Source organism: Osmerus mordax, chromosome 20, assembly GCF_038355195.1.
Source record: "Osmerus mordax isolate fOsmMor3 chromosome 20, fOsmMor3.pri, whole genome shotgun sequence".
Lineage (NCBI taxonomy): Eukaryota > Metazoa > Chordata > Actinopteri > Osmeriformes > Osmeridae > Osmerus > Osmerus mordax.
In genome coordinates this window covers 5,947,161-6,090,992 of record NC_090069.1, presented here as the reverse complement: position 1 = coordinate 6,090,992, position 143,832 = coordinate 5,947,161, and the positions used below count along the sequence as shown (strand labels likewise).

The 143,832-nt window shown below is 42.2% G+C and overlaps 3 protein-coding genes across 7 annotated transcripts; all 3 read right to left on the bottom strand.

Annotated features, from left to right (window-relative positions):
* Positions 1-3,367: 3,367 nt before the first annotated feature.
* zbtb43 (zinc finger and BTB domain containing 43) lies at positions 3,368-5,483 on the bottom strand. Its single transcript, XM_067258651.1, has 2 exons — positions 5,429-5,483; positions 3,368-4,823 (listed from the first exon to the last, which is right to left on the bottom strand). Exon 2 carries the CDS (start codon positions 4,811-4,813, stop codon positions 3,368-3,370), a length of 1,446 nt encoding a protein of 481 aa, XP_067114752.1. The 5' UTR covers positions 4,814-4,823; positions 5,429-5,483.
* Positions 5,484-33,707: 28,224 nt separating this feature from the next.
* On the bottom strand, positions 33,708-78,121 carry LOC136964302 (LIM/homeobox protein LMX-1.2). Of its 3 annotated transcripts, none has more exons than XM_067258370.1 (8): positions 77,983-78,121; positions 77,329-77,515; positions 38,499-38,731; positions 36,958-37,136; positions 36,713-36,790; positions 36,423-36,503; positions 34,962-35,163; positions 33,708-33,865 (listed from the first exon to the last, which is right to left on the bottom strand). In XM_067258370.1, exons 1-8 carry the CDS (start codon positions 78,119-78,121, stop codon positions 33,708-33,710), a joined length of 1,257 nt encoding a protein of 418 aa, XP_067114471.1. The 3 variants fall into 3 exon arrangements, with proteins under 3 accessions (XP_067114471.1, XP_067114472.1, XP_067114473.1); XM_067258371.1 differs by having other exon boundaries at positions 34,962-35,120; positions 36,437-36,503; XM_067258372.1 differs by having other exon boundaries at positions 34,962-35,120; positions 36,437-36,503; positions 77,329-77,512; positions 77,983-78,049.
* A 9,396-nt stretch (positions 78,122-87,517) lies between these two features.
* On the bottom strand, positions 87,518-111,674 carry mvb12ba (multivesicular body subunit 12Ba). 3 transcript variants are annotated; one of them, XM_067258501.1, is made up of 10 exons: positions 111,554-111,674; positions 108,166-108,288; positions 105,109-105,216; positions 102,486-102,582; positions 101,792-101,921; positions 100,845-100,982; positions 96,340-96,434; positions 94,109-94,164; positions 93,835-93,894; positions 87,518-92,056 (listed from the first exon to the last, which is right to left on the bottom strand). In XM_067258501.1, the coding sequence occupies exons 2-10, from the start codon at positions 108,274-108,276 to the stop codon at positions 91,970-91,972; spliced, it is 882 nt and encodes a 293-aa protein (XP_067114602.1). In that variant the 5' UTR covers positions 108,277-108,288; positions 111,554-111,674; the 3' UTR covers positions 87,518-91,969. The 3 variants fall into 3 exon arrangements, with proteins under 3 accessions (XP_067114602.1, XP_067114604.1, XP_067114603.1); XM_067258503.1 differs by lacking the exon at positions 111,554-111,674 and adding an exon at positions 111,319-111,369; XM_067258502.1 differs by lacking the exon at positions 111,554-111,674 and adding an exon at positions 111,297-111,348.
* Between the last annotated feature and the right edge of the window lie 32,158 nt (positions 111,675-143,832).

The window sequence follows — 143,832 nt, the reverse complement described above, 5'->3', positions numbered from 1 at the left end:
GCGCAGGTGCATTCGATTCATCGCCATGTCCTGCTTCAGAAATTGAGACAGATTCAACGCATTTGAGTAGGCTAGTTTAAAAATCAGTTTCAAATTTATTTTGAACAGTCTACCCGTTATCCCATTACAAATAAGAAGAGCCTAGTTTATCTTTTGGATTTACTTCTGCCATGAATGCATAGGTTACTCATATTTTTCGGGCTCGATTACTGTAATTGAAAATGGGGAAGGTGATCCTAAATCATTTTCGGCCTTTTAAAACTGTTTAGGTATTCACCCCACTACAGAATGAAAGACATGGGGGAGGGCTGAAGCTTATGATTAGCCAAAGATGTAATGGATCGTGACTAGTGCCTTACAGTGATAAGTAAATGCTGTTGATAATAACTAATGAACGAAAATGGAACATTGCACTCTTCTGGACAAGCACACTCGAATCTGCAGCAAGCAGGCCAAAGCTAAATGTAAAAGTTTCTAGTTACCCCTCTTTTTCATTGCATTGTGCATTGTTTCAGATATGGTGTTAAGATCTGATATTATCAATACAGATACTAATGCAAATGTTCTAAATACTAGCATTATATCTTACACACATCACCTTTATTTTCATAATTAAAAGTAAAAAATGCATGAAAAGGCATGGTTTAACAACTTTTCATAGGCCCTACATTTAAAGTGGTTTACGTATAATGTCCTATACACAGACTTATCTAGCTTATAGTAAACATTTTAGTTGTATTCTGTATTGTTTACCAGGCTCTTGTTAAAGAGCCTTTAATTGTATGTGATTTTTAAGTGCATATAGACTATTGGCTATGACTATGGCTACCTCTAGTGGTCACTTCACTCCTAAAAGTGCAGAAAAAGCGATTGATCATTTGTCAATTGTAACAATCCAATGTAGCCCATCACAGCAAGATCACCAAAATTACACAACTCTTACTATGAATGTGTTACAAGATGGGATACTGAAATGTATTACATTGTTCCACCATACGGAATCCTATTAAGGCTATTCACAATCAACATAAGTAAATTACTTGAAACCTAAGGAAGGTATAAAGTATTTTACACAAGTATTACACAGAGTAAACATTTATTGCTGAACACATCTCTTTGTACAAAACATTCACAAAGTTCTTCTATAAGAAGAAAATAATCCAAATGGTGCAAAAGTGAAGATAGTCAGAAAAATCTGAGCAATTTGTGGTAAGATTGAAAGATATACACATTTCTGTGAGGTAGTTTACATTCTATCACTAATATTACAATAAAGGAGTGACTTATGACCCAAAAGTCTAACCAGGATTTATTTCCTGTGCACCCATACAACATTAATTGAATGTCAGAAATATTGCAAGAATATAACTGAAAAATGTTGATGTGTTAGCTGTACCAACGTAAAAAAAAATAGCACTTTGTTATTAATGAAAGAACATGGTATATCAGTAAAATGTTCCTGCACCAACAAAGGCAATTGTGGAAAAAAACATTACTAGATTAAACGGAACCTAGACCTAATATCTAACAGTGAATGTGGACATAAATTCTAATCAGAATAGTTACAAAATAATTATATTACATTACTAAATGGTTCATTCATCATTGGGAAAGAAAGTTCTCCCTCACATGAAAATTACATTCATGTGACTAAAATGATTGTCCTTGTTTGTGATACAAATATTTGATTTTGCTGATATAACAGCAGGAAAGACTGCTGGGAAAAAAATATAAATAAAAAACTTGACCAATTACTTCTCCCTATCTCGGTCAATCTTAAAAAAACAATATACATTAAACAGTTACATAGAAAACATCTAAGCAGCCGAAATACATATAGTAATGCATGTAAAGCATACAAACTCAGTATTGGACCTTAATCTTAGCTTGAATGAGAACAAACTGTTGCCCTTTCCTCAAATCACACAAGTGATAAAATAGTTTGGGGATTTCACAGGAATGTAATAAAACAATCAATCGGTCCTTATAATAACAACATCAAAAACATGTTTAAACAGTCAAAAGTTCATAGAAACAAATGTATTACATGAACAAAATTAAACAATTATAATGTTGATAAGTTAATCCTTTTTGTAACTACAAACTACGGTACAGCCATTGTTTACATTTATACATTGTTTTTATATATTACACTTCAAGAGACATTGGATGACATATTGGTTGATGAATAATAGAGCTGAGGTTTCAATTCATCAAAGTTCCCAGAAAACGGGTTATCAACCCACCTGTATTAAACAGATTAAACAGATTTTTATGTAGCATTACAACTAGTTTGCCAAATGTTCTACCTATACTGCAAATCCTCAAGACTCATCAGGTACGTTCTAAATGAAAGGTAGGCTACATTTTATTATTCTTGTAATATTAACCTTTATTACTGCAAACCTTTTATAGGAAAAATAGCATAGATGTAATTAAAAGCCCAAGTTCACATCACACACTTAGGGAAAGGGTTGAAATGTGTATTACTCAAAGAATATTGTCCATCAACGTGTTAATGCAATAAACTTTGAACTCAACAGCTCATGTAAAATTATGATTTAACTTGGCAAATAGTTAACACCAGAAACTTGTGACCAAAATGTACAGTAACTTCCTACAACTGTACAAGTGTTACTAATATATATTAGTAACATAATTAAGAAATGAGTAATTGAGAAATATATATATATTTCTTTATATGATTTGCCTCCAAAGACAGGAATGCAAAATTATAATTAATTGATGACATGAATGAAGAGGCAATTGGATCACAAAACTAAGTAATTGTTGAGAAATGTACAGAATAAATGGCACTATCTCATAAGGTTCTGGCCTGAAATCCTGAGAAAGGAGGTACTTTAAAAAACAATACTCTCTTTTTTTGCAAAAAAAGAAAGGCCCAAGAATGATTTAGAAACCATAACAGATAATGACTAGCCATTGTGCTGTTGATGACTAAGTGAATACTGAGGTAAAACAAACCCCACTTAGAAAGCATGATCACGCAGTCTTTGAAAAGTATGTGCATGTCACTCATGTTTCATGGGAGTAGCTGTCCATATCCTACGACCTGAGGTTTGGATTTTGCATCAGCAAATCTGATCCAAATGCAAAGCGGGGTCCAAGAATCCTGATCTTGGATAAATCCATCTGGACGGACAGGCTCTTGCATTATTTACACTAATACGGCACACTTTGGATTTGCAAAACAAATCTTGTATATCAAATATCTGATGTACCATCTATGGTCCTGGGGGCCTGCTCATTGAAGACAAAACATGATCTAGGATCCGCAGAATAGAGCAACCTCCACTAGGTGAAGGTTTGTGAGGAGGTGTATGAGGTTAAGGGATCTGGTCTAAAATCAGCACATTTGGGCTGGGGGCTGATCGTTAACTGCACCTCTAGCCTGGTGGGTCCTGGTGCAGGAGGAGGTGTGACGGTTAAAGCTATCCCTCCACATGAACCTCTTGGAGCAGAGGCTGCACTCGTACGGCTTGATGCCTGTGTGGATCTTCATGTGGCCCACAAGGTGGTGCTTCATCTTGAAGCTCTTGCCGCACACCGCACAGCCATAAGGCCGTAAGCCCAGGTGCATGCTCATGTGGCGGTCACGCTGGCTCTTGTGGGTGAAGCTCTTGCCACACTGACAGGGGTAGAGCTTGTAAACCACGGAGGCAAAGCCTGAATGAGACGCATCTTCCTGATGGCTACCAGAGGTTTGTTCCCCACCACCACTACTGCCAGCTCCCCCTTCTAGTGCATCTTCCTTCAAGTCTAAGGAGGTCCCATCAGCCTTATTAGTTGAAAAGCCCATGGTGGTACCATAGAAGTCTAACGGATCCTCATAAGGTCGGTCATCATCTACGCCCTCCTCCTCCAATTGAGCGACAAGTTTTTCATCAATGCTGTTATCCAAGGAACTAGCTGAGGGCTGGGAGCGGCCAAAGTTAATCTTTTCTGGGTCTGTGCCAACAGCATCCCCACAAAACAAGCCACCACAATCCTCCCGTTCAGGCCTCTCTGCTTTCACATGGACCCACTTCCTGTGGCCCATGATGCTTGGCGGGACATAGGTCGGTCTAGCGTACTGCAAAGCCCCGTCACCACGCTCTTCGTCCTCTCCATTCTGACTGGCAACCTCGCTACCTGAGCACTCAGGTTCTGCTGGTGGGGAGCAGCTACCACTAGGCTGGACACTGGGCTCCAGAGCAGGTGGAGAGAAGCTGCCTTCCAGAAGTTGATCCATCTCCATCTTGGCAAAGCCATCCACTGCTTGTCTGTTCGGCTCAAGGCCCATGGAGTTATCCCCAGGGCTATGGTAGCTGCTGTCTCCAGGGGAGGGTCTGTCTTCAGCCCCAATAGCACAAACAGACCCCCCCTGGCCTGCTCCAGACTTGAATGCTAAAGAGCTAGAGGAGCCTCCTACCTCCAGGAGCTCAGTGCACTTGTCTACTACGTGCCACATCTGAAGGAAGCTTGCCGCCGTAAGGAAAGCTACGACCTCCCCTGCAGGTAAGAGGAGCGTGCCCGTGTAGCAGGAATTGAGAAGGCGCTCGAATACGCACGCATGCATGACATCGGGTAGAACAACGCGGACACTGTTTTTGAGAAGTACCTGGTCACAGAAGTAGGGAGAGCTGGCGGCAAGGACAGCCCGGTGAGCCCGGTATTGGTGGCCTTGGATCACCACAACGATGTCACACAGTTGTCCCCTCTGGCGCTGCTGGTTGAGCTTTTGCAAAAGTGAACCGGAAAAGTTCGGAAACTCAACACAGAGTGCATTCCCCTCAGACTCCATTGTGGTCATAGTTCTAGAGCTGAAAAAGAATTTGCATTAATTTCCTTTAAATGTTGATTTACGTGTAGCCTATTTAAAGTCCTTGGATATCTTAATTGTACAAATACAGCCTGAAATAGTGAACGGTTATCCTTTATAATATGAATGAATTATCTTCATTTCCAAGCGGACATAGCAAGAGTGGCAACCTGACTAGCAGCCATTGCAATGGTTCATAACACAAGAGGTGTCAGATGCTCAGTCGAGGATGAGAGCCTGCCACCAAATGCAGGCTGAACATCACAATTTGTTCACCTCACACTTCATTCTGGGGAAACGAAGATAAGTAATCCGGAACGATGTATATATATTATTTCATTTGCATTTAAATAAAACGAATGTTATAAGAACACTTCAAGTGTCATGATTGCATTTCCCCTGAGATTCACACGATGTTAAAAAAAAATCGTGTTGCAGAAGCTTGAGACCAAGCTAGCTCATTGCGCGCGCTAGGCGCTAACGTGCTAGCATTCACAGAACACAACGAAATAATTAGATTCAAGTTGTTAATCTGTTTTGCAAGAGTGGCTGGTCATTGACAACTAACTTGATGTCGTATACGGTGGTAAAATAGAGTTGTCTAACCGTGGATTTCATTTTTATCTCTTCATTTAAAATACCATACAGCCGCTTCTCTTCCGAGTTCCACCGGAATTCTTCTGGCTTGCGTCATTACGTAAAAAAGAGTCGCATGGCGCGTGATAGGCAATGTAAACAAACACGCCCCCAGTTACTGGGTTGCCAGGTTTTCAGACGTGGCGGTTTAAAGATTCTACAGACAAAAGAAAGTCAGATGGTTATGAACATTTGAATAACTCTGAAATAACGTATAATATTGCATTCAAACATTTATAATGACACAATAATAAATAAATGCTTTAAATTCAAATAAATAAAAATAAGTTTACTTATTTCCCTTTATGTTCCATGAACATAAAGGATAGGGCTATTATGTTTATCAAAAAGATAGCTCAAAACAAAATAGCCTACTAATTAAATGTTACAATCGCCTCGTTGGTTACTAATTTATGTTGGTAAGCTACTGTATATTGTTTGTTTGGGTTTTTTCAAGACAGAATTCATATTTTATAGAACAGCAGATGGCACTACAGGCTCGGTTTCAAAACAATTAGATCCCATTTTGAGATTGCATGTACTGTAATGGTTGTTGGTAAAGGATTTGTGACAATTAAATTGCATATTGCAAGTCCAAGAGCATAGGCCTATATCAGTAGGCCTACGTGTTTACTCGGGTGTGTCTCGTTTAAATTAAGTAGGCCTAATATTTGACAGACAGCAATGAAAGGATGCAGCGGCACAATGCATGCTTAAACTTAGCCTACCAAAAAAACAAAAAAACTTACAAGCCTACCAATCTTCCTCACCAAAACAGGCAGACAATTAGGGTACTATTCCCCAGAATAGCATTGGTTCTAGAAAATCACACGGTGAAACCATACTATAGGCCTACATTGTAGTTCTTTGTTTTATAAATTTAATTAGCTATTTTTGTGGGCATCTTTTACAATACCAAGAAAGTACGTTATCACCTGCCCGAATCGACAGTGGTAAATGGGCCTGCTGGAGTTTGTTCCGAAATCATTCATAGGTTACCAAATCTGTTCGGGATAATTCCATGTCCATGTGCATTTTAGCATTTTTTCAGCATTTCAATCACATTGTGTTTTAGCAAGTAGCCCAACAACAAGACGCCTATCGTAACCACCATAAGGGTTTTTAGCATTCAACACGCACACACCACTAAAGGTAGCCTACTCCGAAAATACTTTCTTGACCTCGAGAGGTGATCTCGATATTGATTATGTTTTTCAAAGTTGAGCAATCAAAGAGGCTCTTGTTAAAGTTGTAATCTGTTCTGAAGTGGGGCTTTGTTGTGGTCTGTGCAGCTCGCTTGACCAGACATTCTTTAGGCCTTACCTCGCAGGCTGAACCTGTGCAAGGCAGGTGCATGGATCAGTGGGGACAGGTCTGAGCTTATCCAGGTGCCTTTTCTGTGGTGCCTCTCTGTTGCTTTTGTTCCTAGTGACTCTGCAATTTGTAATACCTGGGCCTGTTGGTTTTTGCTGGTTGTAGTAACAGTTTAATATCTGTTCTTGGGTATTATTAACTTAGTGTGAGATATCTTGGCAACCAATTTCAGTTGTAAAACAAGTGTTTAGTTTTGTGTCCTTCTCTGAAAAGCAGCATTTAATTGCCTGACAAGGGTTTGATTTGGGAAAGCTTAAGGATAAACATAATTTGGGGTTAAACTGATTTGAGATTATATACATTGGGGGTACGCACAACTATTAAATCCTGTACAACTTTGAATGATCATTACTAAAATAATGAATGGCATCAGTGTCAAAATATGCTTCTGTAATCCCTGTCTTCTATCTATCCCAAAATGCCTTTCCAAAAGCTAAAAAGATTCAGGCTAATATAATGATTCAATCTGTCCATTTAGAAATTTATGCATTTTGGCATAGGCATAGGTCAGCTCTGGCTGTGTTTGAAGAGCCCTGCAGAATGTATGTTTTGCCTTCCCTCCACAAAGCTTATGAAATATACATGGCCTATAATGAGATTGCCCCAAATGTCTGAACGTGCTGAAGATTTTATTGCTTTTGCTATCTAGAAAAGGACTGATAGGGCAGCTAGATAATTCCGTCAAACTTGCAAAAGCAATAAATCTGATTTAATTACACATGCAATATTGGATTCATTGGATGGAAAGAGATACTGTGGGTTGAATGGGATGTATGGTAGTCCTAGATTGGATTAGATTGTATATTTGTGTGTGCATGTATGTGTTGAGGTTAGATAGGGGAGGGGGCTAGAAGGCCAATTTTCTTTAGCTATAAATACAAACAGAAATGACTGTATATTGAAACAATTATCTTCTCCTGTTAAGGTTTAGTCTTATTATTGCGTGAATATTTAAATTGAACATGACACAATGTAACTCATTTCACGATATGATGTTTTTGTTATTGCTTTTCTTGCGTCATGGTGAAAGTCTACAGTACTATACTTGTTTGATAGTTACAGCAGTAGTTTCATATGAGAGGTTATCAATCTTTCAATGATACATAATTGCTTGATGAAAAGGGGACTTCTTTAGTTCCCCCTGTTCCCAGTTTGTCACACAACTTCTGTCGTGTGAGTGAATTTCACATGTAATCCCAATCAAACACCACTGTCGTTGACAGATAGAACTTCTTCTTCTAATCTGTGCTGACACGAGAAACAAAAGGCTAACATCTACCTTGGTAAAATAAACAAAATCTATAAACATTTTGAACACAATGGCAGGTGATTGCCACTTCTCTCCATATGCAGTTCCGATGTGCATTCAGGATCTGTCACCCGCAGACATGGTTGTGTGAGGTTGAAGCGTCCATGGCACACACAGAGCCAGTGAGGCGTACTACAGGGACTTCCAAGGCACGATACAAGTCTGAGCCTAGCGTGCAGTGGCGAGGAGACGCCTCACGCCATCTAGGTCTTGTCATGCCATTCAACACTGAACAGTTCACAAAAGAAAATAAATGGAAGTGACACAGTTGTGTGTTGCACTAACAACACTTGTAATGTTTGTACGAAAACTGTCACACAAACGTACATACTATTTGAGTTAGAAGCAATTACTCTGTCACCATATTTCTTTTACAGTGTGCATTTTCTTACCATTTCCCCAGATCTGTTTAATCTGGGTTTTCATCGATTTGGTTTTGTTTCCTTGGTTTCCTTTATTTACTTTCTCTCAGTTTGTACTGGATTGTGAGTATCCACCATGTGCCTCAGCAGTATGGTGCATAGTGCCACCTGACCAAAGGTCTGTCCAATCATTAAACTGTACACCAAATTGTATTGGGAAACCATGAGAAATGAATGCTGGTGTCAAATTTGAGCTTCTGCCTTGTAACACCGTATGTATATCAAGCAAATGATCCATGGCAGTTGATGCAAAGATTGTTATTTAGTGCAAAGTTCAATGGGAGCACTCAATACATGTGCTAAAATGATCCGACTTATGTAACTTATGAGGATTTATTGATCAAATGCAAAACCATGCATACATACTGTACTGTATCCAGTGACAATGTGTTCACATTCCTGTGACACTAAAGCCAAATAAACTGTTGAATCTAGACTTCAAGATGAAGTCAAGGTCAGACTGTTCTTGGATTGAGATTGATATCCCATACAGTAGAACTTTTTCTCAAAATGTAAGAATAAAATTAGCAGATGAATGATTTCTAAATCTCCCACTTCTGTAATGCTTAATCCCCAGTTTTTCCAGAGATACCATCACGTTTTCTTGCCAGATTAAACCCCAATTGCAGGGGTAATAGCTGAGTCATGAGAGGACCTGACTGACATCTGGCACGCCATAAAGAGAGAGGGATACACCAGAGCTCAGTTCTCGGACCCCATTGGAATGCCAATTCCAGCTAAGGGTAGATCAAAACAAAGTCTGGGAGGGGAAGGTTTCTCCACCTGTGCTTTTGTCATCGATAAGTCTGTCATCTCCACAAATATTGGTCGCAGTAATGGCGGCCAGAGATTAGGCCCACTTCCCGAGCTATTAACCACATTTCGAGTCCTTTCTACTAAGGCACATCGAACAAAGGGCCGTTTCATGGAGTCTCCAGTCTAATACTGCTGCCTTCAAATCCACCTGACCCGAGGAGAGATGCAGCCGTTCCGCTACATTGCTCTAGTCCAGTGAAGGTGCTGAAGAAATGAAGGTCAAAGGTCACTGTATACAGGCATTTATCGAAAATTAGGGCTTTGAATAAATAGCGACTCAGAAAGTAACTAACACAAAGAAGATGACTGAATGTTGCCAGTTATGAGGCTGTTATATCAACAGATTAACCAAAGCCATCACTCTCACTATCCACTCAACCCCAGAAATTGTAATGGTAATATAGTACTGCAATAAAGAAGGGACAAACAGTTACACCAATCAGTCACACAGCATCTGTGAGGAAGTTTCTTGGGGCCATTTTGTGGATTTTACAGCATTGTCCAAACTTGCACATCAGGCTATAGCACGCTACTGCCTGCCACAGAGATGCCTGCCAAAACATTTCTTTGCCAAACACATGAAAAGCCTGGTGGCTTACAGATGGGCAAGCTAGCAGAGCTAACTGGATTCAGATGCTATCTCTCACACTCATACATTTTCTCACCCCACTGAGAGAGCTCCACCTTTCTTTCAGGAGGACAACTACAGCACATATTGGCCAAAACATGCATAGGTTCTCATAGGTTCAGTGAGGAAAGAGAAAGAAGATATTACAAGAAGAAGATGGACTGGTGGAAGAGGAGCATGAGATATCTGAACTCTTCGTCCTTGCCGAGTAGATCCCAAGAGGAAAGCTCAGAGCTTCGGCGGCTGGAGGGAGTTCAGACGCGGTCAGAACATCTGCTGGGATATCAGGAAGCTTTGCTTGATCCTGGAGCTCAGGGTGACTCCGGGCACTTTTGGCAGTGAGTGATCGGGTTGAGGGAGTCAAGCCATTCAGGGTTCCCATGAGTGCAAATACTATAATGTTAAGTCTGCTGTGCTCTTCACGGTGTAATTCGGTGAGGCATTGAGGATAAGCATGTGACCAGCGTCATTTTAAATCTTTAGGACTCTTTATGCAAAAAGGAAGTAAACATTGACACAAAAAAGGTGTACATATAATTTGGTTGTTACTGTAATTGTGTGATATCTTGTGAATTCACTTTTTAGGAAAACACAAACATAGCAGTCTAGTCACTATTCTTGAACTTTTTTGGGGTAAGCTAATGCTACTCCGAACCCCATGTTTACTTGATGGATATGTATTTATGATTATTTGCCGAATTCAAATGAAAAGAAACTGACAAGCTCTTAATTTGCTTATTGAACGTGTAGTTGTGTTGCTCGGTCATAACAAAAAGTGTATACTCACACACTTACAATGAATACTTATGTAAGAGGTGGATCATGTACAGTATGGAAAATGTAAAGATATACAAAAAAAGTAGTATCATGTTTTTGAAAAGGTTAGGGTTTGTTTCATTTACAGGGTTCAAAGGTAAAGTATTGGATGCAGGAAGGATTCAGAAATTGTTGAGGGATCATGCTCCAGGTATTTCATTTTGGTGAAAAATTCTGCCAGGTACGCCTTACACAGAGAACTCCAAAACAACCAGCAAACAAAAGCAATCATCTTTTGATTAAACCTCTAAGCACCCCCACCTGCTTCCAAAGTGAACATCTTTCATCTAAATTCCGAATACCTCCCCTTGACCTCAGGTTTGTGTCTGTTATCCATACACAAAAGACACAAGGAATCTCAGGCTTGTAGCTTCAACCCCCTGCACAGTAGCTGGTGGGGTTAGGGGGTAGGAAAGTGGAGGGTAGGAATGGGGGGTGGGGGTGATGAAGAGGTGCATCTTTCATTAAAGAAAGGACTCAGGGAGTTGGTATCTGGGCCAGTGATAACATTGTAGTTGGGAGATGCCACAATATGTTATTATAGAGGAGAGAGTGGAATAAAGCCTATGATTCCATTAATAAGCAACCCCTAAGAGCTGATATTGGCAAGTTTGGAGGTCAGTTAGATGACAGAAGCTTACCTGTGAGTGAGGTAGAGAGGTGAAGGTTGTGCATATAGGGAAAAGGGTATACCGTTTGTGGCAGGAATGAAAAGGTTTGGAGTGAAGGTTATAAACTGTAGTCACAGTTGAGGAGCCAAAACCATATGTCATCAAGTACAGAAAAACCTTCAAATACAAATGCTATTCTGGCCGTAAGGTAGTTGGAGGTAAGGGCCAAAACCGAGGGCCAATTTTTTTCTCGTTGCACATTGTGTGGTAATACCCAGTCAGTCCTCCAACTCAGCAGATCACACAAGGCTTGCTCTGACAAATTCTCCATTTCCTCTGGAACACTGAGTCTTGGGAGCCATTTTACCTGTGTTCACATTGGGCCACTGGAATAACATTTCTTTTCATTTCCCCTCCACTATAAATGTAATCCTCACTCTAGGTAAAAGGGGGATGTATGGAACCAAGGGGAGGAACATGAAAACAGGAGGAGGGTACAAGTTAAAGAACTATGGAAACCTTTTTTACTGCATTTTGTGTTTTTGGTGAACATTGGTTAAACTACTTTTTTATTTTAAGAAGGTGAACATTGGTTGTCGTAATAGTCTATAGTGCATAGTTATGGTATAGGGTATGGTTATGGTGATGAGAGCAGGTGGAACATATGATCTGGAAATTGAAAGGGCAGAGGGAGACGGGGATCGCAGAAAAGTCTGTGTTGCAGTTTGTTGGACAATATGAAAAACATGTTATTTTTGTGTTTTTCATGGCCTGTTTGTGCAGCAAACTGCAACACTGACTTACTGTTTCTGCAACACCCGTTTATTGACAAAACCACTTTTTAGTCATCATTTCCTTATAACCAGAGAAGTATGGGTAGTGCAAGGTTATCTTTTCCTGGCACTTCTGTTGTCACACAATCACCCCTGCTCAAAACGTGGCGAAACCTGCACCATGACAAAGACACAAATCTGGAGCACACCATTGCAGAGTGGAAGGAGTTCCTATGATCTGCAGACTTCACACACCACACATCATTTTCTCACAATGCTTGTGTTCCAGGTCAGCTCTAAGGACCTGTCCTAAGAGACCCGAGTCTCAAAGAGTGAATGATGCAATGCAAGTGTTTAATAACCAGCGACCAGTGGAATTTCAGTTCCCTCTAGATTTTTGGGGTTATACATAGCCAAGACTTTACTCAAACTATATCTTAAACACTTCATTAGTAAATGTGCATGCTCACATGAGTGTGTATGCACACACAGAGGGCACAATTTGAAGGACTGATATTAAGGTGATAACTTTTTAATAACACTATGAAGTAGAATAAATGCTTCATGCCATTAAATACTCTATTGAAACCTCTGGCGTCTTGTGTATTAAAAACTGAGATTTAAATGTTGGAAAAAATGTACAGTTCAAGGTGCCCTCAGCTTTAATATGGATTGTTTCCTAATTTTTGTGGTACAGTACAGTTTGCTCAGATAGCGTTGTGGCACTTCAGCATCTCATGTGAACTGACTACGGGTGACACAGAGGTGGAGAAGTTTACAATAATATTTACTCTATCTGTCAGTGCTATCAAGAGCTTAATTCAATTAGACTGCAGTTTTCACCAAGCCTTGGGGTCAGAAGAGCAACGTTCAAATCAGGAGCCAGGAGAGAGAGAATGAGAGAGACAGAAAGAGAGGGAGTGGAAAGAGGGAGAGTTTGTCAGGGGGGACAGTCTGGATAGCAGCCCAAAGGCTGTAGCCAAATTGAGCTCCAAACAGGGCCAATTCATGGGACTCGACTCTGGGAACCTCTCTCAATTGGCAAAAACAATTACAGCATTGACACTGTTCTTGCAGACAGCTACTCAATTGACAACAGTTTGACAAACAAACACAATTCCCCTAGATATTAACATGCACACATACAGTATAAGCTATATATATATGTATAAACACAAATTTACACCCACACAAACACAGACACAATGGCTCAGAACAACAACAAAATTGCATTAGACTGTATTTACTTAATATGGAGTGAAACACAGGCTTGGTTCCTCCCTCTTAGTGCTACCTCAGACATCCACCCATAAACCTTGGTCTGTTTATACAGATGGCACCTTCTCCTTCTCTCCATTGCGCATTATTTTCATTTCAAAGGCAACAACTTCCCCCTAGAGCGGCCTTTGAGTGCGTCCAGCGGCTAAATGTGCTTAATGCTTTAATAAGAGTTTGGGTTTGACTCTAGGACGGATGGTTCAGGTCCCAGGCCAGGCCAAGTCTATCTGCCTGTGTATCTAAATCGGGATTTCCGCGCCGACCTTCTCTGTCTGAGAAGGTCTAAGCGGGATTTGGGGAAATGCAAACCATGTGCATTGGAATGCCATGACACCCCCCTTATCTCCCCCCTCCAACCCATTTGTTTATCTAGCCTCTTGGTTTGCAACGTCTCCCAAACATCTCCCTTGTAAAAGTTTTGGATTTGGTATGATGCTCGTTATACTGTGGGTTCTCCTGTGACTACCCATGATGCACAGCGACAACTCTGCAGTCTTATTTTCTTTCTTTGCTGCCAAATATGACCCAGTGTCATACGATCGATTAGAGGAAAAATGTCAGGTGGCCCAATCCCAACCTTATTGTCATCATTCCGAATATTGACAATAGCAATAAAGTAAGGACCCAGGCAAACAAATCGATCCCGGCTCAAGTTGCTGGATCAATGTGGAGAGGCGTGGCCCCATGCCCTTTCCGTCAACACCTCCAGAGTAAGAGTGATTGTACTCGGACAAGCAAAATGCATGCAGGCTACTGTAACGTTGTTGCTTTAGTTTGGTGCTTCTGAGAGTTGGGGCAGCATCACATAAATATGATCAACATTATAATGATACGTGCACATTAATATGTTCATCATCAATAGCAGCAGCAGAGGCATCGTCATTATGAACTTCAATGAACTTGTGTGTGTCTCATCTTCATTTGCTTCCGAGCTGGCACTTTCACTCATGCCTGATTTATCGTACACACAGAATTGCAGTATAACTTTCATTTTTGGTTAAGGACGCCAACTGTGAGATGTATTCTAATTACAGATGTACTGTGAGGGAATTCTAAAGCAGTTCAAACGAATATCACTCAACTGTTCAGTACTAGCTGTTTGAAAATAGTCCTCACACATGTTTTTTTTGATTGATCCAAATGTTTTTGAGATTCTTGTTATGTACTACAAAAATAGGGATTATTTTCATACAATTCAGCAACCATAAACAAACAAAGGATTTTTGCTAAATTAAGTGCACACTGTGAACATACAGTATATTGATTGTAATAGATTATAAGATTTCAACATTATTTGTTGAACTCTATTTACGAAGTTGTTCCATCTTTTCAGTCAATATACGAATTGCAGAATGATCTTTACTCCACGTCTTTATCCGTCAACTTCCCCCTCCTCTCTCCAGAGTTCAACACTCTTCCCCCAACTAATAACAAACCAATCAATACACAGAGCAAATTTAATGTCTTCATACTCCTGGTGTGCCCCGGGATTCAACCTTTTTCAGGAAGACACAAAAGTGCTTTAAGTGAAAAATTACTTTGGCATTATGGCTGTGACCTTTAGGGGTCTATGGGAAAGGTTTGCCAATTTTATTAGACGCTGTGACACCTTTTAAAAATATCTTATTTTTATGATGTTACCTCCAGTGGAAGGAGGGATGTATATAGTGGACCAAATTGCTACTGACAGTTGACCATAATTGGAGGTAAATGGAAAATGACAAAATAATGAGAGACTTGAAAATGTAAGTGTAAGAATACAGAAATAAATCCATAATGATTTATTGCAGCCAGTGATTCACAAGTGATTCCGACTTGACATAAAATGTTAATTATGGTATTGATTTGGGTATTTAACTCAACTATTGAGTTGGGTAGTGTTGCTTTAGCCATGTAGATATGTTCTGTGACTTTGTTAGCATTTCAAAACCTTGCCACACAAACACATAATCTCTCTCTCCTCTTTCTGTCTCTCTCTCTTTCTCACACACACATTCTCTCTCTCACACACACACAAACACACACACACGCACCACGCACACACACGCACAGTCTCTCTCCGATCTGTGAGTCAGGTGTGTTTCCATGGTCAGATGAACAAGGTTGTTTCATGTCCATCCATGGTCATCCATCAGTGAACTCTTAGATGTGGACACACCCTGTGCCACTGTTCACCTCAAAGAATCAAGGCTAACCATGAAGGCATTCCAGAACTGCTAGCACTCTCTTTTATTTATTAGAGATGGTTATCTATGGGAAGCAGCTGTAATGCAGAAACAAATGGTGTGATTGTGTGGGGGTTATCTGATGATAGTCAGTCAAAAAGGACGGCCTGGAATATAAATTATACAATATAGTTGTATATAATCTATTAAGGCAGAATGCACACACACACAAACACATCCACATTGTTGTAAGTCATCACAAACAAGCACGTAATGTAAATCTATGCACAGTACTATTTGATCAGTCTAGGGCTGGTGAAACCAGTCAAGAGATTAATCTTTGATAAATCCTTGACGTCTACACCTTTCCATGCTATTCATGTATATATTAGGCTTTATGGGAACCGATCATTAACTATGAGCAAATAATACTAAGAATGGTTGGTTTAATGATTTAGAGGTTGGTTGCCTCTTCCTACAAAAAGAATGGGGTACTTTACCTTTGGCCTCTCCACAAGCCCTGGAAGGCAAAATATTTCTCCCCGACACTCTGGGGAGACCTGCTGAATGTTTATTGGCTACAAGCATATTTGGGGATAACCACAGCAACGCGTTGCTAGCGGCGCGAGTATGGGAGACACAGGAGATGAGGGTAGACATTCCTAAAGCTTTGGGAGGTCAGAAATGTAACAAGAGTCACCAGAACCGTCTCCACATCTCCCCGCTCGTCCCACAAATGTCTGGTTCTGAATAGACAGCCAGAGCTTCCTTCACCACCGTTCAGACAGGCCACCCCCAGGGCATCGACTCCAGGTCAGCCATCGGAATTTAGACTGGGGATCCAACAAGGCCTACAGCTGGGAAGGGTATTTCACCTCCCAGAGAGTTGCTTTCCCGCTTTTGTCCAAGGCCAGGAATCTCAGTGGGCTCCGTCTGGGTTCAGGATGCCCTAAATCAGGCCTCTTGGTATCGTTAAGACAGGAGAATCAAAGACAAGTGGACACACTTAATTTTGTCTGCCCCTGTCGAACTTCCTTTGAGCACTTGTTCATGACAACAACAACTGTGTGAAGGTTGTTAATACATCCTCACTTCATTTGGTGACAAGGTTATCTAACTTGGAATGTTAATGCTGACAAGTGTGACTGCATTGTTTTGACAGAATTCTCGAATGGGATAGTAATTTATGTCCATGTTTAGGTGATCATTGTCGAACAATACAATGTACAGTCAAGAAATGACCACTGATGAATGGCTGTGTTACCTTGGAGACAGGTCCAAGTTACGACAGAATTTCAAACAGGGGACCAGTCTGATCTTGAGTAATGTCCCTGAGTTATATGCTTTGTGCCTAACCAAGCTATACCCTGGTGGTTTGCCACTGGCTTATCAGCCTTTGATACCACCTTTTGTTCACTTATCAGCCATCTCAACCGTTTTGTTCTCGCCTGTGGTCACATTGATGACGGCCCTTATCAACGACTAGCTGATAGCATCTGAAGATAAGGATCAGGTGTTCCTGATGCATGTCAAGGTTGTGGGCGATCAAGGTAATTCCTGTCCCTGCGATGGCAAATTATCTTTTTTTCTGACAAAACCATCTGATCGGAAACTACAGTTATACGTAAGTTGATTCACTGTGGTATTTTGTGTAAAATTAAGTAACAAAAGGATTCACCTAGTTTGTTTTTGAGGCGAAAGTAAGTGCTTATTGCTTACAATGACTCGCTCATTATGTTGTGATGTTAATGTAACAGCATTTATTTATATCATACAGTTTCTGGGACTTTTTACAGATAGTCAAAAAGTCAAGCAAATAATGTGTGTGTGTGTGTGTGTGTGTGTGTGTTTCATAACATGGCTCTTAGATGGCGCTATTACACAGGAAAAGAGTTGTGGTCTCACAGTCTGAAGCAGGCTCCTTCAATTACTCATGCATCCACTATGTCTGGTTTCATCAAAACATTATCCATTATCCATTAGCTGACTTAATAGGATATCAGATATGAAACCTGACAAAGATGAAAAAACTGGGGTATGTAATCGAGGTAAAAAAAATCTAACCTTTTCACAATCTTACTGCCTGTTTATGAAAATATGTATAGTAGGCTATACATTTTTCGTTCTATTATTTAGTTAGACCCTTTTATGCAACCTTATTATTCATGTAATTAAAAATGAAGACCCTGATGTAGCCTACAAATGAAAAGCCTGGACCTAACTATATTGGACTTAAATTTCAGTTTGCCTACATTGCTGATAATACATTGTAGACTGTTTTGAAGCTTCGATGCCAGTAAAATGAAATAAGTTTGGACAGAACGGCGTATGTGCTTTTTGTTTAATTTTCCCCACCCCAAATTTTTTTTTCATGAAAAGGTAAGTGTATTTTGGAAGACCTTAACGAAAAAGCTACCCTAAGTCTAGGTTTCAATTCTGCATGTGACGCGGCTCAATTATTTAAGCTCAAAAAATGTAACCGCGATTAGGCTATTGCGTTGTAGAGAATTCAATAGGATCTGATAAATAAGACACTGCTTTAATGATACAATATTGGTGCATCTAAAAAAATATATCTCGTCTACCGTAAATTTTAATTGTCTTTTAAAGACAATTGAAGTATGAGATGTAATGTAGGCTATGAGCGGGGCTTTGGCAGTGGACATGTCAGCTCACTGATCCCAGCATCAATAGGTAGAACTCCCATCGAATATTCCGCATTGAAAAGTATTCAAAGTTTACAGCAATAATTAACATTCGTTGCTGACTTGACAGAAGTACAAATCTGCAACCACCTAAAATCCCCATCTCCTGAGAGAGGTGTCAAACGATAAAAGCATGGTCGTCCTATAAGGTCTTTTAAAATAGATTCGGTAGGCCTACTCACGTGTGAGTGTAGGCCAGCTTTTCTTCAGTAGGCCTTATATCGTTGTTATTTACTGTCGACGCGTTTTTCACATTGTAAGAGACATCTGGAAGGTTTGAAGGTATTATCAAATTTTCAAAAGATCAAAATCCTCCATAGGGCCGATGTTATAGGCTATCTTTTGTTATGGAACGTTTTGTTTTCATATCAATTTGCACTACTCTACTCTAACTATAACTATTGTTCATTTCAATTTAGGTTTGTATCTTATGCTATTTTATTTGAGTTTGTATCACATGATAATGGACAATTACTGAATTAAAATGAGATTTCTTGAATATATCTGGTTGGGACTTGCTTCAGTAAGTTCATACCAGGGTTCTCCTACTTAAAGCTTATAATCTTGGGCGTTTAATACAATTTTCTCTCCTTTAAAAATAAACAATCAAGTACTCTTCTAAATTCACAAGGCTAAATCTTGAATTAAATAGACACTCTAATTCCTGGACAACTTCACAATCACTGTTATTTATCTCAAACGTATCTCTTAGAATAGGTCAACCAGAGACATGAAAAATATATGTACAGTATAGCATTTACTACTGCTTTATATGTTGGTATGGAATACTACTTGCGTAAGAGTGAATAGTGCGTGCGCGCACACACACACACACTCACAGATGAGATAGATGAGTCGCAGATGAGGGACACCAGTGATGTGCAGGTGGCTTCTGGGAGTAGCTGGTGCTTTATGGGAGGGCGAAGCCCGAGGCTCCTGTTTATACGCTCTATTGTACTTTTCTTGGGACTATGCACACTGAGAGGAGAGGCGACAATTGACGTCCACAATCATTCACTCACATTCATACAGACAGACACTTGTGTATGCACACACACACTCAAACACAGGGGACACACAATGCCATATTCGACACATACAGAGATGTAGATATACACAGATGGCTGAGTTGGCTGAGCTTGTAGGTAAATGTTTCACATTGGCAACAAAGTCTATTCTAGTCTAGTCTTTAATTTGTATACACATTTTGTGTATAATTTGTGTTCACATATAGTGTATAATTTGTAGACAAATATAATTTTTGACATTTAGAAGATGAATATTATAAATCTCCATTTCACGGTGGTAACATACTAGACCATGACGACGACTATGGTCCCTCAGAAAGCTTATTACTCATGACAGCAGCAGTTGCAACACGTTCCTCTGATACAGAATAGGGACACCAATTCCATAAGGGCACTGTAGTTCCCTACTCAAATATCCTAAGTAGTGATGGCTATCTATATACACAAACACCTGATACAATGGGATCAAGTCATTCAGTGTGAAGCTAAGAATATTACGCTTTGGCATAGGCCGCAAGATCCCTGTATCAAGCTTGTTAATTTGTTGGCCAGACATCAGCCACAACATCCTTTGGAACTCTGAGGGTTTCCAAAGAGGGATTGTCGCTTCGTCGTTAGCCTAGCTAAGACTGCTAATGTGGAGGAGTGACACTTTGTTAGCATTGCAGCTATTGAGGTTTTTGGGAACCCAGACTTTTAAAATGTTTTAAATATTCACTGTGTCTTCAATTTATAATCTAACTATTAAATCACGCATGTATTATCTAACAACAACTAAAGTTGTTTCTGGTTATACCAATATGTTTGTTGCGATTGGTTGGATGACAACTCAATCAAAAGATCCTTTCTCGTTTCTGAGAAGAGAGAGACTCTTTGGTTGATCCCACCATACAAGGGACACTTTTGAACCTCGAGCTGTTCCACAGGTCTAGATCTGACTGAGATCCTAATGAGAAGCAGGACCAGCATGCTGTGAGAGTCTGGGCTCAGCCTTTAGACAAGGGTCAGCAGGGTTAACCATCAAAGATGACTGCTAACTTATCCCTGTGGAAAAGGCCTTGGGAAAACACTGTCCTCTGCTGTGCCAAAGCTCACAGAGTGAACTGCAGTAATTAATCCAAAACTGCCAGAGACACATTGGTGATTCCACCAGTTGTAGGACAATGTCCTGAATTTCTCAGTTACAGTGTCCTTTTCAAAGAAATGTTGCTCATTTCTTTTAACACAAGACACAGACTTACTGTACAGTACATGACAAAAAGAATGAGCCATGCTTTAAGTTGGTTCCACTAGGAATCCACTTGCCAAACCTTTCACACTATTATTCACACATGGACAATTTTTTGCTTTTGTTTAGTAGGCTGAGTCTTTAATAAGCTGAATCGTTTCTTGGAAAAACCGCCCCACATTGCCCAAACTGACTGTGAAGAGCACCTAATGACAAAAGCAAGAACCCTTTTCACTATATGTTTCAAGGCATTTGATGACACAAAGCACAAACCTTACATTTTAGGATATCAGGGTGTGCATGTGATCTACAACAATCCCTGTTGAATTGCTGTCAAGTAGTGTCTCTTCCTGCCAGGGAACAGGCACGGTCAGCTTTAGCATGATTGTGTGCTTATACTGTACACGTGATTAAAAATAACCATGCTCCATTCATCAAAGTCATACAGGCTCCCAGGACAATTTATTTCCAATAGATTTTTGGACGAGCCCGCCAATGTGTGCACATGCACATGCATGCACCTACTTGCTTATACAGACTGTAGACATACACCCTTGTGAACTCTCTGTATGTGCATCTAGGCACATAAATGGTAGATCTTCCTCTGAAATTAATGTGTTGTGTATGGTGACTTGAGCAACCACTGTAATATGGGGTTTCACTGGCCATCTGTATAGGAAATAAGCAAAGAAGTAATACTAACCTAACTATAATTGTACTTACATTATGGCCTATAGCCTTTATAGCTAGAAACATATGCAAGTTCCAATCTAACTGGTATCAGCTTTATAGCAGGCAGGGGAAGGGGTGTCTGTGGAAATGTATATGTGTGTGTTTGCATGTGTGTGTGTGTCAACCCAGCTGTTCCTTGAATAGAAGCCTTGACCGATCATGATGTGAGTATATCCTCTCTCCCTTTTTAAGACCAGCCCCCTCCACACACACACACACACACACACACACACACACACACACACACACACACACACACACACACACACACACACACACACACACACACACAGCACACCAGACACCACAGCTGACGCACGTCTGCATTTCCACCCTCTGTCTTCTTCATGCCCACACTCTCTTCTCTGTGCTGGCTGAACCTGTCTGCCCACCATAGGTTCATTGAAAGCGGACTATAATACACTCCCTCCCTGTATTCTTTGTCTACTGAAACATCTCAATGCACCTTGGCATCCCAAATGCTTTCCATATTTTAGTTGACATACAAGCTCCTATTTATCTTCTGTAAAACCCATAAACACACTATGGACCATATTATGTATCTATAACTATTTATTTGTTTCAAATGTCTGATTTCCTTATAGAAAACACATGACTCTTTGAAATTGTTGCATGGTGTGTTTATATATTTTTTCTGTATATATTGATAACATTGTTTCCTAACAGGTGAGTTGGTGAGAAATACCCAGGGCTTTAAATACTGAATAGTTGCACCAGAGAAGAATACTTTATTTAATATGTCAAGGACTTTTGACACCAAATGGGGACTATACTTACAGATCGGGGACAACACGTCATAGAAAGGGTGTTTTGGCCCAGCCAGTCAGACAGACCTAATCCCTGTCCTGTAATCTGAACCAAGGATCTGAATTAGAGGGCTTTCCCCATTGCCCTAAGGCTGGAATACCCTTCCTTTCTCTTTTGTAACCCTTACGTTCCACTGTAAAGACCACTGACATACGCAGACAGAGACACCAATAACATCTTTAATCAAATCATCTAATAATATCAGTCCGGTAGGTCCCCACCACTGTATAGACATTGATGTCATTTAAAAAGATACCCGTTATTGCTGATATGGACAGCAAAGGGGGTTTAATTGACTTTGACAGTCTCATTTGGATAATCTCCACCCCTGCTAATGGCACTACTGGAGGTTACGCAAAGAGAGGCTCAAAGACCATTTGAGACTTGAAATAAATCAAAGGCTATGATGGGAGGTGTCAACTATTTTTGTGGATGGAACGATGTAAACAAAAGAATCTACAAATCTAATACCCATCTTCTTGAAGGATCAGTTGTGGAAGAAATTGGGATTTCCTGTGTGCTTACATTAATCACTAATCAATAGAACTAGTCATTGGATACTAGTTAGTACGTTTATCATGTAAGCTTGCTATTAATAAGAGTATATTGTGTTTATGTGTCAGGTTAATAGATGTTCGGGGTCAGGAGAAAGTACTGGCTAAACGTTCCTTGTCATGATTACAAGGAGAGCTCCACCAATGAACTCTAGTCTGAGAGGAAATCCCAATTTCTTCCACACAGTCCACTATTTTTTATCAAACTTTCAATTCAAAAACACCCAAAAAGGTCTAAGCAAATATTTGTATTTATTTATATAACTTATTTTGCACTTCATTGGAGTGCAAAATGGACCAGTTATCTGTGGAATTATATTTAGTGACACAGCATCTTCTCAGTCTATCAACAAGGGATGTCCTTTAAACTGTCTGACATTGTGTGGGGCCCGTTTGGCCCCTCTGTGCCCTGTAACATGAGTTGTGTCCTCAGTTTCCGACGTTGATTAGTTTATTGTTTTAGAAAGTGCTCTCTTTCTCTCTCTCTTTCGCGCTCTGTTGAGATCATTAAAAACTGTGGATTATTTTAGGCCTGAACTCACACGGTAACCCAAGCTTCCTAGTGCCAGACATTATTCATTAATAATACTAAAGGTCCTGGTGACATCACCAGTGCAAAAGGAATGGAGCTCTGTCATAAACATTAAAGATGGCTGTCACCTGTCTGTGGCTAAATTAGCATGTAGCTAGCACTCTAGCAATAGTTTCCGTGGTTTGTACATTCATGAACTTGTCTAGGGCTGACCTGTGACCCTTTTTGTAAGTCGACACTTTAATGGGACCTGGCAGTGCAGGTAGACCTGAAAGCTGTTTGTCACCAGCTGGTAGTGGCATGCAGATTAACGATGGAGTTTGTGTGAGTCAAAGTAATGTATTTTATGTATTACCAAGCAACAGGGCCCACATATGAACTAATTATGAAATAACAGAACACCCATGATGTGACAAGGTAATGTTTTGAATCAGTTAGGAGCTAGTTAGGGGTACAAGAAGAGGTAGAGAATAAAGGGGATTGCAGATATTAAAGGGGATTGTTACACAGACTTATAGTTATAGTAAACTTCCTAAAAGCTAACATTTCCATAAATAAGAAGGGAATAAATACAGATTTGTTTCGTCATTCGATTTGCACAGTTAAATTAGTTACAGTTACATTTCCAGCAATTCAATTATCCAAAGTAAGTCTTCTAGTCTTCTAAGTTAGTACCAGAAGCCTATTGAAGTATACCTGTTGTACTGTAGTACTAACTCTTGAATTGAGCAAAATTCAACAAAAACACACAATAACATCACTTGCAAAAATAGAACGGAAATTTGTCTTAACACAAATGATTACTGGATGGATTAAAATTAGGTAGTTAAGCAACACTGAACATCTAATTTTTGAAGTCATAATGGAGAATGGATTTGTTTCATTGATGCGAATAGTCACCAAACTAATGTGAGGTCAATTGACATAGTCTTTGGTAATTGCCCCAATTAAGTAGCAGAGATTGGAGAGGTCATTGTAGATGTTTATGGCACTGTCAAGTCTTCAAAGTAGTACATCCATCTTCTTTAACCTGGCATGCTAACAAAGGGCCACTTTGCCAATGTCACCATTAACTTCACCAGTTAAAATCACCCAACCTGCACCCCATCACAAGATAATTATCCAATACACAGCATATGGGCCAAAATTCACAGTTTGAATTTTGTTGGTTAATCCGCTTTTCCATTCTAAGCTTTTCAGTTGCTTCAGTATCCCAAGTAATTTTGTATTCTTGTGATTTTATCAATGTTACCATTGTAAAACAACAAAATAATTGATACCTTACTATAACTTTAAGCATAATAAGTCGGACACACATTATTGCTAATGTCTTATTGCTAACCCTAACTTGGATGGTCTCCACCCTTCATATCTACAAATTACTATCAGCTTTTCAGAAGAATTATGAAGCACAAGGAAATATCATGTAATGATTGGCTAACTGACCTTCATAGACCGATTAAAATAACTGACAGCATCAAGAGATAGATGATTATAGTAGATGGTGACCTCATGTCTATGGGCTTTGCAACCAGTTATCAGGGTCAATCATCCAGGGCTGTGGGTGTGACATGAGGCGTTGTCCCCCATAGATATTAACACATTTACATTTCCCCTGTCATGTTATTAGGCCTGTCAATTTCTGTGGCAAGATGGAATGGTGGCAGTGTCCCATTAAGGTTCCACAGGGAATGCTGGGAGATTATACAGAATTCCATTGGGACGACTGGATGCAGTTGGGTGAACACAGAAGGGTGTTTTTTCCCCTATATTGTTAATATAGACATGCCAGCTTTTCCAGGAACTATAGTCAGTTACCATGAGGGAGCTTAATAATTGATCAGTCCGTAGATTGGATATTTGTGGTCAGTAAACATCAGTATAGATGCAATTGGGACTTCTGACCACATTTGGTTTACCGCAGGTGGAAAGTAAAAATAATAAAGCAATGTAGAAATAAAAATTATATTGGCTGGTTTAGCCATTTTTTACTTCAGAATTTTGCTAACCAATCTACATTTAAACCGATTCTATTATTTATTGTATTATGCTCTGGGGAAAATCCACAAGCAAAAAACTATATTGCAGTCATAAGCACTTGGCAACCACTCTTATGCCCAGAGCAAGACTGATGACAAGGCTGCTGAGAGATGTAACTGTAAGCATTTAGCTCTGGTAGAAGACGAAGGGCCAAAGAGTTGCTCGGTGTCCAAATTCAGTACGAACATGCACCCACATGTCCATTGTGAGTGAACTTCTCACTCTGCCAACAGGAGGAGGACACATCAAAGCCAGTATATACCTCTAAAACAGTTGATTCTAGATATATCAAGACTACTCATCTAATTTGACGTTTGACATAATTCTGTGATGATATCGAGATTTGAAATGAGTCCCTTGACCCACGAGAATGAGTGTACACAACCTTCTCACGGATATGAAAGCGATGTCATAAAGATGTATCAATTTGTTTGTTTTCTCCTTGTGGAATAATTGCTCAACGGATCCAGCCCTCCTTTGATAAACCCAGAGGTAAAGTTTAGATAGAGTACCACAGAAACTCCATTTGTGAAAGAGTACACACCAATCCCTACTGATACAAGGGGCTTTATCTTGCTCTTTTAATTAGTGGGTAAACCATAGGAACACATAGTTAGATAAAAAGCTATTTCGCAGAATTGCCGTGAATCATAAATTTATTCATTATCTACCTTTGTCTTTGCAGTTGCTAATGTATGTTAAGGGTCCCATGAATTGACACTGAAATGATTTTCTAGATTCAGATCAAGTCATGCAGCTTGATGAACAGACATGTCAACACAGGGATGACATTTTCTGTAAAAAAAATGTCATGCCACTATAAAGCACTGAATTGTGTTTTATTCGCCTCAGTGGGCGACTATTAAAAAAAGAAAAAATGCAGAAACTTTCACATTGTGACCTTTCCACAGATCTGTTGTTTTTCCCGTCTGACCGTTGCCCTTCCTAGGCTCAACTTCTCTCATGGCGAAGGTTGTGCGATGTCTTCCCTCTGGCCTTGGCGGCGAGGTGTTCTGGGAAAAGTACACAGCGCTGTGAAGCTGTTCTGGCCATAGCCATGGGCGACAGGGAGCAAGGAGGCACGGTTGCCGCCGGTGGCTTGAGTTAACCCTTGGGGTCGTTGCCGTGGCGCATGGTGCCCGGGGCAACGTCAGCCAGATCAAGCTTCAAACGGATCTCCAACATTCCTCAGACGTGTACCAGTAGGCACTAATGATAGCAAAAAATGAAAAACAAAACTCTTGCTTTTCTATGGACAGGGAGGATCACTGGGGCTAAGTTTACACTCCCCAGGGCATGATGGGTTAAACCTACTTTGGGAAAAATCTGGGGCAATTGGGTGAAGGTTGTGGAAATAAAGTTTGAAGGCAATGTGAGACTTTTGAAATACTTATTTTAGTTCATTTTCGGAAGTTTGCGGGTACCTTTTAGATTGTGTTGACAACTACATAAATGAGAACTACAGTATTGTCCCAGTTTTATTGATTTTGTATCCCATAGTTATGTATTTTCAAAAGGATAAAAAAAATGATGAATTATCAATCGACCAACAGCAACGTGGCATATTACTCAGTAACCTATCTCACTAGCTCATACTCAGAAATGACATTTCTGTACCCTGTTTATGAAATTAGCTTAACAAGAAGCTAAAGGCCCACTTTATTTTTATTTAAGTTTGGAGTTAGAGGGCAAAATGAAGGACCAAAAATTCTAACTGCTAACTTGGAGAAAAAGCAACAGTGATATATAAAAAAAAAGAAAAGAAAAAGAAATTGCCCGTAATCTTACAAAAATATTGTGGCTGGGCTCATTTCCTTCGCAGTGAGAGGGCCAATAGTGGGGAATATGTGTGAGGTGTCTTGTGTGTCTTTATTGATGGAGAGCCAGCTTGGGTTTCAGGACCTGTGTTTTCCTTCCCAGGGCATTTAAGGGACTCTCCTTCGAAGCAATCGAGCGACCCAAAGGGCAAATATGGCAAGCAAGGCATAGACACTGCCTGTCCCCCCATCTCGTCTGAATCGATGCCCTGTTGTCTTTTGTCTTGTGTATGGAATCCGGAGCCCAAATGCCCACCCTGTTGACTTTGAAGACCCACAACAGTAAGGGTCATGGTTCAAAAAAACAAAACATAAGTGATATTGGGAGCAAATAGTAGCAGGGTCACAAGACAGGTTGATAATTGTAACATAGACGGTCAGGAGCTTGTCAAAGATCTCAAATATTGGAGAGGAGGGAGAGGCCAACAAGGTTGCGCCAGTTGACCGTTACACTAACACATACGTAGACTTGTCCAAACAATCACTATCCTATACCTCACAAAGGACCTGGTGTTCACAATGTTGACCTTTGCGCAGCTGGCCAGTGTAACTTACAGAATTTTCTCATTCCACACTTAATTAAATGTCATATCATGGAAAGATTATGGACTTTATCTTTGTCTTAAAATGCCATCCACCATTTTGCGTTGACTCCGATTTTCTAATTCTTTAAACATTCCTCCCGTAACACATTTTTGAACTGCAAATACTGTATGTCTCATGTCAAACAATTACTTGGTGAATATGTAACACCTGTGTCCCTGAACTGTTTAAGTGTGACACAACATTGACAAGAACAATGAAGCAATTTCAATAATATATTGAATATATATATTTACTACTGTCGTATAGACAGTAGTGATCTATGTTTACAGCTCAGAAACCAAGAAAGTGCCAGAAGGACAATTAAGAGAAATCAATAATGCATAAAACATTCATATTTCATATTGACCTATTGCTTAATCCAATAAACGTCCAGGCTTTGTGACAGATGAAATGTCCTAAGGCATTGTGGGGACATAGGGCCATGATTAAAACAGTGTGGGGTAATCCCAAGCCCTTTCAAAGGTGTTAGGGGTGACTGGGGTTAGGACTCTCCACATTAGTGTGTCACTAGCCTTGGGCCTCCAAAACACCCAAAAATCCCTCCAGAGTTCAGTGAGCATGACAGAGATGTGTGGATCACAGAATTTATAGTGTGAATTCAGCAGGGTCTCATCGAATGATTGGCAAATCCTATGTCCTTGGCATATTTTTATGAAGATCTGTTTATAATACTCAGGTTCATCAAATTTATTTTTTAACTATCTACAGAACTGGTCAATGACACATCGTGGTGTGTCCGTTATTTGTAAAACCTAAAAGCAAGCATGTACACAAATGCAAACGTGCACATGCATTGGATTTTTCCGACTTGTATACTTTGATCTGTCTCTCTGCAGACGGTGGTTAAACCTAATCCTGAGTATGTGTCTCGCAATGCGAGTCAAGCTCTGTCAGGTGGACACACCTTTGAGTTGTTTACCATAAACATTGCTCTTTGGTGGAGTGTGATAGAAGTATTACCCACCCTCCTAATGTGGAGAGGGGATGGCTATTAGACAGGCTTAGTGAAGGACACACTTCAAAGTGGTCCTAATGAGCCACACTCACGCATCCTATTCTCCTTAGATATTCAGAGAATGCCGTCTCGCTCTTCCTTGCATGTTGTGTTTATGTGTACACTTGCACAAGACAAGAAAACAGACAGACAAGGAATCTCAAGAGGGACCATGGGTGTTGGAATCAAAGCTGAGAGGTCAGAGAGGTCAAATGTAGAGAGGGTGCACAACTACCTGCCCTGTGGCACCAATGCATCAGGCTCAGACCCTCACCGGAGAGGTTCTCAAGAAGGAGAGGCACAGTTTGGTAGAGGCTCGAATGTACGTGAGAATGTAGGGGACGTTCAAAAGCATGACACGCCAACGGGACGGCCTCCTGTGATGGTGATGTCAGTTGAGTCGTCCCCCGGGGGCAGAGCTCTATCATGCCTGAGTGTCGTTCGCCCAGATTGACGGCTGCTCTCGCTCACACCTGTGATGTCAGATCATCCACCCGATAAGAAGGAAGAAATAGTACACTGTCAAACGCTCTTGTCTCTCTCACACCCGAGCGTCAGCAGACAATTCGAGTGGTCCCTGAGAGACCCTGGGGCGTACCCTGAGGCCGTACTTGTTATTTCATGCTCACCTAAGAATGCTCAGGTATCGTGTTCGTATGGGTCTTGCAGTTACAGTAATGTAACTTAAATGACCCCTGCGCAGAGACCAACATTTTCTACTTTGACTCATGTACAACTTTTAACGGTGAACCTCTATTGGATGTTTCTGTCGTGGTATGTTCAAGATGCAAAAGTTCTCCTTTTGGACATAGCATCGGATTGCAACAGTACATAGGTATGTTTGAATCATTTATTCTACATTAGACTTTGAGTTTTCTTTTATTCCCTGCTTCCCTAGCCCTTACTAGGTAAACTAGCATAATGATCCATTACCTTTTAGAAAACAGATTGGATCTCAAACCAAAAAGCAGAAGGTTATGTTTTTAGACAGGCAGAGTAACTGTTAAAGTCCATCAAAGTTGGTACAAAACCTTTGTCCATAAACTTGTTTGAATGTGCAAACAAACCGGTCTGGTAACTCCCCATATCAGTTGTCCACATATTCCGTCATCTTATATTTCTGTCAAGGCAATAAAGGGTGTTGTAACTGTCTTGTCACACCTTGGTGTCTGAAAGTTGGCCTCCAAATCACCCAAGAAGGATTTGTCAGTGATGCCAAACCCAAACGTTGTCAGGCGACGGGTTTGGTCGTGCGGAAAGCTATTGACATCTGTCTCGTTCTGTCGATTCTGCCTCAGCGAACGCAAACGATAAGGCGTCTGTTCAGTCTTTTGTTAGCACCGGCAAGTACGGTAGACTTGTTTTACGATCAAGTGTTTGGCGATGAGGTCGTTGTTTGTTTTTCACCCGCCAGGTCGACCGAGTGGAACAAATTGGGTTATTCCACTCATGTTCAGTCATTGGTACAAAGCAAAGGAAGAGATTTGTTGCTCATTGTGTAAATATTGTCATGGGCTGTCAGTCATGAAAATTAGTCATGCGTTGTGTGTGAACTACAGGTATTGTCCACTGACCTCTAAATTGCCTCGCAACCTGTAGATCTGAAAAGTACACAAACAATGTTAATATTTATTGAGATCAAATGTTTACCTGTTTTGTTCCATGTTTCAGTGGGTCAGCCTGTCTGTTCATATTGGAATCAAGGTGAAAACTCACAAACAGAAGAAAATTGAGGTGTGACTGCATGTAACCTTACAGTGTGTATGCGTCATGAGTCTGTAAACAGAAAACTGTAAGCTTCTGTACTGTATGTGTGCTTGTGTGTGTGGATGTTTGTGAGCTTGCAAGTGTGTGCGTGTAGTGGTTGAAGGATGCCATTCATACACATGTTGCCTCGCAGGGATAGTGAGGCAGCCATGAGGAATTGTGTGAGGCGACCTGGGTAATCGCCACCATCGTACCTTGTGGGTACTTCTGCAGCAGATGAGAGGCTGAACGAAAAGGTGGAGAAGAGAGAGCAAGACTGAGAGGGCCGCAGTTTATCAAGACAGATCTGCAGCAGGAGATGGAAAGAGGGCTGGGGCGGTTGCTCCAAACTGATCTGCTGTCAGAATGATGAAGGAGCTTCCCAGGTGTTGCCTGACACCTCAGATAGCAACTCCCCCCTCTGGCTACTCTATTGCCAGCTAATTCTTATGTATCCTTCTCTTCTTCTCTTTCTTCCCCCCTGTTCCCTACTTTCTCTGGCCTTTCCCCTCGTTCCTAGTATTGACCTTCTCCTCGATTTTTCCTGGTTGCTTGCTGTTCTACCCCCTTGTTTTGATGTTTATCCTCAAACCATCTGAACTTTTTTTTCCCTTTCCTTTCCTTTCCTTTCTGTTTTTTAAGTAATGTCTCCTTATTCATTTTGGGGTTAGCATAAATTTGAAGGCGAAGAAAAAATTAAAGGTTTACATATTTCAAATTAATATTTCATATACCACACCTAAGAACATGTCTCCTGAAACGAGATCTAAGTGATAAAGGTCAACACCTGATAGTGTGACTTATTTTTCAGAAAGGAGAACACATTCTTTATCATAACTCATTTTATGAAATAATTATAATTTATTCATACCATTTGTGTTTTCGTCCTTTGAAACGTCATTTTTGGTATTTAGCTTTACAAGTAAATGTATATGTATGTTGTATATGATGCCGAAATTCTGTGTGTCCTAATCAAGCTCAGCTACATTCTCCATATGAGTAGTTATCAAAACAAATGCCATAGATATACAATTACACCCTCACTAATACCGCCCCCCCCCTCACTCTCACTATGACTTGCACTTGGCTTTGGTCGTAGAACTGTTTCTCACAAACCCTTAGGAAGAAAAGAAAAATTGGACCATTGCCTTTTAAGGTGAATACTGGGATGCTGAAAGGTCAGTTATGTATTTCTTTCTTTCAGTTATGCCATTTCAAGCATACCTTTATTAGATTTTAATACAGTCAATCAATTTATGATTTAACTATTTACTACACTTTATAATAGTTTGTGAACATGCATTGGATGGTGACAAGAATGACATTCCTTGAATACAAGTTTGACGGAAATAAAAATGTCAAGCTCAGTTTCAAGCTTCTGTATTTACCAGTCCATGAAGCCACAAAAAAGGACCGTCAAGCCAGTGCCGCCACAGAGGACTCACAGGAAGGTGTGGTGGCCTTGTTTACGATCCTCTAGAGACCGTCATTACAAAGTGAGTTTAATAAACAGCTGTCTTGACCTCTTGGCGCCCGGGCCCCCTTGTGAATTATCAAATACTGCCTCCTCGCCGCCCACAGTTTAGGTCTACCGAGGCCTTATGAAGAACGCTCATCTTTAAGACATTGTTCCCTGTAGTGCCGGCTACAGCTATTAGCTTGTCTTGATTATGCAAGGCCCCGTGGGTGCTCTCCTGGTGCCATACTTTCTCCTAATGCTTTTTAGCCCCTTATGGGCACTTATTATCTAGCTGACTGGGGTCATGGAACCACTATAGCTTAACATAGGCCTTTTGTTGTGTTGTAGATCGTTCTTAGATCACGTTAGATAACTGGTTATTTTACCACAGGAATTACATGCATGTTGAGTAAGAAGAGTTACAGAATCAATACATGGCTTACCATTGAACGTCATAGTTTTTATTTATTGTGATATATATGTGATCTTAGCTTATTAGCACTATTTATTAATTGTTTATAACTACTGAGAGTTTGGACACATTTCATCATTCAATAGCTTGTTTCTACAATCGAATCCTCTATGGTGCAAAATACTGTTTTATGCTAGCAACACAAGAGTGAAGAAAAAGACAAAAAAGAGAAAACATTCTGTTTTGGGGATTTTATTTGTAGTACCAACAAACTTTGGTAATTTAGCAATATCAGCATTAGAAATGCACTCTCAACAAGGTCTCAGTGAGCTTGTAACAAATAAATAGCACAGTGATACTGATTTACAGCCTAATTTACACAACAACAAAAATACTACTATAAATTTCATAATCAAAGGACAAAGTAAGTCATCATAATGCTTCTCACTACTTTACATTGGGATCCTTGCCTTTTTAAATAAAGCTTTTTCAATTTCTGTACCACTAAGCATGTTGGCGTCAAATAAATAGATTGCTGTCCATTTCAACATGCAAAACTGCTTGGTTTTTGAGAATGTTCCACATACACTATATACACTGAACAAATAAAACAACAAACAAGACGATCATTTTCTCCTGCTCTCTCTTTCACAGAGTCTTTAATATCTTACATCCAATAAGCTTAATGGCTAAAATTGATGTCATCAAAATGATCTATGCTTATTGTGGTGTCAATAAAGAAACATGAACAACATATACCAACTTTAAACACTGCAATATCCAATTTGGTGTTGTTTTAGTGTATACTTTGATTCAATATCCTGCTTGTCGTAAAGCTTGGTCCTATGCACGGAGCTGGACTCATTTCTCTGCTGCATTTTGGTTGGACTCTACAAATCAAAAATCAGTGACTTGGACTAAGTACATAATAATAAACACTTATTCCTTTTAGTATTCTTGTTAAACAAATATCCAACTTTCCTCAGCTGTACAACAGTGGACTTCAAATGGTCTTGTCCCAAGCACAATGGACTTAATTCTTATGATTTCTTGTTTCTTTACTATACAAAAAGCCCACGAACAATATTCCAATATCGTACTGAACCCTGTAGGAAATGGGGCTTCGGCCGTCTCTCCATCACAGGGGGAGAGAGAAAGTGTCCAATTTCAGTTTCAAGTTTGTCCTTCTCCGTTTCATTCTTGGCTCGGAGCCAACGGCAGGTCAACGTTTATTTTTTTCCACGACTCGCTCTTGAATTGCTTTTCTTCAAACCTGCTGTTATTTTTTTGAGGCAAAGACTTGTTTTATGGCTGTACAGTTGTGTGTACTGACTGCGTGTAGACCTCCCCCACCCTTGTTGGCCAGGAGTCGGCTTTCAGGAGGCAAAGTAGGAGCTCTGCATGGAGTAGAGGCGATCGATGGGGTTCCCCACCCGCGCCTGCAGGGAGCCCACGTCCGAGGCGGCCATGAAGCAGTCACTCAGGCTGGTCAGGGACGTGTCGCTGTCAATGTCATGGAAGATGGAGTCGTTTCCTGTTAAGACAACACACAAAAACAAGAGTCAAACAGAGCAAAGATAGGCTATGTGAACTAGTTTGAGAAATAAACAAGAGTGATTTGTTTTTCAGGAAAACAAACCAAGCTACAATTTCAAAAATGAGTCTCGGTTGTCATCTAAAATGACACAATAATGTTAGTGGCTGTCCTTGGCAATAATTTTAGATGAGCCATTTGCTGTTAATGTGACATGTGTGGTTTAAACTACCTAATTGCACCTATTGCCAGCTGAATCAAAGTTATGTTCGCCCTTCAATAAAAATGGCAGATAAAAAAGAGAACAATGAGCATTATAGGCAGCCTGTGGCCCACTGGCAGGACCAGTCGAGTGTGTGTGTGTGTGTGCATGTGTGTTCTGTTCCTAGTGGCACGTGGCACAAGTGTTTAATTGCTGGGATGAGCAGGCTTGTCTCCTGGGTGTCGCTGGCTTTATTGGGACGCTCCAGATCTAAATGACGCCGTTACATCAGGACAGAGACAGCTTGATGGCCCATACATTTTTAATCAGACACCAGCATTATTGGTTAGCCCCCTTTGCAGCCAATAAAACTGAAGGGGGGGGGGTACAAGTTTGGTGAGGGATGACATCATTTGGGTGAATGTCAGGAGACATCGCTGATAGTTTGGCCAGAGCGGTCTAACAACCATCTCGCATCTGAAACTGAGTGCAGAGACTAGCAACATCCTTTAAAAACGAACCGCTTCCATTTGTGGAAAGAGAGCCTGTTCAAAGTATACATGAGGTGCAAACAGACCTAGTCCTTTTGGCTTGATTAATATATTCAAAATGTGCTTAGTTTTATACATATTACTGTACATGTGCTTGTCTTGCTTTGTATGCTTTAATTTAAGTAAATCATTCAGTGGGGAAAATACAAGGCTATAAAAAGAACCTTCGTTTCATAGAGATCAAAATGCTACACCAGATTATCTGTGTGCTGCTCAACATTATGGTTTTAATATAGGCACTTGTGTTTGTCTGCGTACGTGTGTCAATGAAATGGCCGTGGGTGAAGGTCCATGTGTGTGGCGTGTGTGAGGGTGTGTACATTCTGCCTGTGTGTGTGCTCACCGTAGGGGTTCATGTGGTCCCCAGGCATCTGTGGGGGGGTGAGGCCCTGCTGGAAGGGGTCCGTGCTGTAGCCGTTCTGATCCATGGCTACCAGCTGCTGGGGGGGCCCCAGCGGTGTGTAGGAGCTCAGGAGGCTCTCCATACGGCCTGAGATCACCTCTGAAGGCAGGGGGAGAGAGAGGGAGGGGATGGGAGTGTAAGTCTGTGTGGATGAACGGTGGGTGTGAGTGACCCAGTCTCGCCCCTTTGGGGCAAACGGGCGCCCGCATGCACATGTTCTGAAGGCGTTTGAACATGTAGGCCCAACTTCCAACACTTCATCAAGCACCGACTGAATCTGCACGCACAACGCTCATTACCGCACCGAGTGAGGCGGTTGTAAAGCCCCTGTTTGTATATCGTTTTATGGACGGGCCAGCGATTCTCCAGACAACAAACAAACGTGTCCTTTTCGAGGAACCCTGGTACTTATCTAAACTGTCTTTCATATCCTGACTATGCCCCAGGCAGCTCAATCCCCGGCAGCCGCAGGGAGCCATGCTGATAAGACAACAAGTCTCCAAATTTACAACACCCCTTGCGTCGCTGTTATTACACTGGGGCGCACGTCAAGTTAGCGAACCGCACTAATGTTATTACACATTGTTCGGATGTCTCTTTCATTAACTATACAGCCCAACTGTCACTTGTGATGTATTAAAAGTTCCATTGTTCTCTCTGACAAAGCAAAACGGTTGGAGAAGGTACATTGTGGGTCGCAGCGTTTTGCATTGGAAAACTTGGAGTTATTCAGTAGTCATGGAAAGCTGTTTTTTTCCTTTAAGTGTGTATGGTACAGTATGTGAAAGTTTCATAGCCATGGTGGAGTTATATTCCACCCTATAAAACCACCGGCTGAAATAGAGAGTGACTGTATTGCCACAAATCCCCAAAGGTGAAGTCTAACATCAGTCAAAAGCACACAAACACACAAACAAACACCCACGCACATACATTCGGTACACTAACACTGCTAGTGGAAAAAAAACAGGTCTCAGGGTCATGACCCCGGAGGGACATTGGGATGAGGGTGATATTATGAGCTCGAAACGAGAAGCCTGGCTGTCTTTAGCCCCTGTCTCAACCTTCGTCTGGTATAACAGGTCAAGGTCATCACCGCCGCAATTGTGGCTCTCGCTTTTCCCCCCACGCAATATCAAATTGAAGTCTATGGGTTCAAAGGGAGGAGAGAGGAGGGATCAAATCATATTGGCTGGAATGGATATTGTTAAGAGGTCTCTGGCAAAGCAGCGAGTCCCTGACTTTGACCATGTGAGAGAAATCCTAACCATGCGATCTATCGTGGACTAGCAGCGATCTAACAGAGAATGGTCACATCCCTCGGGTCTGCCTCCCATGGGAAGGAGAAGGCTGGTTTCTCTTGTCAACAAGCCACCATGGGTTCTAGTAGCACATACAAACAAACTCTTGCTTACCTTGGCCTAGCCTTTGGGAGTTCTGTTGCTCCTGCTGTTGTTGCTGTCTCCGGGCTAGCTTCTTCATCTACACACAACAGAGCGCAAGTTACAGAAACCATAAAACCGAGACAAATGTTGGGGGGAAAAAACGATCCCGGATTTGCAAGTAAGTAAACATTTGGAAGAGTGTCTCGGCGGAGAAACGGACGACTCTGTATTCTAGCTGTACAGTAGGTTACAGTCCCAGTAGGTCTGGAGCAGTTTATTTGCATTTTGATGATCCTATTGGCTTACCTTAGCTCTTTGGTTCTGGAACCACACCTGGACCACTCGCACACTCAGACCCGTCTCGGCCGCCAGCGTCTCTCTCACCTAGCCAACCCAAAACATCTGAGGGTTTTATTGGGTCATTTCAAAGACAATGAATGAAGCATGCCTTGAAAATGTTTCCATTAATACTAATGCGTATGACGAGCCTTCCGTGTGGTCGCTCGTTAATGAATCCAAGAAACTTGACATAACAAGACTTAAGCTCTCACCTTTCGGCAAGGTTTGGAAGAGACTTCGAAGGAGGCCTTGAAGGCTCTCCTCTGCTGAGTGGTCAGGATGGTGCGTGGTCGCTTGGGCCTGCGCGGATCCTTGCCGTCGTCACTGCCCTTCCCAGGGCCCCCCGAACCCTTCTCTGGCTTCACATCCAAGTCCTCGTCCTCACTTTTTTCTGTAACGGTAGCAGGATAGATATTGTTCGTGAAAAGGTTTCCGTACTTCATTGCTTTTAGAGCTTTAAGTGGGCTTTATGGGGGTTCATATTTAAAAAGATGACTGTGACGGAGAGATGAGATTGGCTTGTTGATAGCTTTTAATATATTTTGGTTTTAATGTGAAGTTTTGGAACTTTTCATATTACATTGGAAGAACAAAGAAACACTCTGGGTAAAATGTATCACCGTTGTCGTTAGTGAGACAAAAAAAAATCTGCTCTTTCATCATCATAGTGGGACACACTGTTTTCTAACTCTCTTTATACATCTTCTCCGTCTTACAGCTTGCATCTATCATAATGGTTATTACCCTTCAGGGAATGCTATTAAACCAGATGGGAAATAATTGTAAATGAGAAAGCATTGACGTAATCCACAATGATGGGCATGTGTGAGACTGTGTGTGCAGTAGGGTGCTGTTTGAAGTATGTGGAAATCGTTTTTAGTGGGTGAGGAGAGTTTCTGCAGATCTTGTGGAGAAAACTTTAAGACCCCAACCTAAAGGTTTCTTTGACCACTTCCCACTGCTTCACAGCACGTGCAACCACTCAGTGTTTTGTTTCGTTTTGTAGCTGAAAGATAATTGTTACCATGACACATTAATCTAATTAAACCTCTCCTGAATTTGGGTGACTGTCTGACTGTGATTAAATCTCAACCAACCAACTCTATCAGTTAGCTTAATAAGACTCTAATTGTGTATGGGTTATTAATGATATTACTGCTTGACTAAATCTGAATAATACATGACCAATACATTAGGGTTCTAGGTCTTAATAGCCCCAATAGGTGTTTATATATTTCATAGTTGTGTAGATCTATGCCATTAAATTCTATTTAAATGGATAAATACACACTGATGATGCTAAGGCATACATTTAGTCAAGGTGACAAGGCGTCAAATCAGATATTTATTTGTGGTGAAATCTAAACCCGATGGCTCTTTCCATGCTGGTCTGGCACAGTGAGTATGTTGGAAAACTAGACAGATAGACAACCGAAGGTTACACACAGCCCTTTTGTCACTTCTAGTGAATCAACTATTCATTCCCAGGTTCTCACGTAGGAGCATCGATTTTCATACCGATACTGTGAAAAACCGTAATGACAGTCTGTAGATCATGGCATTGAAAATGTTCAATCCTGAGGCTAATGCAATTCATTATGATAGTGTGTCGACATTTGACGCTGTCAGCCACAGTTCTGAGGTGGAAACAACCCCAGAGAAACAACCCCAGAGAAACAACCCCAGAGAAACAACCCCAAACGCAAACCCCAGGGTTGGCGTTTGCGTCCGCAGCTTTGCTTGGCAGGCTCACCTGAGTCCGAGTTCTCCGGGCTGACAGAGCTGAGCAGCTCCTTCTCCCTTTCGTAGTCGCTCTTGCAGAGCAGCTGGCCCTCCTTCAGGACGAACTCGTCGCCCTTGCACAGCTGCCGCTCGCACACGCAGCAGCTGAAGCAGCCCAGGTGGTAGACGCTCTCCAGCGCGCGCATCACAAACTCGGTGGGCGCGATCTTCTCCAGGCAGCCGCTGCACTTGGTGGCAAACAGCCTGAGGGGGAAGCGCAAGGGGAGGGGAGGAAAGATGGTTGGTTTAGAGGGGTGGATGGTTTCTATGGCGTTCTTTGAGTGGGCGAGTGTGTGTTTGGCGGGTTTTTCTTGTCTGCTCGTGGGGGAATCACTTGATGTCGCTCCTATCGCGGCAACACAGCCCCCGAAAACAAAGCAGAATGACGTGTCCTCTGTTGCTTTCATCTCCGATTGAAAGTTTCCCTTCATTATGTCCATGTGCGTTTGATATGTATGACCGTGAAAGGGGCTGTGGGGGGCTACGTAACACTGGGGGTGCGCTCGGCTACTGAAGCCGGCCGACCACCGCAAGACCCCCGCCCCCCTTTTCCTTTTGACGCCCGCTCAACTGTAAAAGCACCGCCTCTGGGGCCTGCAACGCTCCGTTTGAGCCTGATTGTGGGCAGTCAGCAGGCAGGAAAAGACAAGGGCCTCTGGAGAGGTGCAGGGGTGGGGGGGTGGGGAAGGGTGGGGGGGTTCTGGTGTTAAATTATTTGAATTGGTCAATTTGCATCACAGACAAGGGCGAGCACTCTGATGGGCAGGCCAAAAAAAGCATAACTTCTGCTTTTTGTCGGTTCTGTTCGTTCTTCTAGCTTTTGATGTCGGACAGAGTTAGCGACGGCGGAGGCGAGCAGGTCGCTTTTTGGGCTCGGAGAATGGATTACATTTAGTCATTTAGCAGACACTCTTATCCAGAGCGTCTCATTACAACTCAAAAAAGATGTCATGCAATCAATTGTATTCAAAATATTCTTAAACCGAAATACTTGAAATCGCATCCATATATACATTTAGAGCACAACATCTTATTGTAGGAATCCTAGGGACCATAACTCATTTCTACCTGAGGTTTGCTCCGAGAAATGGTTTGCAAGCACACAAAAGAGTGATGCATTTTAATGGGATCGTTGCTGGACAACCAGATACATTTGATCCGGGCCTCATCATCTCTGTCTGAGCACCATCCATACAAGCCAAGATGCGGAAGACAGAAGAGGCTGAGAATCAGCTTCCAGAAAATCTGTGACATTGATGAATAGCACAAATAAAACTAATCGAAACAGTAAAGCAGAGCCTGAAAAGCTTTTGTCGGGAAAGATTATACCACACTGTGGAGATCGAGGGCCGATAGGCGATGCGTCACAGGAGATTCCTGTCACACTAGACGTCTTGTGCGTCGTGGAAAACCGGACATCCACAAAAGGCGCTGTTTGGTTATCTGCGCTCGTTACCATTGTGCATGTTTGCTCAAAGGGAGAGGATACTGCAGCTAATTATTCAGAGACAGATGCAGGTGCTGATCTGGAAGCGGCAGAAATTGCTTTTGTTAACAGCTGCGGTCGGACATTGGCTGGTTTTTATCTTGTCAAATTGTTTCCTCTAAAAGGCCCAAAAAATCCTACTACCAGGCTGCCAGACTCCCTCCCAATACTTCCCTGCCGTCCTATGCATCTTAAACATGGCAAATGTTCCCCTGTCATCCTGCAGACAGTCAGCATACCCGTCTAATACACAGAAACCACAGGACCACTAAGCTACCAGCTTCATCTCCCACAGGCAGCTGCTGATTCAAGGCCGCTCAGAGTCCCCAACCGATTACCATGCCTCATGAATATTACAGGCAGGTGCCCAGTGAGGCACACAGTGAGCCAGTGCAGAGGGTGCATGCCCTGTGGGGTGTGTGTCTGTCTGTGTGTAGTGTGTGAGGTGAATTTCACCCCGACCCTGCCTAGTGGCAGATCCGTATGCTTATGATAATGACCATGGAGAGTTTCTCTTTAATAACGCGCTCAGCATCTGTAATATCTTCGTCCCGCCGGGAAAAACGTCACCTCAGGGCCGACGGGCGCTCGGTCTGAGAGATGGATGGAGACTGAGACTGAGTAAAAAAAATAAGTGAGGGACAGGAAGAATTAGAAGAAGAAAAATAAGAGTGAGATAATTCAATGTATTTCTTCTTGTAAGGCTTCAAAACTGTTTTAAAGGCCTGTTATTCTTCAATCCTTAGTACTGCCAGGTATGCATGCTGTCATAAGGCCAAATAGATATCACAACCAATACCACCAAATAGTATTAAAAGGTGAAAGGTTAAGACTCCTAGTCTAATACAACACGGGGAAGTGTTACAACTTCCCATCGATAGAATAAGTCTCCTTTTCTGAACCCTCTATTCTCTCCCTTCTTTATCTCTTTTCCCAAACTGGCTAATCTTGTCGGCTATTATTTTTTCACTTCCTCTCTCTGTCACATTGCATTATTATGGGCCCTGTAATTCCCATTTGTCCCTTGAGGAATCTTCCTGTTCCGCATTGTCCCCAACTTTAATCCAGACTTTCCCTTCAGCCTTGGGGGCCCCCTGAACCCTATTCTCCACGGGGTTGGTTTCGAAATATCCATGCATGAAGCCCCCCGCTACGGCTGCTGCCCCTGACACACCACACCCTCCAGGGGGGGGGGCGTGGGGGGGGTGCACTGTGTGTGGACGCGCATGTTAGCTAAGAGACAGGAGAGAGGTTCACTCAAGCTGGAAGGAGAAGTAAACCCTTTTTTTCGGAGAAAGAAGAGGGAGAATTAGGAGGGCGCGCCAGACCGGGCACACACACTGTGTTTGTGTGTGTGTGTGTCAGAGGGTGAAAAACCCACCTCTTCTCAGCACATAGCCCCCTCACTCAGACTCCTGCTGCTCGTCACAAGCAAACAGGGTCGGGCCTCCAAAACAGAGGCCTTTGAATGACACAAGCACTGCATTGTGGGGGAACCTAATCCCACTTTAATACCTTTCCAAGTTTTTGCCTATGAAGAAACTCTTTTGGGCTGGAGGGAAAGTGAAAAAAAAGCGTGGCTGTGAGAGTGTGGAGGATAGACCGGGGTGGTGTGAGTGGGAGGTGATGGGGAACTCTCTTCTCTGGCTTACTGGTGAAGAGGATCTGAGAGAAGCATCATGACTAAATGACGGGGGGGGGGGGGGAGTCCTGGTTTGATAAACTGACAATGCAGCACAGCCTAGAAAAAGGAATAGAAGCAGAGCTAGTGTTTATAAATTCAATTGTTGCGTTCCAGTCCAAGTGGCAATATAAGAGCATGACTAGCATTTTGTCAAATATATGCTTGAAGGTGGCGATGGGACGCTGTTGGCCGTGCTGGAGTGAGTGGATTTCTTCGTACGCTGCAGTAGCTGTGAAGCTAACGGAGCTATTTTCAATAGCTCAAATGCTACAAATTTAGTCAAGCCGGTGCTGGACGTAGCAACACGGATGATACTCAACAATTCAGCGACTAGGACATGAAAGTCAACAAACGTCAAGTTATTTGTGTACGTCTGCATGCATGTGTTTGTTGACATCCAGGATACACATCCTTCTCCACCCAAGGCTAGCAACACACACAAGGTATAGTCCTGCTCGACGGCCTCCCACCATGCTCAGAGCCACCAGGGTTGTTGGACACTACGCTGCATCAAATATTGACACAGGACGTTACCCAGAGGCCTTTTCTCACCGTGACGACCCCATCCTCTGTGTAGGGGAATGGAGTGTAATTCCTTAGGACGACCAGAACAGACTTCCCACTGAGAGTACTGCCTCTCTGGCTTTTCTTTCTCTCTTTTAGGGATGGACAACAATGTTAAGACTTAGTCCAAATGAGTTTTCAGTGTTGGAGCAACAGCGTACAGTCGAGGGTTTTCTCATGTAAGACCAATGCAAAATGCAGTGCTTTGAGGTCTGCCAGGTTTGAGTGTCCAATGGAATGCCTTGGGGATTGATCCGATACAATGCAACAAACCACATCAAAAATATTCTTCATTTTCCAGAGACAAACGACAGTTTTACAGTACCTTTGCTATGGGTATGGATTGCAAAAGGTCAAAGGAACTACCCTCATATAGGAGAAAAATACAAAGAGAAATTATCTACCTGCTTTGGATAGTGACGTGATGGATGTGGCAATATTGCAAAGTCCAGGAAGTTGACCAATGGCTACACTCTCCATCTCCAGACATTTGAGAAGAGAGAATACTTTCTCGGGGTCTTGCTGACGCTAGCCAAAAACATTCGATAAGCAGATGTGTCTGCATTGAGTGAGAGGGAATATTTTTTTTCCAACTCAATTCCACTCGTACCCCCCCACTTCTCCCGCCCTCTCTCTTTTTAAACGGTCTTTGATGCTGTAACAGACTCTTGAGGCAGATCAGATCAGGGGGAAAGGGGACATTTTCCAACCGCTCCTTCCACTTCCATCTAATGAGTGAACATGTGCGCTACAAAGAGGTTAGGGGTGTCATTAAAAGCGCTGCAGCTTCAAATAGGCCGAGGCTTCAGACGGTAGGCAACTGGACAGGGATGTTCCGTGTGGAAAATGCTCTGCGGTTGGACTACGGTCAGCTTTTGCCAAACACAAGACGACCAACAGATTTGTTTTGAATCCGCCACCCAAAGCAGTCCACATCAAAGATCCCCTTCAGACCACATCCAGTTTCTTTAGGTTTTGACACAACACAAGGTTGGATGGAACGGTTCCTTGGATGAAAGGTTGGTCAGGTTGTCACTCATTTGTGCTCTCCGTAAAGAGCGTATGTTCATGAGTAGACGCTCTCTCTCTCTCTCTCTCTCTCTCTCTCTCTCTCTCTCTCTCTCTCTCTCTCGCAAAGAGTTGCAGAAAACATAGCGTAGGACAGGCATGCCACGGAAGAAGGGCTGTAGATACTGAAATTAGTTTATAACAGCCACATGGGCCCACAGTTACAGTTTGTGTCTAATTTAAATCCAATTGCACTGCAATTCCGGGAAATGATCGCATAATTACGTGGAGTCGAGGGTAACTGTATAGTTGGGGGAACGCCAGCCAAAGAGCCCCATACGTTAGCATCAGTATCGCAGGTCAGCACATAGCGATAATTGCACGGACAAATGAAACCAAATAAAAAGTGCCTTTCCCTTTGCCTCCCAGAGGAAGACTCTGGAGCGAGCCGCTAAACTGCTCAGGCAGCTAAATCACCGCCTAGTTCTTAGTGCATTAGCATGTTAATGGTCTTTACATTGAGGTGCTTTGTTTTTTAATTAAACCCCCAGCAGGTAGGAGTGGAAGGGGGAGCGGTGAACACACAGAGAAAGAGCGAGTGTGAGAGAGAGAGAACGGAAGAAGGAGAGACGGAAAGAGAGATCCATCAGCCCTCAGGTCTTTAGGGTGCTCTAAGGTTGATTAAAACAGAGCAATTCAGCCATTTCTGCCCTTTTTTCCATCCTCATGTACCTCAGACACCAAGGTTTTTTGCAACAGTGAGGTCTCCAGAAGGCGATATATTCCATACAGTATATACGTTTGACTCCACCATTTTGGAAGACTAGTAATGCATTAATCAATGAGGGTTGGCTCTGAATGTGCTCCCTGGCATGTTTCCTGACATGTGAGGAACCTGGAGACATCCCACTAAACATGATTTTACAGAGACCAAAAGTGGCAAGTGGTCCATGCCAAATTCAGGCATAAACATCTGCCCAGCCCAGCAACAACCTCTTATGAGGGAGTGACCAAAAACTATGCAAGCAACAAGTGGATCCCAGGAACCCCAGCCAAGTGATTCATGAAAGTACACAAACAGTGCCAACTTAAATCTCCATATTCCTTCTGCACACAGTTCAAAGAGCAAGTGGAAAGAGAGAGAATGAGAAGGAGTGAGAGAGATGGGGAGGAGAGGAGGGGGGGTGTAGGTTAAGAATGTGAAATAAAAAAAGAGAGAGAAGAAGAAGAAGAGAAAGTTCTGAGGGTGGACTAGAAAGAAAAAGTGAAAAGGGGGGGGGGGAGGCTAGAGTAAAGAGAACCTTTATTTTCTCTCTGGCTCTCTGCCTCCCGTCAGGTTAAGCCCGGCGTGTACGATAAAAGGGGTCTGGGTGACTGGTGTTGAAATGGCAGCAAGTGGCAGGGGCGGCCGGCGGGCCGAGGGTTGAGTACACAGCCTGGTGGGAGGTGGGAGGAAGGGGAGGGGAGAGCGAGGGATAGTGGGATGAGGGAGAGTGGCGGGGGAGCGGTGTGTAGGGCAGGTACACAGGGCTCTGTGTTTGGACAGCTGCACTCCTCTTGAGCGCAGGCTCCTGCTTTCTCTCTCTCTCTCTCTCTCTCTCTCTCTCTCTCTCTCTCTCTCTCTCTCTCTCTCCTCTCCCTCTCCATTCAGCAGTGGTCTCTCTATTCAGAGGCTGTCGTTTACACAGCACCACCACTGCTGCTACCGCAGGCTAATGGATAAAGGATGAGAAGAAGAGGGAGAAGGGTCGAGGGAGAAAAGAGAGATGGAAGAGAGAGATAAGTGAGACAGAAGGAGGTTGTTTATTTTTTTTATTATATATATATATATATATATATATATATATATAGCTTTAGCACTTCTTACAGTTGTCTTTTGATTGGTCGGAATATTGTGCATAATCCCTAGATCCCTTCATGTATTTTAGGTCAATCATTTGAAGATCCAGTCCTGGTCAGTGGCTAGTGATTTAAGTCAGAGCAAAAACACAGAACCTTTTTTAGATTAGGGCCATTAAACTGACTTCTCTACACGAGATCTCCCTGTCACCCTTTCTCTCCTGGTTGCCCCTTTTGAAAAACAAAATGGCTGCAGAGCTCACTGTATATCATCGCATCTCTTCTGCACACACGGTACCTGGAGCACAGCAGCTCATCCACCGAGTTTTCTGCTTTCCCTTGCCTCACCCTACAGGGATATTATCCCTCTTCTAACTCTCTCTTCCCCCCCCCCCCTTCTCCCTTCCAATCTAATTTGACTGAGACATTGCAGCTCTTTTGTTGGAACTCGAGGAGAGGGTAGTATGTTTTAGACACAGTGGATGGTTGGGGATGGTCAAAGAGGGACTTGGTAATGACGTATCAGGTGTTGGAAGTCATTAATGGCCACGTCAATTCGATTTTGGGATGTCGGTTTGGAAGTGTCTGACAAGGCAAAAAAGACTGCTGCTGCAGCTGGTTGTATTAACAAGAGTAGACCTCGGCAAAGATGCAAGCATTAAAACATTTGGAGTATACTAAAATGCAATTCCTCTGAGAATATCCCTCTGCCCTGTCCAAGCAGGGTGCCTGGGTAAAGAAAAAAGATCACGCACAAACAAGTCGGAAAAAACACCCTAACAATCCAAATGTTGGTAGCAGAATGGTAGCATATGGAGCTAACATTTCAGCGTGTGGAAAGTGGACAAGAGGCACTTCAGTCAATCAAATGACGGTTTTCGCTCACATAAGCCACCTCATTCAGCTCGGTAACTCCGTAATCAAAAAGAGCCAGATGAGACTCGAGCAGAAAAGGAAGGTGGGAGGAAAAAAAGAAAATAGATAGAGAGGAACACAATGGCGCCACTTAATAAAGCAGCATTAAGATGGGTATAGTCCTGCTTTCATTAACCCTATGTTTACCGTACGCCAGTCCAACACAGCCTTGGTGTGTGTGTGTGTGCTAGAGGGATTCAGAAAGAGCAAAAGAGCATCGCCCAAAGCTCCCAGGGGGTGGCTGAAGAGAGGTGAACCAGCTTTGGGGAGCGTATGGACAGTTTTATAATTACCCTTGCCCCCCCCTCCTAAGTGGGAAAACAAACAGTAATATGAGGGGTCTTATGAAGTGACGTCCTTGAGCATTTGGGGAGAGACGGGAATGCAGGAGGAGGAGAAGAAATCGACAAGACCCCTCCCCTTCGCATCCTACCTCATCTATGGGGTGGTCAGAACACTTTGGGCGCAGCTGTGCACTAATGAACTGCTCTGCGGTTTACTAACTTTAGGTGCCCCCTCGTCGAGGGTCTCCAAGTACCCCCCCCCCCTCCCCAGTACGCCACTCTCTGGGGTACCCCCCCTTGACCTCCTCGGCCCTCCGGCCTTCAGTTCCACATGCCCCCAAGGGAGCTTAACTGCGTCTGAAAAAGATACTGGATTAACTGGGATAAGAGTCTCCGAGCGGCTGAAGGGGGGTAAAAACAGACTGTGTGTGTTCCCCTTCACTCCTTGTGTTTGTTCTCCCTCTTTAGAGACCTGGTGGCTTGGGAGAGGGAGAGAGGGGGGTTGCTTGTCGAAGTTTTAATTAGTAGGAGTAATCTGGAGATTATTGTGAAGGGTGCTGCTCTGAAAAGTTTTTTTTTTTCTTGCCGGGGGTGTTTGCTGAGCCAAAGCTCGAGAAGTCAGGAGCAGCCTCTTGAGTCTCTCAAAGTCTTGATTGAAAGGCCCTGCGACGTAGCTATTGTCTGCGAGACAAGGACACTGACCACGGCGGTGGGGTTTCCTTCCATCGCTCTTCTGTCCTCGAGAGGGTCACCTCTTACTCCTGTCGCTGCCCTGAACCATTCCATCCCATATGTTCTCCCTCTCGTTTACCGTTTCACACAATCTCCATATCCTGCCGTCTCTGGTAGTAGGTAAGGTTGATTAAGAAATACGGTGCTTAGGAGGGAGCAGAAGGCAAACCCGCCCAAATGTAAGCAATGACTAAATTAAGTGTTTCTTTCTCTTTTTTCCCCTTGCTTCATTGTCCTTTGGAAGGCTCCCTCTAATGCACCCACACACAAAACTCACACTTTACCCCAACCACAGCCCGAACTCGAACACTGAAACACTGGCTTTCCATGTCCCTTTAATTTCAAATAGTTCCACCTCTCTCTCTATTAAGATGCCTGAGGTTTCAGCCTCTGGAGCTAGGCCTCGGGAGCAGGGGAGGAGGGAGGGGGGGGGGGCAGGGGGTTGCTGTGAGCTGTGTGGTCTGTCATGGAGAAGGTCTATGGGAATTAAGAGGGACCAGGGCTGAGTAAACAGAGGTCCACCCTGTGGGATTCTGTAGGGACAGGGAGAGATGAGAGGAAGGGGGGGTGGGGGTGAGGGGGCCATGGCGGGGAAAGGGATTACTGGGTCGATGCAGGTGAGAGACGGCTGAAGATTTGATGCTCGTGTCCAAGGTTTCAAAATGTGCTTGTATGGACATTGTGTGTTTTTACAGGGCGGACGGCGTTAAGAATGCGGTATGTAACACTGCACACACAGCAATGCGAAAGCCACAATCTTTGCTTCAAATATCAGTATCAACCAACTGAAAATGGAGATTCGCTCAGCTACTGCAATAGGAAAGATAAAAGCCCTTAACAGACTCCAAATCACTGAAAAGGTCCCTCTACGCACATAATACACTTTCCGAGACAGCGAATGTTCACAAGCTCAACCTTGGCGACGATGTTCTGAAATAAAGGCAGAGATTGCATTGTGGGAGCGAAGGGTTGCCATGGTAGCTGTTGGCAGGTTGTGCGATATTAGATCTTGGCTGTGATGGAGGAGTGGCAGGGTCCCTGTGTGTGGGGTGAATCCCCATACACACACAACACACACACACCCGTGCGCACGTACACACTCACACACACACATTCACACATTCCTTTCCTTAGATAAAGAACGGTGTGTGTGTGTGTTTTATGTGCAGTTTGTGTTAACCCTTCATGTGTGTATGCTGTGTGTATACTGGGCGTGTGTGTACAGTATGCATGATGTGCGTTTCAATGAGCGGGAGATGCAAGGACCCAGAGTTAGAAGTGCAATACCGCCACATCTCTCTTCTTGGGTGGGTTCACATTCTGTTTCTCCCCCATTCCATTGTACACTTGGAGCAATCCAAAATGTTGACTCTCCACACACAGATTTGAAAACTTGAAACACAGAAATGACATATCTTTCTTTGTCATCTAGTGCCTCTTCGGCGCATTGTGCGACACAGAATGTCCATATTACTTGGCCTACATGCATTGCTACATATTTCATGAACTATCGCAGGCCTGTGCAAGTAACTACAACAAATGAAAAGTAGAAGATGGAGCTGAGAGGCCACTCCTTGCAGGCCAGACAGGGAGTTGGAGTTGGCCAGAATGGGGGAGGAAGAAAGGAGGGTAGAAGGGGTGGAGGAGAGCAGGGCTGGAATTGTCTTCCCATTGGACACCGCCCAGAACAAAGACTGCTGCTAAGTACCATGCAGAGAGAGAGAGAAAAAGAGAGAAAGAAAGAGGGAAAGGGGGAGGGAGGAATGAAAAAAAGGCCAAAAGGCTTTGGGAATACAAGTTGAGAGAGTAAGGGGTTTTGGCAAAGGCACGCTACACTCGGTAGATTGCTGGGTGAGGACCAGGATCTGCTTGGCTCACACTGTCAGGTGTTATGGTTGCTTGCAAAGTCGAGGCACATGTCGAGCATAAAGACTGATGTGCAGGCATCGCCATGGCAACCAAGCAAATCACCACACCCAGAGGAAAGCGATTGACAGTGTGAGGGAGACAGAGAGGCAGAGAGAGAGAGAGGCAGAGAGAGAGAAAGAGAGAAAGAGCGAGAGAAAGAAAGAAAGAAAGAAAGAAAGAAAGAGAAGGGGCAGGGGGACATATAGTGAGAGGAAGAGAAAGTGTGCTTTTGGCACTTCTCCATCAGGTGTTCACAGGAACACACACACACGTACACACGTACAAACGTACACACACGTACACACACACACACACACACACCCACACACACACCCAGTACAAACACACTCACCTCTGCTGGCCCTGCCTCCTCTTTAACACAGTGTATTTAGGGGCCTTACGACATAGTGTGAAAGTACCAGAGGGAAGTGTAAAATGCTCGGAGGTGTGAGAGGGGAAGACCAATACTGGCATGGAGCTAGCTAGCTACCGTCCTGGCCAAGCAGGGAGGAGGCATGCAAGGAGGCCTACATGTGAAGGGAGGAGAGATAGAACCTTCCGTTTAGGATCTATCAGACAGGGCGGGCGAACAGCTAACCTCTCTTTTAAAGTGCTACTGCCGAACTATGTGGTACGAGTCCTTTGACTTTATCTCTCTTAATATAAATATATACATATATATAAAAATAAATTTTTTGACATGGCCAGAAAAATATCACAAAATGACATTGTCCTTTTTTGCAACTTCACAAGGCTTTTAGATTGGGAGGCAACACTGGTAAACACTTTGAGGCTGTTGACCGAAAGAAAAACTAGTGTCTTGCCCTAAAGCTTTTCTAAACCCGTTCTTTGACCTCATCTCTACTCCCCCTTCCACTTTTTTACATACTGCTCCCTTGATTGCATGGGGGAGGTAGTTTGTGGTCATGTCTGTCTGTCTGTCTACAAAATGACACGGGGGCTATGTTAAAAAAAGTGTGCCGCAAGACAATAGTCCCTGAATGTAGTTCCCATGACAACGGTCTGAACAAAGGAGAAATAAAACACAGCCATGCCAAAAAATAAAAGAAAAGCAGTGACACACACACACAAAAAACTATGTGTGTGCTTGTGTCTTGATGGTTCTGGAACTGTGTGAGTGGGCTGATGGGAAAACAACCCAGTGAGCAGCTGTCTAGACGTTGCACCATAAAGCATAGGGCCTTGTAACCAACCACAGGAAAGAACAATTAAAGAATTGTTTGAATTTTGGTCTCTGCCTGCTGAAACGTGTTGATCGGTGATAGTGATATTTTGTTTACCTCTCGGTGGGAAATTTTTCTTTGTGTGTAATGTTACCTCGAAAATCACGATGACTTCCAAGGGTGTGTGTGTGTGCAGTCCTACAGTACTTGAGCCTCAGGTGATTTGGCAGTAATGGTGTCTGATGCAGTCATTCTTTATCTGTCTCCATCTTGTTTTTTCATTTTTGTCGCAAACAAGATTCATTGTATAGGGCAGGCATGCAGGTGAGTTGGAACACCACATGAAAGTGTGAACACACACACACATCCATACACACATAACATCGGAAAACACATGCAAACTTATGCATGCCCAAACACAAAAGTAGTCTGAAACAAGTTCCACCAAATTCCATTGTCCATGGACTGAGACAACACGTCCCAAACATCAGTCCTTTTCTAACTGGTTTGCTTAAAAACAATGACAATGCATAGAAACAGAAATCCAATCAAATTCAATCAAATTGTATTTGTGTATTCCTTTTTATAAGTAGTAGAGGGCTCAGCAGACGAAAATAAAACGGCACCTCAAACAACCTAAAACCCTCATGGAAGACAAGGATATCTTCCTAGGAAAACTGAGAGGGAAAAATGGAACAAAGCGCAATTCCGTGAGGGATCCCTTCCTTTAGAGACAGTTGGTGATACGAAGAGGTGGAGACCATAGGCTGAATACAATCATGTGGTAAGGATAGAGATGAAGAAAAAAAAAAATGTTAATCCAAACAAACCGTGTGCACAACACTTGCACCGAAGTGGAATTTGATCACCCACTTCAATAAGGGAACCATAGCCGCAACTCAGGCTACGGGCCAAAAACCTTGGAGTACACTGTGAATCATTTCATATGAACTGCTGTCGGGAAGATTTACGAGATCCACCAGCCGGCAGAAGTAAAAACAACACCTTACATGACTTCAGACGGGGCCCCGATTGGTCCAATGTCACCTTCCACGATCATCCCGGGAAAGAAAGCCTACTGTTTATTTGGGTGTGTGATCGTGTGCATGTGTTAGTGTGTGTGTGTTTGGGTCACTGCAAGTGTCCAGTCATTTGGCTACTCAATAAACATGCAGAAGTCCAGCCCCCCGACCCCCCCCTCTTCCCTCCTTCCCCCAACCACCACCCCGCCATTCTCGGTTGATTATTTTCTCCCTTTAAACAAGACAACCACGTTCGTCTTTTCAGTAGGTAGGAAAAAACAGAAACAAATCAGGAAAGCCCTGCATTCATCGCGGGCAATTCTTCCAGTCCCTGAAGAGACGGGCAGGCAGACCCCCCCTTGTCTTTGTGTGTCCAGGAACTGACAAGGCTCTCCCGCACTGCGGAGAAAAGCAGCTGTTTATATAATGCTGCCCCGTTGCTTTGTGGTGGAGGATGACAAATGAGGTAGTAGAAAGAAGGGTGGCTTTTCATTCTGTATGGGCGGCAATGGAAACAGACCCCTGGCGCTCAGACACGGGCAGGCGCACGCAAACACACACACACACTCGCGTATGTCAACATTAGACACGCGCGCACCAACTAGGACACGCGTGCGCGTCCGCAGACGACACAGACACGCTGCTCACCCACAAACCTCAAGCTACACTTCTCAGGAATGAACAGGAATTCAGCGTACAAAAACCCTTGGAAGCAAGCTCTGTTGTAAGAAGGGTAGATCCAGGACTACTGGAACTGTTCTCAAAGCGATGAAAGCATCATGCTTGGTGGTGAGATCTCCGGTACTGGGTAGGGCTTGCACACTGACACACACGCACACAAACTGACTTGTGACTTCTGAACACCCATGATGACTGAATCAGTGGGAGCACAGAGGGTGCACATCATGTCCTCAGGCCAGGCATCCGTCCCCCTTACCCCCATATCACACCCCTACCCCTCCCTTAGTCTGATGACACTGCCCCAGGGGACACCAGCCTCGCCACCACCCCCCGCTGCAGGGTTGTCCGGGCTCCCAGCTCCAGGTGCCTGTCAAAAGCCTCGAGTCTTTGGCTCCTGCCACTGGTGTCACTCCGCAAACATAATAGCGGGCCGTCTTCCAATATTGCTCACATCCACGGTTCAAGCCCCCGAGGCCAACCTTTCACCTGCGCCCCCTTCTTTCTCTGTCGACGCCACCCTCCCATCTCCCCCCCTCCCTAGCCTACCTCCCTCCTTCTAGAAACGCAGCTCCGCCCCAGACGGGATCAGCATTGTCCTGATACTGACAGGAGTCAATATTTCTGGCGGGTGCACACTGAATGAGGAGGACCTTTTCCTTTCATCTGCCATAGCAGTTGGCCTTGAATCCATCCCCCCCTTCTCTAACTCTGACTTCCTAGAATTGGATAAATTAAATTAAATTAAAAAGTAATAAAATTGCGTTTTTATTTAACACTGTAACAAAGTTGTTTGTTGGCTCTTAGTCATACCAAATTCCTCCTGCCCGTATTCCTCATTTTGGATGGATTTTTTACAAATGTATCCTTGACATCGTCACTGGAGAAGTTTCTCTACAGGACACGTCAACCCTTTCAGTTTACATCCCTCCGCTATTAATGTTTCCAGTCACAAAAGGACAATCTCCCTATTTCAACGCAGAGGCCAAAGCGCCAGACAAGTCCCGCATGCGACAAAGTCGGGCCACTTCACGCAGAGATATACGAGGCTGTTTGACGACCCGTGCCCCTGGCGATTGCTCGAACTACGGCGCGAGACCGCATAATGGCCGGCTCTCCATCTTCATCGTGGTAGCATTATTCTTTGGATGTGTAAACTGTTGGTGCCCTTTTGTATGGGTGGGGACAATGGCCATGCTTGCCGAGGGCCGATGCCCAGCTGCAGTGTGGGAGGTGGCGACAAGCGTGTGTCTAATTCAATCAGCACGCTCCGCACAATTACAGAAGAGAGCGCACACAAAAGAAAAAAAGAAATATATGTGAAGCCTACATTTCCATTTATGATTAGTGGAGTGCCTTCGGGTCCCAAAGAAGGCCTTTTGTGACTTGTCATACTCTGACTAATGTTGAACTTTCTAACTTTGAGCGTCAACAGATATGAAAAGTGTTTGTAGAGGGGTATTTTTTTGTTGGGGGGGGGGTTGTTCTTTCAAAACAGCACTTGACAACGCAAAATCCTCCGCTACACTTCAAGTCACGACCATCACAGTCTATTTGCCTGACGTGTTTCGACAGTCAAATTTCAAACCGTGGTCTTTCCCACTGTCTGTCTATGCTTTTCGGTAACGCGGTTAGCCGGGGCCCCATCTAATGTATCATACCAGAAAGAGGCTGACACAGAAGCGCCAACCAAAGTGATAAAGGCCATATATGTCCACACTTGACGGTGGCGAATCAGAGCTAAGTGGTTATGACACGGTAATAACGCTTTGCGGGGCCGACGCCGCTTGCTAAATGAGTTAGTTAGGCGTGATGGACGAGGCGGGGAGCTTTAACCTCGTTTCTACCCTCCTCCTTGGTTTCTGACCTCAAAGCTTGGATAATGGCTCTGATTGAATTAGCTTCAATTTTTTTTACCCCCCCCTCCACATCTAATTAGGATCTTAATTGATTTGATCTGCCTTCTGAGCGCTTTGAGGTGTGAAAGTTAATGGGCTTTGAGATTGGGGGACAATCGGCGTGCCTCGTCTTAATCGACAATGTCGAAGACGCTCATTTGTTTGTTTTTGAGGTCTTCGTTACACTCTTCTGTAGTAATAATGGACTATGGCATGGCCCTTGTTATGGCTTTTATCACCAAAATCAACAGCCTATTGGTTGCGAGTTTCCTGACCTCCTGTTCCCTCTACTCTCGGCATTTGAAGAGCAGAAGAAAACAGAGACAGACATAAGTGGGCGTTAGGAACATGCCTGGCACCCTGCCATGTGTAAAGGCATCGGAGCAGTCAACCACTGAAGGCTAATTAGATCATTGGCCTCCGGTTGTGTGTGTGTGCGTCTGTGTTTTTGTGTGCGCGTCTGGAAACCGAGTTGGGCCTCAGCACCCTCTTGACACCGGCTAATCACCTCCTCGAGCAGTTTTATACACGTTGGTTATAGCCAGCTCTCCCCGGACAGGGTTTATCAAGACAACCGATATTCAGCTCCACCCTTTTACAGATTGACGGTGCATTCTCAAGCAAGCCGAGGGAAACCAAGAACGTTTGGACGCGTATGCGTGGGATTTCAAAACAGGGGATCATCCTTCCCAACGTCAAGAGTTAAGAGTCCTTCCAGACTTTGCACCTGAATTAGAGAGAGACAACCCGGTCAATCAACGTATGGATTTGATTCTCAACGTTCAACGTCAGCAAACGATTCCCATCACCTCCACCTCTCAGCTCTCATTTCAGACTCCATTCCTCCCAGCAGCTCAGGTAACCCTACTGTAGCCTAGGCACCTCTCCAATGGACCAGGCATGTGAGAAGCAGCGAAAAAGACAAACAGCGTAAGGAACATAGTCTTTCTCAAAACAAGACCGCCAGTTGCTGCCACTCGGAATCACAGAAATAACAATAATAAACAGCATGCCTCAACATTATTGCAAGTCTACACCGCTCCCCAACTAGCCAGGGGTGCGTTTCCCGAAAGCGTCGTAAGCCTAAGTGATCGTAGAATCCATCGTAGGACAAATCTTAGTTTTACGGGCCGTTCCTAAAGACATCGTAGCTAAAGTGTGTCTTGAAAATTCGTAACTCTTGAAAGTGAATAGATTAGCCTACTCCTTACGAGCATGTTTGGGAAACGCACGTAAGAAATATCGATGGTTTCATTTTTTGCTCGATCATTGCTACGATCCATCGTTATCGGGAGACACAGCCCAGGTTAGTTTGGCTCACGAGATTTTGTTTATGTCACTTCAGTTTGATGCCAGTCTAGTACCATTCTCATTTGATGTCTTTAGTAAAAACTATGGACAGAAGCAGCAAACATCCAAATCTCATTCTGATTGGTTGTTGCTTGTTGGCTCATAATTATTGGTTGTCAATAAACACTGTATATAATCCCCGCCCCCACCCCAAACAATACAGCTATATCCTATGTATGTGTACATCTATACAACTAACTAAACTGGGGCCATCCTCTATTTCCATTCCACCTGTCAATCATTTCCCATGCCCCAGCTAATAAATAAACACCCAGAGGCATTTTTTTAAGTAAAAAAAAAAAAAAAAGGAAACACTGGTGATCCCAGTCACTCACTTATAGACTCATAAATAGAGAAGGCTCCCTTCTACATATGAAGTGCACTAAAAGAGAGAGGAGGGGGGGGGGGGTGTAGAAGGAGAGGGGGAGGAGGAGGGGGGAGGGGAAGAGGGATGGGAAGGCTTTATTTCCCAGGGGAGCCCTCCTCTTTGTGTGGGAATGAAGAGATCATGACGATGCGCGGGGCTCGTGTCAGTTAGCGACCGCCCTCCCCTAGCATCGACCGCCACCCGGCGCCAAGAGCCAAAGACTAGGCTGCAGCGGTCCCACCTGGTCTCCCCGGTGACGCCGTTGGGCCCGCAGCACACAGGCCAACGCTGCTCCGATCTCTCCACCTTGCCCTTCACTTCCTCCCCCCTCCTACCCTTTGCTCCACGCTTCCATCTGCAGCGGTGACTCTCACAGGTGTGTCTCCCTCAGGTGTGTCGAGGGGACCCGCCCCGCATCGAGCCCCGGGCTTAACGTGTACGACAGGTGATTCACGCCTTTACTGATGGATGTAGATCCCCACGGTTTACACAGCAGATGCTACTGCGATATGGAAAACAGTGGTGAACTGGGATATGTAGATTTAGCTACGCAGTATTTTAAAAGCCAAACAACAAAGTTTCTGGTCGTGGTTTAGGTCCACTTGGATGTTTCCCACTGGGCTCTGTAGCATTTATACTGCCGTTTTCTCACTGTGCTTTGACAAAATGTAATCACATTAGATCAACCAAATGAAAGAAGCTGTGTTCAAGAAATGCGCTACCAAAGCTCCAGAGTGGCTAGGGTTTAGGAGCCTGTCGTCCACTCCTTGTTCTTTACGCAAGACAGAATACACTCAATTAATGTCCACACCCCAGCCAAAACACTCAACACTCAACTCTTTGTCTAGTTGGCACGATGGCCAGTGACTTGCCCTCACAGCAAAATGTTCTGGATTAGATTCCTGCATGGGGGATCTGTTTGGTGCTAGGCTGGGCTCTCCCAGGCATTTTCTGTGTGGAGTTTGCATGTTCTCCCTGTGCTCACATGGGTTTCCTCTGCAAAGAACCCCAGTATAAAAACATGCAGAGCCGATTGCTCTCCTGCCCTTGTCCCTGGCCGGGACACTGGGTGAGCACTTGGGACTTTGCCCCCAGCTGCCTACTGCCCCTGCCCTGGAAGGACAGCAGAATGGGGTAAAGGCAGAGGTGGATACCCTGACATGCGTGTTTGTGTTACGCCGCTCCTCGCACGCCACAATTTTGGAGATTAATAAAGCGTTCTCTTTTTTCTCCCCCTTCTTCCTTCCCTCATTTGGTCAACACACACACACACACACTACTGCGATGGGACCCGCGTTTTCCAAAGTTAATGGCGTTTCGTAACAAAGATTCAAGTTGAATATAATTGCCCTCAGTGTCGGTTTCGGCTGGCCGTAATCCGGCGTGATGAAAAGCAGGGAATGAAAACATAAGCGGGGGGGACGGCGGGCGCTACCCAGGGCCTCTCAGGAGCGTGCGGCCTGTGTCTCCCTGGGTACAATGCCCGCTCTCATGCTCAGCCGCGGGGCTGCACGCCGCCCCTGGAGTTTCCGGGGGGGTTTTTTGCGTCTTAAACGCCCACCATCCTAATAAAAGATGACCGTCACCCTCGTTTTTATGGAGTCTCGCTCATTTTCTCCGTCTGGGACTGGGCGCTGGCAGACGATCGAGATCTGGTGGTCGTTGGAATGTCGGGCACTGTGCGATGTGTCACTGTGCGTGTATGGGTGTGCTTCATGGGTGCAATTCTGTGTTCTGAACACATTCGGATCGATACGTTTCATTATGCAGTTTGGTTTGCCATAATTGGCATAGATGTTAATGTCGCACATTGCTTTATAAATATGTTTAAAGATCCAACCCCTGTTTAACTTGTTAAACCAGGTACTTACAAGCAAACATTCAATATAGGTTTGTCTTAATCAAATGCATGCTAGATCTCAAGGTGAGTCAGAGAGAAACACTCATCCTGTACCACAGAGAACACTAAGAAGTGGCCCCTGCCTCTCTCTCGTACTTTCATTCTTCGGACTCTTTCCGAGGCGGGCTCGTGTGGCCCTGCGAACAGGACGTCGCCGGGAAGGCAAACTACCTTGTTGTGTGTGTGTGAGGGGGCAGAGACACAGAGCGAGGCTGCTAGGCTTGGCCAAAGACGTCGTGGGGCAGTGCCTGGCCCACATCTGGTTCCAGTTTGGGCGCTGGGTGGGGAGCCGGGCTCTCGCCGGGCTCACGCCTGCCAGAGGGACACACTCGCTCCTCTGTAGCCGTCTTTGATTCGGTTCCCTCGGTCCGCTCTCATTGTCAGTCTTTATTATGCAGCGTGGAGCGCCGGGGCGGCGGCTGCAGAGGGCCGGGGGATGAAAGGGGGGCGAGGGAGCATCTGTATGTTTGTGGAGGAGAGAAAGAGAGAGTGTGTGTGTGTGTGTGAGAAGGAGGGTACATGTGATTGTGACCTCTGTGAGTGTGTGTTTGTGTGACAGGTAGTGGGAGAGAGAAAGAGATAGAGAGAAACAGAAAGAAAGACGAGAGATTCTCTTCCCTTGATTCTTGACAGTGGTGCCAGCGGTGGGATCCTGATACAAGCCCCACAGTGGTGGGATCACAAGAGGCCGAAGAAAAAACAAAGAAAGAAAAAAACAATGATCTATTGCTTGTCGGTTTTTAAACAGTCTGTGTTCAGTGAGGTTGCTTTGCCCTCCCGAAACATGAAGAGGGTCACAAACGGTAAACCATCGTCCTCTCTCCGCAAACCATAATCGCTAGGAGATGATAAACCCTGTGGAGGCTATAGCTCATGTAGGCTTAATCCTCAATTAGAGAGACGGATCTGTCTGTTGCGCGTAGCATCTAAACAGAACCAAAGAGGATAACAGCACAATGTTCTGGGTTGAAAGCAGCCTTTAAAGCTGGAGATTACTTTGAGGAGAGTGTGGTTACAGCGGTTGGTTATGGTGTCACTGAAGAGTCACAATTTTAATATTTCTTGAGCTACTGTACACCCCGTGTTCAGCAAAGGGAAGCGCGAATATACAAGTGATATGTGAACCTTCCTGGCGTTTGGTAGTAAAAGTTTGAGAATGTGTTAATAACTTTCATGTATCTTTAATTGGTGGAGTGGAAAAACCAACAAAGCAATGGAAATCTTGACAGTCTTCAGGCGCCTCTTTCGACCTATAATTTCCCTTCTTCATGCATGCATAAACCTTTCAGACAGCGCCTGACAGTGTCAGAACTGGTGAAAGTTGCCAAATCTGATAAAAAATAGATAAATGCTTATCAACTGTAATTGCATAATTGGTGAGGAGGGAGATTTCAAAGAGGCCCTGCCCCGCAAATGAAAAGCAAACTTTGAAACTGAATATATAGGGGGTTCAGACAGCGCTTCTGTCTGGTGGAAGGTTCGTTGGGCCAAATCTGATAAACTTGGTACGTGCTCGCTAGCTCTAATTGCAAACACGTCAAACCTGTGGTATGGATGAATATAGGAGTCCACAGGCCTGGGAAGGCACACACACACGCACCAACACAGACACACACCAACACACTCCAAGGAGCCTGAGGTGAAAAAAATGGGTTGTCCTGTCATTTCTGACCTCAGGGACCAGACCACTGATTTGGGGCCCATTATTAGATTACCGAGGGGGTTGGAGGTGGGGGGAGAGGGGGAGGGGGGGTGCCGTGCCTGCTGTGTATTGAATAGCTGCTCATTGTGAGCGAGTTGCAGGGCGAGGGGAACCCTGGATCCACCACAGGGCCGGATTATAAAATCCCTGTGTCATGGCTTTAATGAACCCAGGAGAGTTCTCCTGCTACCTGACAGTTAGTGGGGAGAGAGAGGGAAAAAACAAAGGGGAGGCTGGAGAGAGAGAGGTAGAGAGAGAAAAACTCAGTGTGATTAATCCGCCCAGCAATGTCAGCTATGCGGTGAGCTGAGCTTTGCTGAGCAAGTCAGGTGAGAACAGGTTAAGTTGTGCTAATACAAGAGCGCCAGAGATTTTTCGATCCTATCCCGCCCTGCCACCCTCCAGCCAGGGCCCCTTTGATGTGCCAACCTGATGTGTTTGTTTTGGAAAGGCGGTGAGGCAGAAAGGCGTCGATGGAAGGCACGTTCCCTCCGAAGAGCGTCTCCCTGAATGAGTACATTTCCCATGAGCCTCTAAACCAACAGGGCGCTCAGCGTGTGCAGCCCAGTGGATGGATTACATGTGAAGGTGGTTTCATGGGTCGGTTGGGCCCGCGCGAGTGAGAGACAGACAGTGGAAATACATGGGACTTCAAAGAGCTCCGAGACATGTTGGTGTCTCGATTCGATTGGGTTATCAAAACAAAGGTTCATGCCAAGTGGTCTTGACTTCATGGCACGGTCATGGTCAGGGTCGTAAACACTCTTTTGCTGTTCCCTTCAGCTACATCAATGCAGATCACAATTCTTTTGGGACTATCTTAGGATACCCCAAGTGGGTATCCAGTCCAGTGTCTGACAGACAGGCACCTGTCTGTCAGTCAACATCTTCTGAATCAGTCAGTCCCTGTGCCCAGATTCAAGTTTAAATGTCTTTAATCGATCACAGATGTCAAGCTGCTCAAACACACTCCTATGAAATATCCACGTTGTAAAAAACCAATCCGCCGAGTGGAAAGTCGACTTCTGAAAGTCGAGCAGCGTCCTTATCATGGATTCAGAACAAAGGGAAATCTTTATGCTAACCCCGCAAACATCAGCCCCTACTGAGATGCTCCGAGCAGTTCCCAAAGCTCGAGCTAACGGCATTAATAATCTTCCTGAGAGTCTGGGGAGGGAATCGAATTCGGCCCACCACCACTTGAGTGACACTAAAACGGCAAACAATAAACTACCACATTGCAAATTAGATTAGAGGAGAGGGGGTGGGGTGGGGGGGGTTGTGGAGAAAAGGGGCTGGCCTTTAATTGGGTTTCAGTGGTGGTGGGGGACGACGACTCCCAGAAGCACCGCATCACTCTCCCCAGTGACCAATTGGACACTTTGGGCCAGGGGAGTGGGAGGGGGGGGGGGGGGGGGGGGGGGGGGTTATTGACATCGCGATGGAATAATACTAATGTGTTGACATTTGACAGACACAAAATTCTTACCTATTTCTTTAGCTATATTGGTACAAGGTTGACCTGCTTTAGCTCTTTATAGAACTGGATCTATGAGGAAAATTATGTTGTACAAGGTCTCTGAATTAATGATACTATATTGTGAAGGGGCATTCTTAGAGATAAAAAAAACCCGGATATCTGACGCATTCAAATGTATAAATTGTAGATCTACACTACATCTACACGACGCATTAACGGTGCTCGTGATCATTTTGTTTGCCAACTCCTGAACCTGTTTCCACAGTAGGATTCACCCTGTTGTTGTGCTGAAAGGTTTAAAATCACAAAAGTCTCCATGAGGTGTCATCGCCTCTCAGACTCTGTATATTGACAATTTGCACTCCGAGGAATATAGGAAAAGAGAGGGAGAGAGACATAGAGACAGAATGAGAGAGAGAGAGAACGAGGTGGCCCACGGCCATACATAATGTATGTCGCGAAGCGACCCAATGAGATTACAGACCTTCGTCTGCCCCTGTGGAAAACGAGTGGATTTATGCAAATGAGTCACAGCGGTGTAATTGCACGAAGGAATATCAATGGAGTAATTACTGTTACACAACGGAGACGCTCCCTGCCTCACCAAACACCAAACAGCCCTTGCACACCCCCCCCCCCTCACACCCATGATAGTCTCTGGGGTAGAGACTGAGGGAGGGAAGAGAAAGAGAGAGATGTAGGTAGGAAGCCAGCGGTATATAGAGGACAGTGATGAGTGCCTATGGAGGGAGAAGACGGGAGGGCGAGGCAGAGAGAGAGAGAGAGAGAGAGGGAGAGAGAGAGAGGGAGCGAACAAGTCAGAGATTGCACGGAAAGAGAGACAGAGAGAAAGGAGGAGCACAAAGGGAGCAAGGGAGAGAGAGCGAGAGAGAGCGAGAGACAGAGAGAGGAGCTAATAATGTTGGCAGCTCTGAGCAGGCAGGGCACGGACAGCCCCTCGGGGTGCTGTGCAGTCTCAGACTGCTAAATGCCAAGCAGGTTCCCAGGAGAGGCCTACGGCCCTGATAAAATGATTAAAGGAGAGGAGAGGGAGAGGGAGAGGGAAGAAAAAAAGAGACAGCCAAACCGGACTGGCAAACATGCTTCTTGTCAGAGCTGGCAGTCAAGTGTGTGTGTGTGAGAGTGAATGACTAACCGTGTGTGTGCACTCACACGTTTTGGAATCCCTGTGTACGTTTGAAGCCATGTATGTGCGTTCACGACTGTAGGCTAATCGCAGCGCTGAGGGATTTTTTACAGTGATTCTGAATAAGAAACGGGAGATTTTAAACCCCTAGGAGCGTGCAGAGCTAAAATAATATCACAGTGCCCTGGTGTCACACACACACATACCTCCCCTGCAAATGAGTCCCAGACAGGAGGTGGTAGGCCACCCTGACTGTGAAGAGGTTGGCCCTACGTGCCGATATCCCCCCTATGGATTGTCACTACCTACATATCCCTCCCCCCGTTGCGTCACGTCGCATACTGTGAGGTACCCTTCCACAATATTAGCTTTTGAAAAAACAACACCTCTCAATACCCTCTCCTGGCAGACTGGCAGGCTTACAAATATGTTTCTCGAAAAGCAACAGCACTCAAAAAGCAACAAGGACGATTATGCTCGTGGTGTTTGGGATGATGTCGCAATTTCTTTTTGTGCTCAGGAAGCACTTACAGTGTATGGTAATTCTCCTTCGGTTCTGTCTTCAGAAATCAGGATGTCACAATGTTGTCTGTGTGCATGAGCACATTGTTGTGTGCCCACTGCCCACAGGTATGTTTGAAATTCAGCTCCCTTGCGCGTTCAGAGAAATGCATTGAAAGAGAGATGGAGAGATAGAGAGTGAGAGAGGCAGTGAGAGAGGCAGAGAGAGAGGCAGAGAGAGAGAGATATGGTTACACTGGAGCTGTCAGTTTTAGCCCTGGAGCGGGTGCTACCACTGCAGACTGAGGTTTTGAGGGATGGACAGAAAGACAAGGCTCATGAAAGGCGGCAAATGCCAATCGTTCTAGAGCGGCACTCCAGTTACAGAAGTCGCTATTAGTCAATTGACAACAATGGCAAATAGGTGGGCTTTGTATTGTCATCCTCAAAGGTAAAGGTGATGGATATAGGTGGATGATAGCTGATGAAGATGATGGGAGGACAGTGGACAGGGGGCAGGCGGGGCAGGCATGTCAGGACATGGTCTGTGCCGTTACCAGTAGGGAGCCATAGAGTCATACAGACACAGTATATGGACTTCCAGTTCCAAAGCTAGCTCAGATGTTAAGGGATATGACTACTGCAGCATTGCAACAATGCTTTCACATAAAGAATACGATAAGAATCAATTCAAGTATCCATTTGTGTGATTTGGGTTGGCGGAGCCTGTTATTATCAATTTGAACAATAGAAACCATACTTTTCTGGCAAAGTCAAAGCATGAAGCATTTGTTGTTCTAGACAAAGTCCAACTTCAAACCTATTTGATAGTGTGGTCCAGCACCCGCATTGTCATGTGGCCATTGTTCTCAATAATGAGAGAGAATCTGTTTCTTATTTGCTCTCCAGTTTGTCTGCGGCCATAAAAATAATTAATTCTACAAACTGTTTTCTCTGTGACATGGTTTCCCACCCTGGGATGCGTCATAAATCCCACTGTTATGGGGTGGGGTAGTGTGGGGTGGGGTGGGGTGCAAGGAGGGGGCAAAATAGCTCTTTCTGTCTTCTCATACAACCCCCCTCGCTTCACTAGTTTGCTGAGTCCTATCTGGCACAGTCTTTGATCCCAAGGGGCCTTATGAATCTACCACTTAAACACGTTCATGCCATGGACACTTTTAGAGCTGTTGCCGCTCTGCGCTAGACATCTGCACGGTAGTCCAGTTGTGGGGGAGGTTGGGGGTCGGAGAAGGAGGGGACAGGAGGCAGATAAAACTAGGAGCTACAAAGACATGGGACCGAGGTGGACCAGACGCCGTTTACAGGCTATTGCGTTTCACTCATGCTTAAAGAACACGGCAGGGCAGAGGCCTTAACACATCCATAAAAAACAGCCATGGGACTTTTTGGATTTTGTTTTCACTGTCAGAAACATTACCTCGCTTGAGAACCTTGTTGAGAATACCCTATTTTTGATTCATTTCCAATCGGTGCCAGGACACGGTACCCTTTGGGTTATGTTGTCACAGCAAAGTACACTATTTTACTGCCCAATTAATCTATGCAGAAGACAACAGACAAAACAAAAAATCTCAGTCAAACCTGGACCATTTTCCTCCACACAGCCTCTTATACACAGCCTTACTGAGAAGGCTTGCTAGCCGTTTTGCATTGCTATCCACATAATCCCCTGTTCCCTACCAAGTACCCAACACATCTGCCCCTGGGCTAACTACAGCTAACTGTAGGAAACGCACCCTGCTGCCTGACAAATGCTCTGCTCTCTATTTGGTTTATTTGCACCATCAATATTCCTTAATAATCAACAGATTCCTTCCCCCCCAAAGGCTTGCATAATGGATTTGTTGCCTGCCTGTCACACAATTGTGAAGAACGTCTCCATGGCAAAGAAAAATGATAAACAACATAGTATTGTGAGTGAGCTAAGACAAAACCATATGAGACAGGTGGTTTCCTTTGACTGTTGCCAAGGTATAACAATGCTTAACGTGAAACACTGAGATAGGCCTAAAAGAATCCATACAGCAAACCACACAAAGAGAAATAATACATGACAAAAGTAGTTTATTTCCCCCCAAATATTAATTAAACTATCAATCAGGTTACATTTTTTTTCAATCAAATCTTTTATAACTGCCCTAAAAAAAAAAAAATCAGTCTTGATTTGGATGTTCATAATGAGCTTAGTGTCTATTTAGACATGGCTTACAGCCTGTAAACAAATGAAACATGGTGTTCATCAATATTTGATAAGCCCAACACACAATTCGGTGGAGGCGGTTGTGGGAATATTAGCCGCAAACCAAATTTGGGTTTGTATTTAGATGCAACCATCTGTTCCAAATCAAGTCTGGGAAGAGAATGATGGGAGATGTTGTCATCAGAAGAGAGAAACGAGTGTTAAACTCTTGACTGAGAAGAGAGAAAAAATACAATAATTGTCATAGCATTTGTGTGAATAGTCCAAACTTGATCCGTTCACTTATCTTCTCTTACCCTCGCCGCTCTCTCCCACTCTCCCTCTCTGTCCATTCCCTCCCTCGTTCTGTATGTCTGTGGTCTGTATGTCATTCTCTCACCGAGGGGTGTAAACATGGGTATTCGGTGTCCTAACGTTCCTCCCCAAGCGCAGCACATCAAAGCAGCCTCCCACAGAGCTCAAACATGTCGGCTCCCAATGGGTCTCTGAGATCACTTATCTCACAGTGGGTCAGCAGAACAGCCATGTACAGGGGCCCCAAGATTGCTTGTGTGTGTGTGTGTCTCTCTCTCTCTCTCTCTCTCTCTCTCTCTCTCTCTCTCTCTCTCTCTCTCTCTCTCTCTCTCTCTCTCTCTCTCTCTCTCTCTCTCTCTCTCTCTCTCTCTCTCTCTCTCTCTCTCTCTCTCTCTCTCTCTCTCTCTCTCTCTCTCAGGCATGCAGGTTCAGATCTTCCATTCCTACTGTGTGTGCATGTTGGTGTGTGTGTTTATGTGTTTCTGTGATTATGTAGCACATGTGTGATGCTACAGGAGTGTATGTGTGGTGTGTGTGTGTGGGTGTGTGTGTGGGTGATGTTAGTGCTTAATCTGTAGCCAAAAGGTAGGGAATCCCAACAATTTGCCAGGTTTCTCTGGTCTGAGCCAAAAATAGAGTGCTGTTTGTTCAGACTCAAGTCTTCAGAGGGCCTTTCTCTTGTCTCATCCTCTAACGTGGTGAAATATGAGTGTTGCTCCACATCATTAAGCTGATGATTTACTGGGTTTGGGCTGCTAAAGCAGACTTCAACTCCAGCATACAGTTTATCTCTTTTTCCAACTGAGAGGCCAATGGAAAACAGGGGGTTCACAAACAATGATGCTTTCCTTTTGCTGGTTAGGTAATTCATATGTATTTATTGATAAATGGCAACAGTGTTCTGTTTTTCAGAATTTAAGTTTCAGTGTACAAAAAGACTGGTTCTTTTCGTGAGATCTGGTGTTTTTCATCTGAATAAAAAAGAAATTAAAATAAGGACTGCAGAAAATCCCATACAGGCATACGGTATGGGGATGTTGGAGCGTGTGTGTATGATTGGCCACACACTGCTCCCCACACGGCAGTGTCAGCCACGAGTGCGGTGGTGATGCGGTGAGGCTCGATGGTGTCATGCGGTCTCGCCTCCTCTCGAAAACCCACCTAACCCCAACCGCCCGCTCCTAGCCTGGCTCACACTGCAGTGTTGACAGCCTCGCTCGCCAACACACACATTGCACGACGACCTGAGGCATCACAGCGCCCCTCACACTGAATTACAGGACTCACTTATAATCCTGCATTACAGAGATAAAGGTCAGATGGGTTGTATGTGCATGTACGCCCATAGGTCACAGAGCTCAGAGTGAAGATAACCACGTTAAGAACAGAAATGACACAAATGAAACATTAAAGGCACAACACCAATCAATAGGCATTTTTTTCCCCTCCATCAGCTTTTTTGAAATGAGTGAGTGTGTGTGGATATACACTAAACAAGGTAAAACTGTTATTTGACAATCATTGCAAGGGAGAGGTTGATTGAAATTTGTCCTTGGTCTCATTATTTATTTATTTTAAGACATGAAACATTTTTTATGTCCGCGATACATTTGTCAGTGGTGAGGTTTGCTACCAATGGTATCATTCACAAGTTCCAGAGGTGTATTCATTTCCCATCATACGCTAGAACATATCACTCATGCTTTGTTCCTGAAGCCACTTCAACATCAGCATATGAACAGACTGCTGAAGTCACACCCCTTATATGACAAATAAGGAGGAGGAGGAGGATATGCCCAGAAGGACATCATGACTGTATGTTCTAGGGCAGCTTTCCAGAACTAGCTCACCAAAAATATAGCCCTTCCTGTCCACCCAATAGATGGAGGGGTCAGGTGGCTAGCCTCCAAAGAAAAGAAGCTGTGATGGATGTTCGACAACTTAACCTGGACAGGTTGCTGTTTGTAGGAAGAAATATAAGACAGCGAGTACCATTGTGGCCATGTTCATCGCATCATTTTCCAAAACCAAGTGAAGCAACACATGATGTATTCAATGGATCGATGTTGGACATCCACTAGAGATGTAATAGCTTTCAAACTAAAAGCCATCTCTCAAGTGTTACACGACTTACAACGTACGAGTGTCCCTCTGTAGAGAGACAGGACTATAAATCACGACGGAGTCTAGGGAAAATATTTGGGAAGACATCGCACAAGGAAGCAACTGGATACTGGGTAAGCAAAAAAACAATAACAAGAGGAAATTGAATTATCTGTCTTCAAGAGCAAAGTTCAGCTGCGAAGTCAGCCCGCTATCTAGCCTACAGAGTGTAAAGAGATACTCGCTTTTCTGAGCCCCCACCGAAGAGTGTACAGTAAAGTTTTATACGTACCTGACAAGCATTGAAAATAATTGAAATAATGGCACATAAAAGATAACGCAGCAAAACAGAAAGGGGCCAGTATCGGTGGCAGTATTTCTGTCATTGCAATACAGGAAGTCCAACTGAGAAGCAGAGATTTTTACACAAGGCTTCCAATAGCCAAATCAACTCCAACCATGGGAAATTCACACTTTTCTCAGTGGGTCTCAAGTCACCTCGAAGGCACCCTTTAGTTTTGGTCCGGATCATCCACGTGGATGTGGAGCTGAATAGGAGCTTCCATGTGGTTCAACACGAAGGGGCTCTGCTGTTTGAGTCGATCCCAGGCGCCGAGCCTCAGCGGCAGGCCTGAGTGCACCTCTGCCCCCTTGCCGGCGCCCCCCGCAGGGCCATGTCAAAGCAGCAGTGCCACTCCTGCTGGGCTGAGAACGCTAAACGGAGGCTTGGGTTTCTTGGGCCTGGCCTGAGGGGGGTAAAGAGGGGGGGATGGGATCGTTTTACCCTCAGTGACTGGAGGACTACCTACCGCTGGGCCAGAGACAAACCACAGAGACCAGACTGCCATCCACCACGGGGGCCACATAGCGAGGCTCCGTTCACACGCTGGGAGTTTAGGCCGAGCCCAGCAGGGGCAATGACGAGCATTTCCAGGCAAAGAGGCGACTTGCTGGGGCAGCTATCTCTACACAGTAAAGGCTGGCTGAGGTGGCTAGCTAAACAGGGAAGGGGACTTGCGGAGGTGGCTAGCTTACCAGTAGAGGAGACTAGCTGAGGTGGTTAGTGTAACGTAGATGGGGTTCGATTCATGATGGAATTAATCGTATCAGAAATAAAAGTGGATTCAATGAGTGATAAAAATGTCAAGGCATGTCATATTTGCTGAAATAAACTTAATATCCTGGTAGCAACCAATACATCTCAAGGTTTGACAGTAAAAATAAAGAAATCTGATATCAGTAGGCGTCACAGGATTGTAATAAACACGTCATTTAGTTTGGCTCAAACTTGAAGATTAGACGGCATTAGGACCGAAAGCAATGATTGGACGGGCTACTTGTCTGTCTACCTGCCTACCTACCGGCAGTAGTCAGGCAGCTTATTCATGAGCTTTTGGGGAGTAGCTTTGAAGGAAGGGGGTGGGATATTTTGGTTTGAATCCTTTCGAACCAAAATTGCTACGTTTGCTAAACTTACCAATCATGCCTTTAAGTAATTAAATCTTTTGAGAAACACAATTTTGTGATCAAAATCAAAACCAACCAGCAAGTGACAGAAGATCTGAAAAGCAATGATAGACAATAAACAAGTGGAGGTTGTTAGAGGGAATAAGGGTGAGGGGTGAGCCCCCTACGATGGCGCAGAGCTTTGATCCTTTGATCCTAGGCAAAGACAAGGATGTGTCCACCTGCTGGAGCCAGGGGGGCTGGTGGGGGAGAGTTGAGTCAGAGTTTTGGCCGCCCACGTGACCACCACATTCACATTGTCCACTCAGAATCTTAGGCATGCCTCTGAGACCAAAAGACCCCCTTCCCCCAGTGTGTGTGTGTGTGTGTGTGTGTGTGTGTGTGTGTGTGTGTGTGATGCGTGTGTGGTGTATGAGGGAAGACGATGATGGGATGATGAAGAAGACAACAAGTCCCACTCAACTCACTTTTCTACTGTACATACCAGTTTCCACGTACAACCTAAAAATCTCACAGAGTGGAGCTAAGACACTATTTATAAGAGAGCAGGGAATACAGATGTGGTCCTTTTTTGAGTCTCGTAACTGGTACTGGCTGATTCCCCTCTCGTAAAATGCCAAGCTAGGTTTTTTGAGGTCGATGAGGAGCCATGATTTTGCCATAGAAGAGCAATATTTTATCCTTCTCTAAATCACGTGTCATCATAATTTGGGGTATTTCGCAACAGCAGGCTTACTGTGTGTCAGGTGAGTAGATGCTAAGATAAGGGCTAACCTTAACTGCTCAAGTCAACAAAACTGTTCTACTTGAAGCATGCAGATGAATATGTGCCTATTTTAACTAAAAAACCTCATTAGAAACAAACAGAAACTTCACTCTTAATCCATAACCAAATTTATAAGATAAAAACATTATCCACACTCCCCCCCCCCCCCAAAGGGAAGCTTTTCTTAGCCAAAAAGATGGCTAAGAATGGCTGCAGCCTAAACAGCAGGACAGCTAGAACATGACTTGAACAACAAGACATCAACAAAGACCAACAGACCTCAATGTCTATGTCAGGTCACCATCGAAAAACATGCATAAACACCATAGACCCCCCAGTCCCTCCTCCACATCGCTCCCTGTTCTTAATATCGGCAATATATTCCAATCTGCAGTTTTTGAAGCTCAGTCGGGTCAGAGGACCTGGCACACAAATCATTTTGGTTTGAGGATCACGGGGAGAGAGGGAGGAGAAGGCTCCGAGGGTGCCGGGCCAAGGGTTGAGTGAAGAGGCTCACGAGGCGGTGAAACCCTATCTGCAAAGTTTTCACCCAGGGTTGTTTTTCTTACCATGAGAGCGGTCGGCGATCAGCTGCATTACCCAAACAGAGAGTGGTTTTAAGGAGCTTGCTCGTAACCCCCCACCCTACACCCCCACCACCTCTTTTGCTGCTGCTCACTTTGACGGGATGGAGCATATTTGGAGTTCACGACATCCTGCTGTGCGTAGGTCCTGGATTTACTCCCGGATACACGTCCCGGCTTTCCCTTTGATAGATGGACAACACACTAGATCTTCTGGTTGCTAATAAAACGAAGCTGTTCATTTTTACAATGTGACACTCCGCATGCCTCCTTGTTTGCTAATGAATAATGGTTGACTTGCACAGAGGGCTAAACATATCCAAAAGCTCCTTTGTAAAAGTGATGGACTTTAAAAGGTGCCAAAGAAGCAAGGGCCAAGCAACTGATGTTGCACTGAATGGGATATTCTCGCCAAGGCCTCGTGGACCACCTGCTACCTCCACATTAGTTCTGACTGAGAGGACATCAATGAAAGAAAGACATGGAAAAGAGAGGGTGTGATAGTTTTTTTTTTTTTTTGGTTGGTCGGTCGGTCGGGTCGAGAGGTAATGAGATTTGTTTCAGCGCATCTGATCTTTCGCCTTAACAGACTTCCAAAGCACTTTTGACAAGGAAATAACCCACCACCCCACCCGCCCCGCGCTCCTCCTTCCTGGGTGAACCGCTTCGAAACAGATTACTGACCAAGGGTGTGTGCAAAGAAGGAATGCAAGCTGCCCAGGTTCCTCCGAGAATAAAGGAGAGTATGGGACTGTGGAGACCGCATAGGGAGAGGAGTGCAGAAGCTCTGTGTTGAGGGGCAGGGTTTTGGACGTTTCATCTTGAGGCTACACCTCCCAGTCCATTTGAACGCGCTGGGCTCAAAGGGTAAAAACGGTGAGGGGGGCTTTCCAGTGGAATTCCTGGAAGCAACAGGTGGGGGGTACGGTCTATGTTTCCCTTGATTTTGGACAAATGTGGTGACACCAGACCACCATACAAATAGTTTCACTTGGTTCACTTATTGCCTGATTCCCCGCCCACCCTCTACAGTAACTACTGTTTTTTTCATTTAAGCTCATGTTCTCTTAGTTGATGAACCATGAAAGAGAAGATTGGTAAAAAAAAATATATATATATATCTGCTTGCCCGTAAACTTGGCTTTTGTCCATCTTAAATTTTATTTTGGCTTCATACACAAACAAATCCTACAAAAGATAATGTATGGTATTAAAAAAATCTGAGATGCAACCAAAAACACAAAACACAATAAAACTAAATAAAAAAATGAGAGAGAGCAAGCTCTTTTATCATCCTGCTAAAAGCAATATTTTGGGGCCAGGAAAATAAGAGCTTGACTGAAGAAAGCCAGTAGCTAACCACCAGCTTGGCACTCTGCACATCTGTAAGATGTGAGAGAGGGTCCTGATACTGAATGATGAAAAGATAGCTCAGGGACTCAAGCCAAATTGATAGTCTCGGCAGTGCAGGGGTAAAGTGCTGGAAAATCCCCTCATAATATCAGTCTCATAATTATGTGGCTGAGGAGAATTTGTTTGGTTTAGTGGTTAGATTGGGTTGGCTTGCTTGGGTAGGGGATGGGGGGGGGGTTAATTATAGAGCCCAATCCCAATCTCAACTGCCCCCCCCCCCCCCCCCCCCCATTTTCCTCAGTGCTTGACACGAATAAGGGGATTAGGAACCCGGGTTTCCGTTGGCCCTCCTTGAAGGAGAAAGCAGTGGGGGAGCTTAGTGTCACAGTTAGTGATAAAAGTCCAGATCAGCGTCGGTCAGCCGTTGCGGAAACATGGGGGTCTGTGACCTAATCTCATTAGACGATGAAGAGGGATCATAATAAGAAGGGCAGGAGGAGTGGAGATTGGTTGAGGGAGAGGGATTGGAGGGTGAGAGACACTGACATCTCAAAAATGTCAAACGTGTCCAAAGCTATGGTTCTTTCAGGCATTTGTAAAAACACTGGGCACCATTTTGATCAATTTAAAATATGGCACAATACAGAACGATGTTAGTCGAAGAGACTGACCACAGAGACAAGAGGCAGGGAAAGGGGTGAAACTGGGCAAGAAACCATCTCTCTCCTCAGATACTCCTGAAGGGGGGAGAGGGGTTCAGGGTTGCGCCCACGCACATCCCCACGCGCCAGTAGAATGTGGCACTTGCTTGTGACAGCGGGGCCTGGGTACACAGCACCCATACGGCAGCGCTTGCCACCGTGGTGGTACCCTCTCCTCACACATCGGTGATGGGAAGGAGGGGGCGGGACGCCGTGTTTGGAGAAGCATTCCATCAGCGGGGGGAGGAGGGGGGGTTGAGCTTGCGGGGGTGGAGGGACCATAACGCACAGGAAATCTGAGGACTAGGAGCGAGCAGAGGCTCTCTGACTGCATTCTGCACGCAGATTCAAAGGGACCCCCTTAGAGGGCACAGTGGATTCACATGGGCACTGTGCTGGCAAAGATGTGGCTGACGTTTATACTCTCCTCCAAGTCAAATTGGTGTGGCACTGCACTTTATGTTCATAACCTTCGTTGCCAGCGTTATGTAAATGAAAAGATGAGAAATTGTGTACAGCATGTGGTAGCTATATCCAGTTAGAACTATAGTTCTAAAAATAATATGAAGGCAATATACCACCTTCATATTTTTATTACCACAAAATGTTCAAACCTTTATACTGTATGCAATACTGTATTGCTATTCAATGGTACAGTATTCATTTCCCTAGTCTGGAGATGGACCCAGTCTTGCTGGGAGGGTAAGTATAGGGTATTCAAATTATGGTATTAACAAATAAACGGTCACAGTCAGGTTGTGAGGCCTTCAGGAAGGAAGAGGACATGTTGTTTCTAGCATTAGATGACCTTCAGGCCTGAACTTCTCCCTAACTTCTGTAACATTTAGGAGTGCAAAGAGTTTAAAGCCTAGTTTGATGTTATAATAGCATCTCAAAAAACAGCCCACCTGTATCTGTGTTTCTCTAAATACATCTGTGCAATGCAGATCACTCTGAAATGAGTTAGCAAGTATCACAAAACGATTGATACTTTTGCTTTGTTCACAAGCAACTGGTCTTCCTGAAGATCTGTCTTTGGAAAAAAGAAAACACTTATGTGAACTACACAGTGTACAGCTACAAAAACTGTGGTGAGAAAGGTATGCATATCATGGAATGATAGACGATTGCATCACCACATTTGGATGGTAGGACTGGGGAAAGGTTATGTTGATATGAAACCCAATACTTCCGTATTGAGAACGCCCAGGCAAAGGCCTTAAAACAGCAGAGACCACTACAGAGTCAACATGGGCTGCGGCATTGAACTAAACAAGCTGTTAAACTGGGATTCTGTTGGTGATTATCAACAAAATAATATATTTTTTATCAAATTGCAATTGTATGAACGTGTTTACTGTAAAATATGTCCCTTTTTAGTCTGGAAAGCCAATTCAAATGACTAAATCCTCTGTGAGATATGTTGAATTGTCTTGACAACTGGCCCCAAAATATTAAGATTTACTCATGTAGTAAATCAGCTTTTTCATGTAGAAAGTTCATACCTATTAGCCACACAGAACATAAACGTAGAAGTTAAGATTTCCTCAGACGCAGTCCATATAAGGATTGATTGACTTCTACAAACGTTACGATGTTACTCGGTAGGGCATACAGAATGTGCATAAATATTGTTTCTCCCCTAGTGGGTGGATAAGACAGGGAAGACCAAGGGCACTGTAATTTTCAAAACAAAAGGGCAGGTCAAAAAGTCCTCACGTCAGCCTTATAAACCTGGGTGCAGAGCTCCACTTAATTAAAAAACAACATTTAACAATAGGATGCACCAGCGGATATACACCCCCCCCCCCCCCCCCCCCCCCCCAAAAAAAATAAAAATAACCACTATCAGCATAATGAGGATCACGGCACTCAAAGGGATTGTGTGTGCCATACACATTTCAAAATGGAACATGCTTTGAAAATTCTGCATTTCGGCACTGGCTTCAAAAACAAGTAATTTTTGTCATACATTCAAAGTTCAGTAAAAAAAAAAGTTCTATATTTTTTCATTGGAGCCTAATTAATTCTTAATTAATTCTTAATTTTACTGCTCTGGAAGTATAGGGTTGTGTTGTCTCTATAAACTCAGTAATATTTTTCCGAACAGAAACAATCTAAACATAGCTGAATTGGGACTTGTATTTCAATCTGTTGACTTCAGGGCCTTATCCCAACATACAAAGTGCACCAAAGAATTCCATCAATAGAGTTCCAGATCCACATGCAGACACTCTACTGCCTGAACACTATTTTCCCAAAATGTTTGAATGTGTCCTAATTTTTAGTTTCTCCAATGCTTATAGATTTATTAGAGGGCATAAAACAATACTATGTCATTACCTATCGTGATTTACACCCAACGCAATGCACAGGTTATTACATCATCCTTAATTTTAATAAACACTGAAAATGATCTGCAGTGACAAAATAGCAAAGCCAAAAAAATCTATCTCTTGATTTCTTTGATCAATGTTACAGTCAATGTCCTGTGAGTCGTATGATGAATATGGGCTGACACTCAAAGAAAACCCCACTCAGCGAAATGCCTGCAAAACCCAGAACTTCATGGAAGCAGGGACCTGACACTCCAATTTTGATGCAAACCTTGTGCATAGTCGTTTGGTTTCCAGGGGAACAGGCTGATAGGCCTTTGCCCACGTTAGCCCCTGTGGTGTTTGGAGCAGAGTTGTGTTATTCTAGGACCCAATGTTGTGACATCACTGTCTGCTCTTTCCCTGATCCAACAAACTGTCTCATCTCACAGACATAGGCCTATTGACCACCCATTAAAAAAGAGTTATTATCAGCAAGATATGAATGAGAACTGGGTTGATTATTAGGCTGCACTGTAAAACTGTCTCAAAACAACAGTTTTCTTTTGATCTTATTTATGATTATGAATCTTAATAAGATTACTTATTTTTCTGTAGCGTACATGTACCATTAAGCTAATCAATATAAGTCAGAATACATGAAGTCACATGGCAATTACAACTATTTAGAGAGCGGATAGAGGTGTCGAGGGATGGGAATATAAAGATTTACTGTTCAGATAATTACAGGGCACCAAGCGTAATCTGCTGCCATCTTCACAACGAGCTGTCAGAGCCTCAAGCTTCTCCTTCAGACCTGCTTCAGTTTGCGGCCTGACTAATGTGTCTTAAATGAGCACCATAAAAGTCAGAAAGGGTGTGAATTAGATCTCTTAAATATCCCATCATTGTAAGTAAATACCCTTTTATAGAAGAGAGGACAGATTTTGCAAATGTCGCCTGTCTGGGTGAAGCTGCACATAAGGAAGGACGATGTCTGTGTGTAAGGCGTGGCATTGAAAACGGAGAGGTGGAACAAAGGGTTAAACATGCAGAGGTATCTGCCTCGTCATTGGTCCAGACCCAGTAGCGCTACTGCTACACTGACCAGTGATCGACACAAATTTCTAAAACATTTAAATAGCAGAAGAGACATATACAAATACTAAAATATGGATGTTGCATTGTAAAAAGGCTACACAAACGTGAGATAAAAAAAATGCGTTTTACATAAAAATGTGGGCTGAAAAAAGTTACAATTCACATAAATCATGTAATCTGGTCCAAACTCTTTAAATTTGTTTAACTTAAATATTTTTTATGAATCATTTCAATTAAATAGAATCATAAATAAAAAATTGGTCAATAAAATATATATTTTTAAAGATAGTACAGGTTTTTCAATAATATAATTGAATCAATAAGAAAAAGCCCTATATATCCCTTTAACAGAGAATTATTGAGGCATTTGATTATGGAATGTCCACAAAACCCAAGTATGACAATTTCAAGAATCAAATTTTTGTTGTGACGGATTGTGGTTTAAGCTGTCTGTTTGTATTACCTCAGAGACATTACATTTATAGATAGCAGCAACAAGCTCATTTGGAATAAAGGCATTTTTCAGATAACCGCAATTTCCACATGCAAATCAAGGAATACAAATATAAAATGTAGGGGGTAAAAATGCCACCAGCAATTATGACAGACTGTCACAATGTCAAATGTAACGTTTGAAGAAAAAGAACATCTAAAAAGGACAGAAAGTCCCAAGCTCCAAATGTGTGTTTTTTAACACACTTCCTCCTGATCTTTTATCTTTCCATATTTGCATTACCTATTGAAATGCTATCAAAATATTCCCAAAAGTAAATTATATAGACTAAATCCCTCTATGATCAGGGTAGACAACAGTACACTTAAGCACTTTCTGTGTTTCTCAGGTGATGGAATTCCAAACTACGACTATGAAATTCCCATTGTTTGGAGAAACTGCTTGCCATCATGTCGGGGGAAGACTTCTGAATGGTGGACACAGTGATGTGAGGCAATGGATGTCACCCATTGTTTCCTGCCAGACTTCTAGCAGGGAGAGATAATGTCCCAGTGATTGAAGTAGCAATGTTTAAAGCTCTGGGACAAAGGCCCCTTAAAACTTACTGACAGGCATGAAGAGCAACCGTGCAGAAAGACGGGGACAAGAGACACCCCACAGTCTGCACGCAGCACAGAACTGTCTGCACACGGCTCCCACACACAAACTACTACCCCACCAGATACAGCCTCCTGAACCACTGCTGATTTATATCTAGTAATATCATAGCTGTGTGTTTTTCCATGGTGATCAGAGCAAAGCAAACACACGGATGAATACACATGCATCAAGTCAGGCACTCCACCAACCATATAACTCTCACCCATGCACACACAAATAAGTAATGATTTCACTTTGATTTTTATAAAAATTACATTGATAAAACAAATGGATTTCTATAACCAATTATATCCAAACTGTTACATACACTGAAATACATCTCGGCCACTATGTACTAAATAATACAACTGTAGCCTATACTATATACTAGCCTACTAAAAATTAAATAAATAATTATAATTACCATACTTCCAAATTCCCTACATTCTGCAGTAAACAACGTGCAGTCATAGTTGCAGTTTGCAAGAAAAAACGATAGTATTGTAGAACCCTAACCCATATTAGAGATTTTCAACACGTAGGCTAATACATTGTTATTGTGTTTATTTATTTGTATTAAGCTTCTTATTGATAACAAAAATTATGAATGCAACTGTTATTGTAAAGTTATTCAGTCACTCAATTGTGAAAAGGTTCGCTCTGTTTCAATCTTTCAAAGCGAATGCTGTATTTCAATATAAACTCTGGACAAATTTGAACAACTTAATAAGCATAATTATAAGTAGCCTAGAATAGGCAAACAGCCAAGAGATAATCTACATAGCCTACAATTTTGCATACAAAATGGGATCGTATTGGAAAAATATTGCGTGGTTATAATGGCTTACAAAATACGAGGAATTATAATAAAATCAATTAGGATAGGATAAATTCAGATAAAACCTAACCGTTTTATGCCTCATGCCAAAGCCTATATAGTGCGGAAAAAACATTGACTGAAATGCCATTCCACTGTGAAAATTCAGTTAAAGCACAGGCAGGCCTATTCCTATATTAAACCAGAATTTAAGCAAAGCCAGTTTAACCACAAAAAAACTCGCTTTCCCTAAACGCGTTCTTTCAAATTTGCGTGTTATAAAACTGCAGTTTTGTAGAAAATAAACAGGAGTGAAAATAAAAAGAGACCTACTTACTGTTGGTAGTCGACTTTGCAGTATAGTTTCCTATCTCTGAAGTAACAAGTTGTGGTAAGTGGCTGTTGACACACGGCGCACTGCAAGCACTCCTCGTGCCAAGAGGATTCGTTGACCCGCATCAGAAATCGGTCGGATATGGGCCGCTGACAACCCTCGCACACAGCCTGATGATGACAATCAGCTCCTGGTAGAGAAGAATATGTGGGATACAGCATTGTAACATCTCACTCACACACACATATTTTGGATTTTTTTTATCAAATGTAGAAATGTCACACTCCCAGTCAAAATTGAAAGAACATTGACTGCAAGTAGCTTAACATTTCTGAAAACATAGCTCCTCGTTTGAATAACAAATCAATGGCATCAGCTTTTACTACACCATTAGTTGCATTATAGCAAAAGGCTACTTTATCGGTTGTACAGACTTATATTCTTCTGCTAGTTAGCCTATTTTTCACAAACTTTAGGCTATAGTTATAAGACAGTGGCCTAGTCTTGCATGCCTTGCAGACATAGCTCCACCGTAGAGAATAGGAGACTGAACCTAGAGGAAACTAAAATGAGCCTACAAGCATTAGCCTACTTAAAAACAAAACGCCAGATTCACAGTTTTCTGAATGCATTACGAAATATTGTATAATAACTTACCAATCATAACGCCAAGAGCAGCCGCTCCAGTTCTGAGATGATCTTCGATTTTAATACCGTCCAGCATCTTAGAACAGGCGGAATGAGTCCGTGCCGAGAAGCGCCTTTCCAGTGACTCGAGACCTGTTGCAATTTCCATAACAATGTATGGTCACAGACAGTGTGGTCTTAAACCCTCCTTATTGCACACTGAACGCCTTTGCGAAAACACAAAAAAGTTTAGATAAATGCTCTTAATAGACACTGCTAATAAGGATTTTACAACGCGTATAAATAGGCTACAGCAACTATTAGGCTGTGCAGCGCAAAAACTTTGAGGTTAGCCTACGGTGCATAACGAAGAAACCTATTGTTTGTAACTGTTATAGGTTGTCACCTGCTCAATTTGTGGTGATTTAGCGTTTCCTCATGTAGGCTAGCAGGGTTCAGAAAATACTATCAAGTTCGACGCAGGACGCTGAGTGTTTGGAGAATTCTCCGTCTCTCAAAGAAAAAATATCGTATAGGAAGTAATAAGCTAGTGCTGTAAATCCAGAGATCCCGAGTGAAGAGGTTCCAAAGTGAGCTCTACAGTTTATGTGCCATGCCGAGTGTAGCCTATAGTCTCTTGAAGAGGTGAAGCCGAGATTGAAGCAACTGCATTCCCTCCCCTCGCCGAATCACTTTTTTTGCTCTATTTTGCAGCTGTGGGATGCTATTGGTGCACAATGTTCATGTGTGCAGTGCCATAGAACGGAATTGTTCCGCCTCTAAAAGCATAGGCTAGGAGTCTTCCAAGTCAGTCGAATACGAGATACGTGTCTGCGGTAGATTCAAGCTGTATATCTGCATGAAAGTTGTGGAGAAAAATAAGAAAGTATTGTAAATTGCCATAATGGATATGTTTACTTTTTTTTTTTTTTTTTTTTACCTTACAACCCAATAGTTTATGAGTTGGAATAAGTTAGGCGATGTCCCATTAAACATAGCCAGTGCTATAGGGTATAGGCTAATCGAAACTCAGGCCTATTATTATTATTATCACTTCTAACACAATTAGTGAAGGATGGTGGCATTATCCTTTTAGGCGGATAGCTATGGCAAGGCAACCCATTGTAAACTTGGTGTGTTTAGGCTGTAGCCTACTTTTTTAAGCTTTCACGTCAGCATTTTGCGAACATGATTTATTATTTACGCGTTTGAAGCTAATTTGACATTATCTACGATGAATCCATAACCCGCCGAAGAAGCTGGATCAACGCACCTGGCGATTGGTCGCGATAACCGCAAAGGCCGCAACTGGTTCGAAGTCACCGTCTAGAGGAGCGTATAGCGGCCCCCCCGGCTCTGAAATGTCATATCTATGCTACATGATTAAAAAACCCAGAAGTAAAACGGGCGATATCATGGAGTTTGGAATGAAATACCTCACCGTTAATCACTTTTTTTTATCCCACGGAGTGGCCTATATGCTTGGCCTGATAGCAGCTGTCTGAAAATGCAATATTCATAAGTTGTGTGCTCTTTTGTTCTTTAGATATGATAGGCCTATAGTTCATTTCACAGATATACATCTGTAGCCCTATGATAGAGACGGCAAGTAGCTTATATTTTATATTGTTTCTTGTTTCAATTAGCTACAGGAGAAACAATCAAATTGCTCCAATAAAATCACCTATATCTGGTCACTTTACATCGGCTTTCTCGGTCAACATGGCGATTCACATTGAGGAGCAGACGAACTGCTATCCGATGCTGGTTCTTTATTTTTTGTCTTAATAGCCTATACTGGGCTAAATGGAAAAGAAAACAAGGAAGTATTTATGAATTTATCCTATTATTTATCTGAGGCACTTTTACAGGTCGGTTTTGGATTTGGGCTTCATACCAGTGTGCAATCATTGGATCATATTCAGAATATTTTTTCTTCTCAAAGCAATTAAACGGCCAAATAATATTAAACATTACAATTATTAAAATGCTGTTTCTATTTTTATAAGGCTATTATTCTATATTTGCTTTTAGGCTATATGCCAATCACAACCTACAATTATTATCTAAATAATCATATTTATATAATTGCCAAAAGTATAATTATTGATTATATTATGCTAATAATTAGACTATTATTATAGTAGGCTATACGCTTAGTATTAGTAGCCTACGACTGTTTTTACCAGACTTAAATATATAATGTGGAACATGCTGCTCAACGCAAAAACAGATTATGCGTCAATAAATTTGAATATCAGAAGATTCGTCATTCTCTAAATCTTGCTTGTGTAAATATGTGCCCCTTCACAATGCCAAGAGATGCAAATGACTGCATGCGCAACGAGGGATATAAATCAATGTATGGCTGCCTTAGTCTGCATATAGCCTTTACCCCTGGACTAGTTTCACACTCCCCGCCCTTTGTTTTCACAAGATCTGAAGAAATAATAACGTCGATCAAATAGGCCTACTGTTCTGCGATTTAGAGAGGCTGTTGGGGATGGAGCTGACAGGATAGACAGGTCACTGACAATATGGTTTACTGTCTTTTTCATCCACTAAACTAGAGGGACTATTTTTACACTCCTCACATTTTAAGAGGAGGTTTGTCTAGCGTGCAATCAGGTCACAGCTGGAAATTAGAGTTTGGTAGGCTACTGGGTCAATCAGGTTTACGGTAGCGTCGAGGAGGGTCCAAGATGGACTAAAACAAGCATTTCAGGAGATCGAGGCTGTTTCACGTCTTTGTGTCGTTGTATTGGAGTTATGTCGGGCAAAAGTAAATTATCATGTCTTATGGCAAACGTTTACGTATTACCTGGCTACTTCTTATCAATTCTATTATTTAGCCACTCATCATTATAAGGTTATAGGCTAGGGGGCCAGTCAGTTACGTAGGCCTACATTCCATTGACGTAAAAAAAGAAAAAGCCAACAAACATTATTAGGCCTACTATTATGATTATTATAATACTAGGAATATATTGTGATAAGGATCATCATGATAAGAATTACTTTAAACTAGTAGCCTACCATCAACATTAGGCAACAATTATCTGCATCATTAAGCCAATCGTAAAGTGACCTTTTATGCTTGAAATAGGCTACCTAACAAACAATAAAGTCGTCCAATTTTGTAAACTTGCTGAGTTAAGAAACAATGTTTTCTAACCCCAAAACATGATACGTTTGTAAGCCTTGCCTGTAAAATGGGGTGAGTAGAGCAAGTGTTGCCTATATAAGTGGTGTTAGGAATCATGAGAATAGAACAGCCTCTGCCTCTTCACCTGAGTGGTGGACAATAGTAGGATACTGCTAGAAAGGCACATTGCTTTGAAATTTGTGGGTATTCTGACGCCTAGTGGTCAAAATAAGTAATTCGACTATGTTGAATATTCATTTCAGCCACTGGTAAGTGACGGTAACACGTTTTAAAATAACTTAAATTTTCAATATCGATCTGTTCAGACTTTAATGAATAGGTTTTAGAATGCATCTTAATCACATGCCCTAGTTAGAGATAAACCGAAAGTTAGCCGATCATTTTCGGCATTGGCACGAAACATTCGCTTATGTAATTTGTATTCAACGCTAGATATAGTAATCTAGGCCTAATGGCTTCCAAATAGAACGTTGTGTTCATATCATCTAATCACAAGCCATGGCGCTATTTTGTTTGAAAGAAGAAAATGTCATTGGTTCTCGAAGTGTTTCATATAGCATAGCATTACACAATGTCCATAAAATACTGAAATGCAATTAAATCTTTCACATGTTAATGGTTAACAGAGACTCATGTCCCCAAACAGCTATGCTGTAAGGCCTAATGCAAAACGCACATTCTTCCCATTAATGCAGTGCCCAAAAAGGCCCTTTGATGTTCAGGAAATACACCACAAAACTTGCCTCGTTCGTCAACTAAATGATGGGCTAAATACAAGTAATCAATGTTAACGAAAATTCAGTTAGACTTCATTCCTACCTGAAGAGTATCCTACAAGTCCTAAACATCTCATCTTTTGGAGGAGATAGGCTAAGCATGGACAGATAGGCCTATGACCCAAAAACTTTGAACAGGTGTGTGGCAAGTGCTTCAAAAGCGTGGGCCAATTTCCTTTCACACTTCATCTTAATGACAAATGTCAAGGGTCTGTAAAAAAAGAAAGTACATATATGTTTGGTTAAATTGACCTACTATAACTTGTCTTATTGTGTTTTTAGAGGGTGAGCGTGCATGTCGTGGTAAGTAGCCTATATTCAATTATTCTTGGCACAGACCTATTGTGGATGGAATAGGCTACACTAACATTCCCTCTTGCATGATCGCCGATGTGTTTAGGATAATGCTATATATTAGGTTATGGTTTTAAGATAAATCGAAAAGCTTGAGATACAGACCGGAATAGGTTACACATGCTTATGGAGCTCTTTAGAATGTATTATATTTTTGTCCATAAGCTTTTCGGCAAAATGTTGGCTACTCTAAAGTTGTATTTACATTTGTTACCCTATTTTAGCTACAAACGTACCTAAGTATGAAGTCGTTAGATTTATATAATAATACCACCTCAAACAGTAATGGAAACAGATATTAACCTAAAGGAAAACCATTTTATGCTATAGTGAAATATTGAAAACGGAAACAATTGCAATAAAAAAATATACATATTTTATTGAGGCGGTAACGGACAGCGACTTGCTTCCTACTGTACACTTTTTTGCCAATTGGCTCCAATTAGTTCCCAAATGTGTATCTTTAAAATTTGATTGTAATTGTTAACTTTATTTCATTATGGACCAAAACGCTAAAGGGTGAAAGGACTGAATATATCCTACTTCATGTTAATAGATTTATGTAATACTGTTATTCTCAGGCGAACTACATTTGTGCAGAATTTTGGGCAAAATTCTAACTAAAAATAAATAAATAACGGATAATTGAATTTGAAAAAGTTGAGCTTTAACAGTACTTCCAGAACTTACTTCCAAAACAATAATTTCAATATAATCTAATTCTGACTAGAGTCTAGGTGATAAGCATTTTCTGTTCATATTGAATTATTATTCATATTTCATTTATTTGTGATCAAACATGGTGTTCATAAAATAATGCCACATAAACCATTTCTAAACATTTTGTGGGTGTTTGCAAGGCAATCACAACAGTAATGTTACATTAGCAAATCAAACTGTAAAATTTAGTGGAATATAAAAATCACACAAAGATGACCTAGAGTTTCCTCACCAGACTATCTATTATGCCAATGCCTTTTGAACTGAACCTCGTTTATAGTCTAACTCAATGTCCATGCTGATAAATAATGTGTTTACTGTTTGTCTTCTGGGAGTTGTAGACCTCCGGAGCAGAAGTAGGTTCCTGAGTTTAACAGTGGGGGTTCTCGCTCAAATTGTATTAATTTACTGCTAAATAGCAAATTGCAGAATGTGTTTTTTTTTTTTTTTTTTAACTAAAACCTTTATGATTTGTGAAGTTTTTGGACCTGAAGATTGAATGTATGATAAAATATGATGCAGAAATGGGAACATCAAATATTACTACAAAAGCATTACATTTGAAACTTCTATAAAACTCTATGCAATGGAAGATTTGCTTGCATAACAAGAACATAATTGTAGCTGTTTGAAGCCACTCACACAACTATAAATAACATACATTGAAGTCACTTGTAAAACATTCAAATAAAGATGTGGGTTTGCAAACATATCAAAATAACTACTAAAATAACTTAAATGTTACAATAAAATAGGACCCAGATTTTGTGAAGCAGTACATTTGTGTCAAAATGTGGGACACAGAAAAGTGACTAAACTAAACTTGAGGCTTTTTGAGTTATCTAGTAAGTAAGCTGTGCAACTGCAGTTCATGACATACTGTTATCTTATTGTTATCTCAAACAGGATTATCGTCTACACCGATATAATGAGATGACATTATTATTATAATATATTAAAGCCCATTTAGAAAACAAGTCAGCAATAATCTTTGTCACGTCATTACCAGTGGTGGAAATAATTGTCCGCAAAGAGACTGTTGATCAATTATCATCTCTCTTTAAAAGACAAAACACTCACACCTTTGTAAATTTGTAAAGAAAGAAAAAAAGAATTCAATCCTGAGAGAAATTCCAGTTGCAGAGCATGAATGCACAAGCTAACTATCACAGGGGCAACTTCAGTGTAATGAGTCTCAAAGTAGCAGCTTGAGGCTTAATTGCCTGGTCCACCTATGAGGAATGTTCACTCTTTGAAAAATGCGCTCTCTTTGATGAGCCTCAAAGACAAGGGAGGGATTGGAGTGTGGCTGATTCAGGTTCCAGTGCTCCTGCACTAGGATATATTGCACACCAATTACAACAATTCTGAGAACCGTGGCAGCTTGTAATTGCACTTTTATGTGTGTGTATGCATGTGTGTGTTTTGGGAGGAAGGGGGGATGGGATTACTTGTCAACATTACAGCACCATCTGTCATCACAAACATGTATTACATCCACTTGTTGGTAAATAATAACAAAGTTGTTAGTCTGTGACACAAAAATGTGCTCAAAGATAAAGAATGCCATAAACAGATTTGTATCCATGACAATTAAAAAGTTTCTATTGTGATTTCAGTGGTAGGCTCCCAAAAATAAAAGACATGCGTAGGTAAAAGTGACAAATAACTGACACAGACAGTATGCCATGCTGGTAGTTACAGTAGCCTGGCCTATATAAAACAAGCTTTGGAAGTCAGTTTGCCACAATTTGCTGGGAGCAACTAATAGGACAACAGCTTCCCTGTAAAACAGATGCAAAGGAGAGAAGGCTTTGATCCATTTAAACATCAGACATGTCTTGCTGCTCCTGGCGTGTGTGCAGCGTTACAATCACTGTTAAGGTACGTTTCCCCTGAGACGTGGGGATTTTAACAGTATATATAGTGCACCACACACATGGATCACTATAAATGTTGCTCTTTAACAAGTAGGTCTACTCAAAAGCTGTTGTAAAACATTAATCCGTTTAAGAGAGATGACTTGTGTTCTCTGAAAGCTAATTTATTTTTTTAAGCTTTAACATACTGTATCAAACTGGAATATATAACTTTGGAGCAGTATAAACTTGAGTGGAAAATCACCCCTTGTCTTAAATGGTTTTGGTGGTTCCAATGAAAAGCTTTCAGGTTTTTTTTACTGAATGTAAACAGATTGCTGTTAATAAGGACAGGAAGAGTGTAAATAGCTCATAACCCAAGCTGGGGCATTAGATGTGTGTTAAAAGACAGTCAATGAAAACCTGCTATATCCGTACAGCATGTTGTCAGATGAAAGACACAACTTTGTTGTTGGCTTTCAGAAAACTGCAACTTTTCCAAGAGCAGTATAATGTCCCTAACTTTTATCTTTAGTAACTTCTAAAGCCTAGCTTTATTGTTGGCCCCTGTCCTCCTTGTTTTGTTCTGGAGCTGCTGGGGGGGGGGGGGGGGGGGGATCAATGAGGATGGAAACATTTTGTATAGAAATAAGGTATATTAATTGTTGAAGGGGGGGTTTTGGGCTTCAACTCGAGGTAGGAAATCTGCTTCCCACCTCCACTCAGAAGAGCCCTAGGTGGCCCTATGTCATGTTTTGTTGGTGGCAGAGGTCTCTGTCCTACCGAAATACAAAACATGATTGAGTTTAAAAGGTTGTCCTAAACATTACAGGAAATAAATTATTGGTTACATCTGCTCCAAAACCATCCAATGATTTTGGAGCAGATGTTTTTGAATCATTGACATCTGTCGACGAGAGCCTCAAGTGTAACTTGGTTTTGGATTTATTGACGAGAAAGATGAAGCACCATTCTTCAACTAATTACAGATGTTAATTATATACCCTGACAAGGAGATTTGTTTGTCATATGCACAGAATAACATGTCATTCTGGGCAATGCCATTCTATGACAAGGCAAAAGCAAAGTAGTAGGCATACATAAAAAATAAAAATAATTTAAAAAACTTACAACCCCACCCATGGTCTGATGGAGAGGGAACAATTGGAAACAATGGAAGCATATGACAAGGGTTAGATCCTGTAAAGTTAAAGAAAGCACTGAAGAAATCACACACTAGGTGTGAGAGGGTGAGAGGGAGGTACTGAGAAGACAACCAAGGTCATGGGCCCCCTCTAACATTCCTGTGAAAAATGACAAGCTGACACAAGTATTTGACTTCCGAGGTGAAAATAAAAGAAATAAAAATGTGATTTTCAATGTACAATTTTTTAGCACATGAATGATTTATCAGAATACTTATTTTCAACCACAAAAATGTAACAATTACAATTTAGTTTTGAGGTTGGGTTAGATTTAGGGCTGTTGGATCCTGCACCCCTTTACCCATGGTATCTTATTTAAATCATTTTAGTGGCCTTTGACATCCCCCATCCTTATGAGGAACACAATCCCTTTTTTCTCTTAAAAAAGAAATAGAGTACACAATATATTTTTGTATTTATTTGAGAATCAAATCTCAAGATTCAAACCTCATCCTCATTCTCATTTGGAACTGTCGTATATTCTTGCTTCCGGCTGTCCTGGCCTTCACTAAGAACATCTGGTCCTGATGAAAGAACCAGGATGGCTGTAAATGTCCAACAACAGTCTTGGCACCTCCAAGAGTGTGCTTGTGTGTTACTGCACCTGTCCCAGGACAACGCTCCCCACACAGGCTCTGGTTAATGGCACTGTTTGTGACCGTCCAATATATCTGGACCATGAACATACTTTTGTGCAGAAAGCAAAAGTACACTGTACACCTATAGTATAGACTGCAACTACTAGTCCAAGGCACTCCTCAGTAAAATATCCGTAACTCACTGCTGGGAAATCGGTTTCTTACTAATTCAGACCAAACTTTTTGGAGCTCAGAGACGTTCATCAAGGGAGGAGAAAACAGGAACAACCTGTGCCAGGCCACAAATGTCCTAACCTGTTGCTGGTGCAGCTGCGACAAAGTGCGGACCATCTATCCCTCCTGACCAACAAATAACAAGCTCCTTGAGGGTCATTCGCCCATGTTTGTCAGGTTCCTTAGCCGTCTGCACAATGGCCTCCCTTTGATCTTGCCAACAAGGAATCTACAGGCCTTCATCCTCCGCCCATTTAAAGTCTGCTGTTCCCAGGGGGGGAAGCGAGAGCATTGAGGGTGTAGTTGGTCATCTACTCCAAACATCTGCCAATAAGAGGTAGAGATCAGCTCACACCTAGCGCCACCGCAAGCCAATATCCCCTTAATCAGCCTCACGTGGGCAAGAAAGGATGAAAGCAGAGACCTAGAAGAGTTTGGAATTTTGGTTTTAGAAAAATATGGTGAGATTGCATTTCCCTCAAGATTTGAAGTGAACTGTTGGTGATTTTTGTTTTAAAATTCAACTACTCAAAAACAATGACTTGTATTTAAAGATTACCATCTAACTATATAGAAATCTTAATGTCTCCATGAAGCCAAAACTAGTAATGGAAGCAGCTTCAAATTGAAACGTCTACCCATCAGGCACATCAGAAACACCATTCCATTTTATGAAAGTTTTATTTATTCAAAACGTGTTAATACAGACAAACAAGCGCACAATGACTTGTCCCTTTGTAAATATCAATTAAGACAACAGGATGTTAAATAAATAAAAAATGATACAATGGATACCTGTTTTGTTTCTTAATCACATCAAGAATGTTAATGTACAGCTATAATTCTGAAAAGTTGTTCTATACCATATGGAACATACTTTTCCAAGTTTGCAATGGGTTTGCATTTGGATCCACTGTGTAAAGTTTACAATAACTTAATTTGACAACAAAGGCTTTTATGTAACATTAATAATGAAGGGCACCATTTATAAATTGACCATGTTTCCATTTCATTGTAAACGTAATTCAGAGATGAAAACCATCGGGTAGCGAGTTCCTCACATGGGCTTACGAATACAGTGAAGGCCAACTAACACCAGAGATGCAATATTTGACAATCACCAGCAGCATCAGCACAGTCTGTTCTCGTTCTTAGAATTGGTCTGTAAATTGGGTTCTGTGTGACAAAATGACAAAACACTGAATAGCTTACAGACAATGTGAAAGAGGGGAAAAGGTTAACAACATGACCTGGAAAAAGTTATGGTCTTGATCTGGTATCTCAGCTCAGGATCAATTACACAAATCAATGTGTAAAAATAAATAAAAAATAAGGATGGACAAATTGCAAACTTGATTTGTTGCCACAGTTGCATGTGTGTCTGATTATTTGTGTGACGGGTGGTATAGTAAATCTTAGAAGTCACTTGCAGATTTGAACCAACAAAGTTGAAAAGTTTCTCTTCCTCTCTGTTGTTCCAACTAGTTTCCATTAAACCATATGGGTGGTAAAAGACATGAGAAGGAGGGAACCAAGTTTGCACATAACTAATTTAATTATAGGGCAACACTACCAGAAGGAAGAAAGTACATTTTAGACACAGAGTAATGAGTTAGTGCCAATACAATATGTTTTAGAATGTTGGTACAGTAAACTGCAACATAAAGCTAGAGCTCAACTGTGGCAGGTTGTGTACTCACACACCTAACCGAACACCACAAAACGCTCACAGCAAGTCAAATCAGGACGGTCACACTAATAGCCCGGCAACAGCTTTTACCGTCCACGACACACGATGGAAAGTGCTTTGAACCAAAAGGGAGCCCAGAGAGTCATGCATGTGGGTTTGTAAAAAAAAAAAAAAAAAAAAAAAAAAAGAAGAAGAAAGTAGCTAATCCACACCAGAATCCTCCCATTGCGGTGGGTCTGATGTTTACACATTAAGTTCTGAGACAAAATCTCAGTGAATGTCTTGTTGTGATAACAGAAAACAGACAAGTTTTTTTTGTACCTATTTTGTGTTGTTGAATTCCCATAGGCGTGGGCTCAGTGCCCACTGAACATTCACAGACATCAAGATATCAACTTGTTAACATATCAGTGCTGACCAACAACCGGTGGCCCATATGGAACCTAACCTTGATCCCAGGTGATGTTACCTCAAAAGGAGAGATGCTGCTGCTGCTCAGGTCCTGGGGGAGGTACTGAGAATCTGCGCTGGGATGCAACCAAACAGCACAGTGGCTAACTTGGAACCAAATTCAGGTTCTGTCATGCTGCAAACTACAGGACTTCATTCATGAACACAGAAAGTGAGCTTTTGGCCAAACTATGTGGAACCCACATATGCTCATAACCAACTACCCTGGACAAAAAAACAAATTAATCCTGAAATAATTCGCTTTTTAGTATATATGCATAAGTCCATCCGCATTAGTACTCGATGTTTTTTTCCACTTACTCGATGTTAACACAAAGAAAATACTTTTAAATCACAAGAATGTATTTCCAGACCACAGTTCAGACTACCAGATTATTTTCATGCAACAAAAGTGGTTGAGGAATACCTGTAAGCGGATAAGCATACATTGGCATGAAAGTGTTGAAAAGCATCCATTTTGCATGTATAACCACGTAGATGGTTGAACTCACTCAGTATAAATGCCGCTCATCCGAGCCATTAAAAAAAAAAAAAAAAAAAAAAAAAAAAAAATGGCATAGCTGGACACTGAGTTTCTGAGAGGTGGTCATCACGTGCAAGTCAGAGGAACCTAGTTCGAACCCAAGTATGGGCATTTACGAGTGGAAGATATACTGACAAGCAACGTGATGACAAGTTACACATGGATATTTCCCAGTTCAACAAAGCTCCTACGGCAACAGCAAATACTGAATCAATCTAAAGCAGTGCAACACATTTTCCTAAATATTACATTATGAAAATGTTCAATCTCAAAGTTCTGTGAAGATACAACAAAAATATGATGCTTCAACATTACAAACAGTAAAAGATGAGCACATTTTCGTTGTAGAACAAGTGTCATCATGCTTGGTAAAAAGAAAACAACAAGAATGCAACAGAGGTTAAACAGAATTAAATTAAATGTAAAGAAGAAGCTGAACCTTCTTAGTATAACACTGTGGCGCAAAACAACATGTACAAACATCCAAGCATTTAAAGGAGGAGGGACCTGACGGCTTAAGTGATATGCAGCCCCCAGCAAACTCAAGAGGTTAAAATCAGTGGTTTGAAAAGACAAGTGGTTGTGGTGTAACAAAAGGGTGAAAAAGGCAGGAGTCTTGGTGAACATACAAATTCTAACCTTTGAACCCAAACATCTTAAAATATGCATTTCTAATAGGCTAAACTGAAGAGTCGAGAGTCGAGGCAGTGCTGGGAGAATACTGGCATAAAAGTGTATGTCCACCGATGTTGAACAAGTAGAACATTGGATATCTATTTAATGTATTTCCAGGTATCTATACAAATTATATGTGTTAACTAGTGGAAGACCTCTACAATCTAAAATTAATAAAACATTGCATTGTGACCTAAGAGGAGTCAACATAAGATTAGTTCTTGCTGTAGCAAAATACCATATTATCCTGTTTGAATACAGACAGTATAGAGGTACTTAAAACACAATAAAACATTTTATTTCTGTAAAAAAAAAGTTGATATTGCAGCAACATTTTCTATTGCAACCTCTAGACCTTGTTGCAAGAATGGACTCCCTTAGCCTGGTAATTTGCTTGTTAAAACAAAGCAGTGTGTTTATCTAAAATATAAAATGAATTTTGTGAGAAGTACAAAATACAGCCTTGAATATAGCAATACTCATAAAAGGAACTATGATAAGACACTGAAAAAAGTTACTGTAACAGTAAAATCTATTGGTGCATAAAAGTACTTAATTTATGTAGTGGTATGTTATACAGCAATCTCACAAGTTTGCACTGGCAAGACTTTTAAAAACATGGAGAAGAAAAAATTTGACCTGTGAGTAAAACAAATATTTGAGTTTCTATTCTGAGTTCAGTTCAACTGATTCTAGATGAACAGAGAAAACTGAAACAAGTACACTTCACATATTTGAAATTATATGCGTAGCTCTGAACAGTACTAGTGATTCTGTTTTCAACCCAATGAGTGGCTCAGACCAGAAAGAAATAATATATGGAGTGGTTTACAGAATGGCCACGGACAACAGCAATAACACCGAAACGACGACATCATTCAAACACTCAAAGAAAACATGTAACACCAAAAAGAACGAGAAACAAACAACTCTGATAGCCACAAGATTATCGGTGAACTATTCAAAAATAATTTTGTTGCGACCCCTTTGTCTTTCTTTTACATACATATTAGCTAGGTTTAACTGTATGTAATTCCAATGACATCCGGTCAAGCTGCTTTTATTCGTGAAGAATCCAAATTCCATGCTTCCAAAAAGTCAGAAAGAGAGACCAGCACGTTTGCAAACCTCATCATTTTGCCAGGTATATGTTGTTTGATCACAGTTCTGACGGAACCCCCCCCCCCAAGTGTGAATGGGTGCCACAGAGGGTGTAGGACTTTTCAGAGTTCCTATTGGAGATGGGGAGGGAGTGTACTTGTCAAATACGCCTTGCTGTTTGACTGGTATTTGTGTATCACTCATACACAACAAGGCTAGATACTGCATCTCTCCAGATTGGCTGTGATTCCAGTTGTGTTACTGTAGCTGCTTACCACACACAGGAGCTGGTCAGGCCACACTCCCCTCGTTTTCCTTCTTCCGTTTCTTTTCAAAAAGTTTTGTCCCTTTGTATCGTAGTGGTTCCCTCCTTTTCAAAATCAGCAGCACAGAAACGTAAAAAAAAAACAGAAAAGGGCTAAAAGGCTTTTTGTTTGTTCTTGCTCTTGTTGCGTAGGGAAACTGACTGTCCATTGAGAGGGCCTATACTGTACTCATGACAGTGTAGAAGAGGGAGAAGAGAACGGCAGGAGGACTGACAAGGAAACACATTTCTTCCATCTCTCTTTTAGCGAAACGTGGGGCTGGTTCTCAGTAGTTTGTGAATCGCTCCTCCTGTCGGTAGGGGTGGGGGTTGGGGGATGAGGTGATGGAGGAGCAGGGTCTCAGGCCTCGGAGCCCAGGGAAGTCCGTGTAGGACTAGGGGGCAGTCGGGCCGCAGCGCTGTGCTCTGTACGGAAACTGTACTCATACTGGGAAAGATAAAGTAGAGGGGGGGGGGGGGGGGGGGGGGAATGATGGGGGAAAAAAAAAGAAAGGATGAGGTAGAAGGGAGAAAAGTAAGGAAGGAATGGGGTGATTCATAACATTTTAATATAGAGAAAAAAAAGTTGGGAAGAACATTCAAATGACCTGGATAAAAAGTATTTCGGATGTATTTTAGTCAACAATCTTCTGTGCTGAACCTCAGGCAGCGGCTACACACTGACAATTTTCAGACAAACTATTCCCCCTTGTGGCTTAAAATGTAATTACAGCGTACAATCCCTCCAAAACAAAAAGTTGTCCATCATACTGTACGCTTGAGGTCTGGAAGCAAATCAAGCTCATTTAAATCGAATTTAACATTCATTACAATGAAGGTTTGAGGGTTACAATCATGGTTACAATCTACAGGACTGCCAGCAGTCTTAAGTCATAAAACACAGAACAATCACATAAAAACTATAAATGACAAGCATTGAACAACAAAGGCACCAATTTGAGTATAGTCCGTTCACTCTAAATCAAAAGACAAGTGACTTTTACACTTTGACAAAGAATCTGTGTTGGGTTGGGTTGGCTCCAATGCTACAGGACAGATGAGCTTTAATGCACTTAAGCCGGAAAAGTTGGTATCTCTACTCTTTATCACAGAAGATACTTGCTACTTTGGTATAAAAGGTTTATGACGTCAACAGTGAACATTTTATGAGAATTCCAATTATTATATGAGGAAACTGTACTATTTGCATATCCTAGAGCCTGTAAAACTATCAATAATCATAGGGTGGTCTATGGTATACCATAACCACATGCACAATGTCAACCCGTTTTACCCGTTCCATCTTCAACCCTGCAACCCCTCCTCCCCTCTCAGCAGGATGAAGATGTCAGCTTAAATCGCTTGCTAATCAACACTTAAATAGACGCAAATTAGATATGCACGACTAGATACAATTACTGTTCATGCAAGTCTCTCCAGTCATTGGGGAAATAGAAGAGATGCTTAATCATCTTAGGGGATGGAGGGAGGAAAAAGGGGTGTAGCGCCCATACGAAAAATGTCAAAGCCATTAAACCATTTTCATCACTGTAACATGCATTCATTAAGAGAAGACATACATGGAACTAAACGCATGTTCCATCAAAAGGACGTGCTGAGCAATTCCAATGATTGGAATCAACACTGCACAGCCCGATATCTGGATCCTTCTAATAAAGCGCTACACTGGCATCTGGTGGACAGAATGTATTTAGTACGTGCTACAAGGCCCGGAGTCATATCGTCCTGTTTGCTGCACTGCATTCTTAAACGTTTTAAAAATGTCAGTTAATCTTCTCTCTGCACTTGTTCCAACTCATTTTCTTAAGCTAGTAGTGTGTATTCGCCCTGCTCCGAGTGTAGTGCACTGGGTACTCTTTGCAGTGCCAATATCTGAAGCCTGGTTCCTTTTTTAAGAGTGACAAATGTGTCCTTGGCAGGGCTGGTGGTACAGGGAGGAGGCGTCGGTGTGCTTTAATTATCCATGAGCTGAGAAAGTCACCCAACGTAGCCCACACTTGTAAATCCCTCCAAATAAGGACCCAAGTGTGCGTGTCGATGCCCGTATGATGCAAAATGGTCATTTAATTGGTAGGATGCCCTGAATGCTGCGTTATAAAATGCAAAACAAACTGGATTCTACGCTTTTGGTTCACCCGGTGACCTTTGAGTCGTGGTTCAAAACGGTTCAACGTTTTCTAAATGATCGTGATTGTCTTTACTCACCTCTTTCTCGATTTCTGCCAAGGACTTGATCGTGATACCCATCAAATCCACTTGTTGCAGCTGAGAGAGACATGCACACGTTGTTAGACAACAATCTAATTTATCAGTAGGCCATATTAAATATTTATAAGAAGCAATTCAGGTTGGCTAGGAATATCATGCAATTACATATTTTTAGCATAGAGAATCTTTGTTTTTTTTACGGAACCAGTTCAACTGATACCCAAACAAAATATAACAGTCATCGAATAATCCCATGTACGTAGAGACTTACATCGCTGGAGGCGCATGAAAACTTCTCAGAAATCATGAAAGGCACTCCATCCATTGCTGAAATAGACAAAATAACTCGCTTTCAGTGACAAAACCCATAAGTTAACAAAAATATCAACCTTATTGTGCTACAACCTTTGACAGTTTTTTAGATATTAAACAAGTTGTGTTGCCACTGTACCCCCTTTATCATCATCAGAATCTAAGGCCAGAGTGTTAGGGTCTGGGAGGGAATGATTACTGCTGGCTCATAGTACAGGGGGGAAACATCTCAATCGAAGCTGTAACACAACTGGGATCCAAACGTACAAAAAAAAGGTTTGTAGACACTAGACAGCATGGATATAAGCCAAGGAGGTAGAGTAACATGAGTGTGAACCCTCAATTATGACAAATACTTAATGACAGCAGTTATGCTGTGTAAATGATGAGTTTGACTATCATTTGGCAAATTAGCTCATTATCTTACTTATAAACACCCTTTCAGGTGGTTTTTGAAAAGTTGCCAGACATGCACTTGAGACTTAATGAATGTTTACTTGATGCCTGCGAAAACTTGCCCCGGAACACTATTATATAATCATCACAAATCTATTTCATTAAGAGATACTTTACAGAACTTTCTAATTGTTTGACGTCTCTGTCCCGTTAACCCATCACCCACTGACCAGAGAAGGAAGTGCAGACAAGGAAAAGGACAGTTTCTCAAAGAGGGCATTAAACACTCATTAATAACTTACTCAAATAGTCGGCAGACTCATTAGGGGATCTTTAATGCACATTGAGATAATGAATCTTTATAAACTCTTTAATGGGTTAGCTGTTGAGGGCATATTTGGGTGAGGCTGTATTTGTCAGGGGATGTAAATGGAGATTCACTCCTCATTTGTAGGATGTGCAGATCCAGACTATAATGGTCACTCTTAGCTGATGTTACGAAATTATGATGGAGGGAAGTGTGCACATTGTTGGCGGGTTCAACCTGCAGTTGGATACTAGACATAAATCTATAACATTGACGACGTTATGACATCAGAAAAAGAAGTTTTGTATGCCTCTACAAAATAGGAAAATATACTAAATAAAATAAAAGTTGGGTTAACAGTCCGCAAAAGTGAAAAACTAATTATAAAAAAATGGGTCACATGGATCCTCTTTTATAAAAAAATATATTTTCAGAATGTTTTTTAAAATAGTGAACTTGACATCACTTGGAGGTAAGGTTCAAAAACAATGAAACATACAGGGAGGATGGAACAGAAAGAGACAAAAAAAATTGAACATTTGTAAAGAGGAAAAGAATAGGGACAGGAAAAGAAAAAAGTAATTTCACATAATCAGCCAGCTAAGTGCCATCTGGAACAATTAAGAGCGTGCGCACACACATGCACACGATTGTCTGAGCTTATTAATAAAAGATCCCAAATTACACAAGTCATAAATCCTGTAGAAAATGGAGCGCACCCTCGCCTGTCACTGCTATTTTAGCTTCAGAGACTTCAGAGGGAGACGGGAGGAAAGGGAGGGGGGAGAGCGGGCCCTCGATATGGCTGAACAGCGCAGAGGATTAATATATGCAAATTACATTGAGCATTTACAAGCTCTGAATAACCCTGCTACCCCTTTTTCTCCCTCACCCCCCCCCCCCCCCCCTTTCCCCCTCCTCCAAAGACCAATGCCTGTCTGGGCCTTTCTGCTTCTTCCTGGACACCCCCCCTCTGTATTCACCTCCTGCTCATGTTTAATTCAGAATGGGGACCTGTCAGTCTGCTGTAATGCTGCAGGGGTCTTATTACTGAGATACCGCCGGAGGAGTCGAAGCACTTTTAATTGGGAGGCTTAGCTGTTCTCGTTGTGCGACGATGATTACACGCAAATTAAAAGGCAGGTGCAGCTACTTTAGGTGGCCGATATTCAATCGTTGTTACCATGGAGATCAAAGAAGTCTGTGGCCGGCGCTAGTTCTGTGTGATGTCAAGATCTTGGAGACTTATTGTACAGTTTTCTTCCACTGACACTGTAGTCAGTTTTGAAATTGCTTTTAGTAGACATCCGGGTATTTTTAGCATTCTTGGTCGATTGCGTTTTTCGTATTGGAACAGTACCTGGCCATGAAAAATGACATCAAACAAGTCCAAGAGAACACAAGTCTTTTCTTATTGTTAAACGGCCAATGAGAAAGTCTCTTTGACCCCAAAAACAAAATTGACATTGTAGATAAAAGGGACTGACCTGATATGGCATACAGGTTGGAGTTCTGATGCTCGTAGTCTGGTCTGGTTGTATTCTTTCCTCTGAAACTGGCAGGTAGGGTCATAGATATATGCCTGTATGAGATAAAAAGAACATCATGTTATGTCACTCAACCTGTCTATGTCTTATGGCTCGATAGCCATTACATTTGATGGCGGACAACAATTTGTTTAATTCATGTATAGGATGTTTGTGTACACAGGTGTTATGGCCATGACCTAGTGTTTCCCCTGTGGGTTTCAAACAACGCGTTTTCAAACGAAAACGTATTAGTGACGACGGGGCCTAAATGGGGACGCATCTTCCGCTGCGCAGAGGATTGTGGGCCAGCACAGCCAGAAAAGTACGCTGGTTTGCAAAATGCGACTGGATGCAGTATGACATCCTGGTATTTTTGGCAGACTGTGTTGGGACACAAAAAAATTATTCTAGACTCCTTAATAGTATGGGTATTGGGGCATACCCCGTGTGTGAGTCTGTGGGCGCGTGTCTCTCTCTCCCTTGGTTCCTAGCGACACCAGCACACCTGCTCCTCGTCTGTAATCACCCCCCATGTGTACGTTTGCTTCCCCTGTGTAAGCTCTGTCCGATCGTTAGTCTGTTTGGTTGTGTTTATGTGATTCGTCTTCTCCAACGTGTTCCTATTTATTTGTGCCCGTTATTTTCCTGTATGAATCAAGAGTTCTAGAGTATCTGGGTTTTGAATCTTTTGAGTTAGTTTAATAAACCTTAGTTCTTTTTTTGTCCACCTGCATTCAGCTGCATTTGGGTTCACTTGCTCTGCTACACCCTACACAACAGGAGGGTGGATATCCGATGCCATGATGTAATAGGTTCGGGGTTCTGGAGCCACAGGTGAGCCTTGGCTGTAAAACACATCCTTCCTTCCTTCCTTGGTTCTTTTCTGGCCACACAGGCAATTTAAATTACAATTTTTAACCATTTCTTTGAATACCCCTGTAAACTCCCCAAATAACATTTCAATCATAAAGGTCCAAAGGAAGAGTTTCAAGTATACTTTCCACATCAAAATGCTTTGATTCCAAAATAGCATAAAGCAATTTGAGCTAAAACCGGCATGCCTTCCAGCACCTTCATAATGCAACAGTCGGTGTTATTTACAAAATAGGCATCTGGCTTTGGTCTCAGTCTTATTCTGCTTGATATGGACGACTTTTTATCCTCAAACTTGCCATCAGCGCCTGGACATGACCCGCTCAGGACTATGGAGAATTTTTAAAAAGGTTGACGTCAATCTAGGGCATTTGCAACTTGACAGCCTTAATGAAGACTTCCACTCTGTCTCAAAGGTTGACTCAGAGGAAGTAGGGGAGGGAGAATATCGTGTCTGTGATAGGATTCTGAAGGGGCGGCATGATATTTCACAAACATAGATGGACCTGACAGATATTGTTTGGGTGCTCTTTCCAGATGAGCCTGGCTGGTTTTGATTGCTTGAGCGGCCGAAGACCAAACACCCATCAATAAGGGTGAAATGAAAACAGTAAATAAGCTTGTTTACAACGTCAACCCTCTCTGCCGGAAACAACAACAATAAGAAAAAACTGTTTGGTTTTAAACCGAAATATGGCACAGATGTATATTTTTGATTTAAAAGGAGATTTTTGATTTGTATAAAAGGCATAATTCCACAATGTCTATGTGTCTTATTGATGCCTCTTAAGCCTTTTATGGTATAAATCATGAACAATTATTGAGTTCCCAAATTTCTGGTAAAAATCCTGGCTTTTTGGTATGCTCAATCAGTCAATGCATGTCAAATGGGGCTAACTGTTTGCTCCATTCAATATATGCAATGTAGTTAGACAGGGAAGCATTTAGTTTCCATTTCTTTAATATGTTTATGGTCGACATATCGAAGCTGCTTAACAGCTGTGGCACAGGCTGTATGGTTGGTAACAGGGTTGAAGACTACACATTTTGTACCCCTGTGTATATTGCCCATTTGTGACGGCGCTGCAGAAAGAGCAGCATGCAGAAACTCAATGTTGCAATAATGATGGGAAGAGGCTGTTGCTTAAGGTGTCACGATGGAGCAGTGCAAGCCAAATGTTTGTCAGTATAGGCGTGTGCCAACCCTGCTCTGCTGTGCAATGTCATGTACAGGTGTAGGTTATCCGATTCTGCAGACGGTAGCATTTCAACAATGACAAACTAAGTTCAGTAAGGTTCTTCTCCAGTATGGGGGAACCATGTGTGTTTTAGCCTATATGTAAATAGGTGATATTGTGGATTGACTTTTTTGTGTTTGTTTTTTCTTTCTTTTTTTCTTGTGCTTCCTTTCTTTGTGCTTTGGACTGTGTATGTCCTTAAATAAAGCTTTTGATTGATTAACACCAGCGTAGTTATGTCTAGAGCTGATTTACATCTTGATACATTTACAAACATGGCAGAGCTAAAATAGGTTGATGTATGCCATTACTATGCCAATACTACTTCTTAAATACTACTTTCTGATCACTAAGCTGTTACAAGCATCTAGACTATCTGGTTAATGCCAAACTTCGTGATCAAATCTCTGATCGATTTTCCTACAATAATTGTAGAAGCCATCTTGGCACTCACTATTACCCAGGAGTTTGGAGTGCAATTTATTATTGTTTAGAGTAACAAGCTGCCACTCAGCTGAGGTGTTTGACTGGGATGTGCTGGAATGCTTTATGAAATTACATCAATATAACCATGTATGTAGGCTGCCAATGTGGGAATCTAAGACAATTAGGCTAGGCCTTGTGACAGTAAGAGGTATACATTCACATTATCCAGTTATGACAGAACCAACATTGACGTGAATAGCACATAAAAGCTGTCATAACTGTTTAAACAAAATGCCAGAGGATCTAACGTGTCAGTGACAGTGAGATCGCGTCAAGAGTGTGAGGAGTGGGACAGACACCAGGAGAGGAAACAGCTGGACATGGGCTGGCTTCCTGCTTCTTTCAAGATGTCGACCCTGACCCTACTTTGCAAGAGGCTGCAAAGCAATCGTAAGCTGCGTACTTTAAGTGCAGATATAACGTTAGCTACCCATGTGATATTAACTTTTGGATGACTGTCCTGAACTGGCAACCACATTCAGAAAGTGCTCTTGCCAGCTTCCATTGGCTCTATGCCGCCACCACTACTTGCTTTGGAGCTAAGAAGTATCCAGACCATCCACTTTAGTGGAGTTGGACAGCGGTCTGGCTCGAGAGGTATGTCATACTAGTGGGCTGGACCCGAGCCAGCCCAAATAAGTGACCTAGGCCAACCATGTCAGACAGTCAGCTGCAAAGCAGAAACCCAAACTCTGGAATGAGTTCCTTCTGCATGTTAGGCTGGCCGTTACACTAGCTGTTTTTTTAAATCCTGTCTTAAAACACATCTTTAGTCCCTGGCATCTAACTCAGTATGAGTGTTGCCTTTCTTTGTCTTCTTTGTATATTCAACTGGTCTTTTGTGTTTAATGGTTTTTGCAATTTTGATTGTACAGCTGGTCAACTGCTGTTGTTTTAAAATGTGTTTAATAAACAAATTTGACTTTGTGGTAGTTGTGTGTGTTTGTATGTTTTAAGAGACTTGTATTGTTCCAAGTCCAAAAAAGTAAAAATAATTTCCAACGGTTCTAATGTGCATCTTGCGCGTTGGCCTGAGAAGTGGTCTCCACCCTGTAGAGGGTGGGTTTCCTAGTGTCGTGCTTTTCCTGTGAGGGATTTAAAAAGACAGGAATGGGAGATGTGGCGTTCCCTTATATAGGAGAGGAAGGGTATGTTTTAGTCTGTCACCAGTTGTGTCAAACTACAGTATTGCTATCACACAGCACTTTCTTAGAGACTACGCTGTAGTCAGTTTGTGGCTATTAGATTAATTCATTATCCCCATATGGCAAACACACAAAGTGCAATTATGTCATTTTGGACAGGGAAAGGATAAATAAGTTGTTTTATTGTAGCTTTAAAAAAGTCTTATTCTGAGAATTGAAAGAATTAGACTAAGGATTCCATTGTTTCATAATATTTAGTTGTGCCCCCTGTTCAAATTAGTTTGGATTAAATAATTAATCTAAATCATAAATATAGAATAAAAACAATGATCCAGACAGGATCTCCTCTGCTTATCTGGTTGAAGTTAGACTGCAGGAAGCCCAGAGGACATATCTAGAATCATACCATCTTGCAGACCACAGACTGTTCTCTATCCTGGGACTATAGCTGTGGGCTGTTCCTCTTTGCATTTTGGATTCCACATTTCCATTCAGAGGTGTGTGTGTACGCTTGGCTGTGGGCTGGACACACTGCTCCCCACACGGAACTCTCAGTCACGAATGCAGTGGAGATGTCGTGAGTCATGCATTCTTGTCACCTCTCAAAAGGTGTAGGTGTGAGTTAATCCAATGAACACATTAACTAATCTGCACCACACGTGTTTTTAGTTATCAGTTTGAAGTCAGCAGTGAGCCTGTGAGCTACGACGTGCTTACTTACTTGGGCATTGGAGCCGTTGGGACTGAGTTTGCTGTTGAGTTGATGTTCTGGATGTTGTTGGTGGTCGGAGTCTGCTGGCAGTCCTGGGCCCGTGGGACCTTACCCATGCGATACCAGATCCCCATGTTGTTCAGCTCTCTGCAAGCCAACCACAGCCTCTTAATCAAGCCCACGTCAGCATACAGTTATAGGCATTAGGGGAAAAGTTGATTTAAACCATGGTCATATGATGAAAATGGAAAAGGGTGACTAAAATGTAAAGATAAGCATGCCGACAGTGAAATTATACAGGCAAAATAACCTATTTTGATGGGCAGTCAATTACTATGTTTGCTATCCTACTGACTGTGCCCAGAAGCAGGCCTGTTAAGATCCAACAATTGTAGTCTACTTGTTTCAGCAGAATACAAAAATCTGCACCGCTGCGGCTAATCTACCACACCAACCGTGTTTCGATGGGGTACGGCAGGTGTGTTGCATGAGATGAAATGTTCAAACTTTTGCAGTGCTTTGCCACGGAAAAAGAGCTAATACTACGCTGGTTTCAACAAAACGTTTATGGGATCGCAAGAAAACTTTGTTCAATATCTGTAGTGAGCTAGCTTTAATCATTATATGGCCCTACACTCTTCCATGCTGCATTTATGACGTTTAAGTCCCTGTAAACGTCTGAAATTGTGTCATATAAAACCAAAGGATAAAGACCCAAAACGTGTCTCTCCTCCACCTTTGCAATACTGGTTATTAGGATGCGGAAGATTGCTTGCTATGTTTGCATTAAAAGTTCCGTACAGTAATTTCATGCAGTGCCTGGTGTGAATGGGGCTGTGACAAAACTTATTTCAGAAAGGCTCTCCGCGGTTAGCACGGTATAGTCAAAATCCATATGGTAGAGCAAATTAATACCGGTATATTTACCGGTAATACCGTCCACCCCTAGTACCCACCCTATGAAAGTGTACTGTGGTGGGGCTTGCTTGGACCTCCCCATAATCCGAATATCACAGATGGCTGCCTCTGTGGAGTCCCGAGGGATAAACTTGATACACAGCCTCCTCTTCCGGAAGGCCTGCTCCTCTGTGTGTGGTCAGGCAGGGAGAGAGAGAGAGATAAAAGGAAGAAAGAGAGAGAAATAGAGAGGGGATAAGGGAGGTGGGGGGCAGAGCAAGAAAAAGGGGAGATGAAAATGGTGAGAGAGAGAAGAGAAAAGAGATACCAACAGAGGTCCAGAGAGAGAAAGAGAGAGAGAGAGGGGGGGGGGGAAAGGAGGTGTGTCATTACACTTGTGTGGTCATGTTACTGTCTTTAAATAATAAATCAGCCCAGTTGGGGAGAAAAGTCTGTTATGACCTCAGCTTCCTCTCGGTCCACAAAGGAAGACATAGAAAAACATCCGATTGAAGTTTAACACAAACCGGTCAAATTAAAATTGCATGTAGCCATGTCAATCCAGTAAACTGCATGAACTCTTGACCCTATGAAAAAGCCTGGGCAAAAGCTGGCCTGCATATAGATGCAAAAGATGCTTTCCGGCTCTTCAACTTTCAGGTCCTCTAAATGCAATATAGGTTTGTATATTTTTCTATTGCTGTTTTAAAGTAAGATGAAGAAGAGTTATTCGATGTAGGAAATTTTGCTTACGTGTATCCACAGTCTCCTGTATAGGAATGAACCCTACAGGCAGGGTATCTTTAATGTCAATAAGCTTCATATCCACCAGCACATTTCCTAAATGACTCTGCAGAGAGATAAAGAGAAAGACAGAAAGTGAGTGAGTAAAAAAACACAAAAAAAGACACAAACCACAAGCCCCCATTAACTGTCCGTCGAAATTTCCTTCCTAAGCCGGGACAGAGGCAGAACTTGGCCTGTTTTCAAGTCCTCACTGCATATGTGCTAACAATGTTAACGCTAGAAAAGACAGGTACCTTCCCTGACATAGGGATGTCTCCCCAGCAGCTCTGTGGCAGTGATAAATCACAGACTTCAGTGTTTCCATCGCACACTTCAATGCCTAATTTCACAGTATCTGTTTTTGTCACAGATAATTACGCCAGGCCACGTATTGATTGGCAGACAAAATAGCTTTTGTTGATGGAACTGTCACATCTGGTCACACTTCAATACGGTGGGGAACTGAACGGACATTAGCCTTAGCTTGATGGACAGTCGTGGAGGAAAGGGAATGTAATTGTTTGCTGCGTGGCTATTTGAGGGCCAAACCTTGTTTCTCTAGGAGATAGATAAAGAGACAGAGCTTTGTTGGATTACCTTTGGAAGAGATGCGTTATCGACTATCCTTTATCAGTCCCTTCAATGTACGGACAGAGAGCGTTGAAGTACGGCTATGTTCACTGAAACCTCAGCCTTTTTTGTGCCATCACACATACAAATCTAAGGCTTTGAAGGAATTCTGCCTTTAGTTTGGTTGCTGCTGTGAAGCCAGTGACAATAGTAATGGGGGGATTTTTGTGAAAGACCCAGTAGAGGGATTTCCAATGAGCACTGGAATGATTTCAAGATAAACATTCCCAATGTTCAGCAGAAAATCATTTGTTACTTTGAGACAAAATGGTTTCTTTTGGGGAACGACATGGCAAAGTGTCCAAAGTGGACACGTAATACTATACAGATGAGTGGAAAGGTTGACTATCAATTTGCAAAACCACAGCCTCACAGTTTGGATGTTAACACAGGGAATCCACTATCTTGAAAGGAATACTTCACTTCAGTTCATTAGGCTAGTGATTAAAATGTTTGAATAGTACATGCATTCGGAACTTGTTCACATCAATTTTTTTTATTAGCCTAGTCTAAATGAAGAAGGCAGCGAGTCAAAGTACAGTATCAGTTTTTGTCTTTGAGCGACATTACTTTGTGAAAAGCTGCCAGAAAATCAAGGTGGTGTTTTCATAGGAGACGCTTTTTGAAGGAAAGACAACAGTATGAGTCACGTGCTATATGCGTTTCTCGCCACAGACGATTGTCTTAAGACGTACAGCCCTACACTTGCCTAATTTTAGACCCTTCTTGATCACGAGCCAGTATGGCTTCTTGGCAGAACAGAGTGGTCTGAACAGAAATGTTATCAAAACTCTTTTGTAACAGAGGTGCTCTTAGGCAAGAAGCCATGATTATAAAAAATAAAATAAATAAATGCAAATGTAGCTGCAAGCACCCGATGCGGGTTCCTCCGCAAAATGGCAAAATATTATAAAAATTTACATTGTAGAAGATCTAGAGTTGGACAACAAGAGAGCAAAACTACTTTGTTTGGCCAACAACAATAGGCTGAATGGGGATTTGAACTCATGAGCATAAGGTTACAACAAGTCAGTCTCTCTATCCTCTCTGCTACACACCAACTGTTGAGATTTTATGAATAGAAAGGGCAGAGTATTAGCTTTGGGACAAAGGTTAAGAAACGGTTGACATTTCAAGGGAAAATTGCATGAAATCATGCATGGTATTTCAGAATGATGTCATTCTGTTTAACTAGACAGATAACCAATATCATGACAGGCCCAAAGGCTGTGACTGGATTCGAACCTGTGACCTTACATTTTGAAGACACCATCTGAACCCATTGAGCTATTCTCAGTGTTGGATATTATTGTGGTCAGTTTCTGTATAAAAAAGTAAGCCATTTCTCCTGTGGTAAGTGTTGTTAGAGTCAGCCAAAGTTTAAACAGTTTTAATTCAATCATATTTTGACATACCAAAATATTTGGTATGTCAAATTTATTTATTGACACAAAGATATTGAGGCAATGTGTACATTTACATAAATAAACCCTTTTCAGCCATTTTGTATTGCATTTCTTATTCCATTTCACCCTATATAAAGATATGTATTCTACACATCTGTAACAAATTTCAAGTCGATTGGATCTATGGTTCATGAGGAGAATGGTTTTGAAGGTTGTTTTCAGGCATTTTGGATAAATGGGGAAATTACGTGAACTTTGGGCGTGGCTTATAGCGCCACCTATGGGCGTACGTGGGCCACTAGCCGTCTGGGAGTAGTGAGTAACCTTGGGCCAAATTTGAAAATAAATCGGGTGAAGGACTTTTTGAGATATTGAGCCATGTCATGGAGAAGAGGAAAAATAATAGGAATACTAACAAAAACAATAGGTTCCCTCCTACTGGAGGAACCCTAATAAAAAAAATATACATATATCATATTGGAGCCTAATGGTCCACTGGCAGTTTGGGAACGTTTTTACCAATTTAGATAGGTTGAGTATAGGTCAGCACTTACATTTTCTTTGGAGAAGACTCTGGTGAAGCAGAGGTAGCGTGTCACCTTGGATTTGAAGAGACCGTCTTTCCAAAGATCAGCATCCAGACCATCTGTTGTCTGGGAAACCTGTAGAACGACAGAATATTAATTGAGAGCCTTGTATAATAAGTATTTGGTCTTTTCAGAGTAAAAAGGACCCCAAAAACAATATCACAAAAAAATATATATTCATACCCATATCGTGTTATACTTCTACTCTTACAAGTAATCATCCAGCTATTTATCCCTAAACCTGGAATGGACTTCCTAGGGTTATGGTATTCTAGCCAATTCATGCATGCCAGCACAAAAAAGCTGGCCACACACAAAGCAGTCTTCAGCTGCTCCATGGCAACAAGATTAGTCCACCATGCCTGGTTTGAAGCCACTCAAAACCACTAATCATTTAGCCTAAGTGAAAAGAGTATCTGTGCCAAGCAGACCTGGTTTCAAAGGGATCCATGTAAAAAAATAAAAATAAAATGGTGTTCTTAGCCAGAACAACTAAAAAGCCAACTCTTCAGGAGGAATCTCCCGTGCACCATAATTCTTGTTCCATTTGGTACTTAGTGCAACAAAAATATCTGTAAACTATAGTGAGTGTTATCAACTTTCACAACAGGATGATCCAGGTATGGAAAATCACTATTGATGAATGAAGCTGGAGAGAATAGAGAAACATGGGAGCAAAGAGAAAGGTCCCAGAAAGATGGGGGGAAGGGAAGGTGACCTGTATTAGTGCTGCTCACTGCCACAACACACTTCATCTTGGCCTCGCTTCCTAGGTCAGCCCACACCGCATCCTGCTAAGAGACCCATGAGAGGGAACCAGTGAAGGGTAAGGACAAAGGGTCATGGCTCAAAGAGAGGGGGAAAGCGGGGACATAACACTGGCACAGGCGGGGACTAGTCCCTGGGGAAGACATAGAAGGACAACAGCTGTATGGATCAAAAGAAAGGGAGTGTGTGTTGGTTAGAAACTTTATATGCTCAGTGACGTCCACCCTCTCACATTGAACTGCCTGTGTGCAGCCTCTGCTCACAGGTCAATGAGCATTGCCTCTGATTAAAATGAGCTTGCCTCCATAACATGCAAATAAGTATAATATTCTATGATTTGTTTATTATTTCACTATTCATTTGGTCATTCTTTCATCAATACCATTTTAAACACTAACCAGGAACAATGACTAGATTAATGAACTTCAACCCTCTGTACATTCAAAGCACATTGATGGAGGACAGATGTGGGAGGTTCAAATTCAAACATTTTGGAAAGGTAAACACCATTAATATCTGACGAAGAATTCTACACAAACAGCTCTAGCCAGAATCCAGTCCACAGAAGATTAGTCATGAAAAGAAAGTGGAGGACAACAAAGTAATCCACTGTTCACATGGGAGACAATGAAGCCCTCTCTGTCTGTGGGAAAGCCACTCCACGTCAATCGTCTGAGCCGACAGAGTAGGGGTTAGGCGTGCAAGCCAGAAGCAGAACTTTCACATGATAGCTACGTTCTGTACCTCCCAGCCTTATACTGGGAACTCTGCTAAGTTCTCTGTCGGGGTGGAAAGACACAGCTGGAAGGCCAAACAAAGTAAGATAACCGTCCATCCTCACTGCTGTATGGTGCTGTCTCCAAGACCGCATGCAGCATCTTTGATCTCCAAAAGAAAAGGGGGGGTTGATGTTTCAAGGGCCAGGTTAATCATTCCCTCCTTCACCAGCAAGGACACATTGCTGAAAGAGCTACAACGGCATCCTTCAAAAACAGAAGCATTTTTTCTTCATTTCATTCATGGGTCGTCTTCCTTCTAATTGCAGTTAAAGGTCTGCAATACATCTCCAAGTCAAATCAACAAGCCTCAGCATTGTCGGCCTTCAATTAAGTAACTATGGTGCCTCCGACAAATGTCCCACAAACTTCACCTTGTTCCGAGGAACAAACTGTGTTCCATTGTGCAGGGTAAGAATCACATGCCTTTGTGTACACGGTTTGAAGCACATGGTAAACAACTATCAGGAGGCTATTTATCCACTGTTCTCATCTCCCCTTCCGTTTCACTGTAACAGAGAGGATCAAGGCGTAGGCCGAGTGTGTCTAGGGTTCAGATAGCGTGTGATCACTACTTCTGATTAAATGAGATGTGGGTTCTATAGCACTTCCTCCCTCGGAACCCCTGGGTCCTGGAGCTGCCAACATCTACAGATAGGGTGGTTAAGAAACTCGTTGTATAGCTACTTGTTAAGACTATGGTAACTTTATGTAGTTCCTATTTGAATCTTAATCCGAAACTAGTCACTAACTTTTTACACCAGGAACCATGAAAATATGATATAGGCCTAACCCACAAACGACGCAGTCCTTTTAGCAAGGAGAACAACCATCATTGGCAGACCAGAGTGAATGCCAGAATTTATCAAAACCTGGGAAAAGCAAATGCAAAATTCTGTTCAATAATTGTGGAGACAAGAAAGAGAGGGACATCTTGAGGAAAGGCATGTGAAAGATGCCTCTCTAGGTTGACAGACCAGTGTTTGCTTTGCTCTTTGTTGAGTCTAGAAATAAGCCCCTCCCTTTCCCTATACCGACAGGGAGGCTCCACCCCTTCTGTCAACCATCCACCCTGAACTGTGGCCAAGCTATCTTGTTGCCATTCAGAGCATCAGTTAATTTATTCCTACCCAGTTATGCGCAATTGAAGTAGATTTTTTCTTCTTCTTTGCAGAGCCCACAGTTTTGAAGCCTGGGGCAAAGCCGAGGGTCTATTACCAAGTGGACGCCAAGAGCACTGGCCTACAAGAAGGACCTCTTCTGAATCATCATGAATGCCAGCCTGAAGTGGGTTCATCAGGCAAAATATAAGCACCTTTCATGTCGTAAAACAAAAAGGTCTGTAACATGGAAAAATGGCCACTTCCGTGTATGCTATGTTGCTTCACACACTTCAGCAATCATTTTGCAAACGCACATACAGATCTACATTTGTAAATAAAAACTCATATCTGCTTCCTGTTGGTGTTGGTGTACTCACCACATCATATCCGGTTGGCGCCCTGTTCCTGGAGGCCACTACTCCCACACCGGTGATGGGATCCATGGGCATCTCCGGCAGCGCGTCTGAAAGCTCCCGAACCTCAGGCATCACGGGAGAGTTCTGGGACAGAGAAGCACAGCAAATGGATCAGTGCCTTTATAACAGATGGGTAGAAGGCAGAGGCGGGGGTAAGCAGTGACAGGGTTATGGAAAGGGAGAGTGATGCAAGCAAAACCAGCAGCTACATGTGAAAGTTGCCCCTGTGCATTTGTTTCGTGACACTGAACCTCATTAACAAGCCTAAAGCGCTCAGAAGTAGGTTAATCCAGTCATGCATAGGGACATCATTTAGAGGTACAGCTTGAGACTAGAGAATCCTCAAAACAATATTGTTGACAACTTGTACACAAAAGGTTTGCTATTTATAATTGAAGTTGAAAGACACTAGAATGAAGCAAGACTCAACTGACTGATAGGCCTCGGCTAATCAACATAGTCATTCTATGGAGTTGGAGAAGGTTGGCTCAAGTTAAGAGGATTAGCCTCAGGATCATACCCAAATGGAAAGCTCAAAATACAGCCAAGAAAACATGGCAGCAAGAGCTATTCATTTAAAAAGGAAAGCTAGTTGTTTTCACAAACTAGGACTACCAAAGTTGTTTTGCTCTCATTTTAAGGACAAAAACTACAATGACCTGATCTGACATATTGGGCGGTAGCAGGGACATCTAGCTACTTGGGGAAAAAAATAGTGATATTGTAGGATAAGAGAGTTCTTCAAAAGAAACAATCTAGCCAAACTTCCTCTGAGTCTATCACTTAACACCACCCCTTCATTCCTGTACTCTGACATCATGTAGCAAAGTAAGGGACATCATGACGATACCTGAAAAATATGACTAGAACAATAGAAGTAGCCTATTCAATAGACACAAGCATTTTATGTTTGTAATATCCCGCCAGAACCTGAACATGTTTGAACAAAATCTTAGCAGTCTCATCACAAAGGCATACAGCATAACAAACATGAGTGGGAGGCACATGGAAAACCTACAATTTCATAAAGTGCTCTGCAGGGAATGCCCACTTAGGCTACACTATATATCAATCACAGTGTAAAGTTTAAAACATTGTAAATACCCTACTAGTCCAAGAAAATAACTCATAGGCTAGGACTATAGGCTACCGAGTGTCACGGATAATTTCATTAAAAAGAATATATGACATATTGATACAGAGGGTCTAACTGCTAATCAGACTGCAAACACTTGCAAGCTGGCTGACTGTCTTTTTAGGCCTGAACAGGACTACCCCCTTCTCAGTGTTTTTCTTGTTTGTTTGTTTGTTTGTTTTTTTACAGGCTGAGGACTGTAAAAAAGGACTGCCTTAGAGGTCACCAAGGCAACAGGGTTTGGCATCTCGATGGCTACAATGCACCCTTGACCAAAACAACAGAGCTGTGTGAACTCAGCAGGGTGATTAGAGGCAGCTTGAGACAACAGGAACTGATTTGACATAAAATATAGGCTGGTACTCTTGAGCTCATGGAGGTACCAAAAAAAGGTAACTATGGAGCAGGCGACAAAACAAACACTACATGACACCTGATTTAGCCAAAACTTCAGAGGTGAGCTGTGAACGACTAGTGCTGAAGCATCAGAACTGAAATACCACAGACAGTTCAGAGATGCTTGGTGGTTTTGTTCCTACTTTCAGTACCGCTAACTTGTTAGGTACATAAGGCAAACTGACAAATACCTGCATGCTTTTATACACTGAAGTCAGGTAACAGAGATACATTAGTAAACCAAGGCCTATATCAGTTTATCCTTGTTCTGCATCATCAGAGCAAGGATAGTCCAGACTTCATACTATGTACAACCAGACCCGTGTACCAGACAGAGTACATACTTTACGTATTTTAAATCTAGGTTTCCACACTCATCCTTAGCACGTGCAGGATGGTAGACCTACGCACGCATTACGTTGTACACTGCGTACAATGTACCACTTACGTGCCTGGCTTTACATCGGCCTATTCGGGTCCACATCGAATATAGTCCTGCCTGCATTCTCCTTGTGTAAAAAGGCATGTCTAAGGAGAGACAGAGGAACCCAGCTGCCAAGATTGCAGAAACTGTCCAGGCGCTACTTCTGTTTATAGTAACATGAGTTCCACATCTGCTTATAGTACAATGAGTTGCACAAACGTATGCTTAGTAATATGGTTTACACACAAACTCTCTTGATTTAGGAAAGTCAGATGGTTTTAGTGGCAGGCAGCAGCAGCGAATATACTGTTTGAAATCTCCAGGTTCCAGGAGGTCACAGATATCATCACAGTCAAATGCCCTCAACTGACTGGTATCAAAGAATGCACAAAAGTGACATATGTCGTGTAGACCTATCCCTTATCCACTTACATTTAAGTGACCATGGAAGTGTACTGACAAATGGAAAACAATGCTTATCGAAATTAACAATGTGCAGCCAAAACGAAACTGAGACAAACCTAAAAGATTTTACTTACTATATCTGCTACTACTAGGTCAGCGAGTAATGCTTGGGCCCTTGTCCCCGCGACCTATTCGCTAGCTAGCTCTTCTCTGTCGTGAAGACAGTAATGCTAGTCTAATAACAAAGTATACCAGACAGCAATGAAAGACGGCCTTTAGAGTTCTCTGCCATTGCCAATGGTAAGGCAACTTAACGTTCTGGATGGAGATGAGTAGTAGCCAGCATGCTAGCAACTAGGCTAGTTAGCTGTCAACAAGCCTGGCTAACCAGCTGGTAGGTAGAGTTAGCTAGCAAAAAAAAACTGCTACTGCCTTGGGACATCAGCCAGCTTGCTGTAGCTCAAATTTGTAGCATACAGTGGGTCAAAAAGATGGCAAGCTAGCTATCTAATGAAGCGAAATGTCTAGTTATCTCGACAACCCCCATAGACGGACAACCAGTGGTATAACCTGCTGCCGCCTTGCTGGGCTTTATCAGCTAGCTAGTTAGTGTGTGAGCTATTTGTTTGGCTGGGTAGTTAGCATTAGCTCACAGCCGAGAAAGCTTTATAGCTAAATGAATAAGCACAATACAAAACAACCATATAAACTCGCAATTAGACAAATGCTCACTTAAGTTATTTCCCTACTTAACTGTTACTCGAGGCACAGTGTTCCTCCTTTTCAGACAAAAGCAGCTTTTCATGTCAGACGCAGCGGACAAGCAAGCGGACAAGCAAGTAGGAGCCGCGGACTCGCTCTTTGAGCAATGCGGAGAGCGAGGTAGCAGAGAAGGTGGAGTTGGAAGACAAAGCTCGCGCAGGGGAAAAGCAAAGGGAAGCGTTCCCTACTACTTCACAAGCTAACTAGCTAGCTAATTGTTTTCTTACCCAAGGAGGCCAACAACTTAATTTCAAAGAACAATCTCTGAAAAAATAACTTTTTCTTCGTTGTCCTCTTCTCTTTTTTAGAAATACTTAACTAAATCATCAGCAATCGCATCCTTTTTTGGACGTTGGAATTTGGAAAGCTCGTTAATCCTGCACATGAGCTGATGCACTGGACATTTGACTGACGATAGCAGTCCGCTAACGGCTTTGCTAACACTATAGCTGTCATTCATAGACAAATGCCTAAGAACTTAGGCTACACACAATCCGAGTGTCCTTTTGGCATGTGTTCAGTTTAATTTGTATATGTGCAAAAATGTATTTGCTAAGGCTTTGTATACAATCAATTGTATACAAATGTATACATTCTTGAATGTATACAGTCTTAACAGGCGAACAACCAGCACAACATTAATAGTAAGGTCATGTAAAGTAGGTGTTTACAAGTTTCTTAGAATGATTGTCCACCTATAGTGAAAGTATAGCACAGGTAGCCTACACAATTTGATAGAAAACAGGAAAATCATATCAGAATTTAGGTAAAACATTGTATCAGTGTTTGGCAAATGGGAAATAGAACCCAGGGATAAATTGATGTCAAAACAATGCACCAGCAGGAATGACTGACTGAATAATTTCATTCAAACAATAAGTGTTATGACAGCTTGAATTGGGTAACCACATTGACCTGTCACTTGGGTGGTCAGAGATATTGTTGAATGCAGAATTTAATCAGTTATTCAGTGTGTTTGTCTTAAAGAGAGGCAGATTATGCATAAACATTAACATATCTCTAGCCATATCTGGCAAAACATTCAGTTAACAGTAGGCTTTCCCTTTGACTGAGAGTCCAACAGCTATTTGAACAATATACAAATATTCTTATATCTAGTCATTCATATGAGATTCATATAAATACCAGTCAAATGGCCATAATTTTGGAAGCTTTTTTTGTACTTGGCAACTTTTACTTTGGCAAGGTGATTTACCTATCCTTAACTAGCTCAACTAGTTTAAAGATCTCAAACAAGATCAGTGTAATCAAGCCTGTTGTTGATCCCAGTGTGATTCTATAAGGAGGAAGGAAACTACAAATGATAATCTGATTAGAAGCTATGGTAGTGGTGCTGCTTTGGGAGGATTTCTGTTTTGGGATCCTGATCCTCAACCCTTCCCATTGTATTACAGCCATGTTGTTGGATTTGCTTGTGTGGTATCTTGACACATGGATTTGGGGAAATTCAAGGACTAAAATGAGAGGCTTGAGTAATTTGTGTCAGTTATACTTATGAATAGGATTAACGCTATTCTATGAAGACCCACACAATGTTGGAATCATCATTGATGGTTAAAAATCACTCTGTCATCACAACATGTATACGCAGAGACACTTCCTGTCCACATTCTCACGTCTCACCCTTGGCAGGTCTATGTTTTGACTGTCTGCCAGTAGCAATTCCTTGGTCCCCTACACCAGTTCTCTATGCCAGCCTTACCCACCATAACCCCAGTGGCAGTAAGTGTCCCCATCTGGTGCACCACACGGGGCGTCATAATCTTCCCATAATGACATTAGCGGCACCATCAGTTAGTGCACGGCAAGGCCTGGCAAAGGGCTTTTTTCAATCAGCCAGGGAATCATAAATAATTACGCTAAGTATCTTCTACCAGATGTGCGTGCCAACTTGGCTGCCATGAGATGAATGGTAAGCCAGCTGTGTCGGGTGATATCATCGGAGCAAATGTTATCTTTTTTTATGATGGAGAGCCCGTGTAATAATGTGGATTCCTTCCCCTCTTTCTAAAGATTGTCAGATCATTTCCTAGCCAATCCAGCATTTGTGATTTTTCTGATGGCTGAGTTGCATTTCATGGAAATCATTCTCCAGAAAGATCATTCTGCACAGCTCTATCTAAAGTGATAATAGCATAGCCATGAATGGCCTCAGCTGGGCATCTGCATAAATAATTGGACACCTCCATGTTCAGTGAAAGAGTTAAAATAAAACTAATAATACTGGGAAATCAAATAGTTGCATCATCCTACCATCATAACATGCATTATGACTATGGCTGGAGTTGCTGCTTGATAAATGAATCGTATATGTTCAGTTGTGTGTCATGGAAATGTAATTGTGACAGGATTTAACCCCGCTTTTTATTAAAATGTCTAATTTAACAGTATCATTCACACACACACACACACACATTGTCTAAAACCAAAACCTAACGCTCTCTTGTTCAAACGAGGCATTACAATAATTGATGGCATTGTTGCCACAAACAGACAGCTGGGGCCTATCTTTGCCATTAGAAGATGCACTTGACTCTAATTGAGATACAAGACATGTAAAAGACCCCAGGGTGATTTGTGTTAGTGACAGAGCCTGCAGTGTGGGCCCCATCACACTCTCATTGTCATTTCAGTCACAGTAAGCCTCTCAACAATGAGCTTAACTAAAATGAATGACTAATTCTATATGTAAAGACCCCCACAAAGACAAAGACAAGCACTCTGATTAAATCCGAGAGTGGAAGCTCTGACAGAGTTAAAAAAAAAAATAAGTAGGGGTGAAGCGGAAAAGGAATAGAAACTCAGGTATTGACTAAATGTATGTGGCCATTTATCATAATTTCTTTTCCACCTTGTCGCAGCTTCTGTGTTTAAGGAAGATAGATGACACAAGATGTCTTCTTTCCCTCCAGACTCTTTCTGCACTGGTAAGTGTGTCCGACACAGAATCATTTTGTCACTTTATTATTTTGTCGCATGCGTTTGTCACAGGCCTCATACGCGTGTCAGCTGTGTTTTTCACCCACCCCAACTCACTCACTCACTCTGTCTCTCTATGCAGAGGTTTGCTTGAGTGCTTTTGCTTGAAAGAATTACCATGTGGAGCAGCTTTTTCAAAGTGAATAACTTTGTGGAGATGGCTCCCTCTGAACACTAGGGTCTTGGATGCACTAGCATAAAGAAAAACAACAGAATATAGACATTCTTTTAAGGTCAATTCCCTCATGTGTAAATAGCAGTAGTAATAACCATAAAAGTCAGTGCCACAAAGACCAGAATGTGAATCACTGGTAAGTTACTGATTACCAACAGATGTTTTTGGCATTAGAGTGGCAATGTTTTCTCCAGCATGAGGTTGGTCAGAGATTTCACAGTGAAGTTAAGTCATCATCCATGACCCTACAACCAAGTAATCAATTGGCAAACCCACATCCTGTGTGAGTCCTTCATAAGTGAGAAGGTCAAAGTGGTGTCACTCCAAGATTCCTGGATAATATGGAATCTGTTCAGTGTTTTTTACGGTCTCAGCCACCATGCTTATATTACAATTTTGAAATGAGTCACAAATTTCAACTCATAGCATAGTATAGCAGGCAGCACCCCAATGACACTGCTCTTTAAGGTGCAGAGATAAGAAAGATAAGAACATTGGAAAGATAGAAAAACAATAGTCTCATGGCCCGTAGTGCTGCACTGAAAACATACAGTTCTCATCCTTACTACATGCTCTCTCCAGCCTCTTCAGGTTGGATATTGATATAGCCCAGCTGACTTTGGTCAGACAGTTCCTTAAAGTACCACTGTTGACTTTTGTCAGAAAAAATTGTTTGTAACGCTCTTTGACTGACTCAACTTATGTGTGATTCCTACTACCTCTACCTCTAACTTCGACACTGTTTTATTATAAAGTTATGTAATACATAAAAGTCATAAATCAAAAGAACAATATAACGTAAAGTCAGAGTATGTAATTATTCCTGCATAATTGATATTTACATTGTAATTGTTACACAATATGAACTTTAATAACTAAATCCAGATCTCTAAATAACATTACGGTCCTTTTTCCCCGCCATAGCATGAATTCTAACAAGGACTTAGTTAGGCCTTCATAACTGTTATATGCTAACAAGTCAATATTAATTCCATTGAGACTGAAAATGAAGTCTGTCTGAAAGAGTTTAACATCATCTTGACTCAATTTGATTCCTCAAATAATTGTTAGAAATGTCACTCAGGATTTGAGGGTTTGTGAGATGGATCTTGTTACAGACCTCAAATGTCCATGCAGTGGGTCCCCAAGTCACACAAGCATTGGCTAGCTATTTTATTATAGACCAGGTTCACTGAGACTAAAGTACTGAACACCATCCAGTGTTCCCCTTTTACACACTTCAAGGTAGCTATTCTGAAAGGCCCACCAGCACTGTATGAATTTCAAATGTGGAACAAGAATAAAGACATTGGCAGGCACTCCTTTGTCCTAGCCACCAACACCTCTGACTCCTGCCAAATGGGCACATGGATCCGAAATCCCAAAGCTAGGTAATCATACCATGAGGGCAGCACCGCAAAGGAGACGGCTTCAGACAGGGTTTCCAGGGTTTTGTTTCATGAGATGTCATAAACCTAGTTCATGTCTTATTGGATTGTTTCATAATCACATCGTAAAAGCCAAGATCACACATCCAGTCATTTAATTATTTTTGTTTTGTTTTTTATTTCTTGAAGTTACCTAGCCATCCATCCAAGATTTAAGCTCTTGTACTGTAAACTCTTAGTTCAAGGCCGAGTTTTGGCAAATATTATAAGCAGGAACAAAACTAAGTCAAATATTGTGTTTTATGTGTAGTAAGTACATTCAATTCACAGCTTTAATAACATCTAAATATATGGATATTGTTAACCATTCAGAGTTTGATTCAAATCGTATAAAAGAAAAAGTCTGTTATCAGATCTGTTTTAAGATTTTAAATTACATTTAATATTTGTATACAGGCCTGTGACATTGTAGTTCAAATGTTTGAAGTATGTATTTTGTTATCATTATTTTCTGTTTTGCACAGACAATAGTTGCAGTCTGTACGTTTTTGAAACATCACTTTCAGTATTGCATGATGCATTATAAACATACATGAACCTCAAAACTGGTTAGGCTATCTTATTAATCTCAGTTTGTATGCATAATACTCTTTGATTAAATTATGTAATGGTAAAAGAAAAGGTTTTATTTTAAACATTGTATCATCCTCACTCTCTCTGTCTCGCTCACTCGCTCCTTCTGCTTTCTTGTCACAAGGGGGTAGCATTGACACAAAATTAGGAAGTCAAGCGCCTAAGTCAATGGGCTGTCCTGTATGGCAAGCCAAATCATAAAAGCTTAATTCTTTTAATAAGATAACATGTAATATATAGTAATATATATATATTAATATAATAAACAGACAAAATAAATTGCTGTCACATTTCTTTGTTTCATGGGGACCAAAAATCTGCACTCAATTCAAGATGGCACCCTCTGCACCTTCTCTATTAGACTAATACACAGTGCAAAAGGCATCTGTAAAACTTTAAGAATATTTTATCATCACAGGAATTGTTAAAGTCGAAGGCAGCTTAGATCTTCTGATGCTCATATTTAACATAATTGGTGTGGTACGTGAGGTGGACGATTCACACCCTATTTCTCTCCCAGACAATACAGGGGTCAAGACATTTTGAAATTTCATTGGCCCATTACCCAGTGGGTAATGCATATGAATTTCAGCACTGGGCAAGCATGTGTTTGACTGAAGACAAATTTGATACTCAGAAAAGGTCAGACACTCCCTATGGTTTATATGCATATTGTTAAACAGGCAGAGCCTCGGCCTCACAGCAAACAGATTGTAGTGGCAGTGTGTTGGAAAGGTGGTTGTTATGATATGGTTTTGGACAAACCACCACCTGTGAATAATAGTCTATGTCCCATATCTCAACTGGTTATATTATGGCTGAGTGGTGAGGGAGTCAGGCTAGTAATCTGAAGGTTACCAGTTAGATTCCCAGCCGTGCCAAATGACGTTGTGTCCTTGGGCAAGGCACTTCACCCTACTTGCTTTGGGGGGAATGTCCCTGTACTTACTGTAAGTCGCTCTGTATAAGAGCGTCTGCTAAATGACTAAATGTAAATGTAATATAGTGTCAATAAGATGTTAAGTTGGATTAAATCAAGTCTCATTTGTTTTAGCATTCGACCCCCCCCTCCCCACCCCAAAAAAATGCTTCTGGAAGATGGCACAGTTCCTGCTTGAGTGAACATTAATATATTATTCAAAACAATATTTCCATGGGAGGCAAGTTCAACAGGACGGATGCAGATTCTTTACCCATCTGAACCTGGCTGAACCTGACACTGCCACCCACAAATGTATTCCAGCGAGAGAAAATTACCTCCGCTTCGCAAAGGGAGATCCAATCTCGCGGTGCATGACACAGGACAGGAAAGGCTTCTTACTGTTATTACTATGTGTCGGCTCACATTAGGCGCAGGGGGGGCTGGATGTCCACGAGAGAGAGAAAGACAGAGAGAGAGAGTGTGGAAGAAAGGTGGAGAAGGGGGAGAAGAGATGGAGTGAGGGCGGGATGACTCCAAAGCAAATAGACAGACCAATGTCTGGCTGTGAGACAGACCCCCTCCTCGTTTAGATGCACACACATACACACACACACACACAAACACTCCACAGCCTCAACCTTCTTTCTATCGTGACAGGCCACAGATGGATATTGAACAAGGTGACGGTGTTGTTGGGTGGGGGCTGGGGGGAGAGGTAAGGGTTAGATGGGAGGGTGGGGGGGGGTGTGCTCCTGTTTTGCACAGCTCCAGCAAAAAAAGACTCCATCATGCCGTTTCAAATTTTGCTGTCACGTTCGAACGAGGAGCCTTGTCCCGTCTCTGGCCCATCGTTGTGTTCTATTTCAGACCCGGGTTGTTAGAATATCACTCACCATCACATGTGTCTGCATATTTGGGTGTGTGTATGAGTGGGAGGGTGGGTGCGTGTGAATGACACACCGTTGGGAATTGCCTCCAGTGTGATCCGTCATGTCCTCGTAAGAGTGCAGTTGTGTGGCGCTCGCGCTGTGCGATGGCTGTCACTGTTATTATATTACACTGTATGCTCCCATGTATAGGCTACTATCACACGCATGCACACTTCTTGCTCATAGGAACACCACTCTATTCCGACTCACAAGTGCACATCAAATAAAATAAGACTTACCCTTGTACTGTTAAACAGGCCTTAACAGATACTATATATGTCAGACTGTGGGACAGTAAAACAAAGGAAAACACAAATCCGGTGTATGTATATTCTATATTTACATAGAGAGATAGTAGAGTATACTGTATTTATATACTTATAAAAGTACATGTACTGTACATATATGGAGATATATACTGCATATATTTTATATACACATTAGACATAGAAAGTTATGAGTTATGTCCAGGAATGCAATTACTATATACTATAAGTGTTACATGATGTTCTATGACATTGGTCCCAAGGCCGTGGTCTGGTAACATGTTGGGTATTGGGTGCAGTCACCAGGATGAGGGAGCATTTGAGGAGAGGCATGCAAACGCATGTTGTCAAGAGGCATTTGGTGACCTTTCTGGAAATGTTGTAGCCAAATGTAAGTGTATCCAACTTCCTGGTCTGCTCTTTACCCTCTATGGCACAGATCTACTGTATGCTGGCCTATGAGAAATAAAGGTGTGTAATTCTGTGTATGTCTGTGTGTGGATAGAGATGGACACGTGTTCAAAGTCAGAACAAGGGAAACAGAGAGAAATGCAACAAACAATGCCGTGTATTTCTTCATATCTACAGTTTTCTATTCTATATTCAATGGTATTTGAAAAGCAGAAGGACAAAAAAATAATGGATGTCTGTACATTTCATGTAACAAAATCAGCTGGGGAAAAAACAATGCATTAACAAAATATATATGGAACAATGCATGGATTGTTTAAAATCAACATAAGGAATTCTCTCAAATCCTTTTTTTCTCCTTTTGCTGTTGTCTTTCTTCCCTGCCTGACCTCCAGCGGGTTCATTCCACCTTGGAGCTCCCGTGCCATCTGCCCAGGATGGATAACAAGGCCTGCTCGTCATCCACTCACACAGAACACAATGGAGGTTTCAGTTGAGAGTCCCCACCACAACCCAGTGACATTTTACCTGGCAAGCAATAGGCTAGCCGTGCCCTCCTCCTCCAAGAGTCATGATTGATGACCCCATTATGGAGCGTGCATGCTGCTAACACTGAACCGTTTCACTGTGGTTATGAATCATGCAAGTGGGTGATACACGCAGGCACTGAACATTTGCGGATGGGGACTGTGGGGGTTCAAATCCCCAAGTTTTGAACAGTGATGTTCTGCAAGTGCTGATGTAAGGTTAAGGTTTTTAACCGGGGTAAAATTATTTGCTGTCATGCAACAGCTTTTGGTATGGACCTATTTTTTTTTATGTGTGTAAACTTAGGAAGAGTTGAGGTTTTGTTACAAATATAAAGATTCTTTGTTGTTTTGATCATCTAAGTGTTTTACCTTCAGGGGTTCAGCATGAATCCAAAACAAAACTTTTGGTTGAGAATGACAAAAGAAATTGTGCAACAACACGCCACCTGGTTAAATCTATACAAATTGAACATACATGTGTCAGCGAGCAGAGAAATGTCAAGCATATCTGTTTATAAAGCAGCATTTCACTAAACATACAACACTACTTTTCTGCAATTTCTCAGCTGACATAGTACTAAAGCTAATAACAGGACATTGGTTCAGCTTTCACCAGATACTCTGTAATCTGTATGGGTTTCAATCCCTTTAGGAAATGCATATTCAGAAAAAAAAGAAAATAACATGATACAACTGAAATTAGTGTGGAAGTCTGGGTGTGAAACATTTGACAAATATTCTCTAATTTGCATTACCTTGTCTACATGTCAGCCACAGACATATTGTCGGACATTAGCAAAGCCGACAGCCAGAGGTGCAGAATAATCACAGTCCGCCTTGCAGAGGGATTTTCGTCATTTCTGACAGCAATTAAAGGTTTCTAAGGAATGTTTTTTATCAGGTCTCTCTTTCTTGCTAATACCCTCTCCTCCGTTTCCCCCCCAAATGTTGTACAAAAGAGACGTTCATTAACATTCGGCTGCCTGCTACCTCCACTTCATTTGCATAGAATTAATGGCTTTCAGGAATCCTGAGCAGCAATATTGCATCTTCAGTATTTTCATGAATATACATGCTGAGATCACACTTCCTCGCCTAACTCTTGTTTTATTAGTCTGCCTCAAGCAAAGTGCAGTTGTACAGAATGTACAATTTTGTAGGTTTGGTGCTCAGGTACCAACATTGTCATAGGAATAACGAGACAGAATAAGTTGGATCAGCCATTTTATTTGTCTTTATTTTGGTAAACAGACTGAAAATCCTGTCTAAATTTATATTGATTGATTAAGCTTTGTTAATGTCATAGCGTTCGAGAAACTCGTATTACCTCCCAACCTGTGAAATGGTCCTCAAATTGTAAATGGAGAGGTATGTAACATGATTTTTAATTAAAAATAAACATATACATGTCTAATTTCCAACAAAAACTATTTGTGGGGCCTCTCAATAGAGATATAGAATGAATAGATTGCATATGCATAGTTGCCTAAAATATTCTCAATTTCACACAAAGGACTATATTTAGTGTCAACTTGCAAGGATGGACCCTTTTTGAAGTGCCATTTGACCTAAATTACAGCACTAGTAATTTTTTGGAAGCTGACACCTTGTTAATGGGGTGTGGAGGACATGTTGCATGTGTGCTGAGGATTAATGTAAACCTAAATGCACAATAAAATTCAGAATTACTTTTTTAGTACTCCCTCCCAAAAGGCATACAGTCAATGCATTTGGTAAAAATGTATTAGAAATTCCTCACTTTTACAGTTGTAGATTTTGGGAGGTGGAAAATACATATATTTAGCACCACAAAAAAATCATGTTTAGTGTCTTGACTCAATCATTTTCACAGGAACAAAGGCAGAATCCTTGGACAAAACTCAAATGTTTTATGCAGCTTAGAGTATGCTTTCTACAGGGCTTCCATTTCATAACCCTCATAAACATAAATCTTGCACTTTTGGTCCCACATATATAATATTATCAAATATGCACAGGCTTGTCAGTCCTACATATTTGTTGAGAAAAGAACATCCTGCATAGCAGCAATGTTATATCCTGACTAGCTGAGCAACAGCAAAAATAGTTTCCAAAACCAAAACACTTCAGGAGCTGACACAAGGAGTGTATGAGAAAATGGCAGATTTGTTCATGGACCCACGAGACTGCATGCAATCATAGTGAGACAAATGAACTGGGAACAGTGACGCACAATGTCACCACGGAGACCAAGGCGAGTTGTTCCTTCCCATGAACCAGCTGAGCTGGCGTTAAACCAGACCCTGCTCTCCAGGCGGTCCTTGGCCTCCTGGGGACACTAGAAGAAATAGCATGCAAAATGTGCTGAGCGACCGAGACTATGCAGGTGGAGAGACAGAGAGACATTACACATAGCATACCACAGGATGGTATGAATGCTGTTGGCATTCCTGCCCTGAAAAACAATGGATTGGAAAACAAATCTGAATGGGATTGAAGCCCCTTTAAAGATGGTTTGCTGAGGGCTGCAAAAGATTACTCACATGTATTTCAGGCAAAGTTTTTTATTGCACTGCAGTTTTTTCCTGTGTATTTTGTATATCCTGCATGACATTCTGAGAATGTTACACAAAAACAATCTCAACCATATCAGGTTGACTTGTTTATATTGTCGGGACATTGATTTTTAGAGTGAGTCGCCTCTTCATACCTCTGGAAAGAATTAACCTCTGGCAAATCAAATAAAGTAAAAACTGAAGAAAAAACCCCCAGCAAAGGTCAATGATTGTTAGGCTGATTTAACAATAACCAAATTCCGCAATGCCCTGACCTCAGGCATGGTCTCCATGGAAACTACCTCTAATTCAACCTAACCCAAAAAAGGGACACCAGCGGTTTTAAAATTGGAGGGAAAATAATGCCGCCATGATTTGCTCTGTAAAGAAATGTCACACGGATAAAACTAGACTGAAAATGATTCAATTTTGAGAATTGTTTCTTTTGATTCAGATGGTGGAAAGTAGAGTTATCTACTGAGAGCCTCATCAACTGAAACCAATGACTAAACCAATGCTATCTGTTAATAACTGCTGTAGTAGTAGTAGATCTTGTCTGAGGAATGTTGTCCAGTAAGACAAGTAACCATGACTCACTTCTGACATCACACACAAGATGATGTTCAAGTTCAAGAGGGACCTTTAATCGATTGCATACTCCCGGTACAGATAAAAAAATTGAACACACAACCACACACATGCCTTCACATACAGTGAGCAGATGGTCCAACTTCCTTCGCCAGATTGCTGCAAGGGCTTGCACACATGGGTCTCCATTATTTTAATCCCTATACCCCCATACGAACACACACACACTGCCACCGCACCCCATTGCGCTCCTGCCCATCCCCCCCTCCATGAACCTCTGCGTCCCTTAATGACTCTCCTTCATGAGAGAGCAACGACAGTGGGCGTCGGGCGAGACCGCCGCACGATGATTAAGGGACCTTATTAAAGCAACCTTGTAGGATAGTGTGCGTGATGGAGGGTGCGTTACTAGGCCTGATCCCTCTAGAATGACACCACGCTCTCGCAAACACGCCACTGGAAAGCGCGAGGGAAAAAAAACCCTGATTAGCTTGACATGGAACGAGCGATACTGCCAAACCTGTTAATAACGCCAAAATTAGAAGGTGGGGGCTCCGCCTCACACTCCGTGAGAGAGGGAGAGAGAGGAGATTAATTTAGCTGAGAGTTTGTCTCTGTCTCTCATTTTCTCCCCCCCCCCACCTTCCTTCTCATCCTTCCTTCCTCCCTCCTCTCTCGCACACAAATTGCAAAGTTTCGAATGTGCTCCAATAATGAGCTTGCCGCTTGTCAGACTGCTTGTCATTTTCTGTAATTAATGCCGCGGAAGAGGCCTTCCTGATGGTTCGTATTACTCATGTACTGAGAAGACTTTGGCGGCGAAAATAATTTACATTAATTATCTCGGTCTGTTTGTGTGGTTTCACGGCGGGGTAATTTATTGTGCCGCCATTTTGTGCAGTGATATCAGTCACTCATCAATGGTTGCATGATTTATTTATCTTTTCGAGTCCTCTGCCCTCACAGTTAGAAAGCCAGGTAAGCCTTCTATTAAAAACACTTCAAGTGTAGAGTGTGACAGAAACTCTGTTTTAAATACTGAATTAAACTGTTTTGGCATTACATTGAACATCCAATTAAGGGTATTTTAGAATAGGCTAAGGCTTGACCACACTATCAAGTTCTAGTCATTCACATCCACAAAGACATTTATTGAACAATGTAATCGGGTTAGATAAGACTATGAAATGTCCAAGTCAAACCGGCAACATCTCAACATAATCTCCCAAACCACATCCAGGTAAACACAACTCTATTACACAGCCTACATGATTTATGACATACGTATTTGACATTGTTGTTTCCCCTGCTAAAAATTATGTCATGTTGGTCATTTGTTTAGCCCAACAAAATGACATTTGTTTTCTGGTGCCTTTAATTTATAGATCTAGCTGTAGAGATGAAATGTGGTCTGGTTCGACCCCATGAAAACATAACTCACAAAATATTCACTAGAGATGAATATTTAAATCCTCTGCTTTGCTTAGCTTTGTTCAGTGGTGGGAAATATATTAGTCTCTCCTTCAGAATGTATTATTCATTGGTAAGTAAATAATGCAGGCTTGCTTCTCCCACAAAAATTAACCCCTTACCTTTGCAAGTCATTCTTTTGAAATGTAATTATGGCTCTTAATTAATACGGTAATTAGCACTGTAATTAGCCTAAATACTCAGCAACTGGGCACCTCCACTGAGGTGTCTTAATTAGAGAGATTAACGAGGTTTGTGTGTGTTTGTCAAGCCTGTTAGCCTGGTAGAAAAAGACAACAGGTATTAATAAAAGTGATGAGAGGGCAACATATTTCTCCTGGTTTGTCAAAAATGTAATTTCAGGGCACAAGGTATGCTGAAATATGATACACTACACACTGGTTGAAATGAACCTGGGTGGTGCAGACACAGTCATGTAGAGGTAATAATGTGTATGATGAACAACACAAACCTTTGAACTGCTCCTTAAGTAAATACATGGATTGTACTGTAGCTTGTACTTGTTACGTCTACGCAACATCTCACTGTCGTTGCTCACTTTTCATTGTTTGACAATAGCAAGGCAAGATGACATCACCAATCCCACCAAGATGGCTTTACAGACATCAATATTTACAAACAATCTGAGGCTCTAGCTCTAGTGTAGTGGCTAAGTAGTTCTTCTTCATGGGTTCACATCCCTATCCATAGCACTTTTACGTCAAAATGTTTTAGTTTCCAATGGCCTATCCAATCAAACACATATGAAATTTGAAAGCAGGATGATTTGCATGACGAGCAGGAAGGGCCTCTTGTTCATATTGGGGTCATTTTTGTCATAATCTAATGGTGACCCTCCAGCCTTTTCCACAGTGATCATAACTTCCGCCACAAAACAGAACTTCAACAAGCTTTTATATAGGTCAGTTTACAGCAATATGTTGAAGGGACCAACTTATACCACAGTCTTCAGGAGGAAACATCATCCAAGAAAGTGTCATCCACCACACTTGCCAACCCTCCTGGTCTTACCAAAGTACCTTAAACAACTGTGACAGTGTTGCAATTGCAAAATAATGAGCAGAGCACATCAAGGAAATTCATTTCTTCGAGCGCTCTGTGTTATCTGATCTTGCTGTCTTGACTCTTATCTTCCTTTTGCCATTGATGTGATAAGCGCTCACTCAAATTTTACGCCGACTTTCACAATTAAATGAGAAGCCTTCTCAAACTACCCCGGCCACGCTTCCTAGCCTTAACTCCCTCATCGTACCCTTTCCGTGAGATATCAATGGGCGAGTTAATGGTTCAGAGAAATTCTTTAATTAATGCCAGATTTAATTAACAGGAAAGGCTGCTCCCCCCTCCTTTCTCCTTTTCTTTCTGACTGTCCACCGCCCAGGTACTTCCTGTATTTATCGGTGGCAAATCAAATGATCGCATTTTCTCCTTCATCGAGTCTTCCCGATTCAAGCTTTCAAAGGAGCCTGTCTGACACTCAGTGACACCGGTTCCCTCTTTATTGCATCTTGACGGAATGTATTCTGACAAAGCAGGATCATAATGGTCCGGATATTTCAATGAAAAGGATGGTTTTTAATAACCTTGGCAAATGAAAGAAGAAAAATCTAATGTAATGTAAAGGGAATGAGCCCCAGCCCTATTGAGCTGAGCGAGGCCTCTGTGACTCAAGCATATCAGATACTCTAATACTGTCAAATTAAACACTATTATGCAAAGTGTCATTCAGAAGGACGCATGTTATATAAGAGTGTAATTTAGACGGGCTGTCACTTGGCTCTGAATGTCTCACAAATCGGCAATTTCATAGAATCATCTTATTATCGTCTCAGCAATAATTGATTTACTGGGGAGGTTAAAACTTGTGCAATTTTTTGTCTTGAACTTTTGAAATTTGGTATTAAATCCAAATTGTGAATCTTAATATTAGACTTTACTCTATAAAGTCTTCTAGTCTCTTATGAGGAATGACTGGGCAGAGAGATGAGGAAGAGGCCCTAAAAATCCAGTTTCAAAATGAGTCTTTCTCATTAACTTTTTTATCACCTTTCAGGATGATCATTTCTAGATTATGTCTTGATAATAGGGTCATTATGCTCTAGGTATAATGCTAAACTTACACTTCAGTAATAGCCTATTGTTGCAATGGGCAAAATAGTCACCTTGACCAGGAAGACCTTGACCAGGAAGACCTTGACGAAGACCCCTTTTGTGGTGGTCCTCCATTCTTGGTTTAGTGGATTTCTCTCTCTAGTGAAATGGAAGTGGTAAATGGAAGTGGTAAATCCCGTTTGCCAACAGTCTCGACGAAACACTGTCTTGTCTCAAACTTATTTTCCAGACTATGACCGGTACAATGGGCTATTAGGTGCTGTTTTGGCCATAAAAAGGTGCTTCGCTCCTTGATGAAAAACCTGCATTGAAACTTCCCACTTTCCATTGAAAGTTCAAATGTCATTCCAGTCCATTGACTCTTTTACCTCCATAACTTATCACAAAGTAAGCCACAAGAGTGTGTTCATTGATTCAGACAGTACACATATCACCAATTAAATAACACTGCAGCTCAGACCCATTGCAAAATCAATAGTAATTGGTACTGAAACAGTCCGTGTCTGTGTCTGCAACTCCTCAACTGTATGAGGCCTGTGTGCCATTTTCACCTGTCTGCCGAGGAAATATGGAAATCTATAAGTCAAAAATGAAGCAGTTACAGTATCTAAAACACTCTCTTTGCACTCTCTTTGCTAGGTTAGCTGCAGTATGAATTTGAATCAGATTTTCAGTCAGAAAGGCCTAACAGTATTTTACATTGAACTTAAATTGTATTATTCTGATCTAAGACATGATGACAAATAACATTGTATTTCCTTTTCATGTGGATAACTGAAAACAGCTGAAAATGTTTTTTCCAGCTCGCTTTTCGTTGGTGTAGCTGGGAGTGGTCGAGCTTGTGGAGTTGGTGGTGCAAAGTTTGAGTCCAGTGACGGGCAGTTAGGACGTGTGTGCGCTGCTGACAAAGCTTGTGCGATCATGTCTGTTACAAGTGTACACATTGCAAGCTAATGGTTGTTAGCATACTAGTTTCTAGCTATCTCTGACTAACATCCCAACTCTCAATAATTCCAATTCAACTTGTGGGTCCGCTACACCAAACTCCAACCTCATCTGACACACAATGAGAGAGGTCGCAAGGGCTAACATTTACTCTGAGCCACCGTCTGCACTGCTGATTGAAGGCTATGTCATCTTGTTGGCTCAACCAGATCCTACTTTGATTGATGACAGTCGCAAGCGCGGCCGGATGTGTGACATTTACTTACTGAGAGGATCTGGCTGCCGAGCAACACTGTTATGTAAATGACACACCTGTTTGTTCATCGACATCCTTGGCTCGGGGAAAAATCCCCCTTTCATATGAAACGTGGACACAATGTTGACACCATCTGTGGTATTATGTGCTCTGTTAATTTCAATGCATTGGCTTTGGATGTCATTATGGATGTGAGGATGTGTTGAAGGTTTGGCAGGAAATTTACGAGTCCCTCAGTGGAATTCCAAACTACTTTTGTCCGCTTCAGAGAGTTTGTAGAACTATTTGGGGTATTTAGAGGTAAAGTTGTCCCACTTTTTTCCACTGTTCTTTTTACAGTCTTTAAGCAGCCAGGTTATTCCTTTAAATTCCTTCCTTACAACCCACCCAGGGCCAAATTCTCATTTAAGCTATGTGTGCAAACATGCTTTAAGATGAATATGCACTTTACACTCTCAAAGCTTCTGGAATTTCATGAATCATGGGTAATGCAAGCCTTGAATCAAATCCTCAGGAGAGTTATTGAAGAGTTGGGATGAGAAACAAGGGACAAAGATGTCTAGTCATTGAGTGAAGACATACAGGTGACCCAATAGCTAATTGGAATGCATGACTTGAGAGGGGAAGAGATGAGGAAGAGAAGAGTAGAGGAAAAGAAAGTCATCAGAAGTTAAAAGAACTACCACCCTCGTTATAGCCAGAGCCAGCCTGCCAGCCAATCGTTTTCAGATAATGACCTCACTTGCTCAATTAATTCAGGTGCAGCAACTTCCATTGTCTACCCTCCCCCATTCACTCTCTCCATCCCCTAATGGCGTTAATATCATTAGGTCTCACAGCGAACGAAAAATCCATTGTGTGCTGGCACAAAAAGATATTCATATTCCTCTTCGTCTGCACAATACACTGCTATTGTTCTCCCTCTCTCGCTCCATTCCTCTCTGTGTTAAATTCTGCCATTCATCAAAACGATAATAATCATTAATTCCAGACATACTATCTTGCCTTTCTGAGTAATACAGGAAATCTATCTAATCGTAGAAATCGCATTAGGCCTACTCTGCGGAGGTGGTGGCCGAAAAGGCTGGAGGGTTGGCGATAGTGAGAAATCGTGGAGAGAGAAAGAAAAAGAAAGAAAGAGAGAGAGAGAGGAAGGAAGGAAGAAAAAGGAACAAAGAAAAAGGAACAAAAATAGAAGGCCAGCGGGAGGAGGGAGAGAGCGGTTCTTTAATTTTGTTAATGACTGTACAAGCGTCTTGAGAAAGAGAGGCGTGAAACCAGGCCTATCTGTCTCCATTTGGGCAAGATAATGAGATGGATTGGTGTTTCCTATTGTACCCCTGCTGTTCCATACCAGTAGGAGAAACCAGACAATAGGAGACATAGGGGAACCACGGTAAAATGGACAATCTCTGTCGGAGTCTAATTAAAACAATGTCGCCGACTGCAAATGAAAAATGTGTACATTGAGCAAAATGTACTTTACTTGGCCAAATAATTCTTAAAAAACTGTTTTGTGTAAAAATGTAATTTACATTGCTGAAATTTACATGACTTCTACCAAAGCGTTGCCAATTAGATAAATAGTCATGACAACGGCCATAACTGTAACGTGTGATAATACTAATTATTTCCTTCCTTGACTCCCCTCTTCAGAGCTGGGCATGCCTCATTGTCCTTTTACATGGCCAAGCAAAACACTTGGCACACGCTGGATTCTATGCTAAATAATATTGGGATACAATGGAAGTCTCTGTTAATGTAAAATATCGGTATTATCAGATGTATCATCAAATGTAATAACACATAAGTAATCAAACATGTTTGGATATTGCTGTAGAGTACACATTATTATTTATGTTTCTCTTATCAATCTATGCGAATGGCAGGAGCTGAACCAGCTCTCACTTTCATTTGTTATGGCTTCTACATGTGGTGGAAATTTGCATGGCTGTTTGAAAAAAGACTCCATTATGTTAAAATATACTGTTATTGTACTTCCCTGCAGCAGTACGATGCAAATGCATGTTGCATGTGCTTATAGCTCGGCTCGAGCCAGATGGCACGTCGTGAAATTTTATGAAATGATTACGCCGATGAGGTGTTTGGAGAAGGAGCAGCTGGGAGAGAGATGGGACATTATAAACACTCGCAGGTGTTCTGCACACACACACACACACACACATACACACACACACACACACACACACACACACAATACACACATACACACCCACACACACAAACACAAACATACATACCCCCCTAAGCCAACCAACTACAACACAAATATTCAATTAGAAACAAAGCAACAAAAGTCATAATCTGCTATATGAACACACACAGCTCAAAAAGGCCAATAAGCTTGCAGGCAAAAAACAAGAGAAAATTGTGATTGAAACTTTGCTTCAGAGGAAAACAGGGAGAGTAGAAAGACGTGTGAAAAACCAAGGGGAAATAAGGAATTACTAATAGTGAGCTTGTAGTAAAAATGATTACGTTCTCCTCCCTGTGTCTGGTAGACCACTATCTTCATCTGGCATTGGCCACCACAGAAATCTGTAGCTATCTGGTGTTCTGTCTAGTGGGCTTTTTGTGTATTTAGTTTCTCTTGATTGCTTTGAGCAGATAAAAAATAGCCCAGAAATGCACATATACACAGACACACACTCTCCCAGACGAACGTTTGAAATTAGCCATGGATTCTTGATGAACCATGTCCCCATCAACGTCATGGAGCGGAACCCTGATTTGGCAGGGCATGCAAATCAAAAGTGCCCCACTGATTGAGGGAAATAGCTCTGCGGCGGAACAGTGGCCTGTGTACCTGGATGCACACCACACCAGTCTGTACACACCAGTATAAAAGACAAACACACACACCTGGGATTGTACAGGAACTTGATTAGCACATGTATATGATAGGTCAGGAACTGGTGCCACCCCATGTGTTTAGAATAGGGACTTGTTTTGGTTGGGTAGATAGGACAGTCTTTTATTATTTACTTTTGTTTGGCACCATTCACTATTCCACAGCTTCCTGTGACCTTCTTGTTATAATAAACCATACTATCTATTCATATATATATATATATTGCCGTCATGTATTTCTGCCAGCACACCGTCAAACACACGTGTTACGCCAGAGGGCCATAAGTTTGTATGTTTTGTATGTTTCAATGTAAGTAATTTAATAACTACTGTGCTCTCTCCCCACATTCACATGAGGAAGATAAATAATTCAAAAATCAAAACTGACTTTTTGGAAATAAATCTATTTTAACATTATCAGTTTCATTCAAGGAGTACTGTAATCTCAAAGAAATCCACAATGGGACCTCATGTTGACTTCAACATAACACAAGACCAGTGTGTCCTTCAAAATGTCTTTCGGTCTCCAAATTAAAGCCAATTCTGACATCTCATCTTCTCTCCGAAACTACATAAGGTGGACAACAATCACTATCATCTGCCCTCAACCCATCACATTTGAGGCAGCTCCTGCCTCAATTCCGATTTACTCTATATTTCCAATACAGAGGCCATCAAGGCAATTCAGAGGGTGGTATGTGTGAAATAAGTGTTTCTGGGTAAGGGTAGCCATCACTGTGACAGCTTGGGGTCAAAGGTTAGGAGAGAGGCTGTGTGAGATGGAAGACAGGAAGGAAAATAAAAAGTCCTGGTTCATCTGCTCACCTTTAGCTGGCCATGGATCCAAGAAATAATCCCACAGTTGTTGTCTAAGCACCAAATGGAAAATGTGCAATTACTTCAGCCTGTTTAGGATTATAGTTGATGGAATTGTGTGATATCAGGAGAGTATTGCATTTTTTAAAAGCACTATGTTGCTGTGTGCAAGTGTCGGATAATGTGCACATGTCATGGTAATATTGCATGCCCATTCAAATGCATTGATGCACCAAAAGACACTGAAGTTCAATGTAATTACATTTGGAATGCAAATGCTGTTAACTCCGGGCGGTTGACCCTTTGGCTTTGCAATACAACAGAGGGCAGACACCTCCCAAGCACTTTCTATTCTTCTAAACCCACCACAGGAAACACAAACCTTTACCTTATATACCACCATCTCACACTGGCGTGGATAAAGACTGGGTAATTACTAGCCAATTAGAAGTCCTTAATGAGGTCTCTTCTGAGAGAACATAGTTGATGGTTTCATATTACAGAGGGGTTAAGTGGTGTGAACCTGGGTGGTGCAACTGTTTGTGTAGTCCCACCTTAGTTACCTCTTGTACACACACACACATTCCTCTTCCCACCTGCTACTTTCCCTCTAGGGCTGAGCTCTTTGCTTTAAATACCGTTAATTGACTTAAGAAGCCATTAGTCATTGTTTGGTTAGCAAGAGAGCCCTACTCATCAAAATGGACCCTCTGTTATTGCATTGTCACTAAGAAGACATTTGCATTTTCCTCCAAAGCTTGTGTAAACAACCCGTTACAAGATAAAGGGTTAGCAAACCCTTCTTCTAGTTGATGATGGCCTGTTTACCCAGCAGTATGTAGCAAGGTTATTCAAGGGAAAGGTTTTAATATTCTCTTTGACAGTTACATGGTTAGTTTCACAGGACTGGCCATTCAAGAGAGCAAAGCTGACCGAACGGCATATCTCACCCTCCCTTGCTTGCTTGAACTTTGGAAATGTTATGAACAGGAGCTGTCTCCCAGTGGTAGTGTGTGATCCACAGGACAAGACAGTGAATAGTGTAACCCCCCTGTCTTTAACCTTGCTCTGCGGAACAGCCCCACAGCAAAACGCTCACCAAATCATCGCCGGGGCAACGCTGACTCTTTTCCCTCCCTTTTCTCCCAACAGCCGCTCCACGTCCATCCACTCAAGATGGACGTGAATCCAACTCACAAACATGCCAACTGACCAGAAGGCACACACACATACACACGGCAATGTACAGTACACCGTATGTGCATTCCCACACATCACATGCCATCCACATACAAAACACACACACACCGTACACACACACACACACACACTCTCCACCACCAACACCACTTCAGAAGCCCCGCTCTGTCAGTCCTGCTGGCCTCAGATGATGCCTTTTACAGAGGTCTCTTAAATGAAATGACCGCTCTGGGAGGCGGCCGCGCTGTGCTGTGAAGTAATAGAAGCAGTCGGGCAGGGCGTCGGGGGGCTTGTAAGGGATCCTCTCTCTCTCTCCCTCTCTCTCTCTCTCTCTCTCTCTCTCTCTCTCTCTCTCTCTCTCTCTCTCTCTCTCTCTCTCTCTCTCTCTGTCTCTCTCTCCGTCTCTCTCTCTCTCTGTCTCTCTCTCTGTCTCTCTCTTTCTTTCTTTCTCTCTCTCTTTCTCCCTTTCTCCGCTTCAGTGCACAGAGCTTGGGCCTGTCTGGATTAATGGGCTGTTTGTGTGTGTGTGTGTGTGTGTGTGTGTGTGTAGGGGCAGTGTGTGGAGAGAAAGGCTGAGCTTTGCACTGAATAACCTTCAGAACCAGGGGATAGTGGTGTCCAGACCTTTGCTATTGCCTCCGTGCTGACATAAGTTTGTTGCCATTTTGCAACAGACCAGATGGTATAGCAGCAGCATAGCAAGAGGGAACGTATTATGTGTTGGTCAGGAACATGAGATGGGTGTTATGAATAACAACAGTATCCAGATGAATGTATTAATTTGATTGAGATTAGGTAAAGATGAAAAAGTTGACATCCTGAAAGACCTGTGTTTCTAAACACAGATGGACAGGTTTGGATAAAGTGAGTAAAACATCCACTGAACTTGAACTCTGAACTTTGGGTTACCCCATCAGGTGATCGACAGGCCGTTATAGTCATGCGTTGAAAATAAATATGTCCATTATATTTCAATTCATCCACTTCAGTCCCGGCCATCACACATACTCATCCTGTCAGTTCTTATACAGCCAATCGAATGATAAGTCATGTATTCCTTGAAAATCCTGTTTTGACAAGCCACACCAGGCACTGCACATCCGATCGATTTCGCCTTTCGACGTTTTATCACTGACTCCTTAATTGTTGACTTTCATTGAACGTGAGTGATGCGCATCGACGTGTCTCTAGGAACTGCTAGCAACCGGCGAAGAGAAGCCGATATATATCTATAAAGATGGGCACCAGGCCCATTCCCTCCCCAGCAGCCGAGCACATGTACTTTATCACTTTAAATCTAAAATTGATCTGAGACAATCAGCCCATGAGCTGTGCAATTTGAACTTCTCACCTTTGGAGGCGAGCAATTCTTTTTTCTCACACTCTGGTCCCGATCCCTCGCCTCCATCTGTGTAGATTCCTTCACTCTTTTTTTTCAGCATCCCTGGCAAAACTCAATCCTGATTTATGTAATGGTGGTGGTGGGGGGGCCTACCGTGGCGACTGGTGAAAAGGTCAAAAAAGACGAGTCCCACCTTTTTAAATTGAGTTCATGCGTTCAGTGTTCAGTTCTGGCATTTGTACTTTGGGTGAGTTTTTAACACTTTGCTTCCATTGTACCCGTTGGTCATCAATGTGATGGTCAGACGCTTTTATCATTTACAATGCAAGAGTGCAATGATTGGTGGCTTGACAAATAATCAGGTCAATCAAATTCAAACTAAATAACAGTTTTATTTTTCGCCACTTTTTCTTTTCTTTCACATTCTACTGATTTCTCATTGCTAAGCAGCAGATACAATTCACACTGGCACAAATTAACTGTAATCACAGAAGTTTGGGTAAGGTTAATGAGATAAAGAACAAAACAACGGTTTGTTGACAACATCTTGCACCCACTGTTCAATTTCATAGTTGGCTAGATGAAACACCCACAGTTTGGTTAAACGGCTAATATGCTAATCAGTTTTTGTCTCCTACGGTTTTCCATCGCCATTCATTCATTCATTCATTCAATCTTTCTTTTCCCTCCCTCCCTCCCTCCCTCCCTCCCTCACACCTGTGACACCCAACTCCCCTTCTCAGATCAGCATCCTTGAGTCCCCCCCCCCCCCCCCCCCCCCCCCCCCATATCCCTCTCCACCAGGCCCCTCTGGGTCTGGCAAGATAGTCGACCTGGCCCTTAACATCACCCGGCTCCCTATCAGGCCCAGAGTGATGGAGGACACCAAGTTCATTTTCACCCCAGACGGTGCTCCTCTCCTGCCCTCCCCAGCCCAGCTTCCCGGCCTAATGAGATTCATAGGGCGGCTCCATGGCTCCATTGTGCTGTGACTGATAGGGCCTTCACTTGGGACCTCACTGGTCACTCCTCTCACCCCCCCCAAGGGGACTCGCAGGAGATGTTGATCCCATACAAATGAATGGGTGGAGAGGCCAGGGGACGAGATAACAGGGAATGCCCCCCCCCCCCCCCCTTGAACCTGATGATCAGCTAAAGGATAGAGGTGAAAAGCCGTTTTTTTTTTTTTGTGCTTGGAAATTTGTTTTTGCGAGGATGTGATTGAGAGTGTAGATATGGTATATTTACGTTTTATCTACAGTATGTGATATTGGAGGAATGGCAATCTTATGGACTAGGGGGTGTACATTAATCGTGAAAGTAACTGAAGTTTGTATGAATTCTGCCTAAGTATGTATTCATGCAGTCTATGCTTTTCATTGATAAGTAGTTTAAGACTAAGATCTTTTGTCAGCTATTTGGTTATCTATAATTGACCTTTGACAGCAACTAATATTACAAATGATGTGATGTAGACTGTTTAGGACACTTTCTTCACAGCATTTGGTTAGCATTCTGACAGGAAATCTGTAAGATTCAATCTCACCCTTATCCCTAACCTCTCCTCAATAAACTGGACTGCTGTGTTTTATTAAAGTTTCACATGTAAAAAGTCCAGGATGGCTTCTGGTTTCTGAGTGACATGAACCAGTGCAGTTGTCATGGACGATCACACCACTTGCATAGGCCACTTGTTTTGTTCATTCTGTTGGCCTGCTTTATGTAGCAAGTCACAGCCACATGACTTTGCGGTCGCAATTCACTTTCCCCACAGTTGTGGTGTACCTAATAAACTTGCCGGTAAGCGTGTATTACTACCTTAGACTCATGATGACTTGCAGATATTTACTCAAGTGTTTGAATGATATAATCTTGAAAAGGCTAATAAGACAGCAAAAATTTTGGCGATAAAGAGGGATACAGATGTGAGGAACTTCATCTATGTTGAGCTATGTATCCTGTATATTTGGGTGTGTGCGTGTTTGTGTTGTATGCTATTATATCTGGAATAACATTTAATTGAATAAAAAACATCTATTCAAAAACTAAATAAAATTCATTGTTGTTTGTGCTTTATTTTAGGCCTTTCAAACTGACTAAGAAGGCCTGGATGGTTCTCTATGATCAGTGGCTCCTTCACAGTTGGCTACAGTATTTTTATCAAAGTTGATTTAGCGTTGTCTTTTTTCTCCACTATTTATACGCGCTACACTGGGGGAGCAGAATCAACTTGTAAATCATTTTTGTGTTTACTCTCCAAAACAGCCTAAATATTATATGAGATTCCCTCCTGGTTACTTTTTATTTTTTATTTTATCTCTCCTCTTTCATCTCTGTACTCTTATCAAAGCAAGGCTTCTGCCGAGAGATGTGATTTGCATTTGCAAGCCTGTTCATCTTATTTTTTTAAGAGGTGTTGTCTGCTTCTTTAAAAGCAACTTCAAAAGGGAAGAAAAGGATGAGAAAAAGAGGCGTAATAGCACTGTGGTGCAGAAGGAGTAAGTGTGGCTGGCAGTAAGAGATGGTGTCGCAAGCGAGAGGATACTTGCTGTCACAAATGAACCAGTGAGGATCCTGTTAGGAATAGACCAGTCCCCAATATGCAGTTGTGAATATATGGAAAAATATATCAAATATGTTACAAATAAACAACATTATTGTGAGACTAATGTTGTACTTATGGTATTTATTTGGTAATACAGTACATGCATTGCCATATGACCTATTATTCTGTCTGAATGTTTCTATGAGAGATTTCCCTCACCAGGTAAAACCTGTCCCCCACATCCATCCTGCTCATCCCCGTATCCCTTTTCCCACCTCCATCTCTCTTTCAAACCCTCCCCCAACCCTACTCCATCTCGAACCTTCCCTTCCCTTCTCTCTCTCTCTCTCTCTCTCTCTCTCTCTCTCTCTCTCTCTCTCTCTCTCTCTCTCTCTCTCTCTCTCTCTCTCTCTCTCTCTCTCTCTCTCTCTCTCTTCCTATAACCCTGCTCCACCCTTTCTCACCACGGTAAGCAGGTAATCATGAGCTGTCAGTAAAAGCTGACCCATTAATGTGATTGATATGAGGAGGTAAACAAATGGCGTGGAGCGCGTGTGGATCGCTGTCCTTACTGCACCTTGGCCTTTTGTTCTGCTGTGGTCGTATCCACCAGAGGCCTCATTACACGGGGAGAACACGCTGGCATGAACAAGGAGCACCGGGGGTCAGCACTGGAGCCTTCCTTCCTCTGTGAGGCATGAATGGTTTCAGACAGGGGCCTCTTAGCCCACCTCTGAGGACTTCTTAATGGGAGAAACATACCCGCTGTATGCCCATTTTGCCAAAAACACACATACGCAGATTCACAAAGAAGAAAGGACTTGTGAAAGTCAAAGAAAATAATTTTTTGGGAAAGAGAGAGAGAGAGAGGAAGACCCTATAACAGGGGTGGGGATGCGGCCCGCAGGCATCATTTGGTCCGGCCCGCCATGGCACTGCAGGAACCATATTATTAGGTGCATTATTCGTTGGCAGCAGCACTATTTTAATATGTGGAAGAGGACCGTGGAGGCGCGCAGCGTTGCGTACCAATGTACCCAAAAATGTTGCTGGAATTCCTTTCTAGCACATCAAACCCAGAATACGTTGTTGGTTTGGGCTAAGCCCCGAATGTTTACAACGTATGGCTCCGTGCCTGATTAACACTCAGATCGATAAGCAGTCTCAAAAATGGTAGCAATATAAAAAATAATACGATCCCTTTCCGTAATCATGATACACCCCAAGAAATGTTCGATGCACCCCTTGTCAAAGCAGGCTGCATCCGTGCCAGCTAACATCACAAACCTCACCAAAGAGAAGCAGTTCCAGCCATCACATTAGGGGTGAGTTAATTACAGTTTTTCTCGATTAGTTACACACATTTTCTGAATGCATACCTCATACTCTCAGAACTCTACACACAAATCAAAAAAACACACACACAATGGGCAAAACCCCTCACTTCTCCTGCAAAATTAAACTTAACATTCAAAACAATGTTATTTAATCTCAAAATGGTATTTTGTTTTCAAATGACAAACACAAACCATCATATGAATAGACATTTATAAGAACCATTTGAACACTGATGTGCTCAATGTAAAACACTATGATGAATGGAAAACACTTCTTCTTCATTCATCATAGTGAGTTAGGCCTTTTTTGTTCAGTGTTACACTTACTACAGACAGTACATACATAAGTGTATTGTAAAATATTTGAAAATATTGTTTTTATACTCAGAACACAGAAATACACGGTAACAAATATATTTTACGTTCCCGACCACCTTGTGTTGGTAATCTTTCAGTTCTGCCAAACAAATAGTAAAATACTGTAAATACTGTGTAGGAATACAAAGTAGGAATACATTTTCCAAATACTTGAAACATACTTTATTTTTACAGTCATACAGAACAGTCCACAGGCAATACTGTACTACTGTACTCATTGAGTACTGTATTGATATGCAGTAGGCCTACTGCAATTTTGTAGTGAGAGTAGATTTCATACCTATTTTGGAAAGTCCGGATGATGGATGCTACAGTGTACCTGCTCAAATTTGGCTGTACTCTTTGCCCAGCCTCCCTCATTGTTAGACCATGGTTGACCACATGGTTAACCAAAGCGGCTCAGATCTCATCAGAGATTATGGTCCTTGGCCTTCCTCATCCTCGTCTTCCCCGTCCTCCTCCTCTTACTCTCACTCCTCTGCCTCTGCCTCTGTTTCCAATGTTGGCATCCATTGCTCAAAAACAGAAGAGGTCACCTGTTGCCCTTTTATGCTAAAGCTCTGATTGCTAATTGTAAAACTGTGTGACAGGTGTTTGGCCATGCGATGAGTCAGTGTGCGTATTTGAATGGCAGTGTGTTCCTTGTGAAAACAAAAGATTTTCTTCATGAAAATTGTGCCAAATGCAGAGAATTGTGTGTAGTGTTTTGAAAAAAGTGTGTTTTAGAACTGCAATTTGAGTGTAAAGCAGGAATTGTGCTTGTAGTTTAGCAGAATTGGTTCATGGGGTTGGTGCATGAGTTACATGTTGTGGTCATTGTGTCTCAAGTACCAGTATTTGTGTGTAAACAATTGAGAAAAACTGTAAATGTTTGACCAAATATTGCAGGCACATTCTTAAGTTGATAATACTGAACGGCCCCCGAATGATTTTATAAATATCCAAATGGCCCTTGGCAGAAAAAAGGTATGCCCTATAATGTACCCCACTAAATTGTAAGGTGAATTTCCATTGCTTTAGCAGGAGATTCGTTTAGTAATCAGGGTCATAGGAATGCTGAATGTTTTTGCTATGTGAAAGCAATAGGAACTAACTGAATTACAAGGTCAGGTTTAAAACATCTAAATGTGAGGGCCGCAAACATTGTCCATCTCTTTTGGATCATTGTGCTGAATCCTCTTTCCTCAAGACACTGTTATCCTGCAAATCATAAATCAAAATTCTTGCTGTTATATTTGTGGGTGTGCACAATGGCAGACAATGTGCAAGGATGACGATCCTAACCCTCTAATGTCAAAAACATGATTTATTCAATGGTCGGCAACACATTTCAACCCAATTTGTCTTGGTTTGAATTTAAAGACAAGGTTAAAGGGAAACAATGAATACCAAACACATTTGAAGAATATTTGAAAATAAATACGTGTAGTTCAAGGTGTTTATGTTGCTCCTTTCTATTCTCCTCCTGGCATCTATGCACAGCACAAAACAAACGTACACACGCAAGCACACACACACTGGTTCCACAATCCTAGTGGGGTCCGGAGGATGTGTAGTGTGCGCTGGTGTGGAGACTCTATTAAGGACAGCCTTTACCAGCTTCAGTCTAATCTCACTTGACAAACTGTGCTGTGTCCCTCTTATTTCCAATCCCAGTGATGAATTGGTGCCTGACCCCCCACACGGCACCACCCCACCCCACACCACACAATACCCTCCCCTGCGCCGTCAAGTCACAACTGAAACAGATTGAGAGGATGACAATTGCAGATTGATGAAGTTATCCCTCTGTTCTCTTCTTCACTTTAATCTCTCTGTCTTGCACTCATAGATATGGACTATTTAAAGCTCACCTTTCTGCATTATTGCTATGGGTATGGTGCAGGTAACACTTTAGAGTATGCAAGGTTTTTAATCGTGTGCTCAAGGAATGTGCTTTTAACGTGGCTCGCAAATCAAACTATACAGCACTGGTTTCACTCATCGCATCTGACTTCAACTGACCACATCTTTTAGAGTGTACCTCTGTGTCCTCCAAAATTAATTGAAATCCAGGAAACCCTAAACTAATTGTTAGCCTCTGTGGTTTTTAAATTCCTCAGGTGAACTCCCATGGTTATGATCAAGACCACTGCTGCCTGTTCCTGAGTCATTCATCCTGCCACATCTTTCCCCCTTACCGCTTTCAATGTGACAGACTCTCTAATCTACCAGTGAGCTGAGATCATGGTGTTTAACGTCTTTTCCAAGCCCAGTCTCTTGTAGGGACTGGGACCAACACTCTGGAGATAATATCAAGTTGTCTGTCAGGCCTCAATGTAGGTGTCTTTGAAGAAGCACTCTGTATGGAATGTTGACAATCGGCAGCTTTCTTCCCTTGCTAAAAGCAGCTTTTATCTTGGGACTGGGAAATTAACAGTGTTTATGTGGCCAAAAGGCTTTTAGTGAACTTGTTACCTCAATGGGCGTTTGATGTAACGCTTCAAAGTGAAACTTTAGCTGTGTGTGCTAGTTTAGATTTCAAAACGAAAAATGACATGGACTTGGACAGAGGTTGACTTGAAATAAAGGGAAGATTCTCAATGGACACATTTGAATTTTATTGCAATTCCTACTTTTAAAGTGGTGCCACAATATTCTGATTCGATTTTTAAAAACAATTTCATACCCACATAGAAACTTAAAAGGGAACACACACACAAAACACATCACATGATGCTCGCAAGTCTGTCATCATATCACAGAGAGCTAAGTCCACATTCCAAGATTTCAAAGACACACATTGAGTGTTGACATACTTTGCATAATCCAGCAAAAGGAAATCCAAAAAAGAAGAAAAAAAAAGAAAGAAAATCTTTTCTCCATCCTTCTTTCCTGTGGAAATACTCCACTGGCAATCCCATATCTACTTTCTCTTCCTGATTAGCATAATCAGCCTGTATTAATTATTCACGCGTGGAGCTGCAACGCTCTGGGGGTCAGGCCTTTGCTCCGTCTAATAACCCAAGTTTAATATTAAAGAGGTATACAGGCATGGCTGATTTGCATACCTCTCATCTTGCCTCAGGGCCCTAGCTTTGGGTAAAGTCGCTAGATGCTTGGGGGAAAGTTGCTCGACCCTTCGAACCAATCGACTCCTCAGTAATTCCGACCTTTTCATCCAACAGAATTTCAAGTTCTGAGGTTGAATTGAAAAGCTTGTGATAACAATAGGATGGCACTGGTACAGTAGCTTTGTGAAGATCCACAACTAAATATTAATGTTTTTTTTTCTGTGGATTAGTAAGTAGCCATTGTTTTGTGAGTGCTGAGGGCATGCAGGTGTGCGGTTTTAATGAGTAGTCTTGGGTGGAAGAAACTTGGTAACAAAGGGATTTGCATTTAAAGTTATGAATGAATGATCAGCTAGCAGGTGGTAGACAGAAGTACATAACAAGCATTATAACAAGTATAGCTGGTACACTGTTTTAGAGCCAAGTAATACACACCGTATACTAAAGTTGAAATGGTGGACGTCCATATTTTGTTCAGTTGAGGCGGTTTCCCTTATATTTAGTCAAAAGTATCATGAATTAATTAAACTATAATTTTGTGTAATTTGTAATGTGACAATTCAAGAACATCCAAGATGCCCCAGCATCCCCATTTGTAAAATTCCCCTTGAAGCCATGCATTTAAATCCCTGTAGATGGCTCAGAGCAGAACATCAACATCACATGATGCTGTGTAAATATGCTGCAGACATTTTTATTTTGGACCACTGTGTGCCTTTAATGTCTAGGAACTGGCTGCCCACTAGGCATGACTGAGCTTTTTCTCTCCCTCTCTCCCTCTCTCCCCCTCTCTCCCTCTCTCCCCCTCTCTCCCTCTCTCTCCTCTCTCTCTCTCTCTCTATGTGTGTCTCTCTCTCTTCCTCTCTCTCTCTCCCTCTCTTTCCCCGAGGCGGTTGATTAAGGGTGTGTGGAGCATGTGGAAGTAAGTTGAGCATGTGTGGTATGGGGACTTTCTTGTGTGTGTTTACGTGTCCATGCTTGTGCAGTGTGTGTATTCAGGCATGCCTGTGTGTCTGCGTGCTTGTTTGTATGTGTGTGTGATTGGTTGTTGGTGTTGCAGGCAGGCAGGGCAGGGACCAATGCCTCAGGCTGGGTCAGAGAAGCTGCCACTGTGATCCCTGGAGCTAGTCATTAGCGGACCAGTGAGCAGCCTCTCTGGTGCTGATTTAGTCATGGTGTTGGGGGTGGTCTTTGGACACAGGGAGCACCGCTGAGTGTTGGTCTATGGATCAGGGCAACATGATGTTTTGCTGTAGAACTAACAGTGTTGGGGGGATTCAATCTTTGGGCTGGCTTTTTTGGGGGGCATTTCTGTGAGTGTGAGCGTGTGGGCGTGGTATTGCATTGTAGCATTCGACTTGATTTATTTGTCAGCAACCTAATAAATCTGTGGAAACCCTACCACACCTCATATTGAGAAGCCCAGACTCCAAGCAGAGAGGACAGGTATGCTGATCAAAAGCACAAAGGAACCTTCTTCTTTCACCCAGGGCTGTGGACAAAATTGAACAAGCGCTCAAACTTATTGCATGTAGCCTCTGCCGCCCTGCATCAGTAAGACTAATGACCTGGAAATGGTCCTCTGGGCTTTACCCCTCTCCATAATAATGTGACTGTCCGGGGTCTACATCCCCCCCCCCCCACCACCACCATCCCCTCCCCCACCCGTCTCACCATGCCATAATAATGTGAGCGACTTGGTTTCCTTTCCTGTGTCTTGTTTCTCTCCCATTGCCCCCCCCCCTCCCCTTAATATAAGGCCAAGAGATTACAGGCAATTACACCCCTGTCCAGTCATGTTCATTATTTCTACTTCTGGCTTGGTTGACCATTAGGAAATGATGACAATAGCCACTCTCCAGTCTTAAGAGAGAAAGCGAGAGAGGGGAGCACACAAAATGCATTAACTGCTCTGAGGCCCCCAAGGACCAGTCTGTATGAAATGAACCGGTACAATTAGATGTGAGGGGAACCATTTGAATGAGGGATGAGAGGTATAAATAGAATAATAAAGGTGGAGAGACATAAATGGTTTGGCTTTTCTTTTTCGTTGTTGACTGAATCTGCTGCCTGTCAGAAAGGTGGAAGTCATGAAATCCACTTGTTTATTTTGTATAATTTTATTGGATTGCAAGATTTGTTTGGCAGTTGTATATGACATTGAAAACTGGGTTGTAATGGTGGGAATTTCATCTGAGCTCAGTGGTGTTAAAATTGATGATATGCTAAATGATTTTAATTGATAAACATACTATTTTGATGCTTTTGTGAGAGAATTTTGTCCAAGTCAGTGAAATTCAATGTATTGGAGATTTTTAAGTACTACATGGTCTTAACATGTATACAAATTCTATCTGATACGGTTATCTTTCATATTCTCAGCTCAAATGTAGACCCACCAGGACAAAAGAAGAAAACTCCACAAAAAAAGGAATGACCCATGTTTTTTCCTATACTACCACATTGTGCTTTCGGCTAACATGAAAACACCGCAATAATGTACATCACAACACTACAACATACCATAGCACCTGCCACAGTGTATAACAGCACAGCATGCTACAACACAACACATGCTGTGACTGTTACGTGTGCTTGCAAGAAAGAGATGCACAGTGCAGGATTTTGTCTTTCCACACCAACACATTCTGCATTGCTTTTGATAATCACATCTCACTTTCTTCACTCCTCCATCCTCAGGATCAACCTATAACTAATATTGAATATGCTGTATGAATCTGATTAGCCCCTTTCTATAGAGGCCTGAGCAGCAATGGACCAGTA

Excerpts from the sequence above, each read along its gene's own strand:
- zbtb43 (XM_067258651.1), bottom strand. The coding sequence starts at position 4,813 with ATGACCACAATGGAGTCTGAGGGGAATGCACTCTGTGTTGAGTTTCCG.
- LOC136964302 (XM_067258370.1), bottom strand. The coding sequence starts at position 78,121 with ATGGAAATTGCAACAGGTCTCGAGTCACTGGAAAGGCGCTTCTCGGCA. Across the intron at positions 38,732-77,328 it reads TGCAAAGTCGACTACCAACA|GCTGTTTGCCACCAAGTGCA; the intron begins GTAAGTAGGTCT and ends CTTCCCCCTCAG. Across the intron at positions 33,866-34,961 it reads GGACCACATGAACCCCTACG|GAAACGACTCCATCTTCCAT; the intron begins GTGAGCACACAC and ends TTGTCTTAACAG.
- mvb12ba (XM_067258503.1), bottom strand. The coding sequence starts at position 111,369 with ATGAAAAGCTGCTTTTGTCTGAAAAGGAGGAACACTGTGCCTCGAGTA. Across the intron at positions 105,217-108,165 it reads CGCCAACCGGATATGATGTG|GTTTCCCAGACAACAGATGG; the intron begins GTGAGTACACCA and ends GTCGTTCTACAG. Across the intron at positions 92,057-93,834 it reads TGGCAGAAATCGAGAAAGAG|TATGAGTACAGTTTCCGTAC; the intron begins GTGAGTAAAGAC and ends TATCTTTCCCAG.